Raw genomic sequence first — 144,179 nt, forward strand, 5'->3', positions numbered from 1 at the left:
TACTGAGAAATATTAGCATATACTATGTACCGAAAGCATTGAAAACACTTTATAAATAAATAAAAAACAAATCTTTCAATACATGAACTGTCATATTTTTAGCCTAGCACCTTTAAGCTAAAATAGGGACATCCCCCTAGAATATCTCACACAGGAGATGAGTATGCTTCCCAAGTCAACTACCTATAACGAAACCGGCATATTAAATTTCTTTTTTGATTAGGTTACGTAACCAGTACCACTAATTTCCAAAAAAATATAATTAATAAAATGTCTGTGGATCAAGAAGAACAACTACTAGCGCAAAAATTATTTCGCAAATTGAGTTGAAACTGCAAAATGTCTCCCTAAGTACGATGGAGAAAGCGACGTGGACGAATTTAATATACAACTAGCTCAATTTGTAGAAATAACTAAAATGGAACTAAAAATAATAGTAGGCATGCTGCTCTTAAGACTAAAAGGGCAAGCCTTGCCATTCCTAAAACAAATCAAAAAAACATTAGGAACAGACAATAACCTCCCCACCAACTCAATGGAAAAATTACTAAAGGCTTTCTAAGAAAGGTTCGTTGAAACAAATTCAACGAATAAACTCCCCAAGACGAAGTCAAAATAAATCACAAAAACCAACAAGACAGCAAACGGTACACTTTGTGCCTACCAACCGGACAAATTATACAAAAAAAGATGTTACGCTACTTCAATGCCATCTAACCACCTTGGTCATATTGCAACAGAATGCCGTTCTCAAAATAATTACGGCACACCCCTCCCCCAATTATAGCAACCGTTTATCTAGGAATACAAACTATAATGGCAATGAAGAAGTAATGACAATTACCCCATAGAACCTACCAATCCTCTTATACACCAAACCCTACTCTCTAAAAACAAAATAATCTCCTTTATCAGAACCAAAACGTTCGGCCAGGCACATATCAATAAAAAGCAAGGACAGTGTACCATACAAGATTCAATAGAGGTACAACAAATAATAACAGAAATTGCCCCCATCGGCACAAAATGAACAAACAACGCGAACCGTCGGAACAATAAACCCCAATTCGTGCAACAATAATTGCCAATTATGACACTTCAATTTCAATCATTTAGTTAGGGGAGTGTCCACTGTACCTCCATCGCACGCACCGAATTATAAAATTAAGCCACAGGGAAACGGATCAAGCCACCAAGACGAATAAAGTGGACCCTTGGCGGAGAAACTCTTATAGGTCCCACCCAATAATGGTACCTTCTCTAATTGATTATCATAAAATTTTACCTACATTCAATGATTTTAGTGTGGCGATTATTTGTTTTAAAGTATTTGTTCTGGTGCCACGGTAAATATAAAAGCTCACATGTGTTCAACAAACTACCGGTATCTATTAAGCCACGTAAGAGTCATGACACTCCCGATTTAACTAGTATCACGGGGAATAACTTAGAGGTAAAAGGCTCCATTCGCCTAGATGTGACAAAAGATAATAGAATTTTTCCAACAAACTACATAACATGCAAAAATTTCCCATGTGGGGCAATAATCGGGGCTAGTATTTTAGAATCCAATAAGGTACTATTAGATGTAGCGAATGATAGATTATTCCATCCAAATAATAATTCTCCTCGACGGGCAAAGAAAGAGGATGTCATTTCTCGTCTCGTAGGAGAGTAAAGGAAAACGCAAAGTTGATTGAATCCATGAAGGCAAGAAAAGGGGAAATGCAACAATATACGCAAAAAGAAATTCAGAAAATATCTGAATTATAGAAAGAGTTGATAAATCTAACGTGATTCACTCGTGACCGACGCTATTTGCCGAGGACTTGCCACAACAAAGCGCCTGTCTTAATTCAATTGAAAATAATAATGAGGAGAAATATTACGGATTAGCCGTACGCAAAACAAAAATTCCCCGTAAGATAATACAAAAAATTACGGTTTCACAAATGATTGAATCAGTGAATGACAAATCTAAAATTTGGTTTGCGTCCCCGTCGGAAGGAATTTCTTAGGATCTGTTATGTAAGGGCCAGATCATATGCTCTGAAAACGGAGAAGGTTTTTTTTTTGGTAGTAAATACGCATGAAAATGATACAATTATGATAAAAAAGGGAACGTGTCCTTTTGAAATAAAAGTTATTTAAGAACGCGATTTAAATAAATGGAAATATCTTAAGAGGAATTTAGTTAATATTATTAACACCCCAAGTGATAGATATCCCCTAACCAGATCAAAATTTTTGTCAAAATTCAACCTAAGCCCTATCAACGATGCAACATTAAAGCAAAAATTGTTTGAATTATTGTGGGAATTTAAGGACATATTTTCTACTTGTGGGGAAGATATTGGGTTAATACCATTTTATGAACCTTCTATCCAAACTAAAGGACTAGCTGTAGCGAAACAACCTTATCGTATACCTTAAAGGCACAAAAATTGTTCAATAAATAAAATTCATGAATTGGAAAGAAACAATATTATATATCCCAGTGTAAACCCCTATTCAGCCCCTGTAATCTTAGTTCCAAAGAAAATTAATAATATTAGGCTCGTTGTGGATTATAGGGATCTGAACTAACAAGGGGTTAGTGACAAATTTACTCCGCCTAGAGTAGATGAAATACTTTATTCCATCTCAAGTAAGAGTAAATTTTTACATCTCTGGATCTTACTCAAGGGTATAACCAAGTCAAAAATAGTGGAAATTGATGTTTATAAAATATTTTTTTTCCACGACGGAATAAGGCTCTTACCAATATTTAAGATTATCCTTTGGACTTAAAACAAGTTCAAGCGCGAGTGTAAACCCCATTATCACTTATTATGAGGACTAAATAACATCATTCACTTCGTGGACGATGTAATATGCGGAGGAGAAGACGCGGATGTTGGCCTGTGTTGGCCTCAGGCGGTTTGGTGCTGCGGTGAGTTGTTAGTAGTAGTAGTAGTAGTAGTAGTATTTTTCCAAAATATAGATGGTAGAGAGAAAATTATATGCTAATCAAGGTTAACCTTAACGCAGGGTGAGAGCAATTATTCTGCCACCCAACTAGAATTACTAACCATAATCCATCATTTAGATAAAATTAGGCACTATTTAGTTGGCTGAAAATTTAAACTACGGCCAGACCACAAAAGCTTGCAGTTAATACGCACCTTCAAAAACCGACAGGAATTTTAGCTAGATGGGTAATGAAAATCCAAGATCTAGATTATGAGTTTGAATTCTTGAAGGATAGAAAATGCCCCCTTTGATTACTTGAGCAGATTCTATGAAAATATCTTGAAAATATCAGTTCATAAATTAAAACAATATTTTTCGTTCTGTCGGCTTTAACTATACTTAAGGATTTTATAAATGGATGCGAATCATGCAACCTGAGATAAAAGTCCCCAAGCTTATCCTAATCCACCAATGGGAAGAACCCCAGTAGTCAGATTCCCATTTGAAAATATCTCATTCGATTTATATGGAACCTGTGGAGGCCTACCTGTTTTAAACAGACGTCGTACTTGTGTCCTCTCGGTTATAGACGATCTCTCGGGATTTACATTCTAAAAAGCATTGAAAAATCAAGGCACATATGCCACAATCAAGGTCTTAGCAAAATTGTTTCCAAAGTAACTAAAGAATTAATGAGTTTCCTTAACATAGAAAAATTGATAACATCTACTTATCATCCGCAAGCCAATAAGAAAATAGAAAGTCGATATAAAATATTTTCGAGTATCTTGAGTATTTATACGAAAGACAACAGGAACGACTGGGACCAATTCTTACCATATTCAATGAATGTAATCAGTAGTGCCTATTCGGAAATAACTAAAGATAGTCCTTTTTGGCCGTGATTTCAAAATACCTTACGAAGATATTATTAAATCCAGGCAGTATTACAATAAAACGGAAGATTACAAACAGAACTTCATCAATAGAATGAATAAACTTACAAAACAGTTAGGCAAAAATTTAAAAACTCCAAAACAAGTCAAGAGATGAAAAACTACCAAATGTTAAGGGAAAAATAAAACTTAAAGTAATAAATTGCGATCACTTAAAGAGTCAAGCAAAATTCGAAGGCAAGAAACTCTCCAATAGATATTCAGATCCGTATTGAATAATAATAAAAATGATAATGATTTTAGATTTAAAATCGCAAGTCCCGACACTGGGAGAACCTATAAGGCCCAAGTTAGTCGAATAAAGAAAGCCAAGCTCCCAGATAGATGGGTGTTGCAACCCACGACTACTGATTCGTCAGACGCGGAAAATAAGCCACATCAGTCGAGATTAGCAGAATTGAAACCATTTAATTTCAAACAAAGTCTTTAAAATTGATAGTGATGAACAGAACGTCAATGAATTCTTAACCATGAAAAATTATGTTGTCCGCAAGCGCAGAAACCAAATCCCAACGAAACCTAAAAAAAACTCATCCACAGAAAGCTCAGAGAAATTAGATTACACGCTTTCCCCGAAAACCTAATTTTTCCCAGACAGAATTTCCACCCCTCGTCCCCCAAAAATATTTCCATACGACATGGTTTCACCAGCAACCCCAATAGATAGACCCCTATAATTACATGATGAATTAAATCAAGCCATTTAAACCCCACGTGACATGACTAGGAAAACCCTCCCTAAGCACCCGAACAAGAAGAGTTTGCGAGAAGCCATGGCGATAATCAACTTCACTATAAAGACAAGGCAAAGTAAATTGCCCTGGAATCCCAAAACTCCCGAAGACGCCCATCAAGGACAATACCACGACATAACCATATCAAAAGTTAAGCCCAAGGAATGGTCTTCACGGAGAGAAACTATGGTACAGAAGGTGCCTAAACCCCCTGAAGAAATGGCATTCAAACAATGGAAACACCGCGTAAAAACACTTGACTCTTCTGCAAGTACTCAAGAACATTTCAACTCCCCTGAGTCGAGAGTTCAACGAGAGGAATCAGAAAATAAGCCTTCTACATCCAGAGGAGAGGATATCTATGATGGACAGGCAGGTTTTACTCAAAATCACAAGGGTCCACGTCTAAAGATCCTAATATTGAATCATTGGAAAGTAATTCCATAAAGTCTGACAGCGAATCCGACCAACAGGAACCCAAGGATACACGGAAATCAAAACGAAACTCAGCAGCAGTACTTGCAAAAGAGGCAATTTAAAAGGTCAAAAGTTCCTAAGAAAGCAATATAAAAAGTTTGATCTTATATCGCTAGCGAAGCATAAGAAGGATAAATCACAAGAAAGTGAGGAAAAATTTACTACAAAGTCTGGGAGAACAGTTAAAAGAGCCAGATAAATGGATATATGTTTAGTTTATACAAAATAAAAGGTTCCTTATATTCGTAAATGACCAGTATAAAAATGTAAAAATTTCTCCGCCCAAAATTACAGTTTCAACAAGTAATAAAATCAAACGAAAAGATACCCTTATCGGAAGGGTATTTTTGTCGAATGTGCTCTGGTTTGTGTATAGTATATTTTTGTAATAAATTCTCTTGCTCATGGGCAATGATATCAAACTGGTCTATCCAGTATATCCCATAAACTTTACCCACGCAACCTAAATATAAGTATTCCAGGTCCAGTCAAACGCAGCTAGGGTGTTTGTTTGCCGACTGGAGACGTGATGGAGCATGGTAAATAAAGTTTACCCGGCCAAACTTTGAGCCGTTATGCTTGACCCCACCCTCTATATCTCAAAACATGACCAACAAAAGCATGCTAGTTTATCCTCCAAACAAGTGTTATTAACTACTTTGTGATAAAGTTGATTTAAGAATTGAAAAGTTAAATAAGCACCCTCATTCATGGAAAGCTTATGGTCGGTGGATGGTGACAAGTAGTGTTTGTTTTTCTATTTGGCATCAAGTCACCAACCAGGTAACTCCCTTTTAAAAAACAACTTGTACTTTTACAAAAAGAGTGTCGATCAGATAGCCAATCAATCAAAAAAATAAAAGCAATTACACCAGTTTGGTAAGTGATATATGAGAAACCTACTTAAATGCTTCGACCACTAATAAATTATCCTGAATAAAAATAATTACTACTAAAATATGACTGTATAGTCAAAAAGCAGTCATTTTCTGATCATGACAAAAGAAATAACACCGATTAGAAAAGCAGTCATCGATACAAAATTTATCTCGATAAAAATTGCCAAGCAAAATGTTATATATGCAGCGGCTATGCTGGTGGTGGACAAAGATGGTAAACAGATATATGGAAAGAGCTGGGACCTCACTTATAGCCTCAAGGAATATGCCCCCACACCTACAAAAAGGGACTAGAACCTGCTAATTACCCAAAACACTACCCGGCCACAAGGGAAGTGGGAACTATGTATCGAAAAAATAGTGCGACAAAACTCGTTTTTTTACAGTTGACAATAAGTAGATAACCGAAAAAACCTAAAAATGAAATAGTGTTTAGCCAAGGAACCGTGTCAGACCGACCTTTTACTTTTAAATAAATGCCATGTCCCCAATATTTGTTATAATTTGGACCAAATCGAGAATGCGTCAAGTTTCAAAGCGTACTCCATCCCTTGCTCGAAATTCGTCATTATAAACAATTTTTATATGACCCAGAATCCAGGTAATACAAGCCAAAGAAAGAGAGCTATTCCTTAGGCGCAAGAAAATGCATCAAAGAAAAAGCAACGCATAGAAAAGTAAAACAACCAACTTCAACCACTATTAATACTCTTTCCTAAATTTCAATCGCCATCGCAACCCAATTAAACCACCTTTTAATTTCCGGTATCCTAAACAAAAAGTATAGTGACAATGAAATTCTACTGAGTCACGCATAGGTATCCCATCCATTCAAATTAAAATCACACCTTTGCAGATATATAAGAAGCCATCAACTACTATCCCCGTGCATCATCGAAAGAGGTAACTTGTGTTGAATGCTGCTAACCCAACTAAGCAAAACGTTGACTTATTAACTAAAAATAAATAATAACTTCGGTTTATTATCTTACAAAAAATGATAAAATCTCGCAGCTATCCACAACTAAATAAACAAAACGCAATAATCGCAACTTTATGGGAAAACCAAAAAAGTCACAGTACGGACAATATAAACGAATTATTGAGCAATCATGTTCTGGTTAAAACAGTAGAAGACCGCAACTTATGAGTTGTATGTGTAATGAGTCACATATACAACTGATTTTTACCGTCGTGAAATATATAAAGAATCCCCTTTCTTTAGCCGAATGGTGCCGCAAGGTTATTCGAAAACATATGAACAAACTCGATATTGCTACTACATTGAACAGTCTTCATCTCTCCAATCAGTTACTAATATATTTGATGCAATTAAGAACTAATAAATATGACACAGACAAAATAGTTTTGAAATTAAAATTTATGAGTGCAAATATATTGTTGTGGGAAGACTACAGACATAACAATATATTGATGTTGCTCGGTAAAAAAACACCATGCAATCCAAGGATAAACCCATATTAAAACTAAATGCTGATAACCATGGAATAAACCGTATATACATTTAATTATATCAAGAATTTTGCTCAAAAACATCAATTCCCCAACATAGTGTCAAATATATTTTCCATATACAAAAGAAAACAGGAAATAAAAACACTAAGCAAACACTAATACCACCGCAAGTGCTTTATGCTATAATAACAGGGCATTTATCTTAACTACTTAAAGGTAACAGTTTACGATCTATTGTATTAAGAAAAAATAGGTTACTAGTATATTAGGATATTTTTTACTTCATGACTCAAATGACCTCCTATTCTAAAAGTTAAATCGTCCTTTGTAAAATTAATAATCAAAAAATTCTAATGGGACAGAACAATTAGACTCGAGTGATACTTGAATTTGTGTATGTCTTAATTATTGTATTTATCAGAGCAGACTTATAAACTCTTGCGTGGTCGAAGTGTTAAAATTGTACCTGTATTGAAGAATTTCCTGTCTACCTTATGTGAGTGCTAAATTAATCTATTAAGTTCTCTTTTGGGTCTATTCATGCAAGTATATCTCAGATTAGCCTCGTGTCTCCAAGCTCACTACCACACTGTGGCTGAACACAACCTGATGTCTAGACTTAAAAAAAACTAGTAAACGACTACCTTAGACTTTATGGCTATTGCATTATGGTAACTTCTATTAAACAGTAGAGTCAAGAAAACTCACCTAGAGAATGAGAAAAATTCAAGCCCACTAATAACTACATTAAATTATCCCCATAACTATAGTTAAAGTCAACTTCCCCAGAGCAAGCCTATAAGATTGAGTTCCCCCAAGGAACAAAATCATAATAAAAACCCTCCCAGTAACAGGATCCATAACAAAAACCCTCCCGGAAAAAAAACACATATGATCAAAAATCCTCATCTAGATCGACGAAGGTCAAATATTTTAAACACACATGTTTATTACTTAGCGTCCATAAAGGTCTGATTTATCTGAAAAAAAAAGAGAAATAAAATCAGCTATAATGATCTGTGACATCGCATCTTCTTTATTTGCAAAAATAAAACAAAGCTTTCTTATGAATTATATTGACAGGCGATTATGTGATGACTTCAGGAACAATTCCAACAAGGTTGAACATGTAAACATTCCGACTTGTATTTGACCCAATTATATTACCTCATGTTTTTTTTTAATACTGAAAAACTCAGTTTAGCGGTTCAGTTGCACGACGGTTATGTTGCACGGCGGTTCAGTTGCACGTTGTTCAGTTGCACGGTTGTTCAGTTGCTTTGTGGTTCAGTTGCACGGTGGTTCAGTTGCACGGGGATTCAGTTGCACGGGGGTCCAGTTACACCGGGGTTTAGTTAAATGAGGTTGAGTTGCACGGGAGTTTAGTTGCACGAGGGTTTAGTTAAATGGGTTTCACTTGACTGGTGGTTCAGTTACCCGAGTGCTGAGTTGCACAGGCGTTCCGTTATACAGGGGTTCAGTTGCATGGTGGTTCAGTTACACGGTGGTTCAGCTACACGGTGGTTCAGTTACAGAGGTTCAGTTGCTTGTGGTTTAGCTAAAAGGTGGTTCAGTTACACACACACCAAACAAAACCATCACACTAAACACGAAAAATCTAAATTTGTCTCCACTGTATGTGAAAAATTTAATAGAATGGCCTATATAGACACATAGGATAGAAACCAGATAGAAAAAAAAATATTCAGTCTGTTCCCCCATTCAATACTCTTTCCAAATATGCGACTCACAATTTCCAAATTGTGTCCCAATTGCCTCCTCCCCTGATAATTCCAGGTATAGCCATAGGATATATACGAAAGTTTAGTGATTTTTTGGTAAAGCCCAAAAATCACTTAACTTTTAAGTGAATTTTTTTTGGTAAGTGATTTTTTTGTAATAGTTTTTATTATACCTATTTCTCACCAACAGGTGCTTCATAAGTCCCAGCAAAGCCAATAAAAAAGCACACAAGCTTTTGCACAGGAATATAGCCTATATGGCTATATTAGTCCTAAACCTAGCCTTTTATCCAAAATCACACAGTAAATTATTGAGGGTATTAGTTCATGCTGAGATTTAATTTAAAAAAAAACAAGTTTTTATCAACTGAAGTAAGGAGCAATATTGAAATATAAAACGAACAGAAATTATTTCGTAAATGAAAGGGGCTCTCCCCTCCTCAACGCCCTGCTCTTTACGCCAAAGTTCGAGTTTTATCCAAATTCTTTAAGAATGACTCCTGAATCACAAAAGCCGTTTAATTAGAACAAATGGCTCTTTTAAAAGCACCTAAGAAGCTTTAGCGAATAGGGCAAGGTATTGACGAGGGGGCGACCTCCCTCAAACACGTAATAAATTCAGTTGGTTATAAGTTTTAATGCTGCACCTTACTTTCACTTGAAAAACTTGTTTTTCTATTTGATTTCTGATAATTTTTTTAAATAATGCAGGGAAATTTAACGCATCCTGAAATGCAAACTGCGATTGTAAAAGTTTTACGTCTTAGAGAGGAAAATGACATATCTCAATTTCCTTTGTTTGGTAAGTTTTTTTTTATTGATAGTAATAAAAGTATTATGAAAGAAAAGAATATGCTGATGCTGCTGGGTGGAATATAGAGATTACAGCTTCGTTATATGACGAAAAATTATTGGATTCAAATGAAGAAAGTATTTCTTTCCGATAAAGAAGTTCACACCAATAATAAGCCAGATCAAATAAAATACGCCAAGATTTACGTCTAGCGGGACAACTCAAGATTTTCCCGCCGGTTACCATCAAAATACGTTAGTCTGATAGGAAATAAGCCAATATGGCAACACTGTGTAGAAAACACCAAAACACAGGTTTCCTACACTCCTACCACATGTACGACCAGCCATCGGTAAAACTTCGTCATTACGCATTCGCGAAGGAGAAGCCAAGGAGAAATTTGTGACACATGATGTACCCAAAAACTCTTCAATGGAGAAGATAGGAACGCGCATTACTAATATACCTTTTTAAGTTTATCTGATTGTTTTGAATACTTTTCTAGTATAGGGCAGAATGTCAGAATAATGAGATTTACGCATGAGAAATTTCTGTGAGAGTATTAACCTAACCCGAAATTGAGTTGAGCCTAACTTTTGAAGGAGAAGGTCCACAGAAATGTAGCATTGTAGAGTAACAGGAGTGTAAAGACTGGTCTAAAGGCATAAATGATCTGTTCGGTTACACCGCAGCGTAAGGACCTCTCGCAATCGCATTTTATCTATGTATGTATACATATAATTATATATAGATGCTGAAGACAGAAAGAAATTTACACATTTGATAAATTACTTACGTTTGACATGAAAATATTTGACAAAAAAGGCTATGATAAGAAGCTACATCTTTCAAAATATATTTTCAAAATTCCATTTAAATAGAGCTAACAAAAAGTAAATAGCTGATATCATTCAAAGTAAGTAAATGTCAGAATAATTTTGAAGCTAAAATCATCCCCTTTAAGAGCACTTGTTTTTAACATCACTACATAAAAAACGTTGAATTTTGGTCCATGAGATTCTCCCCAAGATTTGCAAGAAGCTCCTTATCTGGCTTTGAACACTTACACTTTGACTCACTATCACAATTTTTCTTATTTTGTCCTCTCAGCCAGCAGCCATAAAGCTTGTTCAAACGAAAACGAGTTAGACCCTTTAAACCCTTTTCTTCTAAATACAGCTGGAAACGCCTGAAAAAGAAGCAAATAACAACTTTAAAACCAGTCCATAAAAAACTGTTAAACTTTAAAAAAAATATTAACTAAAATCCCCCTTATATGCTTGCTATATTTTGTAATTGTTTAAAAATTAATAATGGAGAAATGTTTTCCCCAACTTTGATAAAGATTTTTATTGCCCTTGGAGTCCTGATTCCAAACAATTTTAGATTCCTATTTGAGTTATACATCATATATCGCAATGCTTTTCCATGTAGTGTGTGTAATATAAAGATAAAGTTTCTTTCCAATGCTAATGTCTTAATTGAGCAAAGACTCCCTTTTATACATATTTCACGGTATTCAATATAAGACTAAAACCAAGTATGCTGTTTATTTGACCTGCTTTGAAATAGATTTTAATTTCTTCAAAGCTTTTTCTTTAAAGTATTAAATAAAAAAAGTTTTTTCTAACGAAAGTAAGAAGTAACATTTAAAAAACAGACAAACATAAACTATTCCTTTTATGAAAGGCCTTCAACCCTTTGATGTTTACGCTAAAGTTTTATAATGCTTTAAAATTACTTGATCTCAACTGAACGACCATTGTGTTTGCGCAGTCGTTTTTTAAGAACTGGGACAAAAGTCAAACTTTAGCACCAAAAGAATTGAGGACAAGGATAGCCTTCAATATACGGAAAATTATGCCCCATTCGAGTTTTAATGTCACTCCTTACTTTCATTGGGAAAACATGATTTTTAAAAATCTAAGTTCTTATCGTTTTTCAAATCATACCCAGCCCTGTCTTAGATATGATAAGGGCTGCTGCCCGAATAAGAACCTACTGCTTGCTGTTATATTGTGTACATCGATACTTGTAAATGGATTGGTAGCATAAAAATGTAGTTTATTATTAGCACAATTCCTCTGTTTCTTCATTTCTTTGCCAAAAAACAAGTGACTAAAGCCATTGACTACAATAAAAAAATTAAAATGGCAGAAGATTAGACAGCCGGAATGAATTTGACACTGAGTTGAATTTGCGAATGAAAGAATATATTTGCAAAATTGTCTCCCCCCCCCCCCTGCTTTTCGGAAATGGTGGAAATTTTCTCAGGTTTGTAAGTTTTGTTGGGTAACTTTAAACTTCATAAATCTTATGTCTAGGAATCATAGACAGCGCAATAATAATACCTAGGACACGTGGGCACAATGTATTATTTTTTCTCTGACCATGGCACTTCGCATAGCAGGAGTTGTCGTAGAAACTTGGAAAGGAGCTCATTCGATTGGAAACTGAAAGTTCTTGTGCTCTTTCAAGAATCAAAAATGATTGAAGGGCATCCAGCGTCCCCCCTCCACGCCCCTCATTTCCCCAAACACATTCAATCAAAATTTTGGGATAGCCAATTTGTTCAAAATAGTTGAAAGGTCCAGTAGTTGTGTCTTTGGGGATTACAACGTGCCAAAAACCGCAGGGCAAGGGTTATAGGCTATGCTAGTTGCCCATTATTAATAGATGATGGGTAAGTTTTTTGTATGGAAGGCGTGGTCACACAAGCATCGGAGAGGGCTTAAATTTCTTTTTTAGAGTTTTGGTCACTGTTACACCTGATTCCTTCTAAAAAAAAAAAACAAAAAAAAGGTTGAAAATAGATTTATGTATAGATTTCAAGCTTTCCAGATTTATCATCAAATTCATTTAACAGCAGTCCTCTTAGGTATTGCCACCTGCATCCCCTCACATTAAAAAAAAACAAAACACATTTGATTTGAAAAAAATGAGAGCAATCCATGTCTCCACCTTCTTCAAGAAAAGTAATTGTATTTTACGCCACATAAACTTGGATTCTACTTACCGAAAAGAGCTGTTCAATTGAGAGCCATAAGTGTCAGGCTTTAGCTTTGCATGCGTCAATGATGCCATACATACAAGTTTTTCAAGACAGCAATCCCCACGGATTCCATACTCCTTTACCACGTCTGACCTTGATTCTTTTACCTTGTTTTCCACCTCCATAATGGTGAAAATAATGTTTTCCAGCACAGATTCACGAAGGGAACGCTGCAAAATTGTGTTGGTAATTTTGAAAATATTGCGTGACATAATAACACGCTATTACTGTTACTAGTACAACTACTACTGCTTTTAGTCACAAATAATTGCAGCAGAAATTCACCTTGCCTAAACGCATATATCTTATCTCTTTAAACGAAAAATAGTTGTATTCATATATATGCATAGTTTTTTTCCCCAAAACAGCTCATATTTTTTCTTTTTGAAAATTGGCATCATGGGATATTTTGGTCGTAAAAAACGACCTATATAGGTCAAGAGTTTGATAAAATTGGTTAAGAGCCTTAATTTTTGGGGGCAAAATCCCACGCAACAACATCTGTAGGAGCACATTTAGCTTAAATACGTCATTTTTTCCAAAGGAGTTGTTGTATCGTTTTTAGTGTCTGTGACAAAGAAAAATTACACAAGAAAGATAGCTAAGTAAAAAATACCAAGTGCAATGAGTTTATTTGCATAAGGCGTTTTCAGTTGTTTCGTAATACCTAATGAACAAATGAATAACCTAGACCATGAAGAACAAAGATATATACGGTTAGAATGCTTACTATAACAACAAGTACAGTGAGTCAAAATTGAAAGTGAAGAACAAAAGAATATTTGGTTAGAAGATAAGCGACTGCAAGAATTAAAAGAAGCCAAAAACAAAAGTAAAGAACGAAGAAATCAATAATTATATGAAATATGACGGAACCAAGAATTAAAAGCGACAGCGAGAATCAGGACGTGTAAAAATATTTTAGAAAATGGTCATCCCGGGATTTCCTGGCGTGCAAAAACGATCAAAATAGATCACGAGTTTGAGAAAATTCTTATAAAGCTTTAATTTTGGAAAACAAAATTCATTTAAGTGATGTTATATTTAAGAGTAGGAGTGAGGAATTTTTACTTTTAAACGGACAAATACCCTCTACTCCTTTCTTCCAATGGTTCAATGGTGAAAGAAGAAGATTTAAAAGCACATCCCTCTTTTGGTGGCCAGGTGTTGCAATTCTAGGTAAGATTCCTGGGTGTTTTAATTACTTGGAATGTGGTTGAGATAATACATAAGTTAAAATAATGGGAGGACTCCCTCGCACCCGTACAATGTGGTCAGCTGTTTCTAGTGGTTTCCTCTGACGTCACGGTACATACCCCTGTGTATTCCTGTGACAGCCCTCTGACGTCACGACAGAAGTAGAATTAGCAATGAATTTCAAGCAGAGTCCTCTGACGTCACGCCACACACCCTCACGCCTTAAAGGGACAGATAAATGGAACTGCCAACCCCTCAAGCCGTCAAACCTACGCAATGCGGTCATAAGTTCTATTAAAGGGAACACAGTTGGTAAGACTGCCATAACACGCCCCTCTAGACTTCAATGACGTCAAACGACTTCAAGCGGACAGGTCTAATATGCTTGACTCAATTTTATGTAGCCTTGCCACAGGAACCCATGGAGGAATCCCCACTTATAACGTAACGACAGCTCACATATTACGTAATGGCGGCACAAACTTTATGTAAGCTCAGCGCATCTTACACAATGTCGGCATACATCACTGTCACATAATACCCATTTTGACATCTCATTTTTCACCCGAAACGCTCAACATATTTTTTCTTTCTTTCTTTAGTCGTTTCTTTGACCCTGCCAGGACTCGAAAGGTCATTCTCATTCAACAGATTTGTGCCTTAACAGGGAGAACTAACGAGCCATTACAAATATTTTGTCCTACTTAGTATATTCTAAAATTAACCTACTGCATGACACCTGAGATTCCCCATTTTTGGCACTCGTTAGAACGGTGTGTTACTTTCCCAAATTTGACACGGTCCCAGAGACATTTGCTCTCAAGATATGAATAGCAATACAGACTAAGAAGTGCTTTAGTTGTATAATGACATTGATAGTCCAAAACAATAAATCTTAAAAACACAGACTTTGTAAAAAAAAAATGTTTTATTATTTGAAACAAATTTAAAAACAATATTAAAAACAAAGAAAAGGGCTGTTAAAAAACAAGGCACACAAAAAATAAAGGGTGAAAAAGGCTTATCGTAGTATATGCAAAAGATTCATATATTATAGAAAAACACACTCCAACATACAACCCAGGGGGCAGGGGGGAGGAGTGATATTAGAGATAGATTTAAAACGTTTTAAAATATATTTCTGAGAGCCCTTAACGAAAATAGAGTGTTTTCGAGACAGGACTATGCAAACATAAAATCAAAATATAGAAAAAAACAGTTAAAAACATGACAAATAAAAAATAAAACGTGAAAACAGGCTTATCGTGATATATACAAAAAAACATCTATTATAGAAAGAGACATCCTAGCATGCAGCCCAGGGGGTAGGGGGGAGGAGGAGTGATATTAGAGATAGGTTTAAGGTGTTTTACGACGTATTTCTGAAAGCCCTAAACAAAAATAGAGCATTTTGAGACAGGACAGTGCGAAAGGAAAAAAAAACAACAAAACATGAAAAGGCTTACATAGGGATAAAGTATAAACAATAAAATGCATAAATCAAATAAGGATGGGAGGGGAGGGGTGCAAGCAACTTGTTCCAGAGGAGGGGTGCCTTGATAATGGGGTTAAATTTATGGTATTTTTAGAGCTTTTTTAACAAAATGGATCGTTTCTTAGATAGGTACGTTATATTTCACTCCCCTGCTAGCGAAAAACTCATTTAATACCTCTCGCCTTATCTTTATGCTCTAGAGTATACTAGTCGATGGCAATGCATACCACCTTGGTAAACTATGGATGGCATACATTACCCTTCTGACATCGCCATATTTCCCCCAAGACATCTTTCAGGCGTTTCTTATAAAAAATTATGCCTTTAAATCCTGTGATTCAAGTTTTCGCAAGCCCAAGCCTATCACGATGCCCCAAAAAACACTCCACACCACCGTGACATTACAGCCCCCCTCCATAATCCATGTTTCAATAGCCCCCCCCCCCCGGGTGAGGTGATATTAGTGGTACATTTAAACAATATTAAGAGATATCGTTGAAGGACTTTTAACGAAAATATCAATTTCTTTTTTGTACTTGTTAGATTTTCACCCTCCTCCATGGAAAAAAATTCTTTAGCACCTCCATCTCAACTTTTAAGCTCTAGAACAAGATACTCCGGGTGATTTACCCCACAATGACAGTACTTGACTGCCCCCCTGACACTACGTCATCATTCCTAAGCCAGTTTTTAGTTATTTCATATTAAAAGTTATGCATTTAAACCCCGTGATTCAAGTTTTTGCAACCCAAGCCTATCATGATGCCCCAAAAAACACTCAACAGAACCATGGCATCACATCCCCCCTCCATCACCCATGTGGCACCAGCCCCCCACCACCAGGCGATCTGATATTAGTGGCACATTTAAACCTTATTAATAGGTATTATTGAAAGACTTTTAACGAAAATATCCATTTCTTGTGAGTACTTGTTAGATTTTTCACCATGCTCCATGGAAAAATTCTTTAACACCGCCATCTTAACTTTTAAGCTGTAGAACATGATACTTCAGGTAATTCATCCCCACAATGACATTACTTGACTGCCTCCCCCCTGACATCACGTCATCCTTTCTAAGCCATTTTCAGTTATTTCATAATAAAAATTATTCATTTAAATCCCATGATTCGAGTTTTTGCAACCAAAGCCTATCATGATGCCCCAAAAAACACTCAACACAATCATGGCTTCACATCCCCCCTCCATCACCCATGTGGCACCAGCCCTCCACCTTCAGTCGATCTGATATTAGTGGCACATTTAAACCTTATTAAGAGGTATTATTGAAAGACTTTTCACGAAAATATCCATTTCTTGTCAGTACTTGTTAGATTTTTCACCATGCTCGATGGAAAAATCTTTAACGCCTCCATCTTAACTTTTAAGCTGTAGAACATGATACTTCAGGTAATTCATCCCCACAATAACATTACTTGACTGCCTCCCCCCTGACATCACGCCATCCTTTCTAAGCCATTTTCAGTTATTTCATAATAAAAATTATGCATTTAAATCCCATGATTCAAGTTTTTGCAACCAAAGCCTATCATGATGCCCCAAAAAATACTCAACACAACTATGGCATCACATCCCTCCTCCATCACCCATATGGCACCAGCCCCCAACCCCCAGGCGATCTGATATTAGTGGCACATTTAAACCTTATTAAGAGGTATTATTGAAAGACTTTTAACGAAAATATCCATTTCTTGTGAGTACTTGTTAGATTTTTCACCATGCTCCATGAAAAAATTCTTTAACACCTCCATCTTAACTTTTAAGCTGTAGAACATGATACTTAAGGTAATTCATCCCCACAATGACATTATTTGACTGTCTCCCCCCTGACATCACTTCATCCTTTCTAAGCCATTTTCAGTTATTTCATAATAAAAATTATGCATTTAAATCCCATGATTCAAGTTTTGCAACCAAAGCCTATCATGATGCCCTAAAAAACACTCCACACCGTCATGTCATCACAATCCCCCCCATCCATCATCATGCGGCACCACCCTCCTGTCTCTTGGGTGAGCTGATATTAGTGGTGCATTTAAACCTTATTAAAGGGTATTATTGAAAGACTTTTAACGAAAATATCCATTTCTTTCAGTACTTGTTAGAATTTTTTATGTTTATGGATGTAAGGATTTTTATTGTTCACCATGCAAGCGGGCTATCATTCCATGTTTTATTTGATGTTTTTTTTGTATGGATGTTTTATGTTTATGGATGTAAGGATTTTTATTGTTCACCATACAAGTGGGCTATCACTCCATGTTATATCTAATGATGTTTTTGGTATGTATGTTTTATGTTTATGGATGTTAGGATTTTCATTGTTCACCATACAAGCGGGCTATCATTCTATGTTTTATTTAATGATGTTTTTTGTATGGATGTAAGGATTTTTATTGTACTCACCATCAGCATGGAGGACTTGCCCTGTATATTAGAACTGATTTGAATATGAAGGTTAGGGATGATTTGTCAGTTAATAAGGAGATGATTTTTGAGTGTTTTGTTACGGAGGTTGATAAGAATGGTGACCCATTTTTTATCGCTGTTTGTTACCACCCCCCTTCAGCTAGGGTAGATTGTTTTTTAGAATTATTAGAGCAACAAATGGACCTTCTAACTCGTAAGAACATGCCGTGATTTGTGTGTGGAGATTTTAACATTGATTTGAATTTGTTAGCATCTAATTCAAAAGCCCGCAATTTTTTGAATTTAATGTTAGGTTATGGGATGCATCCTGCTATAAATATTTGTACTAGAGTGACGGAGTCATCTTCATCTCTAATTGATAATGTATTTTTGAATGTTCCCCATGATTCGTCGAGTGTTGTGTTAAATGATGTTTCGGATCACTTTGGTTTGGCTGTATTAGTTCCGGGTATATTTAAGAATATTAATATTAAGTAACAATGGGTTTATTTAAAAAAAAAAATATATATATACATCATCGATTCCCTGAAGCAATGCTTGTGCGGGAGAAACCCACCTAATAAATCAAAAAACCAAGAAACCAAAAAAGAAAAAAAAAAAAAAAAAAAAAACAGAAAATAAAGAAAAAAAAAAACAAAATAAAAAAATAATTAGAGCTCAACTTACCGGACCCGAAAACCAACGAACCTCCAAACAACACCCAACAAAATTATAATAATTATAATCATATTCAGCTGCAACTAAACCCTCCTCAAAAACAAAACTTAAGTGGCGTGGAATAATCAATTCAAAATATGCACATCAAAACAATGGTTCTTTAGCGACTTACTAAAATCATTCAAACACACAACATTACTCAAATCCTCTGGCAAACTCTCCCAAACTAACGGAACAACATGGCGAATTGAAAACCTAGACCTAGACGTGACCATAGCTGGTCTTCGCACCAACTGAGAAGATCGTGTCAAATGATCGTGAGTAGTAGACGCAATTGTGGTGCTCGCCCTAAGCCTAAGAAATTATTAGTTGATTCAAATACTATTTCAAGATTTAAGCTTAGGATAGAACAGTTAGACTTTAAATTCTTACAAGAAGAATTAGATTTAAATTTGAAGTTTGACCTTTGGTATGGTAAGATTAAGGATACGTTTTTGGAATGTTGTGAAGTGTCAGGAATACAGAAGAGAAGGGTGTCTCCGAATAAACCTTGGAATACAAAGAGTTTGTTACAGTCAATTAATAGAAGACGTTTTTTATATAAGTTGTCAACAAGGAGCAATGATCCTCATGATAATGTAATATATAGAGTTTATAATAGTAGGTTAAATGCTGCACTCCGACTGGCTAAGGTAAAATATTATAAGGTTAAATTTAAAAAAGTTGAGGGTAACCCGAGTAAGACTTGGACATTGATTAAGTCGGTGACTTGCCCTGGTAGCGTCTTGATCCGTCCAGATAATATGGGAATGAATAATAATGTTGCAGATGAGATGTGTAATCACTTCGCTAATATTGGGAAGCGTGTGTCATCATCGGTGCCAGTATTTGATCAAGATGGAGATTTTCGTCAGTTCCTACCTGAAGATTGTGATGTGTCTGCGTACCTTAAATCTGTAACTATTGATGAATTATTTGATGTTATAAATAACATGAAAAATGGTGCATCAGGAGGCGATTTTATTTCGTTGAAGGTTTTGAAGTCGATATTACCTGTTATATCTAGTCATTTTTTAGGACTGATAAATAATTGTTTAAAACCTGGAATATTTCCCGACTGTCTAAAGTGCGCGAATGTTATCCCGATATATAAAGGAGGGGATAATAAATGTTTTAGTGATTATAGACCGATTTCTTTACTGCCATTTATTTCTAGAGTGTTTGAAAAGTTGATTCATAGTAGGATGGTAAGTTTTTTCGAGAAAAGACAATTTTTTAGTTCTAGTCAGTTCGGGATTAGGAGTCATCATTCTACAGAGCATGGAGTTTTGTTTTTAACAACTTTTATTAATGATGCTTTAGACAAGGGTCTGAAGATAGCTTCGATATTTTTGGATATTACTAAAGCATTTGACTCTGTTGATCATGATATACTAGTTCAAAAACTATATAGTAGTGGTATACGTGGTGATTTTTTAAATGTCATAGTTAGTTTTCTTAGTGGAAGGACTCAGTGTGTTGTGATGGATGGAGTTACATCTAAAATTGAATATATTTCGATTGGAGTACCCCAGGGTTCCGTTTTGGGCCCTGTGTTGTTTTTGGTTTATATTAATGACCTTTGTAGAGCTTCAAGTAATGTGTCTTGTTCTTTAGACCTTGATACTTACGGTACTAAGGGAATTCTACCATGTTTTGCTGATGATGCCCATTTCACCGTAGCTGCTAGAACTGAAAATGAGTTGATGACTATATTGAAACAAGGTATTTCTTCGATTGAAAAGTGGATGCGAGTAAATAAATTGAAACTGAATCACAATAAGTCAAATTCTTTGATTTATGGTAGAGTTACTGGACATTATCCATGGATTAATAGTATAGAAGTAGGGCACCATACTATTGTAAGATCTACTAGTACTAGATACCTTGGTGTTATAATTGATGAAAACCTTAGTTTTAAAGACCATATTGCATCTGTTAACAGCAAATTGTCTCGTAATATTGGTATTATACGTAAACTTAGGTATCTTTTTCCGTGTGAAATTCTGAGAATGTTGTATTTTTCTATGGTTCATCCATATCTCATTTACTGTTGTATGGTTTGGTCGAAAACTTTCGTAACTCACTTCCATCCGCTCTGCGTAACACAGAATATGGCAATTAGAGTTCTTTATGGTAATCAAATTGACCTATTTGCATCGGTGAGGCATCTTTACCGCGAGTATAAAATTCTACCGTTAGCAGGAATATGTGTATTCTATAATGCTCTGTTTATGTTTAAATATTTAGCTTCGGAGTTACCATCATGTTTTTCAGAAATGTTTAGTCTTGCGTCTACTGTTCACGATCATTTGACACGATCTTCTCAGTTGATGCGAAGACCAGCTATGGTCACATCTAGGTCTAGGTTTTCAATTCGCCATGTTGTTCCGTTAGTTTGGGAGAGTTTGCCAGAGGATTTGAGGAATGTTGGGGGTTTGCAGGAATTTCGTAAGTTGCTAAAGAACCATTGTTTTGATGTGTATATTTTGAATGGATTATTCCACGCCACTTAAGTTTTGTTTTTGAGGAGGGTTTAGTTGCAGCTGATTATGTTTATAATTATTATATTTTTGTTGGATGTTGTTTGGAGGTTCGTTGGTTTTCGGGTCCGGTAAGTTTAGCTCTAATTATGTTGTTTTTTTTTTGTGTTTTTTTCTTTTTTATATTTTTTTTTTTTTTTTTTTTTTTTTTATTTTGTTAGGAGGGTTTTCTCCCGCACAAGCATTGCTTCAGGGAATCGATGATGTATATATTTTTTTTTTTTAATAAACCCATTGTTACTAATGATGTTTTTTGTATGGATGTAAGGATTTTTATTGTTCACCATACAAGCGGGCTATCATTCCATGTTTTATTTTGTATGGATGTTTTATGTTTATGGATGTAAGGATTTTTATTGTTCACCATACAAGCGGGCTATCATTCCATGTTTTATTTGATGTTTTTTTGTATGTATTTGTTTTTTATTGATGTCATTTTATTGTACTATAATGATGATATTTTTCTTTTCCAATGATACGATTTTTTACATTCTAATGTCTTCCCATTGATTTGTATGAAATTTGTGTTTGATGTAGGAATCAAACGTGAGACCCATGATTTCCTAAGGTAAAAGAACGACACGTTAATCGACTGAACCAAAAAGACATTGAACGTATTATGATTTTAGAAATACATCCAATGTATTGTTTCTGGGACATTGCCCCACTGATGTTAAGCGTCACAATATCGTAAAAACTTCATTCCATTGAACTGGAACAAGTTCCAGCACATTCGATTTATCAATTGGATTTTTGATAGGTGTTAAAATTGACCTGTTTCGGGGCATTTTTATTGCATCATCGTGAGAATATGAATACCACGATGATTTGAGATGCTTACTGGACAGACAATTTCTTCTGATGCTTGGGCGACAAGTCCAACCCCTATCACTCAAACCTATCACTGCACCCTTCCCTCCCTAAATCCCCTCCGAACCCCTCCCCAACCCACCCCCTCCCCATTTTTTTTAACAGGTGTTAGAATGACATGAAACATACTTAAAACATAAGAAAATTACATTTAATATTTTCCAAACTCCAAATGAGAATCATATAGAAATGTTAGTCGTGACTTTTACTATTAGAAAAATAATGTTTTTAGTGACCATTTTTTGGACAGTTTTTTAACCTTTTTTTTACATGTATAAAAATCAGCACTCAACATATTTCATCTACAAATTGGTTTCATGAGGAAAAAATAAAAAAATCAATGTACAAAATTCACGAAGAAAAAAAAAACAACCTGCAATAAGTTTCACGAATAAAAAAATTAACATGCAACAAGTTCCATTAACAAAACAAGTTTCATTTGGATAAAAATCAATGTATAAGTTTCACAAAGAAAAAAATCAACTTGTAACAAGGTTCATGAAGAAAAACCAGCATGCAACAAGTTACAAATACAAAAAAATCAGCGCGCAACAAGTTCCATGGAGAAAATCAGCTTTAAGAGGAGAAAAATCAATATGCAGGTTTCATGATGAGAAAAGTCAACATGCAACAAGTTTCACGAACAAAAAAAAATATGCAACAATTTCCATGAACAATCAGCACGCGACAAGTTCCTTGAACAAAATCAGTTTCACGAGGAGAAAAATCAGTGTACGAGTTTCGCAAAGAGAACAAAAAATCAACACGCAACAAGTTTCACGAACAAAAAAAGTCAGCACACAAAAAAAAATCAAAGATCAAAAAATATGCATGTAGTATGTTCCATGAACAAAATTAGTTTTAGGAGGAGAAAAAATCAATGTACATGTTTTACGAAGAGAAAAAATCAACCTGCAACAAGTTTCACGAATAAAAAAACAGCAAGCAACAAGTTCCACGAACAAAAAAAAAACAATCAGCACGAAACAACTTCCATTAAAAAAATCAGTTTCAAGAAGGGAAAAATCAATGTACAAGTTTCGAGAAGAGAATAAACAAAATCACACTGCAACACGTTTCACGAACAAAAGATCATCACTCAACAAGTTCCACGAGCATAAATCAGCGTGCAACAAGTTCCATGAACAAAACCAGTTTTCTCAATGAGGAATAAAAAATCAGCACGTAATAAGTTCTACGAACAAAATCAGTTTAACGGGGAGAAAAATCATTGTTTAAATATCGCGAAGAGAAAAAAATGAGCATGCAACAAGTTTCACGAAGAAACATCAGCACTCAACAAGTTTCACAAAAATAAATCAGCACAGTCAAGTTCCATGAACCAAATCGGCTCCAAGAGAAGAAAAAATCAATGTGCAAGTTTCATGAAGAGAAAAATCAACATGCAACAAGTTTCATGAACAGAAGAACCATCATGCAACAAGTTCCATGAACAACAATCAGCACGCAACAAGTTCCATGAAGAAAATCAGTTTCACGAGGAGAAAAACCATTGCACAAGTTTCGCGAAGAGAAAAAAAGCAACATGGAACAAGTTTGACGAACAAAAACAATCAGCACGCAACAAGACAAAACAATCAGCACGCAACAAGTTCCATTAGCTAAATCAGTCTCATGAGGTGAAAAATCAAAGTTTCACAAATAAAAAAATTATCACTCAACAAGTTCCACGAACATAACTAAGCAAGCAACAAGTTCCATGAACAAAATAAGTTTTCTCAATGAGAAAAATCATTGTAGATGTTTCACGAAGAGAAGGTTCAACATGTAATATGAATCAGGTGAATAGAGTATGCATGCAATAAGTTCCATGAACAAATTTAGTTTCTCTATGTGGAAAAAAATCAAGTTTCATGAAGAAAAAACCATCATGCAACAAGTTCCATGAACAACAATCAACACGCAACAAGTTGCTTGAACAAAATCGTTAACGAGGAGAAAAATCAGTGTACGAGTTTTGCAAAGAGAAAAAAAAATCAACATGCAACAAGTTTCACGAACAAAAGAAAACAGTCAGCACACAAAAAAATCTACGATCAAAAAAAATATGCATGCAGTATATTCCATGTACAAAATTAGTTTAAGGAGAAGAAGAAAATCAATGTACATGTTTCACGAAGAGAAAAATCCACCTGCAATAAGTTTCACGAGTAAAAAACAGCAAGCAACAAGTTCCACGAACAAAAAAACAATCAGCATGCAACAACTTGCATTAACAAAATCAGTTTCACGAAGAGAAAAATCAATTTACAAGTTTCGAGAAGAGAGTAAACAAAATCACACTGCAACACGTTTCACGAACAAAAGATCATAACTCAACAAGTTCCACGAGCATAAATCAGCGTGCAACAAGTTCCATGAACAAAACCAGTTTTCTCAATGAGGAAAATCATTGTAGAAGTTTCGCGAAGAGAAAAATTAGCTAAATCAGCTAAAATTTGCAAATTCCATTAGCTAAATCAGTCTCACGAGGTGAAAAATCAAAGTTTCACAAACAAAAAAATGATCACTCAACAAGTTCCACGAACATAACTAAGCATGCAACAAGTTCCATGAACAAAATAAGCTTTCTCAATGAGAAAAATGATTGTAGATGTCTCACGAAGAGAAGAATCAACATGTAACATGAATCACGATCATAGAATATGCATGCAATAAGTTCCATGAACAAAATTAGTTTCACTATGTGGAAAAAAAAAATCAAGTTTCATGAAGAAAAAACCATCATGCAACAAGTTCCATGAACAACAATCAGCACGCATCAAGTTGTTTGAACAAAATCAGCTTCACGAGGAGAAAAATCAGTGTAAGGGTTTTGCAAAGAGAAAGAAAATCAACATGCAACAAGTTTCACGAACAAAAAAAACAGTCAGCACACAAAAAAATCCACGATCAAAAAAATATGCATGCAGTATGTTCCATGAACAAAATTAGTTTCAAGAGGAGAAAAAAATCAATGTACATGTTTTACGAAGAGAAAAAATCAACCTGCAACAAGTTTCACGAGTAAAAAAACAGCAAGCAACAAGCTCAACGAACAAAACAAACAATCAGCATGCAACAACTTCCATTAACAAAATCAGTTTCACCAAGAGAAAAATCAATGTACAAGTTTCAAGAAGAGAGTAAACAAAATCACACTGCAACATGTTTCACGAACAAAAGATCATCACTCAACAAGTTCCACGAGCATAAATCAGCGTGCAACAAGTTTCATGAACAAAACCAGTTTTATCAATGAGGCAAATCATTGTTGAAGTTTCACGAAGAGAAAAACCAACATTTAAGATGGATCACGAACAAAGAAATATGCTTGCAATAAGCTGCATGAACAAAATTAGTTTAACTAGGTAGAAAAAATCAATGTATTTGTTTCACGAAGAAAAAAAATAAACATGCAACAAGTTTCAGGAATAAAAATCAGCACTGCAACAAGTTTCACGAACAAAATCAGTTTAACGGGAAGAAAAATCATTGCTTAAGTTTCGCGAAGAGAAAAAAATCAGCATGCAACGAGTTTCAAGAAGAAAAATCAGTACGGAACAAGTTCCAGAATCAGAAAAATATGCATGCAGTATGTTCCATGGACAAAAATAGTTTTAGGAGGATAAAAAAATCGATGTACATGTTTCACGAAGAGAAAAAATCAACATGCAACAAGTTTCACGAATAAAAAACAGCATGCAACAAGTTCTACGAACTAAAAAAACAATCAGCACGCAACGAGTTCCATTAACAAAATCAGTTTTACGAGGTGAAAAATCAATGTACAAGTTTCGCGAAGTGAAAAAATCCGGATGCAACAAGTTTTACAAACAAAAAAAATGATCACTCAACCAGTTTCACGAACATAAATTGACGTGCAACAAGTTCAATGAACAAAACCAGTTTTCTCAATGAGGAAAATCATTGTAGAGGTTTCACCAAGAGAGAAATCAACATGGAACATGGATCACGAACAAAGAAATATGCATGCAATAAGTTCCAAGAACAAAATTAGTTTCACTAGGTAAAAAAAATCAATATACTTGTTTCACGAAAAGAAAAAATAAACATGCTACAAGTTTCAGGAATAAGAAATCAGCCCTCAATAAGTTCCATGACCAAAATAAGTTAAACGGGGAGAAAAATTATTGTTTAAGTTTCGCGATGAGAAAAAAATCAGCATGCAACAAGTTTCACGAAGAAAAATCAGCACTCAACAAGTTACGCAAACATAAATCAGCACGGTCAAGTTCCATGAACAAAATTGGCTTCAAAAGGAAAAAAATCAATGTGCAAGTTTCACGAAGAGAAAAATCAACATGCAACAAGTTTCATGATCAAAAATCCATCATGCAACAAGTTCCATGAATAACAATCAGCACGCAATAAGTTCCTTGAACAAAATAAGTTTCACGAAGAGAAAAACCAGTGTACAAGTTTCGCGAAGAGAAAAAAAGCAACATACAACACTTTTCACGAACAAAAAAAATCAGCACGCAATAAGTTCCAGAATCAGAAAAATATGCATGCAATATGTTCCATGGACAAAATTAGTTTTAGGAGGAGAAAAAAAAATCAATGTACATGTTTCACGAAGAGAAAAAATCAACATGCAACAATTTTCACGAATAAAAAACAGCATGCAACAAGTTTCACGAACTAATAAAAAAAACAATCAGCACGAAACAATTTTCATTAACTAAATCAGTCTTACGAGGTGAAAAATCAATGTACAAGTTTCGCGAGGAGAAAAAATCAACCTGCAAAAAGTTTCACGAATAAGAAAAACAGCAAGCAACAAGTTCCACGAACAAAAAAAAACAATCAGCACGCAACAACTTTTTTAATAAAATCAGTTTCGCGAAGAAAAAAATCAATGTACAAGTTTCGAGAAGAAAATAAACAAAATCACACTGCAACACGTTTCACGAACAAAAGATCACCACTCAACAAGTTCCACAAACATAAATCAGCGTGCAACAAGTTCCATGAACAAAACCAGTTTTCTCAATGAGGAAAATCCTTCTAGAAGCTTCACGAAGAGAAAAATCAACATTGAACATGGATCACGAACAAAGAAATATGCATGCAATAAGTTTCATGAACAAAATTAGTTTCACTAGGTAAAAAAAATCTATGTACTTGTTTCACGAAGAGAAAAAATTAACATGCAACAAGTTTCAGGAATAAAAATCAGCACGTAACAAGTTCTACGAACAAAATTAGTTTAACGGGGAGAAAAATCATTGTTTAAGTTGTTTCGCAAAGAGAAAAAAATGAGCATGCAGCAAGTTTCACGAAAAAAAATCAGCACTCAACAAGTTTCACAAAAATAAATCAGCTCGGTCAAGTTCCATGAACAAAATTGGCTTCAAGAGAAGAAAAAAAATCAATGTACAAGTTTCAAGAAGAGAAAAATCAACATGCAACAAGTTTCATGAACAAAAAATCATCATACAACAAGTTCCATGAACAACAATCAGCATGCAACAAGTTCCTTGAAGAAAATCAGTTTCTCGAGGAGAAAAACCATTGTACAAGTTTCGCAAAAAAAAAGCAACATGCAACAAGTTTCACGAACAAAAAAAATCAGCACGCAACAAGTTCCAGAATCAGAAAAAAATGCATGCAGTATGTTCCGTGGACAAAATTAGTTTTAGGAGGAGAAAAAAATCAATGTACATGTTTCACGAAGAGATAAAATCAACATGCAACAAGTTTCACGAATAAAAAACAGCATGCAACAAGTTCCACGAACTAAAAAAAACAATCAGTACGTAACAAGTTCCATTAGCTAAATCAGTCTCACGAGGTGAAAAATCAAAGTTTCACAAACAAAAAATTATCACTCAACAAGTTCCACGAACATAACTAAGCATGCAACAAGTTCCATGAACAAAATAAGTTTTCTCAATGTTAAAAATGATTGTAGATGTCTCACGAAGAGAAGATTCAACATGTAACATGAATCACGAGCATAGAATATGCATGCAATAAGTTCCATGAACAAAATTAGTTTCACTATGTGAAAAAAAAAATCAAGATTCATGAAGAAAAAACCATCAAGCAACAAGTTCCATGAACAACAATCAGCACGTAACAAATTCTTCGAACAAAATCAGCTTCACGAGGAGAAAAATCAGTGTATGAGTTTTGCTAAGAGAAAAAAAAATCAACATGCAACAAGTTTCACGAACAAAACAAAATAGTCAGCTCACAAAAAAATCTACGATCAAAAAAAATATGCACGCAGTTTATTCCATGAACAAAATTAGTTTTAGGAGGAGAACAAAATCCATGTACATGTTTCACGAAGAGAAAAATCAAACTGCAACAAGTTTCACGAGTAAAAAACAGCAAGCAACAAGTTCCGCGAACAAAACAAAAAACAATCAGCATGCAACAACTTCCATTAACAAAAGATCATTTTTTTCTTTAACGTTTCACGAACAAAAGATCATCACTCAACAAGTTCCACGAACATAAATCAGCGTGCAACAAGTTTCATGAACAAAACCAGTTTTATCAATGAGGAAAATCATTGTAGAAGTTTCACGAAGAGAAAAACCAACATTTAAGATGGATCACGAACAAAGAAATATGCTTGCAATAAGCTCCATGAACAAAATTAGTTTCACTAGGTAGAAAAAAATCAATGTATTTGTTTCACGAAGAGAAAAAATAAACATGAAACCAGTGTACAAGTTTCGCGAAGAGAAAAAAAGCAACATACAACAATTTTCACGAAAAAAAAAAATCAGTACGCAACAAGTTCCAGAATCAGAAAAATATGCAAGCAGTATGTTCGCTGGACAAAATTAGTTTTAGGAGGAGAAAAAAAATCAATGCATTTGTTTCACGAAGAGAAAAAATCAACATGCAACAAGTTTCACGAATAAAAAACAGCATGCAACAAGTTTCACGAACTAATAAAAAAAACAATCAGCACGAAACAAGTTTCATTAACTAAATCAGTCTTATGCGGTGAAAAATCAATGTACAAGTTTCGCGACGAGAGAAAAAAAACAGGCTGCAACAAGTTTCACGGGCAAAAAGCACGGGCAAGTTCCACGAACAAAATTGGCTTCAAGAGAAGAAAAAAATCAATGTGCAAGTTTCACGAAGAGAAAAATCAAGATGCAACAAGTTTCATGAACATAAAACCGTCATACAACAAGTTCCATGAACAGCAATCAGCATGCAACAAGTTCCTTGAACAGAATCAGTTTCACGAGGAGAAAAATCACTGTAGAAGTTTAGCGAAGAGAAAAAATCAACATGCAGCAAGTTTCACAAACAAAAAATCAGCACTCAACAAGTTCCAGAATCAGAAAAATATGCATGCAGTATGTTTCTTGGACAAAATTAGTTTTAGGAGGAGAAAAAAATCAATGTAAATGTCACGAAGAGAAAAAATCAACATGCAACAAGTTTCACGACTAAAAAACAGCATGCAACAAGTTCCACGAACTAAAAAAATAATCAGCACGCAACAAATTGCATTAACTAAATCAGTCTTACGCGGTGAAAAATCAATGTACAAGTTTCGCGACGAGAGAAAAAAAAACAGGCTGCAACAAGTTTCACAAACCAAAAAATCATCCCTCAACAAGTTCCACGAACATAACTAAGCATACAACAGGTTCCATGAACAAAACCAGTTTTCTCAATGAGAAAAATCATTTTAGATGTTTCACGAAGAGAAAAATCAAAATGTAACATGAATTTAGAGAAAAGAATATGCATGCAACAAGTTCCATGAACAAAATTAGTTTCACTATGTGAAAAAAAATCAAGTTTCATGAAGAAAAAACTATCCTGCAACAAGTACTATGAGAAAAAATCAGCACGCAACAAGTTCCTTGAACAAAATCATTTTCACGAGGACAAAATCAGTGTATGAGTTTCGCGAAGAGAAAAAAAAATCAACATGCAACAAGTTTCACGAACAAAAAAAAACAGTCAGCACACAAAAATATCCACGATGAAAAAATTATGAATGCAATATGTTCCATAAACAAAATTAGTCTCAGGAGGAGAAAAAAATCAATGTACATGTTTAAGGAAGAGAAAAAATCAACCTGGAACAAGTTTCACGAATAAGAAAAACAGCAAGCAACAAGTTCCATGAACAAAAAAAAACAATCAGCATGCAACAACTTCCATTAAAAAAATCAGTTTCACGAAGAGAATAATCAATGTACAAGTTTCGAGAAGAGAATAAACAAAATCACACTGCAACACGTTTCACGAACAAAAGATCATCACTCGACACGTTCCACGAACAAAAATCAGCATGCAACAAGTTCCAAGAACAAAACCAGTTTTCTCAATGAGGAAAATCATTGTAGAAGTTTCACGAAGAGAAAAATCAACATTTAACTTGGATCACGAACAAAGAAATATGCTTACAATAAGCTCCATGAACAAAATTAGTTTCACTAGGTAGAAAAAAATCAATGTACTTGTTTCACGAAGAGAAAAAATAAACATATACACATGCAACCAGTTTCAGGAATAAAAAATCAGCACGCAACAAGTTTCACGAACAAAATCAGTTTAACGGGGAGAAAAATCATTGTTTAAATTTCGCGAAGAGAAAAAAAAATCAGAATGCAACAAGTTTCACGAAAAATATTCAGCACTTAACAAGTTCCAAAAACATAAATCAGCACGGGCAAGTTCCACGAACAAAATTGGCTTCAAGAGAAGAAAAAAATCAATGTGCAAGTTTCACGAAGAGAAAAATCAAGATGCAACAAGTTTCATGAACATAAAACCGTCATACAACAAGTTCCATGAACAGCAATCAGAATGCAACAAGTTCCTTGAACAGAATCAGTTTCACGAGGAGAAAAATCACTGTAGAAGTTTAGCGAAGAGAAAAAATCAACATGCAGCAAGTTTCACAAACAAAAAAATCAGCACTCAACAAGTTCCAGAATCAGAAAAATATGCATGCAGTATGTTCCTTGGACAAAATTAGTTTTAGGAGGAGAAAAAAATCAATGTAAATGTCACGAAGAGAAAAAATTAACATGCAACAAGTTTCACGACTAAACAACAACATGCAACAAGTTCCACGAACTAAAAAATTAATCAGCACGCAAAAAGTTCCATTAAAAAAATCAGTTTCACGAGGTGAAAAATCAATATACAAGTTTCGCGAATAGAAAATAAAACAGGATGCAACAAGTTTCGCAAACAAAAAAAATGATCACTCAACAATTTCCACGAACAAAAATCAGCATGCAACAAGTTTCACGACGAAAAATCAGCACTCAACAAGTTCCACAAATATAAATCAGCACGGTCAAGTTCCATGAGAAAAATTGGCTTCAAGAGAAGAACAAAATCAATGTGCAAGTTTCACGAAGAGAAAAATCAACATACAACTATTTTCATGAAAAAAAACAATATGCAACAAGTTCCATGAACAAAAATCAGCAAGCAACAAGTTCCTTGAACAAAATTAGTTTCACGAGGAGAAAAATCAGTGTACGAGTTTCACGAAAAGAAAAAAGCAACAAGCAACAAGTTTCACGAAAAAAAACTTTGGTAATCCACAAATTATTCAACATGCACCAAGTTTCACGTACAAAAAAATAAAAAGAGCGTGCAACCGGGTACCTACAGCCAACCTACAATACCACCCTTTTTTAAATAACTGCATTTAAATTAGGTTCACTTGGCGTGACGAGCCACGCCAAGTGAACCTAATTGAACCTAACCTGAATGCAGTTATTTAAAAAAAGGGTGGTATTGTAGGTTGGCTGCAGGTACCCGGTTGCACGCTCTTTTTATTTTTTTTCTTCGTGAAACTAGTTGCATGTTGATTTACTTGTGGATTACTAAATTTTTTTTCGTGAAACTTGTTGCATGTTGCTTTTTTCTCTTCGCGAAACTTGTACACTGATTTTTCTCCTCGTGAAAATGATTTTGTTCAAGGGACTTGTTGCGTGCTGATAGTTGTTCATGGAACTTGTTGTATGATGGTTTTTTGTTCATGAAACTTGTTGAATGTTGATTTTTCTCTTCCTGAAACTTGTACATTGATTGTTTTTTCTTCTCTTGAAGCCAATTTTGTTCATGGAACTTGACCGTGCTGATTTATCTTTGTGGAGCATGTTGAGTGCTGATTTTTCTTCATGAAACTTGTTGCATGCTGATTTTGGAACTTGTTGCATCCTATTTTTTTTCTCTTCGCGAAACTTGTACATTGATTTTTACCTCCTGAAACTGATTTTGTTAATGGAACTTGTTGCGTGCTGATTGTTTTTTTAGTTCATGGAACTTGTTGCATGCTGTTTTTTATTCGTGGAACTTGTTGCATGTTCATTTTTTCTCTTCGTGAAACATGTACGTTGATTTGTTTTCTCCTCCTAAAACTAATTTTGTCCCTGGAACATACTGCATGAATATTTTTCTGATTCTGGAGCTTGTTGCATGCTGATTTTTTTCTGTTTATGAAATTTGTTGCATGTTGCTTTTTCTTCTCTTCGCGAAACTTGTACACTGATTTTTCTCCTCGTGAAACTGATTTTGTTCACGGAACTTGTTGCGTGCTGATTGTTGTTCATGGAACTTGTTGCATGATGGTTTTTTGTTCATGAAACTTGTTGCATGTTGATTTTTCTCTTCGTGAAACTTGCACATTGATTTTTTTCTTCTCTTGAAGCTAATTTTGTTCATGGAACTTGCCCGTGCTGATTTATGTTTGTGGAACTTGTTTAGTGCTGATTTTTGTTGTGAAACTTGTTGCATGCTGATTTTTTTGTCTTCGCGAAACTTGTTGCATGCTGATTTTTTTGTCTTCGCGAAACTTAAACATGATTTTTCTCCCCGTTAAACTGATTTTGTTCGTGAAACTTGTTTCGTGTTGATTTTTTATTTCTGAAACATGCTGCATGTTTATTTTTTCTCTTCGTGAAACAAGTACATTGATTTTTTTCTACCTAGTGAAACTAATTTTGTTCATGGAGCTTATTGCTTGCATATTTCTTTGATCGTGATCCATGTTAAATGTTCATTTTTCTCTTCGTGAATCTTCTACAATAATTTTAGTCATTGAGAAAACTGGTTTTGTTCATGGAACTTGTTGCACGCTGATTTTTGTTCATGGAACTTGTTGAGTGATGATCTTTTGTTCGTGAAACTTGTTGCAGTGTGATTTTGTTTATTCTCTTCTTGAAACTTGTACATTGATTTTTCTCTTCATGAAACTGATTTTATTAATGGAAGTTGTTGCAAGCTGATTGTTTTTTTTTGTTCGTGGAACTTGTTGCTTGCTATTTTTTTATTCGTGAAACTTGTTGCAGGTTGATTTTTTCTTTTCGTGAAACATGTACACGGATTTTTTTTCCTCCTGAAACTGATTTTGTTCATGGAACATATTGCATGCATATTTTTTTTGGTCGTGGATTTTTTTGTGTGCTGACTGTTTTTTATTGTTCGCGAAACTTGTTGCATGCTGATTTTTTTTCTCTTCGCGAAACTCGTACACTGATTTTTGTCCTCGTGAAACTGATTTTATTCAAGGAACTTGTTGCGTGCTGATTGTTGTTCATAGTACTTGTTGCATGATGGTTTTTTCTTCATGAAACTTGATTTTTTTTTTCACATAGTGAAACTAATTTTGTTGCACTGCATGCATATTTTTTTTTTCGTGGATTTTTTTGTGTGCTGACTGTTTTTTTTGTTTGTGAAACTAGTTGCATGTTGATTTTCTCCTCATGAAACTGATTTTGTTCAAGGAACTTGTCGCGTGCTGATTTTGTTCATGAAACTTGTTGCATATATTTTTTGTTCGTGAAACTTGTTGCATGTTGACTTTTCTCGTCCTGAAACTTACACATTGATTTTTCTATTCTTGAAGCCGATTTTCTCCATGGAACTTGTTGCCCGCTGGTTTTTTTGTATTTGTGACTTGTTGCATGCTGGTTTTTCTTCATGAACCTTGTAACATGTTGATTTTTATCTTTGTGAAACTTATACATTGATTTTTATCCAAATGAAACTGGTTTTGTTCATGGAACTTGTTGCATGTTAATTTTTTTTATTCGTGAAACTTATTGCATGTTGTTTTTTTTTCTTCGTGAATTTTGTACATTGATTATTTTTTATTTTTTCCTCATTAAACCAATTTGTAGATGGAATATGTTGAGTGTTGATTCTTAGACATGTAAAAAGAAAGTTGAAAAAAATGTAAAAAAAAATGGTCACTACAAACATTATTTTTCTAATAGTAAAAGTCACGACTAACATTTCGATAGGATTCTCATTTTGAGTTTAGAAAATATTAAATGTGATTTTCTTATGTTTTAAGTATGTTTCATGTCATTCTAACACCTTTAAACAAAGTTGTGGGGGTTGTGGGGGGTTGGAGGGGGGTTTGGGAGGGGGGCTTGAAGGAGTTGAGGGAGGGAGGGGTGTAGGAGTAGGTTTGAGGTATAGGGGTAGGACTTGGGGCCCAAGCATCAGAAGAAATTGTCTGTCCAGTATGCATCTCAAATCATCGTGGTATGCGTATTCTCACGATGATGCCATAAAAATGCCCCGAAACAGGTCACTTTTAACACCTATCAAAAATCCAACTGATAAATCGAATGTGCTTGGACTTGTTCCAGTTCCATGGAATGAACTTGTTACAATATTGTGACGCTTAACATTAGTGGGGCAATGTCCCAGCAACAATACATTGGATATATTTCTAAAATCATAATATTTTCAATGGCTTGTTGGTTCAGTCGATTAACGTGTCGTTCTTTTACCTTAGGAAATCGCGGGTCTTACGTTCGATTCCCACATCAAACACAAATTTCATAAAAATCCATGGGAAGATACTTAGAATGTAAAAAATCGTATCATTAGAAAAGAAAATATCATCATTAGATTACAATAAAATAACATCAATAAAAAACTAATGCATACAAAAAAAACATCAAATAAAACATGGAATAATAAACCATTTGAGTTGTGAACAATAAATATCATTACATTCATAAACAAGAAACATCCATACAAAAAACATCATTAAATAAAACATGTATTACAGCCCACTTGCATGGTGAAAAATAAATATCCTTGCATACATAAACATAAAAAGTCCATACAAAAAAAAACATCATTAGATATAACATGGAAAGGTAGCCCGCTTGTATGGTGAACAATTAAAATCCTTACATCCATAAACATAAAACATCCATACAAAAAACATCAAATAAAACATGGAATGATTGCCCGCTTGTGTGGTGAACAATAAAAATCCTTACATCCATAAACATAAAACATCCGTAATTTACTACCACCCCCATACCTTATATTACTAAAGTAATTTCCTACCACCCCGTACCTTTAATTGACACAATAAGGGAGAACTGTCCACTTCCTTTAATTGACACAATAAGGGAGTACTGTCCGCTTCCTTTCATTGACACAGTAATGTCCCACCTGCCCGCTACCTTTCATTGACACAGTAATGTCCCACCTGCCCGCTCTCTTTCATTGACAGAGTAAGAGAGTACTGTCCACTTCCTGTAATTGACGCAATAAGGGAGTACTGTCCGCTTCCTTTTATTGACGCAGTAATGTCCCACCTGCCCGCTACCTTTCATTGACACAGTAATGTCCCACCTGTCCGCTCTCTTTCATTGACATAGTAAGGGAGTATTGTCCGCTTCCTTTAATTGACACAATAAGGGAGTATTGTCCGCTTCCTTTCATTGACACAGTAATACCCCACCTGCCCGCTACCTTTCATTGACACAGTAATGTCCCACCCGCCTGCTACCTTTCATTGACCCAATTAAGGGGTACTGTCAACTACCTATCATTGACCAAATAAAGGGGTACTGTCTGCTTTCTTTTAATTGACACAATAAGGGGGAATTGTCCGCTCTCTTTAATTGACCAAATTAAGGGGTACTGTCCGCTACCTTGACCCAATAAGGGGGTACTGTCCGCTTGTATGGCGGGGGGACTGTCTTGTTGGAACTGTTACTACAACACTACTAGTGGAATCAAATAATCTACCAAGCATACAACTACCACAAATCAATATCAATAAATAAATGAAACCAAAATAAACAGAAATTAAAATGAGTCAAACTCAGAACGAGCAGAAATTAATCTGATTAGGGTTCTAAACCCTATGCTTTCTAAAAGCCAGAATATAGTTTGAGCTTTACTGAAAAAATTCAAATGAATTTACTGAAAAAATGTGTATTGTCAGTTTAATATACATATTCTGATATTTATTCCCTAATATCTTAATTAGTTTTTGACTTCTTAAAGTTATAAAAGTAAAAACATTTCTTAAAAATGTTCCAATAAAATACAAATTATGGCTATCTCAAAATTTTGATTGGATGTGTTAGGAGAAATAGTTAGCGTGAGACGGGGGTTAATCGTCCTCCAATCACTTTCGACTATTAAAAAGAGCACTAGCCCTTTCAATTTCCAATCAAATCAGCCCTTTTGAGTTTCTACGAGAATGTTTTCTGTAAAAACCTTATATGCCCCCAGGACATAATTTACAACCCTTGCCTAGAGGGGTTTGAGGGTTTGTCATCCTCAAAGAAATAATTTCCAGAACTCTACATCTACGTTGAAGAAAATACCTATCTCAGAATTTCAATTGGATGTGTTTGGGGAAATGGTGGGTGGGCAAGGGAGGTTAGTTGCTTTCCAATCACTTTTGACTATTAAAAAGGGCACGAGCCCTTTCAATGCCCAATGAAATGAGCTTTTTTTGAAGTTTCTACGACAACGCTTTCTATAAAACCTTATATGCCCCCAGGGCATAACTTGTAACCGCTGCCATGAGGACTCTGAGGGGGTCTCTCATCCTCAAAGATCTAATTTCCAGAACTTTTAACTACGTTGAACAAAATGGATATCCCAGAATTTTGATTGCATGTTGTTGAGGAAACGGTGGGCGTAAGAGGGAATTAGTTGCCCTCCAATTACTTTCAACTATTAAAAATGACACTAGCCCTTTCAATTTCCAATCGAGTGAGCCCTTTTTGAAGTTTTTACGACAACGCTTTCTATAAAAACCTTATATGCCTCCAGGGCATAACTTACAATTCTTGCCCTGAGGGCTCTGGGGGGAGTGTCATCCTCAAAGACATAATTTATGGAACTTTCAAATACGGGGAACAAAATGTCTATCTCAAAATTTTGATTGGATGTGTTTGGGGAAACGGTGGGTGTGAGAGAGGGGTTATTTGCGCTGGAATCTCTTTTGACTATTAAAAAGGCCACTATCCCTTTGAATTTACAATCGAATAGGCCCTTTTTGAAGTTCCTAGGAAAACACTTTTTATAAAAGCTCAATTTCCCCCAGAGCATAACTTAAAACCTTTGGCCTGAGGGGTTTGGGGGTTTGTCATCCTCAAAGACATAATTTCCAGAATTTTCAACTATGTTGAACAAAATACCTATATCAAAATTTTAATTGGATGTTTTTGGGGAAATGGAATGCGTGAGAAGAGGTTTAGTCTTCCTCCAATCACTTTCGACCATTAAAAAGGGCAGTAGCCCTATCAATTTCCAATCAAATGAGCCCCTTTTGAGTTTCTACGAAAATATTTTCTATAAAAACCTTATACGCCAACAGGGCATAACTAAAATCCTTGCCCTGAGGGCTGTAGGGGGAATGTCATCCTCAAAGATATAATTTCTGGACCTTTCAACTAAGTTGAACAAAATGTCTGTCTCAAAATTTCGATTGGATGTGTGTGGGGAAACGGTGCGTGTGAAAGGGGTGTTATTTGCGCTGGAATCACTTTCGACTATTAAAAAGGCCACTAGCCCTTTGAATTTCCAATCGAATGAGCCCATTTTGAAGCTTCTACGAAAATACTTTCTATAAAAACCTCATATGCCCCAAGGGCATAACTTACAACCGTTGGCCTGAGGGGTTTGGGGGGTTTGTCATCCTCAGAGACATAATTCCCTGAATTTTCAGCTACGTTGAACAAAATACCTATCTCAGGATTTCAATTGGATGTGTTTGGGGAAACGGTGGGCGTAAGAGGGGGTTGGTTGCCCTCCAATAATTTTCAACTATTAAATAGGACACTAGCCCTTTCAATTTCCAATCAAATGAGCTTTTTTTGAAGTTTCTACGACAACACTTTCAATAAAAACCCTATATGCCCCCAGGCCATAAATTACAAACTTTGCCCTGAGGGCTGTGTCATCCAAATAAAATTCATACTTTACTTGATTGCCTTAAAAAAAAAAAAAAATCAACTATTTACCAAACCCTCTATCCAATTCTCATCAGTCCTTTCTTTACAATTTCTATTCTTTTTCAAAAGCTCTTCTTTCCCCATTACTACTCCTTTAAATCTTTGTTTCTTTTAATTAATAAAAAAAAAATTTTGCACAAAATAAGTTTTTCAAAAAAAGTAATGAAGTCCATCAAACCAAAAATGAACAAAAGTAGAGTCGAATAATGTACCAAGCATACAACTACCACAAATCAGTATCAATAAATAAATGAAACCCAAAACAAACAGAAATTAAAATAAGTCAAACTCAGAACAAGCAGAAATTAATGTGATTAGGGTTCTAAACCCTATGCTTTCTAAAAGCCAGAATATAATTTGATCTATACTGAAAAAATTCAAACGTTGTTGTTGTTTGACCAAGTGCACGCTAGGGTCGAATGTTAAGATCCAGGAATAGGAGACAGGGTCAATAACACTTCTTCCAAGGTCGATTTATTTGTTGTTGTTGTTTGGCCAAGTGCACGCTAGGGGCGAATGTTAAGATCCAGGAATAGGAAACAGGATCACGTGTTTCCTTCTAAACCAATAATTCCCCTTAGAAACAACAAATTAATTCCCCTTTCTTGAATCAATAATTCCCCTTAGAAACAAAAAATTAATTCCCCTTTCGTAGATCAATAATTCCCCTTGGAAACAACAAATTAATTCCCCTTTCGTGAATCAATAACAAACTTCGACCTGGAAACAATTTTCCAGGAGAATTGTTTCCCGGCGAATGTTTTGATCTTAGAGATGAAGAGATTAACGCGAGAAAGGGTTTCTTAGTAATTTGAAATGTAACAGCGCAGGGATGCCAAAAATAAAAGGAACACGCAGAAATTACGTTTAGGGGTTATTTGGGCGAGAGCGTTTTAGACATTTTAAGGAATTATTTCGGCGAAACAGTTAGAGACATTTTAAAAGATGATTTTAGAAGAGGTTTTAGAAGAGGATTTGAGGGTGAAGCTCTGTGGTCGTTATAATACACAAGGTCCATTTGAACAGTGTCGTGAGGTCCCCTATCCCAACACCAATGGGCTCCGAACCCCCTACCCCAACTCCGAAGGATACCCCCGGTCCTCAAAGGTCCCCCGGCGCCCCAAAGGGCCCCCGGCGTCCCAAAGGCCCCTGAGCCCCCATTTTTTAATAATTTTTTAAGGCTTTATTATATCTTTTCAGAACAAGTTAATTTCTTAATGTCCATCCTAAACCCATTTTACAAGTTGAAATGGGCGAAAACGTTTTAGACATTTTAGGGAATTATTTCGGCGAAACAGTTAGAGACATTTTAAAAGATGATTTTAGAAGAGGTTTTAGAAGAGGATTTGAGGGTGAAACTCTGTGGTCGTTATAATGCACAAGTTCCATTTGAACAGTAACGTGAGGTCCCCTACCCCAACCCCAAAGGGCTCCGATCCCCCTACCCCAACTCCGAAGGAAGCTCCCGGTCCTAAGAGGTCCCCCGGAGCCCCAAAAGGCCCCCGGCGTCCCAAAGGCCCCTGAGCCCCCATTTTTTAATACTTTTTTAAGGCTTTATTATATCTTTTCAGAACAATTTATTTTCTTAATGTCCATCCTAAGCCCATTTTACAAGTTGAAATGGGCGAAACCGTTTTAGACATTTTAGGGAATTATTTCAGCGAAACAGTTAGAGACATTTTAAAAGATGATTTTACAAGATGTTTTAGAAGAGGATTTGAGGGTGAAACTCTGAGGTCGTTATAATACACTAGTTCCATTTGAACAGTGTCGTGAGGTCCTCTACCCCAACCCCAAAGGGCTCCGATTCCCCTACCGCAACTCCGAAGGAAACCCCCGGGCCTCAAAGGCTCCCCGGTGCCCCAAAGGACCACCGGGATCCCAAAGGCCCCTGAGCCCCCATTTTTTAAAACTTTTTTAAGGCTTTATTATATCTTTTCAGAACAAGTTATTTTCTTAATGTCCATCCTAAACCCATTTTACAAGTTGAAGTACCCATCCTTTTCACCCAAAACTTTACTATACTACTTTTTTGAATGATCCAACACCAAGCAATACTTTTCAAATGCATTTCAGAACCAGTTCTTTTCTTAATGTCCCTCCTAAACCTATTTTACAGATTGAAGTACACATCATTTTTACACACAACTTTACTTTACAGCTTTTTAAATGCTCCAACAACAAGCAATTCATTTCAAAGGGCATTTCAGAACAATTGCTTTTCTTAATGTCCTTCCTAAACCCTTTTTACAAGATGAAGTACCCATCCTTTTCACACATAACTTTACTATACTGCCTTTTTGAATGCCCAACACCAAGCAATACTTTTCAAAGGCATTTCAGAACCAGTTGTTTTCTTAGTGACCGTCCTAAACCCATTTTACAAATTGAAGTACCCATCCTTTTTACACACAACTTTAGTTTACAGCTTTTTGAATGCTCCAACACCAAGCAATACTTTTCAAAGGCATTTAAGAACCAGTTATTTTCTTAATGTCCTTCCTAAACCCATTTTAAAAGTTGAAGTACCCATCCTTTTCACCCACGACTTTACTTTAGAGCTTTTTGAATGATCCAACACCAAGCAATACTTTTCAAAGGGCATTTCCGAACAATTTATTTTCTTAATGTCCTTCCTAAACCCATTTTACAAGTGGAAGTTCCCATCCTTTTCACCCACAACTTTACTTTACAGCTTTTTGAATGCTCAACACCAGGCAATACTTTTCAAAGGCATTTCAGAACCAGTTATTTTCTTAATGTCATTCCGAAACCCAGTTTACAATTTGAAGTACCCATCTTTTTTACAAACAACTTTACTTTACAGCTTTTTGAATGCTCCAACACCAAGCAATACTTTTCAAAGGCATTTCAGAACCAGTTCTTTTCTTAATGTCCATCCTAAACCCATTTTACAAGTTAAACTTCCCATCATTTTCACCCACAACTTTACTTTACAGCTTTTTGAATGCTTAACACCAATCAATACATTTCATAGGGCATTTCAGAACAAGTTCTTTTCATAATGTCCTTCCTAAACCCATTTTACAAGTTGAAGTACCCATCCTTTTCACACACAACTTTACTTTACAGCTTTTTGAATGCCCAAAACCAAGCAATACTTTTCAAAAGGCATTTCAGAACAAGTTCTTTGCGTAATGTCCCTCCTAAACCAATTTTACAACTTGAAGTACTCTTCCTTTTCACACACAATTTTACTTTATAGCTTTTTGAATATCCCATCACCAAGCAATACTTTCAAAAGGCTTTTTTATTAAATGTTTACTGAACACACACAGATTTCTCTTAGAAATAATATTTTTCGTCAGTCATAACACTTTTTCTGTTTGAACTAGCAAGTTTTCTGTCAAAGTTATCAAATTTTTTCGTAGAAGTAACATTTTTGATTGTGATAAAAACTTTTATTTCACAAGTAGCAAGTTTTGCTTAACACTAATAAACATTCTCATCAATGTAACGAAATTTTACCTTAATACGACCATACTTTTACTGAAAACACACAAAGTTCTCTTAGAAATAATATTTTTCATCAGTGATAACACTTTTCTGTTCGAACTAGCAATTTTTCTGTCAAAAATACCAAATTTTTTCGTAGAAGTAACATTTTTTGATTGTGATAACAACTTTTCTGTCAGAAGTAGCAAGTTTTCCTTAACACTAACAAACATTCTCATTAAAGTAAAGATATTTTACCTTAATACTAACATACTTTTACTGAAAACACACAAATTTCTCTTAGAAATAATATTTTTCGTCAGTGATAACACTTTTTCTGTTTGAACTAGCAAGTTTTCTGTCAAAGATACCAAATTTTTTCGTAGAAGTAGTAACATTTTTTTATTGTGATAACAACTTTTCTGTCAGAAGTAGCAAGTTTTGCTTAACACTAACAAATCTTCTTATCAAGGTAATGATATTTTACCTTAGTACTAACGTACTTTTACTGAACACACACAAAGTTCTCTTAGAAATAATGTTTTTCATCAGTGATAACACTTTTTCTGTTCGAACTAGCAAGTTTTCTACCAGAGATACCAAATTTTTTCATAGAAGTAAAATTTTTTGATTGTGATAACAACTTTTCTGTCAGAAGTAGCAAGTTTTGCTTAACACTAACATTCTCATCAAAGTAACGATATTTTACTTTAATACTAACATACTTTTACTGAACACACACAAATTCCTCCTAGAAGTAATATTTTTCGTCAATGATAACACTTTTTCTGTTCGAACTCGCAAATTTTCTGTCAAAGATACCAAATTTTTTCGTAGAAGTAACATTTTTTGATTGTGATAACTATTTTTCTGTCAGAAGTAGCAAGTTTTTCTTAACACTAACAAACATTCTCATCAAAATAATGATATTTTACCTTAATACTAACATACTTTTACTGAACACACACAAATTTCTCTTAGAAATAATATTTTTCGTCAGTGATAACACTTTTTCTGTTTGAACTAGCAAGTTTTCTACCAAAGATACCATGTTTTTTCTTAGAAGTAACATTTTTTTATTGTGATAACAACTTTTCTGTCAGAAGTAGCAAGTTTTGCTAACACTAACAGACATTCTCATCAAAAGAAATGATATTTTACCTTAATACTAACATACTTTTACTGAACACACACAAATTTGTCTTAGAAATAATATTTTTCGTCAGTGATAACACTTTTTCTGTTCGAACTAGCAAATTTTCTTTCAAAGATACCAAATTTTTTCGTAGAAGTAACATTTTTTGATTGTGATAACAACTTTTCTTGCAGAAGTAGCAAGTTTTGCTTAACGCTAACAAACATTCTCATCAAAGTAATGATATTTTACCTTAATACTAACATACTTTTACTGAACACACACTAATTTCTCTTAGAAATAATATTTTCCGTCAGTGATAATACTTTTTCTGTTCGAACTAGCAAATTTTCTACCAAAGATACCAAGTTTTTTCTTAGAAGTAACATTTTTTGATTGTGATAACAACTTTTCTGTCAGAAGCAGCAAGTTTTGCTTAACGCTAACAAACATTTTCATCAAAGTAATGATATTTTACCTTAATACTAACATACTTTTACTGAACACACACAAATTTCTCTTAGAAATAATATTTTTCATCAATGATAACACTTTTTCTGTTCGAACCAGCACGTTTTCTACCAAAGATACAAAATTTTTACTTAGAAGTAATATTTTTTGATTGTGATAACAACTTTTCTGTCAGAAGTAGCAAGTTTTGCTTAACACTAACAAACATTCTCATCAAAGTAATGATATTTTACCTTAATACTAATATACTTTTACTGAACACAAACAAATTTCTCTTAGAAATAATATTTTTAGACAGTGATAAAACTTTTTCAGTTCGAACTAGCAAGTTTTCTACCAAAGATACCAAATTTTTTCTTAGAAGTAACATTTTTTGATTGTGATAACAACTTTTCTGTCAGAAGTAGCAAGTTTTGCTTAACACTAACAAACATTCTCATCAAAGTAATGATATTTTACCGTAATACTAACATACTTTTACTGAACACACACAAATTTCTTTCAGAAATAATATTTTTCGTCAGTGATAACACTTTTTCTGTTCGAACTAGCAAATTTTCTGTCAAAGATACCAAATTTTTTCGTAGAAGTAACATTTTTTGATTGTCATAACAACTTTTCTGTCAGAAGTAACAAGTTTTACTTAACACTAACAAACATTCTCATCAAAGTAATGATATTTTACCTTAATACTAGCATAATTTTACTGAACACACACAAATTTCTCTTACAAATAATATTTTTCGTCAGTGAAAACACTTTTGCTCTTCGAACTAGCAAATTTTCTTTCAAAGATACAAAAATTTTTCGTAGAAGTAACATTTTTTGATTGTTATAACAACTTTTATGTCAGAAGTAGCAAGTTTTGCTTAAAACTAACAAACATTCTCATCAAAGTAATGATATTTTACCTTAATACTAACATACTTTTACTGAACACACACAAACTTCTCTTTGAAATAATATTTTTCGTCAGTGATAACACTTTTTCTGCTCGAACTAGCAAATTTTCTACCAAAGATATCAAATTTTTTCATAGAAGTTAAATTTTTTTATTGTGATAACAACTTTTCTGTCAGAAGTAGAAAGTTTTGCTTAACACTAACAAACATTCACATCAAAGTAATGATATTTTACCTTAGTACTAACATGCTTTTACTGAACACACACAAATTTCTCTTAGAAATAATATTTTTCATCAATGATAACACTTTTTCTGTTCGAACTAGCAAGTTTTCAACAAAAGATACCAAATTTTTTCTTAGAAGTAACATTTTTTTATTGTGATAACAACTTTTCTGTCAGAAGTAGCAAGTTTTGCTTAACACTAACAAACATTCTCATCAAAGTAATGATATTTTACCTTAATACTAACATACTTTTACTGAACACACACAAATTTCTCTTAGAAATAATATTTTTCATCAATGATAACACTTTTCTGTTCGAACTTGCAAGTTTTCTAAGAAAGACACAAAATTTTTTTTTAGAAGTGACATTTTTTGATTATTATAGCAACTTTTCATTCAGAAGTAGCAAGTTTTGCTTAACACTAACGAACATTCTCATCAAAGTAATGATATTTTACCTTAATACTAACATACTTTTACTGAACACATACAAGTTTCTCTTAGAAATAATATTTTTCATCAATGATAACACTTTTTCTGTTCGAACTAGCAAGTTTTCTACCAAAGATACCAAATTTTTTCTTAGAAGTAACATTTTTCTATTGTGATAACAACTCTTCTGTCAGAAGCTGCAGGTTTTGCTTAACACTAACACACATTCTCATCAAAGTAATGATATTTTACCTTAATACTAACATACTTTTACTGAACACACACAAATTTCTCTTATGAAATAATATTTTTCGTCAGTGATAACACTTTTTCAGTTCGAACTAGCAAGTTTTCTACCAAAGATACCAAATTTTTTTCATAAAAGTAACATGTTTTTATTGTGATAACAACTTTTCTGTCAGAAGTAGCAAGTTTTGCTTAACACTAACAAACCTTCTCATCAAAGTAACAACATTTTACCTTAATACTAACATACTTTTACAGTGTGTTAGTAAAAGTATGTTCAGTAAAAGTATGTTAGTATTAAGGTAAAATATCATTACTTTGATGAGAATGTTTGTTAGTGTTAAGCAAAACTTGCTACTTCTGACAGAAGAGCTGTTATCACAATAAAAAAATTTTACTTCTATGAAAAAATTTTATATATTTGGTAGAAAATTTGCTAGTTCGAACAGAAAAAGTGTTATCATTGATGAAAAATATTATTTCTAAGAAAAACTTGTGTTTGTTTTGTAAAAGTATTTTAGTATTAAGGTAAAATAGTCGTTACTTTGATGAGCAGGTTCGTTAGTGTTAAGCAAAACATGCTAGTTCTGACAGAAAAGTTGTTATCACAGTCAAAAAATGTTACTTCAAAGAAAAAATTTGGTATCTTTAGTAGAAAAATTGCTAGTTCGAACAGAGAAAGTGTTATCATTGAAGAAAACTATTATTTCTAAGAGAAATTTGTGTATGTTCAGTAAAAGTATGTTAGTATTAAGGTAAAATATCATTACTTTGATTTGAATGTTTGTTAGTGTTAAGCAAAACTTGCTACTTCTGAAAGAAGAGTTGTTATCACAATCAAAAAATGTTACTTCTAAGAAAAAATTTGAACCTAAAAACCTAACCTAACTTAGCTAACCTAACCTAACTTAGCTAACCTAACCTAACCAAACACCAACCCAGACATGTAAACAAATATATTCAGACATAGAAACGAAAAATATTATTTCTAAGAGAAATTTGTGTGTGTTCAGTAAAAGTATGTTAGTATTAAGGTAAAGAGCTGTTACTTTGATGAGAAGTTTTGTTAGTGTTAAGCAAAACTTGCTACCTCTGACAGAAAAGTTGTTATCACAATAAAAAAATGTTACTTTTACTAAAAAAAATTGGTATCTTTGGTAGGAAATTTGCTAGTTCGAATAGAAAAAGTGTTATCACTGACGAAAAATATTATTTCTAAGAGAAATTTGTGTGTGTTCAGTAAAAGTATGTTAGTATTAAGGTAAAATATCATTACTTTGACGAGAAGGTTTATTAGTGTTAAGCAAAACTTGATACTTCTGACAGAAGAGATGTTAAGACAATCAAAAAATGTTACTTCTAAGAAAAAATTTTGTAACTATTGTAGATAACTTGCTATTTCGAACAGAAAAAGTGTAATCAGTGACGACAAATATTATTTCTAATAGATATTTGTGTTTGTTTTGTAAAAGTATGTTAGTATTAAGTTAAAATATCATTACTTTGATGAGAATGTTCGTTAGTGTTAAGCAAAACTTGCTACTTCTGACAGAAAAGTTGTTATCACAATAAAAGAATGTTACTTCTAAGAAAAAATTTGGTATCTTTGGTAGAAAATTTGCTAGTTCGAACAGAAAAGTGTTATCATTGATGAAAAATATTATTTCTAAGAGAAATTTGTGTGTGTTCAGTAAAAGTATGTTAGTATTAAGGTAAAAAATCATTACTTTGATGAGAATGTTTGTTAGTGTTAATCAAAACTTGCTACTTCTGACAGAAAAGTTGTTATCACAATAAAAAATTGTTTCTTCTAAGAAAAAATTTGGTATCTTTGACAGAAAACTTGCTAGTTCGAACAGAAAAAGGTTTATCACTGACAAAAAATATTATTTCTAAGAAAAATTTGTGTTTGTTCAGTAAAAGTATGTTAGTATTAAGGTAAAAAATCATTACTTTGATGAAAATGTTTGTTAGTGTTAAGCAAAACTTGTTACTTCTGACAGAAAAGTTGTTATCACAATCAAAAAATGTTACTTCTAAGAAAAAATTTGGTATCTTTGGTTGAAAACTTGCTAGTTCGAGCAGAAAAAGTGTTATCATTGATGAAAAATGTTATTACTTAGAGAAATTTCTGTGTGTTCAGTAAAAGTATGTTAGTGTTAAGGTAAAATATCATTACTTTGATGAGAATGTTTGTTATTGTTAAGCAAAACTTGCTACTTCTGACTTAAATGTTGTTATAACAATAAAAAAATGGTAAATCTACGAAAATTTTTGATATCTTTGTAAGAAAATTTTCTAGTTCGAAAAGATAAAGTGTTATTACTGACGAAAAATATTATTTCTAAGAGAAATTTGTGTGTGTTCAGTAAAATTATGTTAGTATTAAGGTAAAATATCATTACTTTGATGAGAATGTTTGTTAGTGTTAAGCAAAACTTGTTACTTCTGACAGAAAATTTGTTATTACAATCAAAAAATGTTACTTCTACAAAAAAATTTGGTATCTTTGACAGAAAATTTGCTAGTTCGAACAGAAAAAGTGTTATGACTGACGAAAAATAATATTTCTAAGAGAAATTTGTGTGTGTTCAGTAAAAGTATGTTAGTATTAAGGTAAAATATCATTACTTTGATGAGAATGTTTGTTAGTGTTAAGCAAAACTTGCTACTTCTGACAGAAAAGTTGTTATCACAATAAAAAAATGTTACTTCTAAGAAAAAATTTGTTATCTTTGGTAGAAAACTTGCTAGTTCGAACAGAAAAAGTATTATCACTGACGAAAAATGGTATTTCTAAGAGAAATTTCTGTTCGTTCAGTAAAAGTATGTTAGTATTAAGGGTAAGATATCGTTACTTTGATGAGAAGGTTTGTTAGTTTTAACCAAAACTTGCTACTTACGACAGAAAAGTTGTTATCACAATCAAAAAATGTTACTTGTAAGAAAAGATTTTTTATCTTTGGTAGAAAACTTGCTAGTTTGACCAGAAAAAGTGTTACCACTGATGAATAATATTATTTCAAAGAGAAATTTGTGTGTGTTCAGTAAAAGTATGTTAGTATTAAGGTAAAATATCATTACTTTGATGAGAATGTTTGCAGCGTGAAGCAAAACTTGCTACTTCTGACAGAAAAGTTGTTATCACAATCAAAAAATGTAACTTCTACGAAAATAGTTGGTATCTTTGACAGAAAATTTGCTAGTTCGAACAGAAAAAGTGTTATCACTGATGAAAAATATAATTTCTAAGAGAAATTTGTGTGTGTTCAGTAAAAGTATGTTGGTATTAAGGTAAAATATCATTACTTTGATGAGAATGTTTGTTAGTATTAAGAAAAACTTGCTACTTCTGAAAGAAAAGTTGTTATCACAATCAAAAAATGTTACTTCTAAGAAAAAACTTGGTATCTTTGGTAGAAAACTTGCTTGTTCAAACAGAAAAAGTGTTATCACTGACGAAAAATATTATTTCTAAGAGAAATTTGTGTGTTTTCAGTAAAAGTATGTTAGTATTTAAATAAAATATCGTTACTTTGATATGAAGTTATGTTATTGTTAAGCAGAACTTGCTACTTCTGACAGAAAAGTTGTTGTCACAATCAAAAAATGTTACTTCTATGAAACAATTTGGTATCTGTGGTAGAAAACTTGCTAGTTCGAACAGAAAAAGTGTTATCACGGGCGAAAAATATTATTTGTAAGAGAAATTTGTGTGTGTTCAGTACAAGTATGTTAGTATTAAGGTAAGATATCATTACTTTGATGAGAATGTCTGTTAGTGTTAAGCAAAACTTGCTACTTCTGACAGAAAAGTTGTTATCACAATCAAAAAATGTTACTTCTAAGAAAACACTTGGTATCTGTGGTAGAAAACTTGCAAGTTCAAACAGAAAAAGTGTTATCACTGACGAAAAATATTATTTCTAAGAGAAATTTGTGTGTGTTCAGTAAAAATATGTTAGTATTAAGGTAAAATATCATTACTTTGATGAGAATGATTGTTTGCGTTAAAAAAAACTTGCTACTTCTGACATAAAAGTTTTTTATCACAATAAAAAAATGTTACTTCTACGAAAAAATTTGGTATCTTTGACAGAAAATTTGCTAGTTCGAACAGAAAAAGTGTTATCATTGACAAAAAATATTATTTCTAAGAGGAATTTGTGTGTGTTCAGTAAATGTATGTTAGTATTAAAATAAAATATCGTTACTTTGATGAGAATGGTTGTTAGTGTTAAGCAAAACTTGCTACTTCTGACTGAAAAGTTGTTATCACAATAAAAAAATATTACTTCTAAGAAAAAATTTGGTATCTTTGGTAGAAAACTTGCTAGTTCGAACAGAAAAAGTGTTATCACTGATGAAAAATATTATTTCTAAGAGAAATTTGTGTGTGTTCAGTAAACATTTAATAAAAAAGCCTTTTCAAAGTATTGCTTGGTGATGGGATATTCAAATAGCCATAAAGTAAAGTTGTGTGTGAAAAGGATGAGTACTTCAAGTTGCAAAATTGGTTTAGGAGGGACATTACGTAAAGAACTTGTTCTGAAATGCCTTTGAAAAGTATTGCTTGGTGTTGGAGCATTCAAAAAGCTGTAAACTAAAGTTGTGTTTGAAAAGGATAGGTACTTCAACTTGTAAAATGGGTTTAGGAAGGACATTATGAAAAGAACTTGTTCTGAAATGCCCTTTGAAAAGTATTGCTTGGTGTTGAGCCTTCAAAAAGCTGTAAAGTAGAGTTGTGGGTTAAAATGATGGGTAGTTCACCATGTAAAATGGGTTTATGATTGAAAGTATGAAAATAACTTGTTCTGCAATGCCTTTTGAAAAGTATTGCTTGGTGTTGGTGCATTCAAAAAGCTCTAAAGTAAATTTGTGTGTAAAAAGGATTGGTACTTCAATTTGTAAAATGGACTTAGGAATGACATTAAGAAAATAACTGGTTCTGAAATGCCTTTTGAAATGTATTGCTTGGTGTTGGAGCATTCAAAAAGCTGTAAAGTAAAGTTGTGTGTGAAAAGGATGGGTACTTCAACTTGTAAAATGGGTTTAGGAAGGACATTATGAAAAGAACTTGTTCTGAAATGCCCTTTGAAAAGTATTGCTTGGTGTTGGAGCATTCAAAAAGCTGTAAAGTAAAGTTGTGTGTGAAAAGGATGGGTACTTCAACTTTTAAAATTGGTTTAGGACGGTCATTAAGAAAATAACTGGTTCTGAAATGCCTTTGAAAAGTATTGCTTGGTGTTGGAGCATTCAAAAAGCTGTAAAGTAAAGTTGTGTGTAAAAGGGATGGGTACTTCAATTTGTAAAATGGGTTTAGGACGGTCACTAAGAAAAGAACTGTTTCTGAAATGGCATTGAAAAGTATTGCTTGGTGTTGGAGCATTCAAAAGCTGTAAAGTAAAGTTGTGGGTGAAAAGGATGGGTCCTTCAACATGTAAAAATGGGTTTAGGAAGGACATTAAGAAAAGAACTTGTTCTGAAATGCCATTTGAAAAGTACTACTTTTTGTTGGAAAATTCAAAAAGCTTTAAAGTAAAGTTGCGTGTAAAAAAGATGGGTGCTTTAATGTGTAAAATAGGGTTAGAAGGGACATTATGTAAAGAATTTGCTCTGAAATGCCTTTGAAAAGTATTGCTTGGTGTTGGAGCATTCAGAAAAGCAGCATAGTAAAGTTGTGGGTGAAAAGGATGAGTACTTCAACTTGTAAAATGGGTTTAGGATGGAAATTAAGAAAATATCTTGTTCTGAAAAAATATAATAAAGTATTTAAAAATGGGGGCTCTGGGGCCTTTGGGACGCCGGGGGCCCTTTGGGGCTCGGGGGGGCCTTTGAGGACCGGGGGCTTCCTTCGGAGTTGGGGTTGGGGGATCGGAGTCCTTTGGGGTTGGGGTAGAGGACCTCACGACACTGTTCAAATGGAACTTGTGTATTATAACGACCACAGAGTTTCACCCTCAAATCCTCTTCTAAAACATCTTCTAAAATCATCTGTTAAAATGTCTCTAACTGTTTCGCCGAAATAATTCCCTAAAATGTCTAAAACGGTTTCGCCCATTTCAACTTGTAAAATGGGTTTAGGATGGAAATTAAGAAAAGAACTTGTTCTGAAAAGATATAATAAAGCCTTAAAAAGTATTAAAAAATGGGGGCTCAGGGGCCTTTGGGACACTAGTGGTCCTTTGGGGCGCCGGGGGACCATTGAGGACCGGGAGCTTCCTTCGGGGTTGGGGTAGGGGGATCGGAGGCCTTTGGGGTTGGGGTAGGGGACCTCACTACACTGTTCAAATGGACCTTGTGTATTATAACGACCACAGAGTTTCACCCTCAAATTTTCTTATAAAACCTCTTCTAAAATCATCTTTTAAAATGTCTCTAACTGTTTCGCCGAAATAATTCCCTAAAATGTCTAAAACGCTTTTGCCCCTTTCAACTTGTAAAATGGGTTTAGGATGGACATTAAGAAAATAACTTGTTCTGAAAAGCTATAATAAAGCCTTAAAAAAGTATTAAAAAATGGAGGCTCAGGAGTCTTTGGGACGCCGGGGGCCCTTTGGGGCGCCGGGGGACCTTTGAGGACCGGGGGCTTCCTTCGGAGTTGGGGTAGGGGGATCGGAGCCCTTTGGGGTTGGGGTAGGGGACCTCACGACACTGTTCAAATGGAACTTGTGTATTATAACGACCACAGAGTTTCACCCTCAAATTCTCTTCTAAAACCTCTTCTAAAATCATCTTTTAAAATGTCTCTAACTGTTTCGCCGAAATAATTCCCTAAAATGTCTAAAACTTTTTCGCCCAAATAACCACTAAACGTAATTTCAGCGTGTTCCTTTTGTTTTTGGCATCCCTGCGCTGTCACATTTGAAATTACATAGAAACCCTGTCCCGCGTTAATCTCTTCATTTCTAAGTTGAGAACTTACACCCGGGAATAAGTCGCCTGGAAAATCGTATTTAGGTTGACGTTTATTATTAATTCACAAAAGGGAAATTAAGTTTTGTGTCTAATAGGACTAATTGATCTACTAAGGGGGAATTAATTTGTTATTTCTAAGGGGAATTATTGATTTATGAAAGGGGAATTAATTTGTTGTTTCTAAGAGGAATTATTGGTTTAGAAGGAAACACGTGATCCTGTTTCCTATTCCTGGATCATAACATTCGCCCCTAGCGTGCACTTGGCCAAACAACAACAACAAATAAATCGACCTTGGAAGAGGTGTTATTGACCCTGTCCCCTATTCCTGGATCTTAACATTCGACCCTAGCGTGCACTTGGTCAAACAACAACAACAACAACAACATTCCATAGGTGTTCTCCCTGGGGATTCCATGCCCATATTTGGTGCCCCGTCACGACTGACATTACCACGTGTTCTCCCTAGGGACTCTATGCCCATATTTGGTGTACTGTCACGAGTAGCACCCCCCTTTCTACTCATATTCTGATATTTATTCCGTAAAATCTTACTTAATTTTTGATTTCTTAAAGTTATAAAAGTAAAAACATTAAAAAAAAAAATTCCAGTAAAGTACAAATTATGGCTATCTCAAAATTTTGATTGGATTTCTTAGGAGAAGTGGTTGGCGTGAGAGGGGGGTTCGTCGTCCTCCAATCACTTTCGACTATTAAAAAGGGCACTATTCCTTTCAATTTCCAATCAAATGAGCCCTTTTGAGTTTCTATGAGAACGTTTTCTATAAAAACCTTATATGCCCCCAGGACATAATTTACAACCCTTGCGCAGAGGGGTTTGGTGGTTTGTTATCCTCAAAGATATAATTTCCAGAAGTTTCATCTACGTTGAAGAAAATACATATCTCAAAATTTTAATTGGATGTGTTTGTAAAAATGGTGGGTGGGCGTGGGAGATTAGTTGCTCTCCAATCACTTTCGACTATCAAAAAGGGCACTAGCCCTTTCAATGTCCAATGAAATGAGCTTTTTTTAAGTTTCTACGACAACACTTTCTATAAAAGCCTTATATGCCCCCAGGGCATAACTTATAACCCCTGCCTTGAGGGCTCTGAGGGGGTCTATCATCCTCAAAGACCCAATTTCCAGAGCTTTTAACTACGTTGAACAAAATGTATATCTCAGAATTATGATTGCATGTGTTTGGGGAAATTGTGGGCACAAGAAGGAATTAGTTGCCCTCCAATTACTTTCAACTATTAAAAAGGACACTAGCCCTTTCAATTTCCAATCGAGTGAGCCCTTTTTGAAGTTTTTACGACAAAGTTTTCTATAAAAATTTTGTATGCCTCCAGGACATAACTTAAAACCCTTGCCCTGAGGGATGTAGGGGGGGTGTCATCCTCAATGACATAATTTCTGGACCTCTCAACTACGGGGAACAACATGTCTATCTCAAAATTTTGATTGGATGTGTTTTCGGAAACGGTGGGTGTGATAGGTGAATTATTTGCCCTCGAATCACTTTCGACTATTAAAAAGGCCACTATCCCTTTGAATTTACAATCGAATGAGCCCTTTTTGAAGTTCCTAGGAGAACACTTTTAAAAAACCTCATATGCACCCAGTCCATAACTTACATCCTTTGGCCTGAGGGGTTTGGGGGATCGTCATCCTCAAACACATAATTTCCAGGATTTTCAACTACGTTGAACAAAATACCTATCTCAAAACTTCAATTGGATGTGTTTGGAGAAATGGTGGGCGTGAGGAGGGGTTTAGTCGTCCTCCAATCACTTTCGACTATTAAAAAGGGCACTAGCCCTTTCAATTTCCAATCAAATGAGCCAATTTTGAGTTTCTGCGAAAACATTTTCTATAAAAACCTTATATGCCAACAGGGTTTAACTTACAATCCTTGCCCTGAGGGGTTTGGGGGCTTCTCATCCTCAACGACTTAATTTCCAGAACTTTCATCTACGTAGAAGAAAATACCTATCTCAAAATTTTAATCGGATATGTTTGGGGAAATGATGGGCGTGAGAGGGGGGTTAGTTGCTCTCCAGTAACTTTTGACTATTAAAAAGGGCACTTGGCCTTTCGATTCCCAATCAAATGAGCTTATTTGAGGTTTCTAAGACAACAGTTTCTATAAAAACCATATATGCCCGCAGGGCTTAACTTACAACCCCTGTCCTGAGGGTTCTGAGGGAGTTGTCATCCTCAAACACCTAATATACAGAGCTTTTAACTACGTTGAACAAAATGAAAATCTCAGAATTTCGATTGCATGTGTCTGGCAAAACTGTGGGCGTAGGAGGGGGCTAGTTGCCCTCCAATTACTTTCAACTATTAAATAGGACACTAGCCCTTTCAATTTCCAATCCAATGAGCCTTTTTTGATGTTTTTACGACAACACTTTCTACAAAAACTATATATGCTCCCAGGGCATAACTTACAACCCTTTCTCTGAGGGCTGAATGGGGAGTGTCATCCTCAAAGACATAATTCCAGGACCTTTCAACTATTTTGAACAGAATATATGTCCCAAAATTTCAATTGGATGTGTTTGGGGAAATGATGCGTGTGAGAGGGGGGTTATTTGCACTGGAATCACTTTCGACTATTCTAAAGGCCAGTAGCCCTTTGAATTTCTAATCGATTGAGCCCTCTTTGAAGTTTCTACGATAACGCTTTCGGTACTGGTGCATTATATGGGTACTTCTAAAAAGTCAAGTATGGTTAATTCTTGTGAAATAAAATATTTTGAAGCTTCTACGAAAACACTTCCTACACGAACCTCATATGCCCCCAGGGCATAACTTACAACCCTTGGCCTGAGGTGTTTGGGGGGTTTGTCATCCTCAGAGAGATAATTCCCTGAATTTTCAACTGCGTTGAACAAAATACCTATCTCAAAATTTTGATTGGATGTGTTTGGGGAAATGGTGGGCGTGAGAGGGGGGTTAGTTGCTCTCCAATCATCTTCCACTATTAAAAAGGGCACTATCCCTTTTCAATCTCCAATCAAATGAGTTTTTTTTTAAGTTTCTACGACAACATTTTCAAAAAAAAACCTTACATACCCCCATGCCATAACTTACAAACCTTACCCTGAGGGCTGTGTCATCCTCAAAGACATAATTTTCGGACCTTTCAACTACGTTGAACTAAATGTCTATCTCAGAATTTTGATTGTATGTGTTTGGGGAAATGGTGGGAATGAGAGGGGTTTTAGCGGCCCTCCAATCACTTTCGACTATTAAAAATGCCACCAGCCCTTTGAATTTCCAATCAAATGAGCCCTCTTCGAAGTTTCTACGATAACACTTTGGGTAATGGTGCATTATATGGGCACTTCTAAAAAGTCAAGTTTGGTTAATTCTAATTAAATAAAATAAAATAGGATGTTATATATAATAAATTATAAACAATCTTGGGATATATATTTGCACATTAGAAGAGGGGGGGGGGGTAAAGCATAGCATATATTAAATACCTAACCTAACCTAGGTAACCCCCCCCCCTAAACCCCAAAAACAACAGTTTAAATATTGTAAACGCAATGAAAACCAGTCTTGTATTGCATTAGATGAAATCATTAGAAAAAATAACAAAAACTTCATTCTAGAAAAGTATAGAGATATTTCTGTGCTACGAAAGTAACTATATGTAGTAATTTGTTAATTTACTGCATGTTAAGCATAACTTTTCATACTTAACCAGTCCTTTCACACTATATTAACTTAAAAACCCTTAAAACCATCATATTCACCATCTAAAATTATTCCCACCACCGTAAGCAAACTGTTCATAAATTAAAAATGTGGAATGGAAATATAGATTCAACTTCTGAACATCCGTAAAAGGTTTTCTGGGAAAATTCTATTTATTAGTTTCCAAAGTTTACTATTTGCACATGCATATATTCTGTTTTTTGCTGCTGTATTGGCCTTTTCGTAGCATAATAAAACTATTTATTACATTGTTAATTCCACAGAATTCTAGTTAGTATTTTCTATATTACTGACAAAATATGCGCCGTAAGAACACAAATGCTTAATCTTAAGTTATGATAGCTTGAATGGTATTATGGTTTGGTCTGAAAGAACACTAATTTCACAATTCTTTCGAGGCTAGTACAAGAAAATTTTGATGAGGCTTACGTTTCTTGTCTACGTATAATCAAAGTTTCTTATTAAGTATAATCTATCTGCACGTCTGGTGAAAAAGCAACAGCTTACCTTTTTTCTGTAACCATCCTCGTAGCCCCCATCATACTCTCTGTCGTTTTTGTTTTTGTTTAAATGAACAGTAAGAAATGCCCAAAACGTTGCTGCAGCTGACACAGCCAATCCCAAAAGAACAACTCCGGTCAAGTTTACTGTATAATTTGCAGAATTGGAATCTGCCAGCTGAAAATGTTGAAGTAAAATAATAATTTCATACCACATATATGTGTTCTATATGTTTGATCCTTCGGTCCTTGTTTTTTAAGATAAATGTCCTTTCTTTTTGTCTTTCTTTGGTTCTGTTAATTATCCCCTTTCCTTTGTCTGGTAATCTTTAATTTTCTCTTGATAACAATAACGGCATTTTTTCCTTAATCGCATAGACATTTAAATTCGCAGATTGTTACTGCGCAACTACAAGGGTGACTCACCCTGGTTAAAAATTTATGTTTAGACAGGAATTCTGGTCGACATTGACGGGGAGGGGAAAGGGGAATAGGTTAATTCATTTGAGTTTAACGTTGAAACCGGTGGGTTTTGGATCGGCTGGAATCGACACGCTCCACCCAAGTGACTTTGCTGGTCCAGGGGCAAGGAGATTCTTGTTTTTTAGTTCTTGTAGTGAGTAGTGAGTTCAGAGTGAAAAGTAAGATTTCTTTATTTTATACCTTTGACTTTTTGATTAGCCTCGGCAGGGTCTAGAGCCTAGAGAGATGCTGAGATTAGATTAGTTTGGTATAGGAAGAGAATCCTATACTTAGAAGGAGATCTTTCCCCGGGGGAAAGAAAGAGAATTGGGAAGTTTAATGCTTATAGTGCCTGGGGCCAAGTAATGTGGAACTTTTATACCACGGGGAAAGTATGTGTCAGAACCCTGACTGTTTTTTTGCAAACTGCCTGAGACAGAACACGCGTGTGGAAGTTACTCAAACTCCTATATATATATATATATATATATATATATATATATATATATATATATATATATATATATATATATATATATATATATATATATATATATATATATATATATATATATATATATATATATATATATATATATATATATATATATATAGGACTTAGGGCAACTTCCACGCACGTGTTGTATACTCATCATTGGTCTTAGACCGCTGATCAGAGCAGAATGATGAAAGATGTTTGCACAAAAACGACAAAAGATGTAAGATCTTAGTTCAAAGATTTCACTTTTAAGAGTTTTCTGACAAAAGATGTAAGATCTTAGCACATTGACGAGTGAAAAAACGGCCCTAGACTGGGCCTACGTAAGATTTTCGTTCATATTAAAAATAATCCACTTGGAAACTATGGTCAAAAAACAGATAATAGCACACACTATCGTTTGCATAAAATCGTTTGCATAAAATTTTAAATTAAAAAATGAAGCAATAGGGTATGATTACTTCTTTCGTTTGACCCTGTTTACGTTTGGTTGCGATAAAAGTTCACTGAAGTCAATCTGAAGGGATCTTAATGCAACCCATGTTATACGCTCGGTAGATTTGTATAGATTCGCCCCCCTCCTTTGTACTCCAATTTTAGGAATGCATGTATTCATTCTCATTGTCACTGCAAATTGTTGGGTATCAAAACATAACAACATTCATCCTCCCTTAAAAAAAAAAAAAAAAAAAAAAAAAAAAAAAAAAAAAAAAATTGAACATTTTAGTTTACGAATTTTTGCGTAAAACTCGTAGAATAATCAAAATCGTCAATAAAGAAATAATCAAAATCGTCAAGATCAAGAAGAACTTTGCTGGGCTATGTCATCCCCAAAGGGATAGTTTTTGAGCTTTTGACTATTTTTAACAAGATGTCTGTTTCAAAGTTTAGATTAGATATTTTTGAAGGGATTACAACTAAAAAGCATAGGAGGGGGTTGGTGGCCCTCCAACCACTTTTCAGAATCCCCCCAACATGTCTTGCAAGTTTCAATTCAATACCCTCAGCCGTTCTTAAAATGTTGCAGATCTTGCTTTTTGATAAACTGGATGCACATAGTACCATTTGATTTAGTATAATATACCCCTAAACATACTCCACGGATACACCTTGATGCCCTTAGCCTTTCCAAACACACCCAGAATCAAATATTTCCCCATTTTGTTATGATAAATCCTGCATTGAAAAAATAAGAAAACTGCATACAAGCCTTATTCCTAAATGTACCTCGAAATTTTGAAATTAATATCTTCAGTTATTCATTAGATATTGCTGATATTTCCTTCCTTCAAGTGTTTTGATTGTATTTGGTAGCCCTTTCAACATTTCCTTAATGCTTAACCTTAATACCCTAAGCCTTTAACAATTGGTAAATTACGTAACATATTGCCTTTGCCCGAAGCCTAGGGGAAAGTGTATCAACCCTGGAGGCATAGTTGTTTGTTCTTTGAACTATTTTGAACAAAATAGATATCTCAAAATTTGGATCTGATGCATTTGGGGGATAAAGGTATTAGAGGGGGGGGGTAGCTGGTTTTTCTTTGATCAGTTTTGACTATTAAAAAGGCCACTAAAACCTACGATTTCTATTCAAAGTTTATACTTTGAATTTAAAGTTTATACAAGGGCCACACCTTCAATAAAAACCTTATGTGTTTACAGCACACAACTTGCTTAGCTTACAACCTTTGCCCTGGAGGCAGGGTTGTGTTCACCCCTATAAGCCTATTCATTTGGCCCTTGGACTATTTTAAAAAGTTGCGAAATTTTTACTGCATACATTTGGGGGGAAAAGGTGGGGAGAGGGGTGTGCTAGATACCCTCCGATATGTTTGGACTCTTAAAAAGGAACTAGAAATTTCAATTTCCAATCGAATGAGCCCCTCCAAGTTTTGTACGATCAACTCTTCCACAAAAGTAGCGGGGCTATAATACATTTAAATGGTCCCATAGAAGATGAACATGGGATTTTAAATGGTCCCATAGTAGATTCCCATAGGATTTTGAATGGTCCGATTAGGGGTGTACAAGTGGAGCTCCTAGTCCCTTGCACCTGTGCAATACGGTTCCGGGTGTTCTTTTAAAGGGAACTCAGATGGCGAGACTCCCGTCACACAACCCTCTGGACTCCAATGGCGTCAAGCGACTTACCCCGTTTTAAACGGTCAAGTGTAATATTTATGACCCAATTTTATGTAACCTTGCGTCAGGACCTATGGGGAATCCCTGCTTGTAACCGAACAACAGCGCATACCTTATGTGTGTTAGATTGGTTAGAATGGTAAAATTCTGGGAGAAGATAATTAGGCTATCTAGAGTTCGGTTTCTTAAGGCAGCTTATTTGGAGAGCTTGAAGGACGGTGAACGTGATTTATGGTCAAATCAGGTCAAGAAAGTACTAGATCTTTGTAGCATTCTGGAAATGTGGAATGAAGGATAAGGCCCAAAGGATGAAGTCCAGTCAGTATGGAAGAAAGTCCAGCGAATCTTAAACGACCAAACAATTCAAGAGTGGCAAGCTCATAAGGACCAATCAATGTCTTTGAGGTTTTTACTCCCAAGACTGTTGGGCGGAGGAGGTTTACTTTAAATTTGGGCTGAATAAAGAGGATTGGAAGAATTTGTTGTTGGTAAGAGGGGATAGTTTGGATTTAGGCGAGGAAAGGAAATTTTTGGGAAAGTTTAGGCTGGCGGCTGACCCTTATTTTTGCCCAATGTGTTTATTGGTGAATGAAAACTAATTTCATTTTGTATCCGAGTGTGAAGAGCTATCTGAGTTGCGGAATAAATGTTTTGGAAGAGTGTTTGGGAGTGAATGCTGGTTAATTGAGCGGATGGCTGAGAGGAACGCATGTGCTATTAAACAAATGTGTAAGTGTCTTCGTTTAGTGATTAAATATAGGGAATCATGTTTGAGGGGATAGCCTATTACTATTTTTAGGATTTGAATTTTGTATATGGTGTTTGTTGGTTAAAAGTTGAACCTTGGTGTGTTTCTTTTTTGTCGTTTTGTTGTTCTTTTTTCTTTTTCGATTTTTATTATTTAAAGTTGTATTTTGTTCCTGAGCTTTGGTTTGTGGATTGTATTAATACATTCTTAGACCACACTGGCCATACATGACAAATGAAACTCAGAGAGGAAATAAAATAACAAAATGAAAAATAAAATAAAAAAAATGGTTCTGTTCTGTCATTGATAAGTAAACTTCGAAAGGTTTGATTTGCGTTGGTTTCTTTTTCTTTTCTTTTTTTGTTTAGCACTGAGGACGACTCGGTGGCAGTCCTTGTTGAAATATTTGCTTATTTCTCCTTCTTCATGGTTTGCCACTGGCTGACGAAATCCTCGTTTTTTTCACCTTTTTTTATTTTATTTTTCATTTTGTTATTTTCCTTCCTCTCTGAGTTTCATTTGTAGATTGTATTATGTGTTGCTATGGCCCACAGGCTTTTTGCAATAAATCTTATCTTATCTTATGTGAGGTCTGCACACACCTGGATCTTATATAAGGACAGCGTACATCTTACGTAATGACAGCGCACACATCACTGTCACATGATACTTTTTTGATATTTTTTTTGCCGAAAGTTTTAAATTTTTTTTTCTTTCTTTTAACTTAATGGCGGCATACATTTCATCTTAGGTCAGCAAACTTTGCATAATGACGGTGCGCAAGTTAAATAAGGACAGAGCAAGCATCACTGTCACATATTACTTTTTTGACAACTTATTTCTTAGCCGAAGCGTACAAAGCGTTTTTTTTCTTTCTTTCAAATCGTTTTTTCTTTTAGTTCTTTGACCTCGCTAGGACTCGAAAGGTCAATTTCCATTCAATGGCTCAGTGCCTTAAGCATCAGAACCAACAAGATATTTCAAAAATTCTGTATCGAGAACTACATTCTAAAAATAATCTATTGCGCGACACCTGAAAGTTCCCAGTTTTCGCATGTTTACTGCCAAAATTTGGCACGCAATCGAAAAAATATTGCTCTTAATGTATTTTAGCGATAAATTAGAAAGGGGATGATGAAATTGTGCAAACAGCTATTAGGGACACATCCTAAACAAAAAATCTTTAGAACATCGGCACTACAAATAAGTTTCTATTAATTAAAACAAATTTACAAAAATATTAAAACAATGATTAAGCAGTTAAAAACACAGCGGACAAAAAATAAAACGTGAAGAAAGTGACAAAAAAAAAATACAAAAACAACAAAAACATGTATGAATATAAGAAAATGACTCCTAGCAGCTAATTCCAGGGGGAGCGGGCTTGCTGTTGTGTCTTTTTTTAGGAAAATGGTCAATTATTGCAAAAGTTAATCTTAATTAACTGAAAGAGTGCACAAGTTCTACATTTTACTCATATTGCAAGGGGTTTTTAAGGAGCATTTAATATATTTTTCTATTTTTGTGTGTTTTCTTAGAGAAAGGCCCCCTCCCCTCGCTTTTGAAAACTTAGTATTAAGTAGCTGAAATAGTCCAGAAATTCTTCATTTTAGTCATATCGCATGGGTAATTAAAGAACGTGTAATATATTTTTTCTCGTTTTTGTGTTTTTTCTTAGAGAAATGGACCATTATTACAAAACTTAGTATTAACTAGCTGAAATAGTCCGTAAATTCTTCATTTTTGTCATGTCGCACCAGTAATTAAGAAATATTTAATATATTTTTTAAATTTTTTATGTGTTTTCTTAGAGGAAAGGACCATTATTACAAAACTTAGTATTAACTAGCTGAAAGAGTACATAAATAATTCTTTTTTTTGTCATTTCAAGTTTTTCTTTGAGAAATGGTCCCGCTATGCAAATTTAGCCTTAAGTTGTCAAAAGAGAGAGAGTATTAGTAAGTTTTTTTTTAATGATGTCAGAGTTGGACTCTACTTCCAAGTTGGTTTTCTATGATAGTTTTACGCTTGTTAGATTCTTTGATTTTGATTTTTGCTCAATTTGGTTTAATAGAGTTCTTTAATTATCTTTGAAAAAACGGGATTTTGTATTACTCCAAAAATAAGCTGGTGAATCTAAATTAAACAGATACATTTCTTGAACAGCGAGAGGTGGGTATTTCTTTGCTAGAGCATGATACTCCAATCAACTCACGCCACAGTACCACACTATAACTACTTTATGACACCCTGCGAAACCCGTCATCAATATTGTAAGCGTTTTCTAACGTTTTAACACCCTCAATGGATATATTTTTTATTACTATTTACTACGAACGATTCCGGCACTGTGCCACGCTATTGCTACTCTGCGGCACCCCTCTGACATCAAATCACCATTTTTAAAATATTTTTCAGGCATTTCTTTTGCTAGACTTTACACATTCAACCCATTGATTCAAGCTTATCGCAACTCAGTCCATTCATGATAACCTTCAAAACACTCCCATACCATCACGGCTTTTAACGTCTGCCATCCACGTAACTTCCCCAACCTCAGCACCCGTGGGATATTTTCAATCTTTTCACTCCAAAAATAAGCTGGGGAATCTAAATTAAACGGTATATTTTTTTTGAACAGTGATAAGTCGAAATTTCTTTCCTAGAGCGTGATACTCCAAGCAAGTCAAACAAGAGTACCACACTGTAACTGCTTTGTAGCACCCCTGCGACACCTTCATAGACATTTTAATTGTCTCTAACGTTTGAACACCATCAATGGCTATATTTTCTATTGCTATTATTTTCCAATGATTTCCGGCACTGGGCCATATTATTACTACTCTGCGACACCCAACTGTCATCACATCATTATTTCTAAAATATTTTTCAGACATTTCTTGTTAAAAATTATCCATTCAACACATTGATGGAAGCTTATTGCAATCCATGCCATTCAGTATAACCTTCAAAACACTCCCACAGCATCACGGTTTTACACGCCTGTCATCCACGTGACAACCCTTCATCATCCCTAGGATATTTTCAACCTTTTCAGTCCGAAAAGAAGCTGGTAAATCTAAATGAAACAGTATATTTTTTTAACATCGAGTAGTCGGTATTTCTATCCTAGAGCGTGATAGTCTAAGCAGTTCATGCAACAGTACCACACTATAACTACTTTGTGGGACCCCTGCGACACCCGTCATCAACATTTTAATAGTCTTCTTACGTATGAACACCCTCAATGGATATATTTTCTATTGCTATTACTTTTCAACTATTCCCGGGACTGTGCTACACTATTACGACTCTGCGGTACCCTTCTGACATCAAATCATTATTCCTAAAAGGTTTTTTAGACATATCTTGTTACAAATTATACTACATCCATTGATCAACCCATTGATTCAAACTTATCGCAAACCCACCCATTCATGATGCTCTCCCAAAACACCCCGTCACTACGACATTAAACGTCTGTCATCCACGTGGCCCCCCTCATCACCCCTAGGACATTCTAAACCTTTTCATTCCGAAAATAAGTTGGTGAATCTAAATTAAACAGTATGTTTTTTTTGAAAACCGAGAACTCGGCATTTCTTTCCTAGAGCGTGGTACTCCGAGCAATTCACGCCACAGTACCACACTAAAACTGCTTTGTGGCACCCCTGTGACGCCTGTCACCAACATTTCATGCGTCTTCTAACGTTTGAACAACCTCAATGGATATCTTTTTTATTCCTATTATTTTCCAACGATTCCGGGCACTGCGCTACACTATTACTACTCTGAGACTTCCTCACTGACATCACATCATCATTCCTAAAATATTTTTCCTATATTTCTTGTTAAAAATTATACATTCAACCCATTCATTCAAGCCTACCGTAACCCGAGCCATTCATGATGCTCCCACAAAGTACCCCGTCACTACGACATTACACGCTTGTTATCCACGTGGCATCCCCCCCCCTCCTCCTCCCTAGGCTTTTTTCAACATTTTCACTTCAATAATAAGTTGGTGAATGTAAATATTGCTATTAATTTCGAAAGATTCCTGGCAACGTGCCAAACTATTACTACTCTGCTGCATCCCTCTAACATCACATCATTATTCCTAAAATGTTTTTCAGACGTATCTTGTTAAAAATTATACATTCAACCGATTGATTCAAGCTTATCGTAACCCAAGGCATTCATGATGGTCCACAAAACACCCCGCCACTATCGATATTACACTCCTATCATCAATTTGTCATCTCTCCTCATCACCCCTAGGATATTTTCAGCCTTTTCACTCCAAAAATACGTTGATGAATCTAAATTAAAAAATATTTTGAACAGCGAGAACTCGGGATTTCCTTCGTAGAGCGTGATACTCCAAGCAATTCTCGCCACAGTACCACACTATAACTGCTTTGTGGAGCCCCTGCAACACCCGTCATCAACATTTTAAGCGTCTTCTACCGCTTGAACATCCTTGATGGATATATTTTCTATTGCTATTATTTTTCAACGATTCCCGGCACTTTGTTACACTATTACTACTCTGCGACATCCCCACTGACATCAATCATCATTCCTAAGATATTTTTCAGACATTTCTTGTTAAAAATTATAAATTCAATCCATTTATTCAAGATTATCGCAGCAATTCATGATAACCTTCAAAACACTCCCACAACATTACGGCTATACAAGCCTGCCATCCACGTGGTATCCCCCAATTAATCCTAAGATATTTTCAACCTTTTCACTCCGAAAATAAGTTGGTGAATCTAAATGAAACAGTATGTTTTTTTGAACACCGAGAATTTGGCATTGCAACCCAAGCTTATCACAACCCAAGCCATTCATGATGATCCAAAAAACACCCCGCCACTCCAACATTACACTCCTGCCATTCATGTGGCATCTCTCCTTATCACCCCTTGAATATTGTCAACCTTTTCACTCTGAAAATAAGCTGGTGAATTGAAATTAAACAGTCTATTGCTATTATTTTTTAACAATTCCCGGCACTTTGTCACACTATTAGTACTCTGCAACACCCCACTGCCATCACATCATCATTCCTAAATATTTTTCAGATATTTCTTGTTCAAAAATATACTTCAACGCATTGATTCAAACTTATCTTAAAAATTCAGAATCGAAGCATAACTTTTTCCATCTTCAACCGAAAATTCAGAAGTGAAACTTCATTCTCTTCACTTAGAAAATTCAGAAGAGAACTTTAACTTTTATTTTTCTTCATTTATAAAATTCCGAATTGAGTCGACACAGGAATTTTTCTTATCTGACCTTTGAACTATGTTTAATGAAATGGCTATAATAAAAATTTTTGTCGGAAGGGCTTGGGGGAAAAAGGATGTCTGTGGGGGGGGCTAGTTGCCCTTGGACATCTTTTGACTCTTAAAACGTGAACTAGAATTTTCAATTTCCAATCAAATGAGCCCTATCTGAAGTTTATACGAGCATTCTTTCCATAAGAACCATATATGCCCCAAGGCATAACTTACAATGCCTGCCCCCGGGTCCTCGGGGTTTGTGTTGACACCAGAGTTTTTGTTATATGATGATTGAACTATTTTTAAAAAAAATAGCTGTCTAAAAACTTATATCGGATGCATTTGGGAAAAAATGGCGTGAGGGTGGGGGGCTAGTTACCTTCCGATCACTTTTGACTCTTAAAAACGGCACTAGAACTCTCGATTTCCAATCTAATGAGCACCCTTTGAAGTTTATACGACGATCCCTTCCATCTGAAGGGCCTCTGGGAAAACGAAATTAATAATAATAATAATAAAACATTGGAGCCGTATGGTGTTTACTATAGGCAACGCTATAGCGTTGCCTCTGATTAAGCAAAGTTAAGTCGGAAGAACAATTATGCTTTGCGACTATATTGAATTTAATGCATATACAGAGACTACAAGACGGGTTAAAAGCGTTAGCGAAATAAATTAAAGAGAACAATTTAAAAAAAACCGTTTTTTACTAGCGAGATTCTTAGTCTGGAACTGGCAGTGAGATTGTTAAAATGGATGGATTTGAGAACCATAAAATCTTACGTAATCTGGTAAATTTGGAAAAGTGGTTAATTTTAAATGATGATTTTGTAGAAATATCTCTTCGAAGAAAAATATTTTCTCTAGAAATGCTTAACGAAATAATGAGAACTGATTCCCCATATTTTGACTATTGCATTAAACTTTGTCTTCGTGGCCCAGTTGCTTTTACTCAATCTATAGATATATTTATTGAGACAAAACAAAATGATATTGTGGCTTTACTTTTATCCACTACTTAAACGGCCATTTTGCAAGAAATCGTGTCTAAATAAGTTTTGCGACGTCACTTCTCCTAAAAGACATTTTATTGATCATGAGTCAGTTTCATTTTGGAAGTGAGACAGTCAACGTCGAATTTTTTTTTACACATGTCCATTATGCTTGTATACATTGGACAGCTGGTCATCCTGTGAGAATTTTACTTTTGCTGATGACTATAATGAAAAGTGTAGATTATGCCATCCATTTAAATTGAATAAAGGATATGCTATGCCAACTAGAAACTGTAATTTCTGTCTTGAAGAGATGTGTTACTTTCGTAATAGAGGATTCTTATGCTCCAATTGTCACTATGACGAATGTGATCAATGGGATAAATACTTACCCTGGCATGTTTGAAATAAGCCCTAAACGTGTGTTCAGTTTATTTTTAACAGACTGGCACCGACATAGTTTTAAATTGTTTTGTGAAGAAGAACCTGGTTTACGCTTAAATTTCTAGAATAATAAAAGAGTCTGGTTTTCACGACAGCGTTGTGAAGATACTTGCTACTATGCTTAAAAGCCTACAGACTTTTATTTGGCTGTTACAAAAAATTATTCTTTATATAAGAATTTTGTGCGTGACATTGCTTCAAATAAGCAAGTTGAAACATGTGAATTTTATAATATGAATCAGAATAGTATTATTGACCTTACATAGAGATTTAAAAAAAATTAAGTTACAATATATTGTAGAAAATGTGACCCTGACTTTGCATGCCAAGATGAATACAAGTTAAATCCTGACGAGCTACTGCCACTTATTGTTTCTGATGATTACTTATACGTAGAAGAAGAAATCTAAAAAAAACACACAGTGTTTTGTACATACAAACTTTATTAATAAACAAATTTACATACATTTTTCAAGCATTTCACTTTTAGAACACCAAAATTTATATTATAGAGGTAGGAAAGAGTATTTTAAACTAGAAAGCCGTGCAATCTAGAATTGTCACCATAAATCTTGAGGAATTGACTATAAGTATGTCCCCGACATCGGAAAACAAAAATATAATAGTGTATAAAAATCCCAGCATTCCTTAGATAAATCTTGCACCTGCTTCCGATTTTGAATAATAGATTTTCCACTTTTCTCAAAAATTTTTTTAATATGAGGCGTGTAGAACGTATATTGTAGGTCAAGAGGATAAAAAAATTCGATATTCCTTCTTGTTTGAAAGATGCTTAACTAATCGAGTTTCTTTACACTTGATGGACTGCTATTAACAATAATAATGATATTGTTAACATGCTGAATATGCTCCAGGAAATTCGAGGGTATGTAATAGGATTTATATTTAGACATTTAAGGATCCAAATTGAAAACATCGATTATTTGATTCGTGTTCATGGCGCCAAGTCAAATAAAACACAGCTATCAGAAGTAATTTCCCAATAGGTTTCAAACTGGTTTAGCGAGATTCATGCAATACTTTCTTCCAATGGCTCAGCAAAGGTACACTCCAAACGTAAAGTACCCGTTTGGACAATGCTCATATCTTGAGTACCGGACAAATCCAATACAATGAGACCATGTGTTTTCGCAAACATTTCTTCTGTTACACCATTTTCAAATAATTGTGAATCTCGATCTAGGGATTGCATTGTCACTTCATATAAAGTCTCGTAGGATTTATCAAAAGGTAAATTGTAGATCGTAATTCCATTTCCTTTATATAAAAGATAGAACATAAAATTGCGAAGAAAGGAAGAAAATGATGACAATTAACAGCCAGTGAAAAATTGAAAAATTATGCAAATATTTCGGTCAAGACCTCCGCTTGACCGTCCTCAGTGCAGAATAAAACTGATAAAAAAAACACCTTAATATAAAAACACAAAACTAAAAATGGACGACCCTTCCTCAGTAACGGTGAAAGTTACCCTTTCACCGTTATTGAGAAAGGGTCGTCCATTTTTCGTTTTGTGTTTTATATCAAGGTTTGGTTTTTTATATTTTTATATTGGCTGTCCTCTGCACTGAGGAAGGTCAAGTGGAGGTCTTGACCGAAATATTTGCATAATTTTTCAATTTTTTCACTGGCTGTTAATTGTCCTCGTTTTCTTCCTTTCTTCGCAATTTTATGTTTTATCATGATTAGCCAGTGTGGTCTCAGAAATTATTTTATATACAAGCGATGAAATTCCAAACAGTTCAAATTTATGTTGAGAATCTATCCATGACCAAACAGCGCTAGCACTTTTTACAATATCCGGAGCAAGTTTCGATGGAATCTCACCATTAATAAATGACGATTCAGTATAGGCACACGTAACTGTAGCATTATGGCGCTGATTTGTGATTGTATGAGAAACGAGCAATTTTATATTATTTCCAGAGGCTCTAGATTTTTTAATTTTCAAGGCAACAGAACTCATAACTTGCTGTTTTCGTACATAAAGTATTGCCGATGTGAGAGAGACTATTAAATCGAGTGCAGTGACAAGTACTTTTCGCAAAATAAAACTGGACGTTGCGAGGTGCAGCTTTTTATCAATCTTAACATCAGGAGGCAACCATTGAGGTGTATTAAGTATCTCATAATTTAGTTCAGCAACTACTTGCAAATCTTTAGTTGTAGCATCTCTAAGAATATTGGTAGAGTCAGTTTCCATATTATATTCATATCCAATACCAATACCTCTCAAGAGCTTATAAGACATTGGAGTCGTCAAAGTGGACTGTATATAACTCACATAATTTGAAATATTATTGCTCGTGCTCACCAATGTTCCATTTATGTAGACACTTATTTGTCTAAACAAATTGTGTAGTACATAATTTTCATAGGATAACCCCTTGATTGCACTTGGTTTTTCATTGTTAGATTTTAAAACAATGACATGTAAATCTATAAGTGTTGAAGTCAAATCTGTGAAATAATCTTCACTGGAATAAATTTGAAAATGAATATTTTCAGAGAGTGGTTGTTGCGGTTAAAATTGTTCATAGTATCCGTGTTTTACACTGACATCTACATTCTCAGCGTTGAAAAGATTCAGAAATGAGTTGACTGAAGGATAAAATTTTTTATGGGGTAGATATGCCACTTTCTAGGAAAAAAATCTCTTTTCAATCTTTTTACCTTCTTTTTTGATACTTTACGCTTCTGAGTTGAGTTCAGACTGATGAGTGATGAGATCTTTCGCACCCTTTTTAATATTTTCCGCTTTGTTGTGATTTCAATTGCTCGCCAAGGAATCGCACACTGGACCTGAGATTTTGTGACCCACTTTCTTTAAAATCTTTCCCAGAGCCCCAATCATGTAGTGTAGAGGACACAAAATCCGCGGCAACCGGTGCAATATATGTTTTTAGTCAGGGGCAGTGCAGCCGAAACAGCTTAGCAAACGAATTGTCCAGACTGTAACCGGGCATTGACAAACAACCCCTGTAAAAGTCCATTCAATGACCCAACTGTCGTGGTCCAAGAGCAGCAACATAGTAATCGATATCGGGACAAACAAAATGAGTTCTATTAGCCATCTCACTGAATGGGTTGAAAATGACATGTTATCACAGCCTAATCTTTTCTATGCTAGAGGATCACACAATTCACTTCTTAATGTTAACTGAAAGAGCTCCAAATATGAAGTGTTAACTGCAGTGTACTGAAGGTGCTTTAAATTGTAGTGATGAATGTGTTCACTAGAGGTTTTTCGTTCAAGAATACGTAGGAGGGGGACATTGGCATTGCTGACTCTTAATATCTCAACAAAGGATGTGTAAGGAAATATACAACTGTCTGAGGAGAAGGCAGTTGGATACTCTGCGAAAATGATCGATCCATGCCACTAGAGCTTCCAGCACTATTACCATTGAGTATTTTATGTTTAAAACGAAGGACATTTCTTAGATTATCGTTGAGAATAAAATTTTCGTCGTCAATGGATGAACTAATGTAGATCTGACCCTCTTCCATTGAATAGTGGAATTGTCCATTACAAAGCATCTTGATCTTCAAAATATAATGAAGATAGGGTCTAAATTCCGTCTTTCCTGCCAGATAAAGCCAGCAGGTATTCTTAGGGGATTAAAGAATGATTTATATGTATTTATTGATAAATGGTGCAAGAAGGAGAAAATTACTAAAGAAATTTTTCAGAATTGGATGAATTGGATTTTGACTAGTGCGCTAAACAGCATATATATAATTAATCCAAATAATTCTGAGAAAAATGGAATATTTTATAATGCAAATACGAGACAAGCAATAGCTAATATACACAATGAATTTGTAATTGTACCAGTTGATAAAGCTAGCAATAATTTTGCCATATTTTGTCAGAAACTCTCCTGTGATATTTTATCAAAAGAGTTACAAACAACAAATACATACGAAAAGGCTCATCTAGAGGAGAATAGTTTAATTGAAAATATAGAAGAAAGAATTTTGAAAAAATTTAGTATTAAAATAATGATAATGATAAAAAGTTTCCTTTCTTATATTGGACGGTAAAATTTCATAAAAATCCACCAAAACCACGTTTTATTACTGGGGCAGCGAGGTGTCCAACCAGAATTGCAGCCACAGACCTTCTTTAATTTTAGGAGAAATTACAAATAAATTTAAAGCATCTTGTTCTGGAATTAAAAATTTTTCTAACTTTAATCCATATTGGAGTGTTAGTAATGCATTACAAGTGATAGACTGTTTGGCTATTGTTTAGTCTAAAAGAGTCGATTAATTTGATTTTAATACTCTGTATACAAATCTGTCACTTAATTTAGTATTGGAAAAATTGAGAACGGTCATTAAGAAATCTATTCTTTTGGCTAACATCTGATTTTTGGAAGTTGGTACTTTTAATAAAAAAGTCCGATGGACGAATTTCTTTAGAAGTACTATTAGTTCAAGATGATATAACTTGGATATGGTATGCGATTTATTAGAGTTTATTCTGTTCAATACTTTTACAAGGTTTGAAGGTAAATACTTTCTAAGACCACACTGGTTATACACGACGTATGAAGCTAAGAGTACTCACCCTTTTTTTGTTTCATTTGCTATTTATTATGTCCTTTCCTCTCTTCGCTTCATTCGTTTGATGGTAATTTATATAAAGCAATTTTTTGTGGAATTGTTATAGTGGAATTGTTTTTAAGTCAGTTAGAATTTGAATAAAATAAAAATAAAAATAGACCAAGTAATGTAAAATATAACTTTTCAAATAATAAAAGATATCTGGATGATCTCTTAGTAATAAATTGCGCGGACTTTATTGAGTTTTCAAAAAATATTTATCCATAAAATTTAATTCTGGAGCCTAGCTATAGGACGGGACACTGACCATTTCTTAGATTTAAAAATTAATATTTCATATAATAATAAATTAGTTTTTAAAATATAGATTAAAACGGATGATTTTAACTTTGACATAATTAATTTTCCATTCCTCGAAAGTAATATACATTCAAATAGTACTTATTCAGATTATTATTCCCAATTATTTAGGTATGGAAGAATATGCAGTAATTGCAAAGATTTTAAAAATAGATGTAAAACGCTTAGCCAAAACCTGGTCTTAAGATTTTTTCTGCCAATAAAATTATTTCGCAATTTAAAAAATTTCGTTTTCTGTATCATGAACTTTTAGGTAAGTGTACAAAAACTATAAAGAAATACTGTAATATATTTTAATAAAATTTCTCTTTCACTTTTCTTTTTTGTAATTTTGTATTTGAACATTGCTTCCAAGCCAGCTTGAGCGACATTAAATCTATAATTGATTCCAGATACCAATAAAACACTTTTTTTTTATAACTCACGTCCGGACTATAGTCTTTTAATTGTTCCAGAATTGTTTTTGCGTTTCCTTGACCCATGGAATGTCATTAAGGACAGAACCAATCTTATTTTGTATGTACTGTTTGAATAGTTTTCCTAGTATACATGTATTTCAAAAGTTTTACCTAACTTAGGGATACCATAAATATCTTATGGTAGACGCTCCACTTTGCCGGGCAAAGGCAGTAAAGCGTCAAAACCCGTTAAGGCAGATGGTATTATTCTGCTTAGCCCTAATGAAAGGTTATTACTTGGAAATATTTCGCTAGATTTAAGGTTCTTTTGCTTGTAAATTTAAAATGACTTACATTTAATGATGATGACTTTACATGGATTTGGACATTTCGATTTGGTTGACGGTTCGGCTATACTGTTTTTTCCTAAGTAATTGGATAGATGAGTAAGGTTAAAACCTCGCTCAAGTGCGGATTTATCTCAATTGCTGGATTAGGATGACAGTTCTTTTCTTCTTCTCTATCTCTCCTTTTTTTATTTTTTTTTATTTTTCTAAGCCAAGTAAAACATTATATTAATCCTGGTTGGATCTAGTGCTGGTGGAGGAATCATAAAAAATTCTTCCCCAACGGACCTTAACCCTGGTCCAGGTTTTTACCTGATATTGCTGATTAACTTGCCAATTTATTATTTTTTAAGATTGTGGTATTAATGTTTGAAGCAAAGGCTCTAAATAGGATAGTGTTTTTTAAAGTTATGGCTCCATTTGTTTTTTTTATATATATAATTAGTTAGAATAACTTTATTACTTGCAGAGTTTTGGCTTGGCTTCTGGAGATGTTTTGGACTTTGTTTTGTTTGTCGTTTTGGTTTTATTTGATTCCTGATTTTACATTGAATAATAATAGTAATAATAATATTCAAAAGGGTCTGCCGAATATTAGTAAGTGTAATGGTCGTTGTTTTCTTTGCCAAGATTACTTAATCCCTCGAAGTTATGTTAAAAGCACTTTATATAATAAAAAGTTTCAATGTTTATTAACTGGGAATGTAAATTAAAAACTAATATTATTTATTTACAATAATGTAAAAATTGTTATTTACAATATCTGGGGGAAACTATGAACTATATATATAAAAGATTTTCGGGACAAAAAATACTACAATTACCCGGAAAAAAACTAATAATTATCTAGTTAAACATTTTAATAATGGTACTTGCTCGGTATCTAATCTAACTATTACAATTTTAGAAAATCTGGACCTAGAAAACTTTACCAAAGAAGAGAAAAATAATAAATTACGCAGACGAGAAGATTATTGGATCCATGCTCTGGGTACCGCTTATCCTTTTGGGCTGAACGATCGAGTTGCGAAATACGGAGATATGTCCAATGTAGTTGCTAACTGTATTAAGGGTTTAACTGAGCACCCTTCCTTTAATTGTCCTGCTAAACGTAAAAACAGATCAAGTGGACATGGGAAAAATAATAGAAAGAATTATTTAAATTTAAATGTATTTTTAATCGTTTTATGTCAGAAATTTGAGACTAATGGAATAGATAGTTTAATAAAATATTCAAATAAGTTATCGACGAATAATTTAGTAAAAGTATTTTGGATTGCAAAAAATAATACAACATGTAACTCTAAAACTAAATTAATTTATGATGCAGTTTTTATTTTAGCTAAATCAACATTTATTTCAAAGTGTAATAAATCTGATAAAATTGTTAAAAAGGATAATAAATTATTTTTTTCTGTTAATTTTAGTACTAAACAAATAGAAGATATTAATTTACCCGGAATCTTAAACCAGCGGAAAGTGAAAAATGCCCTTCCAAGTAATTTGGTGTATAAGGATAGTCCAATTTTAACGTATGAATTTTCAAAAACAATTGGTCAAATGATTTTTGACTATAATTTAATACTTAAAAAACTTGACAAGGAGAGTAAATAGAAATCGGCTTGTAGTTGCGAGCAATTTTTACCTTATGTGAATCAAACTTACGAACATGTTGTAACAGAGGATTTGTCCATTATAAAGCATCTTGATCTTCAAAATATAATGAAGATGGGGTCTGAATTCCGTCTTTCCTACCACATAAAGCCAGCAGGTATTCTTAGTGGATTAAAGAATGATTTAAATTTATTTATTGATAATTAGCGCAAGAAGGAGAAAATTACTAAAGAAAGTTTTCAGAATTGGATGAATTTGATTTTGACTGTGCACGAAATAGCACATATAGAATTAATTCAAATAATTCTGAGAAAAATTCAATATTTTGTAATGCAAATATGAAACAAGCAATATCTAACATACAGAAAGAATTTGTAATTGTACCAGTTGATAAAGCTAGCAATAATTTTGCCATAATTTGTCAGAAACTTCCTGTGATATTTTATCAAAAGAGTTACAAACAACAAATACATACGAAGAGGCTTATCTAGAGGAGAATAGTTTAATTGAAAATATAGAAGAAAAATTTTGAAACAATTCAATATTAAAATTAATGATAATGATAAAAAGTTTTCTTTCTTATTTTTGGACGGTAAAATTTCATATAAATCCACCAAAACCACGTTTTATTGCTGGGGCAGCAAGGTCTCCAACCAGAATTGCGGCCACTCGACCTATCTTTAATTTTAGGAGAAATTATGAATAAATTTAAAGCATATTGCTCTGGAATTAAAAATTTTTCTAACTTTAATCCATATTAGAGTTTTAGTAATTCATTACAAGTGATAGATTCTTTGGCTATTGTTCCAGCTAAAAGAGTCGATGCATTTGATTTTACTATCTCTGTATACAAATCTGTCACTTAGTTTAGTTTTCGAAAAATTGAAAACGGTCATTAAGAAATCTTTTCTTTTGTCTAATATCGGATTTTTGAAAATTGATACTTTTAATCAAAAAATTCGAAGGATGAATTTCTTTAGAAGTACTATCAGTTCAAGATGTTATATCTTGGATATGATATGCGATTTATTGGAATTTGTTCTGTTCAATACTTTTATAAAGTTTGATCGTAATTTATATAAGCAAATTGTTGGCATTCCTATGGGTTGGATTCCTAGTCAATGTAGATAATTTCGGAGACCACACTGCCTTCCCATGACAATAAAATAAAAGTCCAAAATAGGGATAAAATCCTTTTTAATAGACAGTGTATAATGAATTTCACAAACAATACCAGATATTTCGGTCACATATACAGTGACTGTCATCAGTAGTAAAAGTACATGATGACGGTCACTGTATATGTGACCGAAATATCTGGTATTTTTTGTGAAATTTATTATACACTGTGTATTAAAAAGGATTTTATCCCTATTTTGGACTTTTATTTCTTGTACATGTATAGCGGACATGTTATTAAGTCAATTAAAATATGAATATATGATAAATAAAAATAGCCCAAGTAATGTAAAATACTACTTTTCAAATAATAAAAGATATCTTGACGATCTCTTAGTAATAAATTGCGCAGATTTTGTTGAGATTTCAAAAAATATTCATCCTCAAGAGTTAATTCTGGAGCCTAGCTATGGGACAGGACACTCTGAACATTTCTTAGATTTAAATATTAATATTTCAGATAATAATAAATTAGTTTTTAAAATATATAATAAAACGGATGATTTTAATTTTGAAGTAATCAATTTTCCATTCCTCGGTAATATACGTTTAAATATTACTTATTCAGCTTATTATTCCCAATTTCTTAGGTATGCAAAAATTTGAAGTAATTACACAGATTTTAAAAATAGATGTAAAACGCTTAGCCAAAAAACGTGGTCTTAAGAGGATTTTCTGCCAATAAAATTAGTTGGCAATTTAAAAAATTTAGTTTTCTGTATCAAGAACTTTTAGGTAAATAAACAAAAAATTATAAAGAAATACTGAAATATATTTTAATATAATCTCTCTTTAACTTTAATTTTTTGGAATTTTGTATTTGTACATTGTTTCCAAACCAGCTTGAAGGACTTTAAATCTATAATTGGTTCCAGATACCAATAAAACACTTTGTTTTATAACTCACGTCCGGACCATAGTCTTTAATTGTTCCAGAATTGTTTTTGCGTTTCATTGACCCATTCGATTTGATTAAGGATAGAACCAATCTTATTTTGTATTTATTTTTTGAATAGTTTTACTAGTATGCATGTATTTCAAAAGTTTTACCTAACTTAAGGATACCATAAAGATATTATGGTAGACGCTCCACTGTGCCGGGTAAAGAAAGTAAAGCAACGAAACCCGTTAAGGCAGGTGGTATTCTTCTGATGAGCCCTAATGAAAGGTTACTACTTGGAAATATTTCTTTAGATTTAAGGTGCTTATGATTGTAAATTTACAGCAAATTACATTTATTGATGACGATTTTGCATGGATTTGGACATTTCGATTTGGTTGACGGTTCGGTGATACTGTTTTGTCCTAGGTAGTTGGATAGATGAGTAAAGTTAAAACCTCGTCCAAGTGCGAATTTATCTCAACTGGAAGGATGACACTTCTTTCTTCTCCTCTCTTCGCGAAGTAATTCCTCTCTTTTTTTTTTTTTTTTTTTTTTTTTAGCGAAGTAATTACCTCTAAAACATTATATATATATATATATATATATATATATATATATATATATATATATATATATATATATATATATATATATATATATATATAAATAATTATTATTGATCAAACAGCTCGTGGTAACCCAACTGTAAGGAAGGGAGGCTGGGATGGCTGCAGTAACTGAAACTCTAAAAACGGAAAGCTTTTAATGCTTATTTCAAATATATAAGTTTCATCAAGTTTAGTCATACCCATCACAAAGTTAAGTGCCTAGGTAAATTTGCCTTATTTTTGAAAAAGGGGGAAAGAACCCAAAGTGTAGAACTTTAAAAATCACACCATCAGATTCAGCGTATCAGAGAACCCTACCATAGAGGTTTAAAGCTCCTATCTGCAAAAATGTGGAATTTTGTATTTTTTGCCAGAAGAAAGATCACGGATGCGTGTTTATTTTTTTTATTTTTTTTTCCCACGAGTGATCATATCGATCCATTAGTCCTAGAATATCGTGATAGGGCTCAAGAGAGGAAAATTTAAAGTCTTAGCGCCCTTTTTAAGTGACCAAAAAATTGGAGGCAACTTTGCCCGCTCCCACGCTCATTTTTTTCCAAAGTCTCCCAATCAAAATTTCGAGATAACCATTTTGTTCAACATAGTCTAAAATCTAATTAATATGTCTTTGAGCATGACTTAATTCCCCACTGTTCCCGGGGAAAGGGCTGCAAGTTATAAACTTTGCTCATTCGTTACATATAGTATTGGTTATTGGGAAGTATACTGGCGTTTTCAGGAGGGTTTTTTTCTACTGGGGGTCGGGATCAGAGTAGGTATTGCGGGGGAGGATTTTTCCATGGAGGATATTTCCTTGGGGGAAGGGACATTTTTATGGAGGGGGGCACCAGATTTCCCAGCATTATTTAAAAACCGATCAGAAATTAAATAAAAAACCAGTTTTTTTTAACTGAAGGTAAGAAGCAACATTAAATCTTAAAACGAACAGAAATTATTACGTATATGAGGGGGTTCACCCCCCAGTCAAAACCTCGCTCATTACGCTAAATTTTGTTTTAGTACTTTCAAAAGAGCTATCAGTAGAAAGGACAGTACCAGCGCAGAAGGGGCCCCTCTGCTGCCATCTATAATCAATCTAACTGTTGTTTGATGTTTTTTTCATGGTTCTATTCTGTTTGGTGGTTATTTGATGTTTTTTCATGGTTTGATAGTTATTTCATGTTTTTCATGTTCTGTTTGTTGATGGTTGATGATTTGAGTTTTTTTTATTTCCTGTTCATGGTTTGTTGGTTTGATGTTGTTTCTGTTCTGTTTATTGATGGTCGTTTGATGATTATGAGTGTTTTCAATTTATTTGTTGTTTTCCTGGATGTAGACATAAGTTCAAGAAGAATTGCTGGATTTAGACATAAGTTCAACAACAATCGCTAGGTGTAGACATAAGTCCAACAGCAATTGCTGGATGTTTCTTCGATGTAGACATAAGTCCAACAACAATTGCTGGATGTTTTTTGGATCTAGACATAAGTCCAACAACAATTGCTGGATGTTTCTTGGATGTAGACATAAGTCCAACAACAAATTTGGATGTAGACATAAGTTCAACAACAACTTGGATGAAGACATAAGTCCAACTACAATTGCTGCATGTTTCTTGGATGTAGACACAAGTTCAACAACAATTGCTGGATGTTTCTTGGATGTAGACATAAGTCCAAAAACAATTGCTGGATGTTTCTTGAATGTAGACATAAGTTCAAAAACAATTGCTGGATGTTTCTTGGATGTAGACATAAGTCCAACAACGATTGCTGGATGTTTCTTGGATATAGACATAAGTTCAACAACAGCTTGGATGTAGACATAAGTTCAACAGCAACTTGGATGTAGACATGAGTTCAGCAGCAACTTGGATGTAGACATAAGTTCAAAAACAACTTGGATGTAGACATAAGTCCAACAACAATTGCTGGATGTTTCTTGGATGTAGACATAAGTACAACAACAATTGCTGGATGTTTCTTGGATGTAGACATAAGCTCAACAACAATTGCTGGACGTTTCTTGGATGTAGACATAAGTCCAACAACAATTGCTGGATGTTTTTTGAATACAGACATAAGCTCAACAACAATTGCTGGATAATCGATTCTAACGGAACAAGATCACGTGTCTTTTTTAAGGTCAATCAGGGGATGTTTCTAAGCGTACTTATCCACTAAGGGGACAAGATTTCTGGGAAAATGATTTGCACAATCGACGGGGAATTCTAATGTATCATAAGGGATTAAGAAACAATATGGCTTCTCTACTTTAGTGTCAGAGATAAATTAGTATTCTATTTTTAAATATGGCTTCTCTGGTCCTTAGTGTCAGATATAAATTAATATTCTTTCGAAACCCTAATAGTGTAAATAGGAACACCTTAGATATTTTTTCAAAAATTAAAACGAGATCATGACAGATTGAATATATTTTACGCGGCAAGTGGTTTCATGAGAATTTTGAATGTGACATTGCAAAAGGATGCCAAAACAAAAGGAACATTCTGAAATTACTTTTAGGGTATTATTTGGAGGAAACAAATTAATCGGCATTTTAGGGATTTTTTGGGTGAAACATTTTGAGACATTTTAGAGGATGATTTGGGGTGAAACTCTGTGGTCGTTATAATACACAAGTTCCATTTGAACAGTGTTGTAAGGTCCCCTACGAAAACTCCAAAGGGGCCTCTGCCGAATTTTTTCCCTCCCCCATTATTTTACACTTTTTTTGGCGTGATACAGACACAGAAGGGTCCCCAAAAGTCGCCCCCCCCCAACTTTTTTTGTAACTTTTTAATCTTTTTAACATGGTATTTTTTTCAACTTTTTTTTATTATTATTTTTTAAAATGATATATCTTTCAACTGTTTTTCTACATGTCTTCGAATGACATGAAACATACTTAAAACATAAGAAATTCACATTTAATATTTGCACAATTTGTTAGGAGTAACAGATTTTCCTTAACACTAACAAATTTTCTCATTAAAGTAATAATTTTTTCCTTAACACTAACATAATTTTAGTCACAACTATCAAATTTCCGTTAGAAGTAACAATTTTTTGTCAGTGATAACAAATTTTCTGTTAGAACTAACAAGTTTTCTGTCAAGGATACCAAATTTTTCTGAGAAGTAACAATTTTTTCGTTTATATTAGCAAGTTTTCTGTCAGAAGTAGCAAGTTTTCCTTTCACACTAACAAATTTTCTCTTCGAAGTAACAACTTTTTCCTCAACACTAACAAACTTTTACTTAATACTATCAAATATCTCATAGAAGTAACAATTTGTTCGTCAGTGATAACAAGTATTCTGTAAGATGTAGCAATTTTTATGCCAAAAATTCCAGATTTTTCTTAGAAGTAACAATTTTTTCGTTTATGATAACAAGTTTTCTGTCAGAAGTAGCAGTTTTTCCTTAAAACTAAAAATTTTTTTTTCGCAGTAGCAACTTTTTCCATTATACTAACGAACGTCTACTTAGTACTATCAAATTTCTCTTAGAAGTAACCATTTTTCGTCAGTGATAACAAGTTTTCTGTACGAAGTAGCAAGTTCCATGTCAAGAATATCAGATTTTTCTTAAGAATAACAATTTCTTCGTTTATGATACCAAGTTTTCTGTTAGAAGTAGCAATTTTTCCTTAATACTAACAAATTTTTTACTCGAATTAACAACTTTTGCCTTAATACTAACAAACTTCTTCTTAACACTATCAAATTTCTCTTAGAAGTAACAATTTTTCGTCAGTGATAAAAAGTTTTCTATAAGATGTAGCAAGTTTTCTGCCAAAGATTCCAAATTTTTCTTAGAAGTAACAAATTTTTCGTTTATGATAACAAATTTTCTGTCAGAAGTAGCAATTTTTCCTTAACACTAATAAATTTTCTCTTCGAAGTAACAACTTATCCTAAATACTAACAAACTTCTGCTTAAAACTATCAAATATCTCTTAGAAGTACCAATTTTTTCGTCAGTGATAACAAGTTTTCTGTAAAATTTAGCAAGTTTTATGCCAAGATACCAGATTTTTCCAAGAAGAAAGAACTTTTTCCTCAATACTAACAAACTTCTACTTAAAACTATCAAATTTTTCGTAGAAGTATAATTTTTTTCCATTCATGATAAAAAGGTTTCTGTCAAAAGTAGCAAGTTTTCCTTAACACTAACAAATTTTTTCATCAAAGTAACAATTTTTTCCTTAACACTAACAGAGTTTTAGTTACAACTATCAAATTTCTCTTAGAAGTAACAATTTTTCATCAGTGATAAAAAAATTTCTATTCGAACTAACAAGTTTTTTGCCAAAGATACCAAATGTTTTCTTAGAAGTAACAATTTTTTCGTTTATGATAGCAAGTTTTCTTTCAGAAGTAGCAAGTTTTCCTTTCACACTAACAAATTTTCTCTTCGAAGTAACAACTTTTTCCTCAACACTAACAAACTTTCACTTAATACTAACAAATTTCTCTTAGAAGTAACAATTTTTCGTCAGTGATAACTAGTTTTCTGTAAGATGTAGCAAGTTTTCTGCCACAGATTCCAGATTTTTTTTTAGAAGTTATAATTTTTTCGTTTATGATAACAAGTTTTCTGTCAGAAGTAGCAAGTTTTCCTTAACACTAACAAATTTTCTCTTCGAAGTAACAAATTTTTCCTCAATACTAACAAACTTCAACTTAAAACTATCAAATTTTTCTTAGAAGTATAATTTTTTTCCGTTCATGATAAAAAGTTTTCGGCCAAAAGTAGCAAGTTTTCTTTAACACTAACAAATTTTCTCAACAAAGTAATAATTTTTTCCTTAACATTAACAGAGTTTTAGTTACAACTATCAAATTTCTCTCAGAAGTAAGAATTTTTCGTCAGTGATAACAAATTTTCTGTTAGAACTAACAAGTTTTCTGTCAAAGATACCAGATTTTTCTTAGAAGTAACAATTTTTTCGTTTATGATAGCAAGTTTTCTGTCAGAAGTAGCAAGTTTTCCTATCACACTAACAAATATTTCTCTTCAAAGTAACAACTTTTTCCTCAACACTAACAAACTTTTACTTGACACTATCAAATTTCTCTTAGAAGTAAAATTTTTTTGTCAGTGATAACAAGTTTTCTGTAAGATGTAGCAAGGTTTCTGCCAAAGATACCAGATTTTTCTTAGAAGTAACAATTTTTCGTTTATGATAAAAGTTTTCTGTCAGAAGTAGTAAGTTTTCCTTACACTAACAAATTTTCTCTTCAAAGTAAAATTTTTTCCTTAACACTAACAGAGTTGTAGTTACAACTATCAAATTTTTCTTAGAAGTAACAATTTTTGTCAGTGATAACAAATTTTTTGTTAGAACTAACAATTTTTATGTCAAAGATACCAAATTTTTCTTAGAAGTAACAATTTTACGTTTATGATAGCAAGTTTTATGTCAGAAGTAGCAAGTTTTCCTTTGACGCTAACAAATTTTCTCTTCGAAGTAAAAACTTTTTCCCCGACACTTACAAACTTTTACTTAACAATATCAAATTTCTCTTAGAAGTAACCATTTTTTCGTCAGTGATAACAAGTTTTCTGTAAGAAGTAGCAAGTTTTCTTTCAAAGAGACCAAATTTTTCTTAGAAATAACAATATCTTCAGAGTACCACTAACATAGTTTTAGTTACAACTATCAAATTTCCGTTAGAAGTAAAAATTTTTTGTCAGTGATAACAAATTTTCTGTTAGAACTAACAAGTTTTATTTCAAGGATACCAAATTTTTCTGAGAAGTAAAAATGTTTTCGTTTATAATAGCAAGTTTTCTGTCAGAAGTAGCAAGTTTTCATTTCACAATAACAAATTTTCTCTTCGAAGTAACAACTTTTTCCTTAGCGCTAACAAACTTTTACTTAATACTATCAAATTTCTCTTAGAAGTAACAATTTTTCGTCAGTGATAACAAGTTTTCTGTAAGAAGTAGTAAGTTCCATGTCAAGAATATCAGATTTTTCTTAGGAATAACAATTTCTTCGTTTATGATAACAAGTTTTCTGTTAGAAGTAGCAATTTTTCCTTAACACTAACAAATTTTTTACTCGAATTAACAACTTTTGCCTTAATACTAACAAACTTCTTCTTAACACTATCAAATTTCTCTTAGAAGTAACAATTTTTCGTCAGTGATAACAAGTTTTCTATAAGATGTAGCAAGTTTTCTGCCAAAGATTCCAAATTTTTCTTAGAAGTAACAAATTTTTCGTTTATGATAACAAGTTTTCTGTCAGAAGTAGCAATTTTTCCTTAACACTAAAAAATTTTCTCTTCGAAGTAACAACTTTTTCCTAAATACTAACAAACTTCTACTTAAAACAATCAAATATCTCTTAGAAGTACCAATATTTTCGTCAGTGATAACACGTTTTCTGTATAATTTAGCAAGTTTTATGCCAAGATACCAGATTTTTCCTAGAAGAAAGAACTTTTTCCTCAATGCTAACAAACTTCTACTTAAAACTATCAAATTTTTCGTAGAAGTATAATTTTTTTCCATTCATGATAAAAAGTTTTCTGTCAAAAGTAGCAAGTTTTCCTTAACACTAACAAATTTTCTCATCAAAGTAATAATTTTTTCCTTAAGACTAACAGAGTTTTAGTTACAACTATCAAATTTCTCTTAGAAGTAACAATTTTTCATCAGTGATAACAAATTTTTTATTCGAACTAACAAGTTTTCTGCCAAAGATACCAAATTTTTCTTAGAAGTAACAATTTTTTCGTTTATGATAGCAAGTTTTCTGTCAAAAGTAGTAAGTTTTCCTTTCACACTAACAAATTTTCTCTTCGAAGTAACAACTTTTTCCTCAACACTAACAAACTTTCACTTAATACTAACAAATTTCTCTTAGAAGTAACAATTTTTCGTCAGTGATAACAAGTTTTCTGTAAGATGTAGCAAGTTTTCTGACAAAGATACCAGATTTTTCTTAGAAGTAACAATTTTTTCGTTTATGATAACAAGTTTTTTGTCAGAAGTAGCAAGTATTTCTTAACACTAACAAATTTTGTCTTAGAAGTAGCAACCTGTTCTTCAATACTAACACACTTCTACTTAGGAAAATCAGATTTTTATTAGAAGTATAATTTTTTCCGTTCAATATAAAAAGTTTTCTGTAAAAAGTAGAAAATTTCATTTAACAATAACAAATTTTCTCATCAAAGTAACAATTTTTTCATTAACATTAACAGAGTTTTAGATACAACTATAAAATTTCTCTCAGAAGTAAGAATTTTTCGTCTGTGATAACAAATTTTCTGTTAGAACTAACAAGCTTTCTGTCAAAGATACCAGATTTTTCATAGAAGTAACAATTTTTTCGTTTATGATAGCAAGTTTTCTGTTAGAAGTAGCAATTTTTCCTTAACACTAATAAATTTTTTACTCGAATTAACAACTTTTGCCTTAATACTAACAAACTTCTTCTTAACACTATCAAATTTCTCTTAGAAGTAACAATTTTTCGTCAGTGATAACAAGTTTTCTATAAGATGTAGCAAGTTTTCTGCCAAAGATTCCAAATTTTTCTTAGAAGTAACAAATTTTTCGTTTATGATAACAAGTTTTCTGTCAGAAGTAGCAATTTTTCCTTAACACTAAAAAATTTTCTCTTCGAAATAACAACTTTTTCGTAAATACTAACAAACTTCTAGTTAAAACTATCAAATATCTCTTAGAAGTACCAATTTTTTCGTCAGTGATAACACGTTTTCTGTATAATTTAGCAAGTTTTATGCCAAGATACCAGATTTTTCCTAGAAGAAAGAACTTTTCCTCAATACTAACAAACTTCTACTTAAAACTATCAAATTTTTCGTAAAAGTATAATTTTTTTCCGTTCATGATAAAAAGTTTCTGTCAAAAGTAGCAAGTTTTCCTTAACATTAACAAATTTTCTTATCAAAGTAATAATTTTTTCCTTAATACTAACAGATTTTTAGTTACAACTATCAAATTTCTCTTAGAAGAAACAATTTTTCGTCAGTGATAACAAATTTTCTGTTAGAACTAACAAGTTTTATGCCAAAGATATCAAATTTTTCTTAGAAGTAACAATTTTTTCGTTTATGATAGCAAGTTTTCTGTCAGAAGTAGTAAGTTTTCCTTTCACACTAACAAATTTTCTCTTCGAGGTAACAACTATTTCCTCAACACTAACAAACTTTCACTTAATACTAACAAATTTCTCTTCGAAGTAACAACTTTTTCCTCAACACTAACAAACTTTTACTTGACACTATCAAATTTCTCTTAGAAGTAAAAATTTTTTGTCAGTGATAACAAGTTTTCTGTAAGATGTAGCAAGGTTTCTGCCAAAGATACCAGATTTTTCTTAGAAGTAACAATTCTCTTTCGTTTATGATAAAAAGTTTTCTCTCAGAAGTAGCAAGTTTTCCTTACACTAACAAATTTTCTCTTCGAAGTAAAATTTTTTCCTTAACACTAACAGAGTTGTAGTTACAACTATCAAATTTTTCTTAGAAGTAACAATTTTTGTCAGTGATAACAAATTTTTTGTTAGAACTAACAATTTTTATGTCAAAGATACCAAATTTTTCTTAGAAGTAACAATTTTACGTTTATGATAGCAAGTTTTATATCAGAAGTAGCAAGTTTTCCTTTGACGCTAACAAATTTTCTCTTCGAAGTAAAAACTTTTTCCCCGACACTAACAAACTTTTACTTAACAATATCAAATTTCTCTTAGAAGTAACCATTTTTTTCGTCAGTGATAACAAGTTTTCTGTAAGAAGTAGCAAGTTTTCTTTCAAAGAGACCAAATTTTTCTTAGAAATAACAATATCTTCAGAGTACCACTAACATAGTTTTAGTTACAACTATCAAATTTCCGTTAGAAGTAACAATTTTTTGTCAGTGATAACAAATTTTCTGTTAGAACTAACAAGTTTTATGTCAAGGATACCAAATTTTTCTGAGAAGTAAAAATTTTTTCGTTTATAATAGTAAGTTTTCTGTCAGAAGTAGCAAGTTTTCATTTCACAATAACAAATTTTCTGAACGAAATAACAACTTTTTCCTTAACACTAACAAGCTTTTAGTTAATACTATCATATTTCTCTTAGAAGTAACAATTTTTCTTCAGTGATAACAAGTTATCTGTAAGAAGTAGCAAGTTCCATGTCAAGAATATCAGATTTTTCTTAGGAATAACAATTTCTTCGTTTATGATAACAAGTTTTCTGTTAGAAGTAGCAATTTTTCCTTAACACTAACAAATTTTTTACTCGAATTAACAACTTTTGCCTTAATACTAACAAACTTCTTCTTAACACTATCAAATTTCTCTTAGAAGTAACAATTTTTCGTCAGTGATAACTAGTTTTCTGTGAGATGTAGCAAGTTTTCTGTCAAAGATTCCAATTTTTTTTAGAAGTAACAATTTTTTCGTTTATGATAACAAGTTTTCTGTCAGAAGTAGCAATTTCTCCTTAACACTAAAAAATTTTCTCTTAGAAGTAACTACTTTTTCCTCAATACTAACAAACTTTTACTTAAGACTATCAAATATCTCTTAGAAGTAGCAATTTTTTCGTCAGGGATAACAAGTTTTCTGTATAATTTAGCAAGTTTTATGCCAAGATACCAGATTTTTCCTAGAAGAAAGAACTTTTTCCTCAATACTAACAAACTTCTACTTAAAACTATCAAATTTTTCGTAGAAGTATAATTTTTTTCCATTCATGATAAAAAGCTTTCTGTCAAATATAGCAAGTTTTCCTTACTACCCGTGCCTCAGCCATTGAAACATTTGCCTCTCAATTACTTGGATTATCTGGTCTTGGCTTTTCTCTGTCTACAATTACCCAGCCCAGTCTTGATGCAACCTATTGCCCAAAATACTTGATAACTTCAATTCAAATTGAATTGAAGTTATCAAGTATTTTGAGCAATAAGTTGCATCAAGACTGGGCTAGGTAATTGTAGACAGAGAAAAGCCAAGACCAGATAATCCAAGTAATTGAGAGGCAAATGTTTCAATGGCTGAGGCACGGGTAAATGGCAGGAGTATTTTGATTTGAATTCGAGTCCGTTGATTTTGAATTGAAGTTATCAAGTATTTTGGGCAATAGGTTGCATCAAGACTGGGCTGGGTAATTGTAGACAGAGAAAAGCCAAGACCAGATAGTCCAAGTAATTGAGAGGCAAATGTTTCAATGGCTGAGGCACGGGTTAACACTAATTTTTTAACACTAAAAAATTCTCTCTTCGAAGTAACAACTTTTTCCTAAATACTAACAAACTTCTACTTAAAACTATCAAATATCTCTTAGAAGTACCAATTTTTTCGTCAGTGATAACACGTTTTCTGTATAATTTAGCAAGTTTTATGCCAAGATACCAGATTTTTCCTAGAAGAAAGACCTTTTTTCTCAATACTAACAAACTTCTACTTAAAACTATCAAATTTTTCGTAGAAGTATAATTTGTTTCCATTCATGATAAAAAGCTTTCTGTCAAAAGTAGCAAGTTTTCCTTAACACTATCAAATTTTCTCATCAAAGTAGTAATTTTTTCCTTAACACTAACAAAGTTTTAGTTACAACTATCAAATTTCTCTTAGAAGTAACAATTTTTCATCAGTGATAACAAATTTTCTATTCGAACTAACAAGTTTTCTGCCAAAGATACCAAATTTTTCTTAGAAGTAACAATTTTTTCGTTTATGATAGCAAGTTTTCTTTCAGAAGTAGCAAGTTTTTCTTTCACACTAACAAATTTTCTCTTCGAAGTAAAAACTTTTTCCTCGACAATAACTAACTTTTACTTAATACTATCAAATATGTCTTAGAAGTAACAATTTTTCGTCAGTGATAACAAGTTTTCTGTAAGATGTAGCAATTTTTTTGCCAAAGATACGAGATTTTTCTTAGAAGTTACAATTTTATCGCTTGTTATAACAGTATTTCAGTCAGAAGTGATAAGTTTTTATTAACACTAACAAATTTTCTCTAAAACGTAGCAACCTTTTCCTCATTACTAGAAAATGTTTTATTCGAACAATCAAATTTTTATGAGAATTCCAATTTTTTTCCGTCCAAGATTAAAAGTGTTTTGTCAAAAGTAGCAAGTTTCCCGTAACACTAACAAATTTTCTCAACAAAGTAATAATTTTGTCCTTAACATTAACAGAGTTTTAGATACAACTATCAAATTTCTCTCAGAAGTAAGAATTTTTCGTCAGTGATAACAAATTTTCTGTTAGAACTAACAAGCTTTCTGTCAAAGATACCAGATTTTTCATAGAAGTAACAATTTTTTCGTTCATGATAGCAAGTTTTCTGTCAGAAGTAGCAAGTTTTCCTATCACACTAACAAATATTTCTCAAATTTTGTAACAACTTTTTCCTAAATACTAACGAACTTCTACTTAAAACTATCAAATATCTCTTAGAAGTACCAATTTTTTCGTCAGTGATAACACGTTTTCTGTATAATTTAGCAAGTTTTATGCCAAGATACCAGATTTTTCCTAGAAGAAAGAACTTTTTCCTCAATACTAACAATCTTCTACTTAAAACTATTAAATTTTTCGTTGAAGTATAATTTTTTTCCATTCATGATAAAAAGCTTTCTGTCAAAAGTAGCAAGTTTTCCTTACTACCCGTGCCTCAGCCATTGAAACATTTGCCTCTCAATTACTTGGATTATCTGGTCTTGGCTTTTCTCTGTCTACAATTACCCAGCCCAGTCTTGATGCAACCTATTGCCCAAAATACTTGATAACTTCAATTCAAATTGAATTGAAGTTATCAAGTATTTTGGGCAATAGGTTGCATCAAGACTGGGCTGGGTAATTGTAGACAGAGAAAAGCCAATACCAGATAATCCAAGTAATTTAGAGGCAAATGTTTCAATGGCTGAGGCACGGGTAAATGGCAGGAGTATTTTGATTTGAATTCGAGTCCGTTGATTTTGAATTGAAGTTATCAAGTATTTTGGGCAATAGGTTGCATCAAGACTGGGCTGGGTAATTGTAGACAGAGAAAAGCCAAGACCAGATAGTCCAAGTAATTGAGAGGCAAATGTTTCAATGGCTGAGGCACGGGTAACACTAATTTTTTAACACTAAAAAATTCTCTCTTCGAAGTAACAACTTTTTCCTAAATACTAACAAACTTCTACTTAAAACTATCAAATATCTCTTAGAAGTACCAATTTTTTCGTCAGTGATAACACGTTTTCTGTATAATTTAGCAAGTTTTATGCCAAGATACCAGATTTTTCCTAGAAGAAAGAACTTTTTCCTCAATACTAACAAACTTCTACTTAAAACTATCAAATTTTTCGTAGAAGTATAATTTGCTTCCATTCATGATAAAAAGCTTTCTGTCAAAAGTAGCAAGTTTTCCTTAACACTATCAAATTTTCTCATCAAAGTAATAATTTTTTCCTTAACACTAACAGAGTTTTAGTTACAACTATCAAATTTCTCTTAGAAGTAACAATTTTTCATCAGTGATAACAAATTTTCTATTCGAACTAACAAGTTTTCTGCCACAGATACCAAATTTTTCTTAGAAGTAACAATTTTTTCGTTTATGATAGCAAGTTTTCTGTCAGAAGTAGCAAGTTTTTCTTTCACACTAACAAATTTTCTCTTCGAGGTAACAACTATTTCCTCAACACTAACAAACTTTCACTTAAAACTAACAAATTTCTCTTAGAAGTAACAATCTTTCGTCAGTGATAACTAGTTTTCTGTAAGATGTAGCAAGTTTTCTGCCACAGATTCCAGATTTTTTTTTAGAAGTTATAATTTTTTCGTTTATGATAACAAGTTTTCTGTCAGAAGTAGCAAGTTTTCCTTAACACTAACAAATTTCCTCTTCAATGTAACATCTTTTTCCTCAATACTTACAAAGTTCTAATTAAAACAACCAAATTTTTATTAGAATTATAATTTTTTCCGTTCACGATAAAAAGTTTTCTGTCAAAAGTAGCAAGTTTCCCTTAACACAAACATATTTTCTCATCGAAGTAATAATTTTTTCCTTAACACTAACAGAGTTTTAGATACAACTATCAAATTTCTCTCAGAAGTAAGAATTTTTCGTCAGTGATAACAAATTTTCTGTTAGAACTAACAAGCTTTCTGTCAAAGATACCAGATTTTTCATAGAAGTAACAATTTTTTCGTTCATGATAGCAAGTTTTCTGTCAGAAGTAGCAAGTTTTCCTATCACACTAACAAATATTTCTCTTCGAAGTAACAACTTTTTCCTCAACAATAACTAACTTTTACTTAATACTATCAAATATGTCTGAGAAGTAACAATTTTTCGTAAGTGATAAGAAGTTTTCTGTAAGAAGTAGAAAGTTTTATGCCAAAAATACCAGATTTTTCTGAGAAGTAACAAATTTTTCGTTTATGATAAAAAGTTTTCTGTCAGAAGTAGTAAGTTTTCCTTACACTAAAAAATTTTCTCTTCGAAGTAAAATTTTTTTCCTTAACACTAACAGAGTTGTAGTTACAACTATCAAATTTTTCTTAGAAGTAACAATTTTTGTCAGTGATAACAAATTTTTTGTTAGAACTAACAATTTTTATGTCAAAGATACCAAATTTTTCTTAGAAGTAACAATTTTACGTTTATGATAGCAAGTTTTATGTCAGAAGTAGCAAGTTTTCCTTTGACGCTAACAAGTTTTCTCTTCGAAGTAACAACTTTTTCCCCGACACTAACAAACTTTTACTTAACAATATCAAATTTCTCTTAGAAGTAACCATTTTTTCGTCAGTGATAACAAGTTTTCTGTAAGAAGTAGCAAGTTTTCTTTCAAAGAGACCAAATTTTTCTTAGAAATAACAATATCTTCAGAGTACCACTAACATAGCTTTAGTTACAACTATCAAATTTCCGTTAGAAGTAAAAATTTTTTGTCAGTGATAACAAATTTTCTGTTAGAACTAACAAGTTTTCTGTCAAGGATACCAAATTTTTCTGAGAAGTAGCAATTTTTTCGTTTATAATAGCAAGTTTTCTGTCAGAAGTAGCAAGTTTTCTTTTTACAATAACAAATTTTCTCTTCGAAGTAACAACTTTTTCCTTAATACTAACAAACTTTTACTTAATACTATCAAATATCTCTTAGAAGTAAAAATTTTTTCGTCAGTGATAACAAGTTTCCTGTAAGATATAACAATTTTTCTGCCAAAGATTCCATATTTTTCTTAGAAGTAACAATTTTTTCGCTTATGATAACACGTTTTCTGTCGAAAGTAGTAATTTTTTTTTAACACTAAAAAATTTTCTCCTCGAAGTAACAACTTTTACCTTTATACTAACAAACTTTTACTTAACACTATCAAATTTCTCTTAAAAGTAAAAATTTTTCGTCAGTGATAACAAGTTTTCTATAAGATGTAGCAAGTTTTCTGCCAAACATTCCAAATTTTTCTTAGAAGTAACAAATTTTTCGTTTATGATAACAATCTTTCTGTCAGAAATAGCAATTTTTCCTTAACACTAAAAAATTTTCTCTTCGAAGTAACAACTTTTTCCTAAATATTAACAAACTTCTACTTAAAACTATCAAATATCTCCTAGAAGTACCAATTTTTTCGTCAGTGATAACAAGTTTTCTGTAAAATATAGCAAGTTTTCTGCCAAAGATACCAGATTTTTCCTAGAAGTAAGAGCTTTTTCCTCATTACTAACAAACTTCTACTTAAAACTATCAAATTTTTCGTAGAAGTATAATTTTTTTCCATTCATGATAAAAAGCGTTCTGTCAAAAGTAGCAAGTTTTCCTTAACACTATCAAATTTTCTCATCAAAATAATAATGTTTTCCTTAACACTAACAGAGTTTTAGTTACAAGTATCAAATTTCTCTTAGAAGTAACAGTTTTTCAGCAGTGATAAGAAATTTTCTATTTGAACTAACAAGTTTTCTGTTAAAGATACCAAATTTTTCTTAGAAGTAAAAATTTTTTCGTTTATGATAGCAAGTTTTCTGTCAGAAGTAGTAAGTTTTCCTTTCACCCTAACAAATTTTCTCTTCGAAGTAACAACTTTTTCCTCAACACTAACAAACTTTCACTTAATACTATAAAATTTCTCTTAGAAGTAAGAATTTTTCGTCAGTGAAAAGAAGTTTTCTGTAAGAGGTAGCAAGTTTTCTACAAAAGATACCAGGTTTGTCTTAGAAGTAATAATTTTTTCGTCTATGATAACAAGTTTTCTGTTAGAAGTAGCAATTTTTCCTTAACACTAAAAAATTTTCTCCTCGAAGTAACAACTTTTACCTTAATACTAACAAACTTCTACTTAAAACTATAACATTTTTCGTAGAAGTATAATTTTTTCCGTTCATGATAAAAAGTTTTCTGTCAAAAGTAGCAAGTTTCCCTTAACACTAACAAATTTTCTCAACAAAGTAATAATTTTTTCCTTAAAACTAACAGTTTTAGTTACAACTATCAAATTTCTCTCAGAAGTAAGAATTTTTCGTCAGTGATAACAAATTTTCTGTTAGAACTAACAAGTTTTCTGTCAAAGATACCAGATTTTTCTTAGAAGTAACAATTTTTTCGTTCATGATAGCAAGTTTTCTGTCAGAAGTAGCAAGTTTTCCTATCACACTAACAAATATTTCTCTTCGAAGTAACAACTTTTTCCTCAACACTAACAAACTTTTACTTAACAATATCAAATTTCTCTGAGAAGTAACAATTTTTTGTAAGTGATAAGAAGTTTTCTGTAAGAAGTAGCAAGTTTTCTGCCAAAAATACCAGATTTTTCTGAGAAGTAACAAATTTTTCGTTTATGATAAAAAGTTTTCTGTCAGAAGTAGCAAGTTTTCCTTACACTAAAAAATTTTCTCTTCGAAGTAAAATTTTTTTCCTTAACACTAACAGAGTTGTAGTTACAACTATCAAATTTTTCTTAGAAGTAACAATTTTTGTCAATGATAACAAATTTTTTGTTAGAACTAACAATTTTTATGTCAAACATACCAAATTTTTCTTAGAAGTAACAATTTTACGTTTATGATAGCAAGTTTTATGTCAGAAGTAGCAAGTTTTCCTTTGACGCTAACAAGTTTTCTCTTCGAAGTAACAACTTTTTCCCCGACACTAACAAACTTTTACTTAACAATATCAAATTTCTCTTAGAAGTAACCATTTTTTCGTCAGTGATAACAAGTTTTCTGTAAGAAGTAGCAAGTTTTCTTTCAAAGAGACCAAATTTTTCTTAGAAATAACAATATCTTCAGAGTACCACTAACATAGCTTTAGTTACAACTATCAAATTTCCGTTAGAAGTAAAAATTTTTTGTCAGTGATAACAAATTTTCTGTTAGAACTAACAAGTTTTCTGTCAAGGATACCAAATTTTTCTGAGAAGTAGCAATTTTTTCGTTTATAATAGCAAGTTTTCTGTCAGAAGTAGCAAGTTTTCTTTTTACAATAACAAATTTTCTCTTCGAAGTAACAACTTTTTCCTTAATACTAACAAATTTTTATTTAATACTATCAAATATCTCATAGAAGTAACAATTTTTTCGTCACTGATAACAAGTATTCTGTAAGATGTAGCAATTTTTATGCCAAAAATTCCAGATTTTTCTTATAAGTAACAATTTTTTCGTTTATGATAACAAGTTTTCTGTCGAAAGTAGTAATTTTTTTTTAACACTAAAAAATTTTCTCCTCGAAGTAACAACTTTTACCTTTATACTAACAAACTTTTACTTAACACTATCAAATTTCTCTTAAAAGTAAAAATTTTTCGTCAGTGATAACAAGTTTTCTATAAGATGTAGCAAGTTTTCTGCCAAACATTCCAAATTTTTCTTAGAAGTAACAAATTTTTCGTTTATGATAACAATCTTTCTGTCAGAAATAGCAATTTTTCCTTAACACTAAAAAATTTTCTCTTCGAAGTAACAACTTTTTCCTAAATATTAACAAACTTCTACTTAAAACTATCAAATATCTCCTAGAAGTACCAATTTTTTCGTCAGTGATAACAAGTTTTCTGTAAAATATAGCAAGTTTTCTGCCAAAGATACCAGATTTTTCCTAGAAGTAAGAGCTTTTTCCTCATTACTAACAAACTTCTACTTAAAACTATCAAATTTTTCGTAGAAGTATAATTTTTTTCCATTCATGATAAAAAGCGTTCTGTCAAAAGTAGCAAGTTTTCCTTAACACTATCAAATTTTCTCATCAAAATAATAATGTTTTCCTTAACACTAACAGAGTTTTAGTTACAAGTATCAAATTTCTCTTAGAAGTAACAGTTTTTCAGCAGTGATAAGAAATTTTCTATTTGAACTAACAAGTTTTATGTCAAAGATACCAAATTTTTCTTAGAAGTAAAAATTTTTTCGTTTATGATAACAAGTTTTCTGGTAGAAGTAGCAAGTTTTCCTTTCACCCTAACAATTTTTTTCTTCGAAGTAACAACTTTTTCCTCAACACTAACAAACTTTTACTTAATACTATAAAATTTTTCTTAGAAGTAACAATTTTTCGTCAGTGATAACAAGTTTTCTGTAAGAGGTAGCAAGTTTTCTACCAAAGATACCAGATTTTTCTTAGAAGTAATAATTTTTTCATTTATGATAACAAGTTTTCTGTCAGAAGTAGCAAGTTTTCCTTAATACTAACACATTTTCTCTTCGAAGTAACTACTTTTTCCTCAATACTAACAAACTTCTACTTAAAATTATCAAATTTTTCGTAGAAGTATAATTTTTTCCGTTCATGATAAAAAGTTTTCTGTCAAAAGTAGCAAGTTTCCTTAACACTAACAAATTTTCTCAACAAAGTAATAATTTTTTCCTTAATACTAACAGAGTTTTAGTTACAACTATCAAATTTCTCTCAGAAGTAAGAATTTTTAGTCAGTGATAACAAATTTTCTGTTAGAACTAACAAGTTTTCTGTCAAAGATACCAGATTTTTCTTAGAAGTAACAATTTTTTCGTTTATGATAGCAAGTTTTCTGTCAGAAGTAGCAACTTTGCCTTTCACACTAACAAATTTTCTTTTCGAAGTAACAACTTTTTCCTCAACACTAACAAACTTTTACTTAACACTATCAAATTTCTCTTAGAAGTAAAAATTTTTTGTCAGTGATAACAAGTTTTCTGTAAGATGTAGCAAGTTTTCTGCCAAAAATACCAGATTTTTCTTAGAAGTAACAATTTTTCATCAGTGATAACAAATTTTCTATTAGAACTAACAATTTTTATGTCAAAGATACCAAATTTTTCTTAGAAGTAACAATTTTATGTTTATGATAGCAAGTTTTCTGTCAGAAGTAGCAAGTTTTCCTTTGACACTAACAAGTTTTCTCTTCGAAGTAACAACTTTTTCCTCAACACTAAAAAACTTTTACTTCTAATCTAAACTAAAAATATCAAATTTCTCTTAGAAGTAACCATTTTTTCGTCAGTGATAACAAGTTTTCTGTAAGAAGTAGAAAGTTTTCTTTCAAAGAGACCAAATTTTTCTTATAAATAACAATATCTTCGTTTATTATAAAAAAATTTCTGATAGAAGTAGCAATTTTTCCTTAACACTAACAAATTTTCTCCTCGACGTAATAACTTTTACCTTAATACTAACAAACTTTTACTTAACACTATCACATTTCTCTTAGAAGTAACAATTTTCGTCAGTGATGACAAGTTTTCTGCCAAAGATACCAGATTTTTTTTAGAAGTAACACTTTTTTTGTTTATGATAACAATTTTTCTGTCAGAAGTAGCAAGGTTTTTTTAACACTAACATATTTTCTCTTCGAAGTAACAAATTTTTCCTCAATACTAACAATCTTCTACTTAAAACTATAAAATTTTTCTTAGAAGTCTAATTTTTTTCTGTTCATGATAAAAAGTTTTCTTTGAAAAGTAGCAAGTTTTCCTTAACACTAACAAATGTTGTCATCAAAGTAACAATTTTGCCTTAACACTAACAGAGTTTTAGTTACAACCATCAAATTTCTCTTAGAAGTAACAATTTTTTCGTCAGTGATAACAATTTTCTGTTAGAACTAACAAGTTTTCTGTCAAAGATACCAAATTTTTCTTAGAAATAACAATTTCTTCGTTTATGATAACAAGTTTTCTGTTAGAAGTAGCAATTTTTCCTTAACACTAAAAATTTTCTCTTCGAAGTAGCAACTGTTACCTTAATACTATCAAACTTTTACTTAACACTATCAAATTTCTCTCAGAAGTAACCATTTTTCGTCAGTGACAACAAGTTTTCTGAAAGAAGTAGCAAGTTTTCTGCGAAAGATATGAAATTTTTCTTAGAATTAAAAATTTTTTCGTTAATGATAGAAATTTATCAGTCGGAAGTAGCAAGTTTTTTTAACCCTAACAAAATTTCTCTTCGAAGTAACAACTTTTTCTTCAATACTAAAAAACTTTTATTTAAGACTATCAAATTTTTTGTAGAAGTATAATTTTTTCCGTTCATGATAAAAAGTTTTCTGTCAAAAGTAGCAAGTTTTTCTTAACACTAACAAATTTTCTCATCACATTAACAATTTTTTCTTTAACACTAAAAGAGTTTTAGTTACAACTATCAAATTTCTCTTAGAAATAACAGTCTTTCGTCAGTGATAACAAGTTTTCTGTAAGAAGTAGCAATTTTTCTGCCAAAGATTCTAAATTTTTCTTAGAAGTAACAATTTTTACGTTTATGATAACAAGTTTTCTGTCAGAAGTATCAAGTTTTCCTTCACTATAACAAATTTTCTCTTCGAAGTAACAACTTTTTCCTCAATACTAACAAACTTCTACTTAAAACTATCAAATATCTCTTAGAAGTAACAATTTTTTCCTCTTACAAGTAACAATTTTCTCCTCGACGTAATAACTTTTACCTTAATACTAACAAACATTTACTTAACACTATCACATTTCTCTTAGAAGTAACAATTTTTCGTCAGTGATGACAAGTTTTCAGCCAAAGATACCAGATTTTTCTTAGAAGTAACAATTTTTTCTTTTATGATAACAAGTTTTCTGTCAGAGGTAGCAAGGTTTTCTTAGTACTAACAAATTTTCTCTTAGAAGTAACAACTTTTTCTTCAATACTAACAAACTTCTACTTAAAACTATCAAATTTTTCGTAGAAGTATCAAGTTTTTCGTTCTTGATAAAAAGTTTTCTGTCAAAACTAGCAAGTTTTCCTTAACACTAACAAATTTTTTTCATCAAATTAGCAATTTTTCCTTAAAACTTACAGAGTTTTAGTTGCAACTATCAAATTTCTCTTAGAAGTAACAACTTTTTCGTCAGTGATAACAAATTTTCTGTTAGAACTAACAAGTTTTCTGTCAACGATACCAAATTTTTCTAAGAAATAACAATTTCTTCGTTTATGATAACAAGTTTTCTGTTAGAAGTAGCAATTTTTCCTCAACACTAAAAATTTTCTCTTCGAAGTGACAACTGTTACCTTAATACTAACAAACTTTTACTTAACACTATCAAATTTCTCTTGGAAGTAACCATTTTTGTCAGTGACAACAAAGTTTCTGTAAGAAGTGGTAAGTTTTCTCCCAAAGATACCAGATTTTTCTTAGAAGTAACAATTATTTCGTTTATGATAACAAGTTTTCTGTCAGAAGTACCAAATTTTTCTTAACACTAACAAATTTTCTCTTCGAAGTAAAAATTTTTTCTTCAGTTCTAACAAACTTCTACTTAAAACTATCAAATTTTTCGTAGAAGTATAATTTTTTTCCTTTCAAGATAAAAAGTTTTCTGTCAAAAGAAGCAAGTTTTCCCTAACACTAACAAATTTTCTCAACACATTTAAAAAAATTTTCCTTAACACTAACAGAGTTTTAGTTACAACTATCAAATTTCTCTTAGAATTAACAATTTTTCGACAGTGATAACAAGTTTTCTGTAAGAAGTAGCAAGTTTTCTGCCAAAGATTTCAAATTTTTCTTAGAAGTAACAATTTCTTCGTTTATGAATACAAGTTTTCTGTCAGAAGTATCAAGTTTTCCTTCAGTATAACAAATTTTCTCTTCGAAGTAACAAATTTTTCCTCAATACTAACAAACTTCTACTTAAAACTATCAAATATCTCTTAGAAGTAACAATTTTTTCGTCAATGATAACAAGTTTTCTGTAAGAAGTAGCAAGTTCAATGTCAAGGATACTAAATTTTTCTTAGAAATAACAATTTCTTCGTTTAAGATAACAAGTTTTCTTAACTTCGTTTAACACTATCAAATTTCTCTTAGAAGTAACAATTTTTGTCAGTGATAACTAGTTTTCTGTAAAATATAGCATGTTTTCTGCCAAAGATACCAGATTTTTCTTGAAAGTAACGATTTTTTCCGTTTATGATAACAAGTTTTCTGTCAGAAGTAGCAAGTTTTCCTTAACACTAACAAATTTTCTCTTCGAAATAACAAGTTTTTCCTCAATACTAACAAACATCAGATCAAAACTATCAAATTTTTCGTAGAAGTATAATTTTTCCCATTCATGATAAAAAGTTTTTTGTCAAAAGTAGCAAGTTTTCCTTAAAACTTACAGAGTTTTAGTTGCAACTATCAAATTTCTCTTAGAAGTAACAACTTTTTTGTCAGTGATAACAAATTTTCTGTTAGAACTAACAAGTTTTCTGTCAACGATACCAAATTTGCCTAAGAAATAACAATTTCTTCGTGTATGATAACAAGTTTTATGTTAGAGGTAGCAATTTTTCCTTAACACTAAAAATTTTCTCTTCGAAGTGGCAACTGTTACCTTAATACTAACAAACGTTTACTTAACACTATCAAATTTCTCTTGGAAGCAACCATTTTTGTCAGTGACAACAAAGTTTCTGTAAGAAGTAGTAAGTTTTCCCCCAAAGATTCCAGATTTTTCTTAGAAGTAACAATTATTTCGTTTATGATAACAAGTTTTCTGTCAGAAGTATCAAGTTTTCCTTCAGTATAACAAATTTTCTCTTCGAAGTAAGAAATTTTTCCTCAATACTAACAAACTTCTACTTAAAACTATCAAATATCTCTTAGAAGCAACAATTTTTTCGTCATTAATAACAAGTTTTCTGTAAGCAGTGTCAAGTTCAATGTCAAGGATACTAAATTTTTCTTAGAAATAACAATTTCTTCGTTTAAGATAACAATTTTTCTGTTAGAAGTAGCAATGTTTCATTAACACTAAAAAAAATTTCTCCTCGAAGTAACAACTTTTACCTTAATACTGACAAACTTTTACTTAACACTATCAAATTTCTCTTAGAAGTAACAATTTTTCGTCAGTGATAACTAGTTTTCTGTAAAATGTAGCATGTTTTCTGCCAAAGATACCAGATTTTTCTTAGAAGTAACAATTTTTTCCGTTTATGATAACAAGTTTTCTGTCAGAAGTAGCAAGTTTTCCTTAACACTAACAAATTTTCTCTTCGAAACAACAAGTTTTTCCTCAATACTAACAAACATCAGATCAAAACTATCAAATTTTTCGTAGAAGTATAATTTTTCCCATTCATGATAAAAAGTTTTTTGTCAAAAGTAGCAAGTTTTCCTTAACACTAACAAATTTTCTGACCAAAGTAATAACTTTTACCTTAATACTACCAGAGTCTTAGTTAGAACTACCAAATTTATCTTAGAAATAACAATTTTTTGTCAGTGATAACAAGTTTTCTGTAAGAAGTAGTAAGTTTTCTCCGAAAGATACCAGATTTTTCTTAGAATTAACAATTTTTTTGTTTATGATAACAATTTTTCTGTCAGAAGTAGCAAGTTTTTTTAACACTAACAAATTTTCTCTTCGAAGTAACAACTTTTTCCTTAATGCTAACAAAATTTTACTTAAAACTATCAAATTTTTCGTAGAAGTCTAATTTTTTCCGTTCATGATAAAAAGTTTTCTGTCAAAAGTAGCAAGTTTTCCTTAACAATAAAAAATTTTCTCACCACATTAACAATTTTTTCCTTAACACTAACAGAGCTATAGTTACAACTATCAAATTTCTCTTAGAAGTAACAATATTTCGTCAGTGATAACAATTTTTCTGTAAGAAGTAGCAAGTTTTCTCAGAAAGATACAAAATTTTTCTTAGAAGTAAAAATTTTTTCGTTTATGATAACAAGTTTTTTGTCAGAAGTAGCAAGTTTTTTTTAACACTAACAAATTTTCTCTTTGAAGTAACAACCTTTTCTTCAGTACTAACAAACTTCTACTGAAAACCATCAAATTTTTCGTAGAAGTATAATTTTGTCCGTTCATGATAAAAAGTTTTCTGTCAAAAGTAGCAGGTTTTCCTTAACACTAACAAATTTTCTCATCACATTAACGATTTTTCCTTAATACTAACAGTTTTAGTTACAACTATCAAATTTTTCTTAGAAGTAACAATTGTTCGTCAGTGATAACAAGTTTTCTGTAAGAAGTAGCAAGTTTTCTGCCAAAGATTCCAAATTTTTCTTAGAAGTAACAATTTTTACGTTTATGATAACAAGTTTTCTGTCAGAAGTATCAAGTTTTCCTTCACTCTAACAAATTTTCTCTTCGAAGTAACAAATTTTTCCTCAATAATAACAAACTTCTACTTAAAACTATCAAATATCTCTTAGAAGTAACAATTTTTTCGTCAATGATAACAAGTTTTCTGTAAGCAGTGGCAAGTTCAATGTCAAGGATACTAAATTTTTCTTAGAAATAACAATTTCTTCGTTTAAGATAACAATTTTTCTGTTAGAAGTAGCAATGTTTCATTAACACTAAAAAAAATTTCTCCTCGAAGTAACAACTTGTACCTTAATACTGAAAAACTTTTACTTAACACTATCAAATTTCTATTAGAAGCAACAATTTTTTGTCAGTGATAACTAGTTTTCTGTAAAAAGTAGTAAGTTTTCTGCCAAAGATACCAGATTTCTCTTAGAAGTAACAATTTTTGTTTATGATAACAAGTTTTCTGTTAGAAGTGGCATGTTCTCTCTTAACACTAATAAATTTTCTCTTCGAAATAACAAGTTTTTCCTCAATACTAACAAACTTCTGATCAAAACTATCAAATTTTTCGTAGAAGTATAATTTTTCCCATTCATGATAAAAAGTTTTTTGTCAAAAGTAGCAAGTTTTCCTTAACACTAACAAATTTTCTGACCAAAGTAATAACTTTTACCTTAATAACTACCAGAGTCTTAGTTAGAACTACCAAATTTATCTTAGAAGTAACAATTTTTCGTCAGTGATAACAAATTTTCTGTTAGAACTAACAAGTTTTCTGTCAAAGATATCAAATTTTTCTTAGAAGTAACACTTTTTACGTTTATGATAGCAAGTTTTCTGTCAGAACTAGCAATTTTTCTTTTCACACTAACAAATATTCTCTTCGATGCATCAACTTTTTTCCTTAATACTAACATACTTTTACTTAACACACTCAAATTTCTCTTAGAAATAACACTTTTCGTCATTTTAACACTTTTCGTCAATTTCTGAAACAAACAAGACAAAGCTCTAATCAAGAAATAAGAAACATGTGTAAAAATCATCTTTCACAAATACTTGCAAAGCCTGAGTGTGCCATGTTTCAAGTGTTGGTAACAATAAAATTTCCAAAAAGTTGGGTTAATTTAGGTTCACTTAGAGTGGTGCGCCACCAGCACCTGAAAAATGGCTCGCTCAGGCTTTGCAAGTGCTTGTGAAGGAAGATTCTTACACATGGTTCTTATTTCTTGATTAAACCTTTTTCTTGTTTGCTTCAGAAATTTCGTCGTCAGTCAGCTACAGAAAACTTGTGATCATAACAAAAAATGCACATGGAAAATGTGTTAGTGTTAAAGAAGACTTGCTACTTCTGACAAAAAACTTGTTATCTTAAACGAAAAAATTGTTAATTCTAAGAAAAATTGGAATCTTTGGCAGAAAACTTGTTACATCTTACAGAAAACTTGTTTTCACTGACGAAAAATCATTACTTCTAAGAGATATTTGATAGTGTTCAGTAAAAGTTTGTTACTATCAAGGTAAAAGTTGTTACTTCGAGGAGAAAATTTCTTTAGTGTTAATGAAAAATCGCTACTTCTAACAGAAACCTTGTTATCATAAACGAAGAAATTGTTATTTCTAAGAAAAATTTGGTATCCTTGACATAGAACTTGCTACTTCTTACAGAAAACTTGTTATCATTGAATAAAAAATTGTTAATTCTAAGAGATATTTGATAGTTTTATGTAGGAGTTTGTTAGTATTGAGGAAAAAGTTGTTAGTTCTAAGACAAAATTTGTTATAGTGAAAGAAAACTTGATACTTCTGACAGAAAACTTTTTATCATAATCGTAAAAATTGTTACAACTAAGAAAAATTTGGCATATTTGGCAGAAAACTTGCTACTTCTTACAGAAAACTTGTTATCACTGCCGAAAAATTGTTACTTCTAAGAGAAATTTGATAATTGTAACTAAAACTCTGTTGGTGTTAAGGAAAAAATTGTTAATGTGATGAGAAAATTTGTTAGTGTTATGGAACACTTGCTACTTTTGACAGAAACCTTTCTATCATGAACGGAAAAAAATTATACTTCTACGGAAACTTTGATAGTTTTAAGTAGTATTGAAGAAGAAATTTTTACTTCGAAGAGAAAATTGGTTAGTGTCTAGAAAAACTTGCTACTTCTGACAGAAAAACCTGTTATCATAAACGAAAAAATTGTTACTTCTAAGAAAAATCTGGTATCTTTAGCAGAAAACTTGCTACTTCTTACAGAAAACTTGTTATCACTTACGAAAAATTGTTACTTCTAAGATAAATTTTATAGTGTTAAGTAAAAGTTTGTTAGTATTAAGATAAAAGTTGGTACTTCGAGGAGAAAAATTTTTAGTGTTAAGGAAAAATTGCTACTTCTAACAGAAAACTTGTTATCATAAACGAAGAAATTATTATTTCTAAGAAAAATTTGGTATCTTTGACAGAAGACTTGTTAGTTCTAACAGAAAATGTGTTATCACTGACGAAAAAATCGTTACTTCTAAGAGAAATTTGATAGTTGTAACTAAAACTCTGTTAATGCTAAGGAAAAATTGTTACTTTGATGAGAAAATTTGCTAGTGTTAAGCAAAACTTGCTACTTTTGACCAAAAACTGTTTATCATGAACGGAAAAAAATTATACTTCTACAAAAAATTTGATAGTTTTAAGTAGAAGTTTGTTAGCATTGAAGAAAAAGTTGTTACTTCGAAGAGAAAATTTGTTAGTGTTAAGAAAAATTGCTACTTCTAACAGAAAACTTGTTATCATAAACGAAAAAATTGTTACTTCTAAGAAAAATCTGTGTCTTTTGCAGAAAACTTGTTATCACTGACGGAAAATTTTTACTTCTAAGAGAAATTTGATAGTGTTAAGTAAAAGTTTGTTAGTATTAAGGTAAAAGTTGTTATTTCGAGGAGAAAATTTGTTAGTGTTAAAGAAAAATTGCTACTTCTAACAGAACACTTGTTATCATAAACGAAGATATTGTTATTTCTAAGAAAAAATTGGTCTCTTTGACAGAAAACTTGCTACTTCTTACAGAAAACTTGTTATCGCTGACGAAAAAAGGTTAATTCTAAGAAAAATTTGATATTATTAAGTAAAAGTTTGTTAGTGTTGAGGAAAAAGTTGTTACTTTGAAGAGAAAATTTGTTAGTTTGAAAGGAAAACTTGCTACTTCTGACAGAAATCTTACTATCATAAACGAAGAAATTGTTACTTCTAAGAAAAATTTGGTATCTTTGGCAGAAAACTTGTTAGTTCTAACAGAAAATTTGTTGTCACTGACGAAAAAATTTTTACTTCTAAGAGAAATTTGATAGTTGTAACTAAAACTCTGTTAGTGTTAAGGAAAAATAGTTACTTTGATGAGAAAATTTGTTAGTGTTAAGGAAAACTTGCTACTTTTGACAGAAAACTTTATCATGAACGGAAAAAAAATTAAATTTCTACGAAAAATTTGATAGTTTTAAGTAGAAGTTTGTTAGTATTGAAGAAAAAGTTGTTACTTCGAAGAGAAAATTTGTTAGTGTTAAGAAAAACTTGCTACTTCTGACAGAAAACTTGTTATCATAAACGAAAAAATTGTTACTTCTAAAAAAAATCTGGTATATTTGGCAGAAAACTTGTTATAACTGACGAAAAATTGTTACTTCTAAGAGAAATTTGATAGTGTTAAGTAAAAGTTTGTTAGTATTAAAGTAAAAGTTGTTACTTTGAGGAAAAAATTTGTTAGTGTTAAGGATAAATTGCTACTTCTAACAGAAAACTTGTTATCATAAATGAAGATATTGTTATTTCTAAGCAAAATTATGTCTCTTTGACAGAAGACTTGCTACTTCTTACAGAAAATGTGTTATCTCTGACAAAAAAGGGTTACTTCTAAGAGAAATTTGATATTATTAAATAAAATATTGTTAGTGTTGAGGAAAAAGTTATTACTTCGAAGAGAAAATTTGTTAGTGTGAAAGGAAAAGTTGCTACTTCTGACAGAAAACTTGCTATCATAAACGAAAAAATTGTTACTTCTAAAAAAATTTGGTATCTTTGACATAAAACTTGTTAGTTCTAACAGAAAATTTGTTATCACTGACGAAAAATTGTTACTTCTAAGAGAAATTTGATAGTTGTAACTAAAACTCTGTTAGTGTTAAGGAAAAAATTATTGCTTTGATGGGAAAATTTGTTAGTGTTAAGGAAAACTTGCTACTTTTGACAGAAAACTTTTTATCATGAACAGAAGAAAATTAAACTTCTACGAAAAATTTGATAGTTTTAAGTAAAAGTATGTTAGTATTGAGGATAAAGTTGTTACTTCAAAGAGAAAATTTTTTAGTGTTCAGGAAAACTTGCTACTTCTGACAGAAAACTTGTTATCATAAACGAAAAAATTGTTAATTCTAAGAAAAATTTAGTATCTTTGGCAGAAAACTTGCTACATCTTACAGAAAACTTGTTATTACTGACGAAAAATTTTTATTTCTAAGAGAAATTTGATAGTGTTACGAAAAAGTTTGTTAGTATTAAGGTAAAAGTTGTTACTTCGAGGAGAAAATTTTTTAATGTTAAGGAAAAATTGCTACTTTCTGACAGAAAACTTGTTATCATAAACGAAAAAATTTTTACTTCTAAGAAAAATCTGGTATCTTTGACATAAGACTTGTTAGTTCTAACAGAAAACTTGTTATCACTGACGAAAAATTTTTACTTCTAAGGAAAATTTGATAGTATTAAATAAAATATTGTTAGTGTTGAGGAAAATGTTGTTACTTCGAAGAGAAAATTTGTTAGTGTGAAAGGAAAAGTTGCTACTTCTGACAGAAAACTTGCTATCATAAACGAAAAAATTGTTACTTCTAAAAAAATTTGGTATCTTTGACATAAAACTTGTTAGTTCTAACAGAAAATTTGTTATCACTGACGAAAAATTGTTACTTCTAAGAGAAATTTGATAGTTGTAACTAAAACTCTGTTAGTGTTAAGGAAAAAATTATTGCTTTGACGGGAAAATTTGTTAGTGTTAAGGAAAACTTGCTACTTTTGACAGAAAACTTTTTATCATGAACGGAAAAAAATTAAACTTCTACGAAAAATTTGATAGTTTTAAGTAAAAGTATGTTAGTATTGAGGATAAAGTTGTTACTTCAAAGAGAAAATTTTTTAGTGTTCAGGAAAACTTGCTACTTCTGACAGAAAACTTGTTATCATAAACGAAAAAATTGTTAATTCTAAGAAAAATATGGTATCTTTGGCAGAAAACATGCTACATCTTACAGAAAACTTGTTATTACTGACGAAAAATTTTTATTTCTAAGAGAAATTTGACAGTGTTAAGTAAAAGTTTTTTAGTATTAAGGTAAAATTTGTTACTTTGAGGAGAAAATTTTTTTAGTGTTAAGGAAAAATTGCTACTTCTGACAGAAAACTTGTTATCATAAACGAAAAAATTGTTACTTCTAAGAAAAATCTGGTATCTTTGACTTAAAACTTGTTAGTTCTAACAGAAAACTTGTTATTACTGACGAAAAATTTTTACTTCTCAGGAAAATTTGATAGTATTAAGTAAAAGTTTGTTAGTGTTGAGGAAAAAGTTTTTACTTCGAAGAGAAAATTTGTTAGTGTGAAAGGAAAACTTGCTACTTCTGACAGAAAACTTGCTATCATAAACGAAAAAATTGTTACTTCTAAGAAATTTTGATGTCTTTGACAGAGAACTTGTTAGTTCTAACAGAAAATTTTTATGACTGACGAAAAATTGTTACTTCTAAGAGAAATTTGATAGTTGTAATTAAAAATCTGTTAGTGTTAAGGAAAGAATTATTATCACTGAAATTTTTATCACTGACGAAAAATTGTTACTTCTAAGAAAAATTTGATAGTTGTAATTAAAAATCTGTTAGTGTTAAGAAAAGAATTATTACTTTGATGAGAAAATTTGTTAGTGTTAAGAAAAACTTGCTACTTTTGACAGAAATCTTTTTATTATGAACGGAAAAAAATTATACTTCTGCGAAAAATTTGATAGTTTTAAGTAGAAGTTTGTTAGTATTGAGGAAAAAGTTGTTACTTCGTAGAGAAAATTTGTTAGTGTTAAGGAAAACTTGCTACTTCTGACAGAAAACTTGTTATCATAAACGAAAAAATTGTTACTTCTAAGAAATATCTGGAATCTTTGGCAGAAAACTTGCTACATCTTACAGAAAACTTGTTATCACTGACGAAAAATTGTTACTTTTAGGAGAAATTTGATAGTATTAAGTAAAAGTTTGTTAGTGTTGAGGAAAAATTTGTTACTTCTAAGAGAAAATTTGTTAGTGTGAAAGGAAAACTTGTTACCTCTGACAGAAAACTTGCTATCATAAACGAAAAAATTGTTACTACTAAGAAAAATTTGGTATCTTTGACAGAAAACTTGTTAGTTCTAATAGAAATTTTGTTATCACTGACGAAAAATTGTTACTTCTAAGAGAAATTTGAGAGGTGTAACTAAAACTCTGTTAGTGTTAAGAAAAAAATTATTACTTTGATGAGAAAATTTATCAGTGTTAAGGAAAACTTTCTACTATTGAAAGAAAACTTTTTATCATGAATGGAAAAAAATTATACTTCTACGAAAAATTTGATAGTTTTAAGTAGAAGTTTGTTAGTATTGAGGAAAAAGTTATTACTTCTAAGAGATATTTGATAGTATTAAGTAAAAGTTTGTTAGTTTCGAGGAAAATGTGTTTGTTTCGAAGAGTAAGTTTGTTAGTGTGAAAGGAAAACTTGCCACTGCAAGTCGAAAAGTTGTTATTATAAACGAAAAATTGTTGATTTTTAGAAAAATTTGGTATCTTTGATAGAAAACTTGTTACTTGAACCGGAAATCGTGCTACTCACTGACGAAACATTGTTTCCTCTAAGAGATATTTGATAGCTGTAAATAAAATTCTGTTAGTGCTAAGGAAAAAAAATATTACTTTGATGAGAAAATTTGTTAGTGTTAAGGAAAAAACTGTTACTTCTAAGAAATTGTGCAAATATTAAATGTGAATTTCTTATGTTTTAAGTATGTTTCATGTCACTCGAAGACATGTAGACAAAAAGTTGAAAAATATATTATGTTAAAAAATAATAGTAAAAAAAGTTGACAAAAATACCATGTTAAAAAAATATAAAAAGTTCAAAAAAAGTTTGGGGAGGGGCCTTTGGGGGCCCTTCTGTGTCTCACGTGCGCCAAAAAAAGTGTAAAAAATGGGGGGGGGGGCAAAAAAGTTGGGCAGGGGCCCCTTTGGGTTTTGGGTAGGGGACCTTACAACACTGTTCAAATGGAACTTATGTATTATAACGACCACAGAGTTTCACCCCAAATCATACTCTAAAATTTCTCAAACTGTTTCATCCAAAAAATCCCTGAAATGCCGATTAATTTGTTTCGCCCAAATAATCCCCTAAAAGTAATTTCAGAATGTTCTTTTTCTTTTGGCATCCTTTTGCAATGTCACATTCAAAATTCTCATGAAACCACTTGCCGCGTAAAATATATTCAATCTGTGTTGATCTCGTTTGAATTTCTGAAAAAATATCTAAGGTATTCCTAGTTACACTATTAAGGTTTCGAAATAATATTAATTTATCTCTGACACTAAAAAGCAGAGAAGTTATATTTAAAAATAGAATATTAATTTATCTCTGACACTAAAGTAGAGAAGCCATATTGTTTTTTAATCCCCTTATAATACGTTAGAATTCTCTGTTGGTTATTCAAATCAATTTATCAGAAATCTTGTCCCGTTAGTGGGTTAATACACTTAGAAACATCCCCCTGCTTGACCTTGAAAAAGACGCGTTATCTTGTCCCGTTAGAATCGATTATCCAGCAATTGTTGTTGAACTTATGTCTACATCAAAGAATTATCCAGCAATTGTTGTTGAACTTATGTCTACATCCAAGAAACATCCAGCTATTGTTGTTGAACTAATTTCTGCATCCAAAAACATCCAGCAATTGTTGTTGGACTTATGTCTACATCCAAAAAACATCCAGCAATTGTTGTTTGACTTATGTCTACATCAAAGTTGTTGTTGAACTTATTTCTACATCCAAGTTGTTGTTGAACTTATGTCTATATCCAAGTTGTTGTTGGACTTATGTCTACATCCAAGAAACATCCAGCAATTGTTGTTGAACTTATGTCTGCATCCAAGAAACATCCAGCAATTGTTGTATGGACCTATGTCTACATCCAAGAAACATCCAGAAATTGTTATTTAACTTATGTCTACATCCAAGAAACATCCAGCAATTGTTGTTGGACTTATGTCTAAATCCAAGAAACATCCAGCAATTGTTGTTGGACTTATGTCTACATCCAAGTTGTTGTTGAACTTATCTCTACAACCAAAGTTGTTGTTGAACTTATGTTGACATCCAAGAAACATCCAGCAATTGTTGTTGGACTTATGTCTACATCGAAAAACATCCAGCAATTTTTATCGAACTTATGTCTACATCCAAGAAACATCCAGCAATTGTTGTTGAACTTATGTCTACATCCAGCAATTGTTGTTGAACTTATGTCTACATCGAGCAAATGTTATTAAACTTATGTCTACATCCAAGAAAACAACAAATAAATTGACCAACACTCATAATCATCAAACAACCATCAATAAACAGAACAGAAACAATATCAAACCAACCATCAACAAACAGAACAAAAACAACATCAAATAACCATCAAACCATGAACAGAACATGAAAAAAACATCAAATCATCAACCATCAACAAACAGAACATGAAAGAAAAATCAAATAACCATCAAACCATGAAAAAACATCAAATTACAATCAAACAGAACAGAACCATGAAAAAAACATCAAACATCAATTAGATCGGTTATAGATTCCAGCAGAGGTGCCACTTCTGCGCTGGTACTGTCCTTCTTACTGCTATCTATTCTAATTAACCGGCCTTTGTGACTCAGAGGTTTGTGATTCGAACAAAATTCGAACTTTAGCGTAAATAGCGAGGTATTGACTAGGGAGCAAACTCCGTAATATACGTAATAAAAACATACGAATATAGGAATTTATTACGTAAGTTAATTCGTAAGTTACGTCAGAACAAAATTTCGAGAAAGCCGATCAGCCAACAAAAGGAAAATTAACATGCGAATTTCGTTTTAATTATTCATTTACAGTGAGCCAAAATCGAAGCGGCATTAATTCAAAAACGTTCAGAAATTAAATAAAAAAAACAAGTTTTTTAACTGATAGTAAGGAGCGACATTAAAACTTAAAACAAACAGAAATTATTCCGTATATGGGAGGTCCTGTCCCCTCCTCAACGCCTCGCTCTTTACGCTAAAGTTTGACTCCGTCTCACAACTTTATTTTTTTAAACAATAAGAAACTTTAGCGTAAAGAGCGAGACGTTGAGGAGGGGACAGCCCCTTTCATATACAGAATAATTTCTGTTGGTTTAAAGTTTTAATATCGCTCCTTACTTTCAGTTAAAAAAACTTGTTTTTTTAGTTAATGACATACTATGACGTACTAATTTACTACGTCATCGGTAGTACTTTTACTACTGATGACGGTTACTGCATGTGTGACCGAAATATTTAGTATTTTTTTGTGAAATTTTATTACTGTTTGTGAACAACACTGTCTATTAAAAGGCTTTGATTCCTATTTGAAATTTTATTTATTTATCATCATGGAAAGGCAGTGTGGGCTCCAAAATTATATATATATATATATATATATATATATATATATATATATATATATATATATATATATATATATATATATATATATATATATATATATATATATATATATATATATATATATATATATATATATATATATATATATATATATATATATATATATATATATATATATATATATATATATATATATATATATATATATATATATATATATATATATATATATATATATATATATATATATATATATATATATATATATATATATATATATATATATATATATATATATATATATATATATATATATATATATATATATATATATATATATATATATATATATATATATATATATATATATATATATATATATATATATATATATATATATATATATATATATATATATATATACATATATATAGAATGTAATGGATCCCGGCAATCGGCACGCGACAGGCTTCTTTTATGGAATGTGTCATTACCATTGTACTACGGTAACTACGCGGCAGGCACAGACAATATTGTTCGGATGGTGGGACAAAAACCACTTTTTCTTCCAACGATTTATCTAGTCCATATTTTTGATTATCAAAGGTATGGTAGGCATAACATTATCCATGTCAAAATTCAAACCCAATCCTCATCGCTATAATTTTCAATTTGTTTAGTTCGTTTTACCTCGGCTTATTTTTCGTCATTATGAAATACATATCGCCGAACCTTTTTTTTTTTTAATAAAGTTGTGGTAGACATCGATGACTTTATCCATGTCAAAATCCCAAGCCCAAACATCATCGCTATCATTTTCAATTTTGAAACGTTTTGATTCTCGCAAGATTATTTTCATTGATCGTTAACATGTTCGGTGTTGAATGTCTTCTAACCGTGTGTCTTTTCTTTTTAATTTTTTCATTGTTATCGAATTTTACATCTTATCACGTTTGACAGTTCAAGTGTTGGTTCCAAAGAATCATCATTTATAGTAACTGCAACTGCAAATTTTCATTTTTTTTGCCTTCCAACATTTATTATATTATATAAATAACTTTTAAGTTGAAAACTCAACAGTCTTTTTGTGCTATGCATGACATCATATAAGAAAATACTTATATGATGTCATAAGAAAAGCTTATAGTAAGCACTTATAGACTACATGACGTCATTTGCAAAAAAACAAAATTAAGGCTCTTAACGAATTTTTCCAGACTTTTGACCTTTCTAGTTCGTTTTATTATGCGAGAATATCCTAAGATTCCAATTGTCTCGGAAAAATATGGAGCCGTTTTTGAGTAATAGAATATATACGCAATTATACACATAATAGAATATATACACATTTGCACAACTATTGATCACTTATAAAGATACAGGATCTATTGAAGTAAATGCAGCAATTTGCACGAAATTAATCTGGAATAGTTTGAAATTCCTTCGAGACCGTGTTTTCAATAATGTTATATCAAAATAAGACATCAAAGAATAGTTTAATACTTACGCTTACGATTCTATTATTAGAAAAGTTCATATGTGAAGCAAGGTCATAGAAAAATTCTTGTCCTAACTTGTCATTGAACACAAGAGAAGCTTTTCCAGAGGGTCGAAGGCTTGGGTCTCGGACAGACATTTTTTTTTACCTGAAAATATACTAAACTTCAGCAAGGTTGAATAACAAACAGCCAAACCTAACAATTACGTAAGCGGCTTATGATCAGCTTTATTTACTAGTACTACGTACTACAATTTCTTTGTAATGTTAACCCGTCTGTAGCTGGCACATGTTCCTGATCTATCGCGCGTTATTCAATACTTTTACTTTGTTTACCCCTAAGAAATTACCGTGGATTTAAACTCTTTTTCCGTTTTCATAGTCGCATATAACCCTGGAAATTATGCCTTTATCTGTCTAAAGGCTCAACCACGACTATCATTTTTAAGATTTGGATTTATATATCCCTAAATACTATTCCGACTAAGACCTTTTCAATGGTGGTGCCCAAATTCGTAGATCAGGCTTACTTCTGTATTTGAAAGGTGCTGATCAGGAAGGTAGCAATTGCTGCCTCCGAAGATTGTGAGAAATTCCTTTTTGTATATTTTCAATGACAAATTAAAAAAAAAAGTTGTGCCATTCTTACGAATTTTGAAAAATACTATTATAATCTCCATCACAAAAAACAGACTTGAAAAGAAATAGCTTAAAATATGGAAAGACGAAAAAAAATTAACAAAAAAAAGAAGCGTAAAGCACTGCACAGAAAATAAAACTACCAAAAAAAAAAAAAAAAGAATCCTCAGATTTAAACAGCTATAAAACTTCAAATTCAGTTAACAATACAACAAGGCAAGACGATACTTTTAAACCCTTTTCTTTTAAAGATTTTATCTTGTAAATTTTTCTTCATAGATATTTATATACAAAATCTACCAAAATAGGTTCCTATATTTTAGTCAGAATTGTCATTTGTAAGGTCAAGTAACCTAGTCATGTTTTTCTATATTCTGTACCTGATGAGTCCAATGTAAAGGGGGAGACTCCCTCGATTCATGTCAACAGTGGTTTAATGACAAAAAGTTCTTGACCCTTAAAGACAGCAAATGTTACTCTCTTTTATCTTTTCTCTCTGTCTCTCTCTTTATCTCTCTCTCTCTCTCTCTCTCTCTCTCTCTATTTCTCTCTTTCTCTATCTCTCTCTCTTTCTCTCCCTCTCTCTGTTTCTGTCTGTCTTTCTGTTTCTCTATCTGTCTCTGTCTTTCTCTCTCTCTCTCTCTCTCTCTCTCTCTCTCTCTCTATCTCTTTCTCTCTCTCTCTCTCTCTCTCTCTCTCTCTCTCTCTCTCTCTCTCTCTCTCTTTTTGTTTCTTTTCACTATCTTGGAATCAGAAATTAAATATCATTAAAAGAATTATAAATTACGTACACATAATAAATATTTTAGACAGCGCAAAATAAACACTCAATTGACTACTTGAAAGTTATATTAAGTTAACTTTTGGAGACTCAATCGTTTTACATAAGTTTCAGACGAAATTAATTCATTCATTTAATTTGTCGTAAAAAACTATTGTATTAAAATGATTCTATAAGTTGGTATTATTTTAAAAGTGTACTTTAATTTTTTTTATTCCTAAATTCTTGTCACCAGACTAAATTAAATATCTGATTTACCGCTAGTCTTTTATTGAGGTGTTTAGATGACTATTGAATCTTCTTTTGAAAGATTTAACAGAGCACCATTTTGGGATAACTTTGTCAGGAAGATGATTCTAGATACAAAACCGGTTCATTCCAGTGCAACGTTATATGAAGCCGTTCTTCAAGTAGGCTACTCTGTTCTCGGCTTGCCAGCCTCAAAATAATTAGACCACGTTGTGTGCCTTCGTGTCTGTCTTATTGGGTGGATAATTGGAAGCACATTATGAAAAAGCTCTATAGATGGAGAGATATATACATACCCCTCACTAACAGACTAGAGACAGTCTTTGACAACAACTAAACCTGCCCTATTAGCCCTATTTTTGATCTTTTGGAATGGTGCCAGAACATTTTTGAAGCACCTGCATACACTGGGTATCTATACTTGGCAATGCGTTCGATGCAAAACTTGTAAACTGGGATGATCGAGCTGATCAGTAGAAAGTTTCTTGCCCAGAATGTTCTTACCCAATCAAGGGGGATGTTCCAAGAGAGATCTAAGAAGATTTGGATTACGAGGAGACGAAGTTTATTGACTTTCTTTATAACTTTGTTCAAGAAGATGAAGCTGCTGTGTATGTGTGGTACTTTTGATTGGGAGATTATTAGCTCTTTTGTTTTCAATGCATTGAATCTGACCATTCAGGCATCAGACCATGTTTCAATTTCCCAAAAATCTGTCTGTAGTGGTAGGAAGGCTTTGATGGGTTATCATGTTTTGGGATGACTAAATGTGTTGTGATGTTATCGGCAAAGTGACACAGAGGGTTCGAAAGAATATCTTCCATGTTATTTATATAAAGAATGAAAAGCATAGGTTGCAATATACTACCCTAGGATATGCCTGCCTTTATTGGATAATCGAGGGAGATGAATCCGTCAAGAAAAACCTACAGTAAACGATCAAAAAGAAAGTAACCACCTTTAACAAACTTCAAGTGACACCATAACCTAAAAGATTCTTCAGTAGGCCGTAATACAATTCTCTGTCGAAAGCCTTGTCAATGTTGAATAACGTATTCATAAGCATTTCCAATACAGGGCAGGAGGCTGATAAGCCAGTAAGAGCCCACGGTCATGGGATCACCTTCTGCTTTAGGCCTAGGAATGACATAGGCAGATTTCCATATCAAGCAGTTCGTTGTGACGAACTGTAAGTAAGGAGCGACCCGGCTCAATAATAACCGAAACTATAAAAAACAGAATTTTGAAACCAGTAGATACATCAAAAGAATCGAGTTTTTGTGCTGATTTCAAATATATCAGTTTCATCAATTTTAGTTTTAACCATCAAAAGTTACGAGCCTAAAAGATTTGCCTTATTTTCGAAAAAAGGGAGAAACAACCCCTAAAAGCCATAGAACTTTAATGAAAATCACACCATCAAATTTAGCGTATCAAAGAACTCTACTAGAGAAGTTCCAAGCTCCTATCTGCAAAAATGTGGAATTTTGTATTTTTTGCCAGATGAAAAATCCCGGATGCGTGTTTGTTTGTTGTTTTTTCTTTGTTGTTTTTTCCAGGAGTGATCGTATTGATCCAGTAGTCCTAGATTATCGTAAGAGGGCTTGTTTGAACGGAAATTAAAAGCTCTAGTTCCCTTTTTAAGTGACAAAAAAATTTGGGTAGGATCTTTCCATGGAGGATGTTTCCTTGGGGGAAGGGACATTTCTGTGAAGGGGGGCCGGAGTTCCCAGCATTATTTAAAAAAGAACGATCAGAAATTAAATAAGAAAAACTATTTTTTTTCAACTGAAAGTAAGAAGCAACATTAAAACTTAAAACGAACAGAAATTATTACGTCTAGAGGGGGTTCACCGCCTAGTCAATAGCTCGTCCTTTACGCTAAAGTTTTTTTTAGCGCTTTCAAAAGAGCTATCTATTCTGATTAACCAGCCTTTGTGATTCAGGGGTTTGTGATTAAAAAAAATGCGAACTTTTGTGTAAAGTGCGAGGTATTGACTAGGGGGCAAATTCCCTAATATACGCAATAAAAACATACGAATATAGAAGTTCGTTACGTAAGTTAATTCTTAAGTTACGTCAGAACAAAATTTCGAGAAAGCCATTTAGGCAAAATAAAAGTAAAATTAATATGCAAATTTCATTTTAATTATTCATGTACGGTGAGCCAAAATCAAAACCTGCATTAATTCAAAAGCGTTCAGAAATTAAATTAAAAAAAAAACAAGTTTTCTAAACTGAAAGTAAGGAGCGACATTAAAACTTAAAACGAACCGAAATTATTCCGTATATAAAAGGGGCTGTCCCCTTCTAAACGCCTCGCGCTTAACGCTAAAGTTTTTTATTGTTTCAAAAAATAAAGTTTTGAGACAGAGTCAAACTTTAGCGTAGAAAGCGAGGCATTGAGGAGGGGCAGCCCCTTTCATATAGGGAATAATTTCTGTTCGTCTTAAGTTTTAATGTCGCTCTTTAATTTCAGTTTTAAAAAAACTTGTTTTTTTTTTACTTAATGAATGGAAAGGTTCCAGAGGAAAAACAGAGTCTGAAAAGCGATGACGAAGGTCTAGCAAATTCGGCAGTGCAGGTCTTCAAGATAATACTAGGTATATTGTCAGGACCCATGGAATAGTTCAAACTATCAAGGACAGTATCGGTTCGATTAGAGAAATTGGGAGCTTCTTTGCCACTGCCTTCCAGATTTGAGAATTTGGCAAACGCCTTGGCAAGACCTTCGGTCTTTGCGTTCAGGTTTTGGAAAATAGTCCCGTCGCTAGTTTTTAGGCAATGAATTGAAGTTACTTTAGATGACGGTAAGCCATTTTTGACAACTGTCCACCAGCTCTTAGCAAAGACATTTCTGGGCTTGGAAGTGAATTTCTCTCTGTATTGACCATATAAATGGCGAATCGTGCGAGCTGTGTCTTTACGGGCTTTTATGTCTGTTCAAGTGTGTTTTAATTTTTTTTAAGTATGTAACTCTTGTTCTTCGAGAGTAGCCATTGCTTTTTACCTTTCGTTCTGCTCCGATAGTTTTTTGCAATGGACGGCGAACCTAGGTTTGTCCTTGCTCGATACCAGGATCCACTTCAATGGACTGAAACTTGCGATACAGTCGACTACAGTCTGCTGGCACCTTTCTGCAGTTTTTTTCTGGCCCTTCAAGGAGGAAGGATATGCATTGCTGAGAAGCAAGTTCGTTCTTTAAGCCATCCCAATCTGCTCTTTTGTATTGCCATATCTGTCACTCATGCTTTATAGGGGAAGGAATACGAAGATTTCCACATGCAACGACGGCAACGTGGTCACTTGTGAAGGCACGAGCATTAACCTTATAGAAATTTGGGTGATCCGTAAGAAATAGATCGAGGTAAATTGATCTCTTTGGGTCATGGTAGGTATCAAATTCAACCGGTTATTGGAGCCATACGAAAAAGAAAGATCATACAAGTCTGATCCTTCGTAATCAGTGTTTTTGATGCAGAGCCTTGCGCTATGATGGACGTTGGAATCTCTATGGAGGATGATGGCAGACTTAGGATATTTATACCGAATGTAATCAAGGGAAGTTCCAAGGTAACTTCTTATCTGACAGCCTGGGGGGCTATATGGTCCCAACTATTACAGACTTGTTTAGGATGGTTATCCTAATCCAACGAGCTTCTTTGCCAGCAGGGTTAAGGATATTCTGTGCGTGAGTATGGTATATGGCTCTATTTAAATACGAGATTACATCCTTTTCCATATTTTAAACCGTCCGAGCGAACTCGTTCTTGTCTGAAGAGCGTGTAACCCTGTAGGTTAACCTCACCGATCGGTATCTTACGGTTGAGATTGGTCTGAGTAATGCGCATAATAGTAGAGAAGTACCTTAAACTTTGCCTAGATTATGTTCCTTCCCATGCTATTTGCCTAGATTATGTTCCTTCCCATGCTATTTGCCTAGATTACGTTCCATGGCACCTTTCCAGAGCATGTACTTATGGATTTGCATACTTTATGTTCCTTCCAATGTTATTCTATGGGACCTCTACACCTCATTAGACACGTTTTGCTCATTCCCCCGTGGTACCTTTCCAGCGAGCGGGGATTCCCCTCCGGTTCCTACACATTGCAAAAAAGTGAGCAGTATGAGCGGGGATTCCCCACACAAGTTTGTTTCAACTCCAAGTTTTTCAACCAGACTGTTTTTTGAGCCAACATCCGTTTTTTAGAGGGCCAATCAGAGACATTGGAGGTTGCTCAATATACGATAACTCGACTGGTGATTGGTTACAAATAAAAGACGTGATTTTTTATTCGTCCTTGAGATTTTGTATAAAATGCTCATACCTTACAATTAAATTTTCATTATGATTTAACATACTATGGATAGTACACTAAATATTATTAACTTTGAAGCAATGGATACATCAATTTACAATGTAAATACAGTTCACTAAATTTCTTAATTTATTTCCAAATAAAATCATTTTACCACCCCATTAGTAAATTCAAATTTCAGGGGAACATAGCCCCCCTCCCCTCCAACAATACAAACCCTACAATATGATGAGTATAGTCGCTAGAAAACTTAAAGTACGTTCTTTTTTCCACTATTGTAAACCTACATCCCCCTCCTATGTTTACGAGTTTATTTCATTAGTTTTAGTTATTTCATTCAAAATGTCCCTTTTCCCATTATCAAAAATCTTTTTTCCGGTCTAAAACCACATGTGTTTATAATTACAGAAAGGGTCCTTTTTTGGAACCAAACTTTGCACGCTCGTGTTATCACAGATTAATAGCACATGTTTATGGATAGCAGCAAAGGTTTTCCTTGACAAAGAGATAAATTGTATTCTGGTCTAATTAGACGAGAGATATTCTACTTTTAATTGTATTCCATGATTAAGAGGGTTTTATAAAAATATAAGGCGGGGGAGGGGAGCAATGTACCAATTCTAACACCTTCATTGCGAGGTGAAAAAACCAACTATTTCGTCACATGGAAAGTAAGGGGGAGGGAGGGGAGGGGTTTCTTTGTGCAAACTAATTTTTTCTTCTGTAAAAAAGAGGAATCGTTGTTTCCATACTAAATTTTTTCTTCTTTTTAAGGAGGAAAATTCCTACAATTACTCTCCTCCTCAAAAGAGGGCTAAGGCTAATGGCATTACTCCAATGCAACAAGTGGAGATAACTAGCCCATCGGGAACCACGCGAATACAGTCAGGTCAAAAACCGAAAAGAGAATGGGCGGCTGCTCACAGGATGGTGAACCTCGCTGGCTCATCTATGCATGAAACGGACATCACCGCCCCATCCGACACACAAGTAAAGTCTGAATTTGGAAATGTATGTATTTTTACCTAATGTACTTTACGTTATTTCTATTATAAATACTAGTTGTCAAACGAGTAGATTTGTAGGAAAAGGAATCTAATCGCTATTTTTTATGGATGACTAGATTTGTAGGAAAAAAAAGAGTCAATTTTTTTTTAATGAGCTATTAAGACAATTGTTGAGTTGATTTTTTTTTTACCAAATTTTATTGATATTAGTCAAACGTTCCGATGTGTGTGTGCGTGTGCGTGTGTGTGTGAACGTGTGTGCGCATACGTGGTGTGTGTGTGTGTGAGTGTGTGCGCATACGTGTGTGTGTGTGTGAGTGTGTGCGAATGTGTGTGTGAGCGTGTACGTGTGTGTGTGTGTGTGCGTGTGTGTTATTAACAAAATTTGTAAGTTTTTATGAATTTGTTTTGTAAATATTGCTATAGGCAAAAATTTGTAATTTATTATGCATATTTTTGATAGATACAAATCAAATTAAGAAAAAAAACAACATTAAACGAGTAGATTTGTAGGAAAAGAATCTATTCGCTATTTTTTATGGATGTCTAGATTTGTAGGAAAAAAAAGAGTCAATTTTTTTAATGAGCTATCAAGACAATTATTAATTTGATTTTTTTTACCATTTTTGATTGCTATTAGTCAAACGTTGCGATGTGTGTGTGCGTGTGTGCGCTTGTTTGTGTGTGAACGGGTGCGCGTATACGTGTGTGTGTGAGTGTGTGCTCCTGTGTGTGAGCGTGTGTGTGTGTGTTTTTGCGTGTGTGCGTTTGTGTGTGTGTGTGAACCTGTGTGCACATTAGTGTGTGTGTGTGTGTGACTGTGTGCGGATACGTGTGTGTGTGTGTGAGTGTGTGTGCATGTGTGCGTGTACGTGTGTGTGTGTGCGTGTGTGTTATTAACACAATTTGTAATTTATTATGCATTTGTTTTGTAAATAATGCTATAAGCAAAAATTTGTAATTTATTATGCATTTGTTTGATAAATACGAATCACAATTAAGGTGAACGTGTGCGCGTGTGTGTGTGTGTGTGTGTGTGTGTGTGTGTGTGTGTGTGTGTGTGTGTGTGTGTGTGTGTGTGTGTGTGTGTGTGTGTGTGTGTGTGTGTGTGTGTGTGTGTGTGTGTGTGTGTGTGTGTGTGTGTGTGTGTGTGTGTGTGTGTGTGTGTGTGTGTGTGTGTGTGTGTGTGTGTGTGTGTGTGTGTGTGTGTGTGTGTGTGTGTGTGTGTGTGTGTGTGTGTGTGTGTGTGTGTGTGTGTGTGTGTGTGTGTGTGAGTGTGTGTGTGTGTGTGTGTTTTTGTGAGTGTGTGCACATATGTGTGTGCTTTTGTGCGTGTGTGTGATCTTGTGTGAAATTACGTGTGTGTGTGTGAGTGTGCGGACATTCGTGTGTGTGTGTTTGTGTGAGTTTGTGAGCATGTGTGTCTGTGCGCTTACGTGTCTGTGTGTGCGTGCGTGTTATTAAAAAAATTTGTAATTTATTAGGCATTTATTTTTTAAATATTGCTACAAGCAAAAAATTTGTAATTCATTATGCATTTGTTTGATAAATTCGAATCCAATTTAAAAAAAACAGTTGTTTGATAAATACAAATCCGACTAAGAAAAAAAATAAATAGTGTGCTTTAATTGTGATAAAACTTTCCTCAAATAAAAAAAAATGTTTGATAGATCTGATTAAGAAAAAAATAAATTGTGTGCTATAATTGTGATAAGACTTTTGTCGAAGAAAAAAACTCAATTCATTCATTTTTAGTTTCAGGGGGAAGCTACGAAAACAACTGCATTCCCTCGTCTGGGATTTAAAAAAATCATGGGTAATTTTTCCCTCTTACCAGATGAGGTTAATGAAGGTATGTCATTTAGTATCCCCCTGGATTTTCAATTTACAACTGAAGAAATGGATAGCCTTATGCAAATTGTTGGACCTAATGTTTCCGGGATCATTTTTGACGATGACTTTATAATTAGTGAATTGGATCCTGTGCAAATAGGTGCAGGACATGAAAATAGCGTCGCGTCCCCGGAACTACATGAATTTTATTTGTTGGAATCTGCTCTAGGTCACATGCAAACAGATAGGATAGATTTTAATCCCCCCGAGGAAAACGTAGCTGACGGGGGCGCCATTTTAACACACCCTGGAAATGTTCTTCATACCTACATCGACCGAATTCGATCACTTATTGAGATTCAGTTTCAGAATTGGGGGGGGGGGGTCAGGGAGGGCTTAAAGCATCGGTAAATCAAAAAGTTTATTTACAAAAGGGACATCTGGGGACATTTTTTATTTTCAATTTTAAAATGGCAATCAAACTTTTTACCCTGGTCTAAATTAATTCGAGGGTAACTTTTTCAATTGGGTCAATAAATTAAAATCAACTTTGGATACATTTAAAGATAGGAGGCGTTGGTCCCCCATTTTATACATTGAATATATGGATCTGAATCTCAATATATTTAAAAAAAAACTTTTCTTTAAGGAGGCGGGTAGTAGTCGACGAATAAAATGCCACCCAGATTTGTCAGCTACAGGGGGGGGGTTCAGGGTTTCAATTTTGACACTGGGTTGCAATGCTTTAAATATGCATTTTTAGCAGCAGCCCATAAAACATTGAGTTATGATACAAGAATGAAAAATCTTGACAGACTTGCGCGTAACGGTGGAGAAAATTTCCCTAAAGTAAATTTTGATTGTTTAGGGGGGAAGTATCCGGTGTCCTTAAAAGAAATAACCATATTTGAAAAAGCAAACGAAAATCTTGGGCTGGGGGTGGTTGTTCTCCAGTATGACACAGAATTTGTAAATGGGAGAAAGAAACCGAATAAAAAAGGAGTTTTATATTTAGTTAGGACACCGGTTGAAGATAATGTTAAAAATTGGGTTTGGGTTTTCTATGAGCCCCCCCAAAGATGTAAATTCCTATGGTCATTCTTTCCCCGTTACGGCAATACGTCGACTCTTATCTCAAGGTGTGAAGAAAGGGGATCGTCACTATTGTCCCATGTGTCTTTCCCCATTTACAACCGAACGGACATTCACGGATCACATGAGATATTGTAAAATTCATGGGAATCAAAGAGTAGAAATGCCGGCAGAAGGCAAAGAAACTTTACAATTTAAAAACTTCCAAAATTCCCTGCAAAAGGTAGATAAAGTATGTTTGGATTGTGAATCAAGACTGGTGGAGGTATCAGACCCATCAAGGCCAAATATAGTCAAGGAACACAAACTAGTTGCGTGTTTCTATGCGCATGCCCGTCGCGATTCCAATAATAAAATGCAGCTGGAAGAATTTTTTTGGCTATGGATGAGGAGGGTAGCATGGAGAAGTTATTGGTGTCTTTAATAAAAACAGCGAATGGTGCAATTTCACGATTGCGTCACACCAACTACCCAATGTCATTATCAGATAAGGAGCAACGGGTACTAGAAAAGAGGACAATTTGTTGGGTTTGTAGGGGTGCTCTTGCCCCAAAAGACGCTGTCCAGGATCATAATCACCGTATTGACCCCAATGCAACAGGGAAAAGTAACTTTCGGGGGTGGGCTCACAATTCATGTAATTTAAAAATTAAACAGTAACTCTTTCTTCCGGTTTTTATACATAATGCTAACTACGATCTGAAGTATGTGCTACCAGCATTGGCACATCTTCAAAGAAATGGAACTGTTGGTGATACATAGGTAATTGGCAGTATGTCCAGCAATGTAATAGCTAAATCGTTGAAACAATTATTTGTTTAGGAGTTTTTACAGGAATTTGTTCAAGACGACGTTGAGTATACGAATAGAAGTTTAGGTATGGGTCTGTACAGTTTTTTCCCTAAATCACTGATTAAACTGATTCAAGTGTAGAAAAACAATGATGACTGCAACGCTTTCCCCCTTCTCAAGCAACAATTTCCAAACGATTTATACGATTTGTTGACGGTCAAGGGCATCTATCCTTATGATTTTTATTGTTCCATGTCGAGATTTGCGGAGGAAACTGTTCCATCGATCGAATCGTTTTACGACAGTTTACACGATCGTAGGTGCATACCTGATAAATACACTTTTGTTAAGAAAGTATGGACAGAGGGAGGGTATAAAAATGGGTTTGACAACTGCAAGCTGTATTTTTCGACTAATGTCTTAACTTAGTTAGACATTATGTGTAGAAACGTGAACAAAATCTGCTAAGAATCTAATTTTCCTTTAGGATATTATTTTTCATCTCCTCATCTTGTAATGGACCTCATCCTAAGCATTCGCAGGGAAAAAATCAGTCGAATCACCGACATAGATCAACACCTGTTTATTGAGATTTCATTGAGGGGTGGATACGTTTTTCACGGGGATTGTATCTTGGAAACTGATCCAACTGGAGAGAAGACGGGGACAAAATCGGATGCAGTTTTCCTTGATATGAATTCTCTCTACCCCTCTGCCATGTCCCATTATGCGCTACCCTGCGATGACTATAAATGGCTCAATGACCCTCAAGCTCCCCATTTCCCCAACATTGACAGTGTTGAGGAGAATGGGCTGGTTGGATGGTTTTTTGAAATTGATGGGGAGATACCAGTTGAGCTTCACGATTCATTAAAGGATTTTGTTTTCCCATGCATCAATAGACATGTAGACTAGGGACTCTTTGAGCCCCCGCAATAGGCGTTTAGTCGAGGTGGACGGATTGCTTTGGTCACCTTCAAAACAAAAACTCATAGCTGACCTTCTGCCGAAAAAAAATATTGTTGTACATCATGTGGCTTTAAAATGGATGTGCAACAATGGTTTCAACGTCACAAAGGTTCATAGAGCCATTCAGTCTAGTCGAAAACTCTTTCTGAATACGTTTGTTGGCACCTTTGTCTAGAAACGTTCTGAAGCGCAAACGAAAGCCGAAAAAGAAATTTATAAGCTCATTTTGAATTCGGCTTTTGGTAAAATGTGCGAGAGTTTTCGCAATAGGAATCGTTGTGACGTCGTGACCGATCCCAAACAATGTGCTCGAATTATTGCCGACCCAAGTTACACTTCCTTCACAATCATTGGCCCGGACATGGTACTATTGAATAGTAAAAAAGAAGCATTGTCCTGAATACAAATATTGCTGCAGGCAGTGCGATCTTGGAGATCTCTAAAAAGCTCATGTTGGAATTCTACTACAATTTGGCTAGGGTATAGTGGCCGGAGAAAGGGCAAGTAGAGGTCTGCTACGGGGACACAGATTCTCTACTGCTAAAAGTAAAAACCCCAAACCTACTTGATGATTTGGCGCACGGTGAAATCATCAGCTCGCGGATGGACTACACCAAATGGAGTGGGCTTTACCCAGAGCTAGTGAAACGTCGGGCGCCAAATCAGATTTTATTTTTTAAATCAGACACGGGACGCAACATGATTTCCAGTTGTGTATTTATAAGTCCGAAGGTGAACTTTATACAGACGAACGACGAGGAAATCAAGAAACGTTGCAAAGGAGTACCCACGCACTATGTGGATAAGAATTTCGACATGGACATCTATAGGAATTGTATTGTTCAAAATACAATTCCACGAGCCAAATTGCTGGCAATTCGTTCACTCAACTACAGGAACTTTACTGTAAATGTAGAAAAAATTGCCATGAGTACCATTTCCGACAAGGTCTATGTTTGTCAAGACGGTGTGACTACCCTCCCCCTGGGACACTATTTAACTTCCGACCGAGCCGAATGTGTTAGCCATAGGGAAAGTCTCGGTTTGAGTAAAGTCCAATAAATTTTTCCCAAAACCTTGGGGGGGGGGGGGCTCGATGGGGGGGGGACTCGCGGCAAGGGGGGCCACCAGCGGGGGGCGCACCGCCACTACCAAAGTTTTTGTTTTTTTTTACTTAGGGCAGATTTTTTTTGTGCTTTTGTAAATATACATGTTGCATTGAAAAAAAAGTGATATTATTTTAAGTGCTTTTTTCTAGTGCATTTTTTATAAATAAATTTCAAAAGTGTATTTTTCTTTGTTTTCTGTAAATTGCTGTTTATAATACAAGAAATACGATTCTTTATTGATTTTGTTCTTGAACAGACTAGTAGTAATAGGGGAAATTATTTAGTCATTAGACAACTATAGTCTACAGTTAGTTGTCCAGGTGAACTGTTGAAGGGAACATGTATCAATTTAAAACACCATTCAGATCGTTTCTGTTCGGACCGTTAATGTCGGGCAAAACAACACTCTTAACTAAAATAATTAAAAATTGTGATAAAATGTTTGTGGAAAAGCCGAAAAAAATCTACTACTGTTACAGTATTTGGCAGGAGTCATGCGAGAAAATAAAAGCAATTGCCACGACGGGATTGGTGCGGATACAATTCATACAGGAACTTGATGTTTTCAACATTATTGAACCAAACTCTTGGCTGATTATTGACGATCTGGCTGAATCTATTGAACAATGGTCCCAGGAAATGCTGCAATTATTCAACGTTCTCTCTCATCATGAACAGATTTCAATTACTCTGGTTCTACACAATCTCTTTCATAAGAGCAAATGTATGCGAACACTTGCATGAACTGCACCTACTATATCATCTACAGAGTTGTTCGTGATTCTAACTCGCTAATAACTCTCAATAAACAAATCTATCCAGGTGCCGCCAAATTTCTGCTCTCAGCGTACAATCAGGCAACTAATAAACCCTACGGCTATATCCTATTGGATATTAATCAAAATACACCCGAGGATTTGCGTGTAGTCACAGATATTTTTTACAATGAAATTACAGTATATCTCCCCGTGAACAGTAAAAAGACCTATTAGTCGCTATCATGACACTGAAGAAACTACATTAAAGAAGACATTTATTTTCAGTTCTAAGCACTTCAAAACCCCCACCTAGGAAAGCCATACTCAAACATGGTATTGACAATGATTTCATTAATCTAATATTTGAACTTTGTTTAAATTTGACTGAGGGCAATGTTCAACTGCCAGAAGTAGTGAAGCAACAGGCAAAGCAACATCGTTCCATTGTACGTACATTGGCCTCTAAAAACACAGGAAAAAATGTTAAAAAGAAATAACTTCTTCAGGCAGGCGGTAGCCTTTTCACACTTTTACTACCGATAATTGCAGGACTTGTAAACAGTTTTCTCTAGATGGCAAAACCCTATAAATCGATTCCAATAGAACTCGCTCTCTCATCCGTGGAACACTTTGAGGACTATCTGAGTAAATTCATTGACAACGAGAATATTGAGGATGATAACAAACTGCTTTTACTTCAAGATGCACTTCGCCGAGTGGACAAACATAAACCCTATCGTGCAAAGGCCACTGGTATTGATCACAAAAAATAATAATCTCCTAAGTATTGTGCTGGTGCTGGTGCTGTAAAACATTTTAAGATGTTGGAATTTGTTTAAATTGTTTTGAAAATTGTAATTATATGGCCCCAATATTTTGTTTAAAAAAGAAAACGACTCATAGTTTATCTCATTGAAAGTAGTCAAGATCATATTCCAGTTGATAGCAATGGGAAAGAGATTATAATTCAAGGCAAGAGCTATAATCTACTTGATTTAATATATGATATGGTTACAAATCGTAAAGGACTATTATAATTTGACGCTCATTTATACAACTTTCTAAATACATTAAACTTTCCCAAGAGCCTTATTTGCAATAGGCAAATTCTAAAAAAATTGAATGAACATCACCATTGTCACCACCATTAAAATATGAACAAGAAGAAAAAGATTTTAAATCAATTTTGGAAAATACAAGCACACCTAGTGGAAACTTGACAATAAGGAGCAGCATCACACCATTGATACCTAGACAAAACCGAGGACGTATCAACTCACCATAACTCCCTTCACTAACCACCCGTATACAAAAGGGTAGCGGACGTTACACTACAAGTTTGCCTTCCAAATGGTTGAAGTTCTGAAACGTGTTTATCAAAATATTGATGAAGTGGGTAGTTTAAGTTACCCCACCACACTTTCCAAAGTCACTGGTATTCTCGCTAAAAGTGTACGAGACTTTACAAAATGAATCAAGTTACACTCTGCATAGAAGTCATATACTTCGTGCTAATAAATATCAAAAAACTAAAGCCATTTCCCCCTTGCATATAATGCAAGCAGATCTCTCAACTCTTGATGAGATTCAAAGACGTCACAACACACCATACACGTACATTCTAATTGCGGTCAGTGCTTTTAGTCGCTATGCACATGCAATTCCATTTCAAAGAGAGGTGTTGAAGTTGCTCAGGCCATTGAAAGTATTCTCGAACAGGATTAATATAAAAAAAATTCAAGGGGATAGTGGTAGTGAATTTGTTAATCCCCATGTTGCAAAGGTTCTAGTAAAATATAATACACTGCTCCATCATTGTCATAGTCCTATAAAGGCAATATTGGCAAAGTGATTGATAAGAACTGTTTGACTTTAATTTTCAAAATATTGTACATTGAAAAATACATCTGCTTTTATTCATGATTTAGATAAAATCATGTTGATTTATAATCAACGACCTCATCGAACATTGTCCAATTCAACCCCAACGGAAGTTCATCATTCTGATCATGATACATTTGACACTTTTCTTAAACAATATTCCAATGAAACGAGTGTCAAGAAGAAAAAATTCAATGTTGGTGATACTGTTCAAATTAATAGGACACCTAATGTTTTTGAAAAGATGAATTACTTTTGGTACAATGAAATTTTTAAAAGTGGCGAGAATACTAGACAATAAACCCATAACTTATCTTTAGCGCGATACAAAGGATAAACAATTCATCTTTGGCTTTTAAAATTAAGAACAATGAAAAGTGAAATAAGATAGTGAAATTTATTAAATTGAAAAGATATTAAAGACACGTAATCACAGGGGTAGGAAACAGTTACTTGTTCGGTGGCTATGATACAACTCTGATATTGATTACTGAATCGCCGATTAAAATACTGAACTTGCCCAATAATTTCTGTGTAGAATTTATGCCCACCTTTCTGTTCCTCTCTACAATGACTTGAATAAGACGAGTTATTTTCCAATGAAACTCTTCCCCCGCCATCAAATTTGACGGCGCGTATGAGCTGGCTCTTGTCGATTGTATTCTCAAAAATATCTATGACATCCTGAGAAAGGATCTTGTACATGATAAAAGTTATACCATTCGATTGGTCACTCTTTGTCGACTATGAATGGGTTGAAGCACTTAAATCTAGCGAATATCTACATGTTAAATTGAAATATATTGAATATGATGATATGGGATATCTGTGTCATACAATCACTAGAAAATTCTAATATCGTAGGACTAGTGTATCCTGTTTTAATTATTAATTGAAACACGATAGGATTTACATTACCTCGCCTATTGACACTAAAATAATTATTCTCGATGATAATCTGAGAGACGTTCTTGGCTTTAAACAGAATATCATCAATGGGAAAATGCTGGCACTGTTTACGGGATGGATCAAGTTATTTTTGCTGATTATCCACCTGGTTTCGCCTCGGACTCTTGAATATTTCTCTATGCATCTTTTGTGGAAACATCGAGAGTTGCTCATTAAAATGTCCCCCTCCTACGATATCTTGAACGAAAAACAACTCTTGAACTTGTTCATAACTATAATATAATGCATCTCCAGTATGTTCCTGTAGACATTTTATATTTGGAACTCTGTCAGTTAATATTAAGAAGGGAGTTGGGTAATCCTCTTGCAATAAAAAAACGCTTAGAAATGATTACATGTAATTTTTGACTCATTTTCGACGTCAGCATCACCTAAAATGAACAATAGAACAATTCCATTTGTCTGTCCCGATATCGATTGCTATGTTGGCGCTCTGAGTCCACGTCAAATTGGCAATGGATTGGACTACTACAAGGAGTGTACTAAAATGTCTGGCTATGGTCTTGGTAGCTGGTTTGCTTGGCTATTTCGTTCTGCACTACCCCTTGCCAGAAAATATCTTGTACCTGCTGCATCAAATTTTGCTGCCTCAACACTACAGGACTGGGGGTCGGGTAAGAATTTCAAGGAAAGTGTTAAGGAAAATATTAGATCTTCAGCAAGAGCCGTTGGTGAGTTATTAAAATCTCAGCACAATTGGAAGGGATTGAAATGGATGCGTGCGCGTCGTTCACTTATCAGGCTCTACCCAGGAGAGAAGCAAAAGACATCAGCAAGAAATTTGAGGAATAGAACAAGGAAGACTCATATGCAGAAGAAGAAGATAAAGATTGTTAGATCAAAGAAGGATTTCTTCTCTTAAGATGACTTATCTCCCCCACAAGGAATCATATCCATCAATCAGTTCCTCATTGAATCTATTCAATGCTGAAAATGTTGATGTTAGTGTCAAGTATGGCTACTATGAAGAATTTCATCCCCAACAACCCCTCTCGGAAAATATACACTTTCAAACATTTTCCAATGAAGACTATTTCATTGATTTGTCATCCACATTTATTGATTTAAATGTTGCGGTGAAGAAAAAGTCAGATAATACAACTCCAACTGTTGTCGACGGTCTCTCCTACGAAAACTGTATTCTACACAACCTATTCAAACAAATTAATGTATTTATTAATGGAACACTGGTGAGCATTAGCAATAGTTTATCCAAATATGCAAGCTACATATAATTTATGATGATGACACCTAAGGCATACAAGGAGCTGAGAGGACAATCATTGGGCTATGAATATCGATCAGGTGTTGATACTGACGGTGAGCTGACTACTGCAGTGAGCCAGGAGTATCATCTGGTTGGAAAATTAAATCATGAGATATTCAACATATCTCAATGGTGACACCCAAATGTCGAGATTGACATAAAGTTGCAACGGGCTCCATCAAATTTCATTTTGAGAAAAACACTTCCTGTAGCACCTGATGCAAATATCTTTATCACATCGGCAATTCTCCACGTTCGAAAACAACAAGTTATGAGCTCTGTTGCATTGGCAGTTGATAAGCTAAGAGCCAATGGTAACCATATTAAACTTCTTGTCCCCCATACAATCACCAATCAACGTCACATTGCCGACGGTTCACGTAGCTATACCGATTCATCATTTATCAATAGAGAAATCCCATCAAAATTGGCTTTGGCCTTTGTGAAGAGTGGCAGTGTCGTTGGATCCTGGACTGAATTCCCCCATGATTTTAATTTTTTCGGTCTATCTAGCCTTGTGTGCAAAGTGAATGGTATTCCACTGTACACTATCATTTGACAAAAAATCCTGTAGAATTTTGTATGAGTTGACAATGCAATCCCTAGATCATGACTCTCAACTAATTGAAAATGGAATAACCGATTCAATGTTTTCAAAAAATCATGGTGTAATTGTTTTGGACTTGTCGGGGACTCAGGATATGAGCATAGTACGAACAGGGACTGTACGTTTAGAATGTACATTTGCCATACTTTGACTGAGAGTATCACGCCAATATCATTGGGTCAATTTGAAAGCTAATGGGAAATCACACCCGACGGCAGTGGTCTACTAGACCTAGCATCATGAACACAAGCCAGACAATCAACGTATTTAGTACGGATCCATACATGTCCCAGTACAAGTCCTATTGCATACCATCGGACTTCATTGAAAGTGTTAACAATACCCTAATCATTGTTAATAGCAGTCCATCGACTTTGAACACAGGCCATTGGCTATGCATCTTTCAAACAGCGAAGAGTATTGAATTGTTTGATCCTCTTGGCCTATTGTATAAATCAGTAACTTTATTGAAAGCAGTGGGAAAACTATTATTCAAAATCAACGAAGAGTACAGGATTTAATGACTAAGACATGTGGCTTTCACGCACTACTGTTTTTCTTGTTCAGATTTTGTGGCTATACCTTAAGACAGTTTCTTGACATGTAGGTTAACTTTCCTTGATTGAACGACTTTCTAGTGGAAAATATACTTCAATTGTGCTTGATATTGATTTTAGTGCCCTACTAATAAAATATTCTAAAAATGCATGTGAAATTTTTTATTAATATAAATAATGGTTATAAATGATCAAAACGACTTTTCTACTCTTTAGATTTCATCTTCTACTAGGTATTTGTCGACAACAACTAATGCAGGTAGATTATCCGAATTCACAGTATACTGATCCTGATATACTACAATGTCAGGCTCGCATTTTCTACAGTAAAGTGTAACTTCACTCTTGTCATATCTCTTTGTATAGTCAATGATACTATTCTCATTCATTCTATAGAATTCACATGTTTCAATTTGTTTATTTGAAGTAATGTTACAAACAATGTCCTCAAGTGGCAAATCACATTCCGTCACAGCCAAATAAAAATCAGTGGGCTTGTAATTATAGTAGTCATTGTCTTCACAACGATGACGTAGAAACCAAATTATTTTGCTGTTCCAACAGTTGAATCGCTGACCTGGCTCCTCCTCCAAGAGTAATCTAAAACCACGACGATACCAATCTCGTAGCAATAAACTAAAATTACGCTTAATATTCCTTCCAATCATACCAGTCTATGTGTTCTACCATTGGTTACATTTATCATAGTGGCAGTCGGGGCTTAGATGGCATTTAGGATGAGATTCACACACCTCTTCAAGACTGGAATTACAACCTTTAATTTGTACAGCTTATCCTCTATGCAATTTACACGGGTTGCATAATCTCCACTTTTCATCATACTCGTCAATCATTGTGCAATTCTCACATGATGACCAGCTGCCCAGTGTGTACATACATAGGGGACATATATGGAACATTTTTTCATGTGTTGACACTCTCACTGCCACAATGAAACTGAGCTAGCAACAGCAAAAAATTGAGTGGGGTAGAGAGAGAGAGGAGTAAATCATCCTTTAACTCCATCTTTCTCTGATTGGCCCTAAAAAATAGGTGTTGCCTCAAAAACCAGTCTGGTTGAAAAACATGGAGTTAAAACAAAGTTGTGCGGGGAATCCCCGCTCATACTGCTCACTTTTTTGCAATGTGTAGGAACATGTGGGGAATCCCCGCTCGTCTGGAAAGGTACCAAAGGGACATAAGCAAATAGCATGTAGTTTCAAAACGGGTTTTTAATCACGTGTAGAGGTCCTATAGAATAACATTGGAAGGAACATAAAGTATGCAAATCCATAAGTACATGCTTTGGAAAGACGCCAAGGAACATAGGGCAAGCAAATCCATAAGTACATGCTCTGGAAAGGTGCCATGGAACGTAATCTAGGCAAATAGCATGGGAAGGAACATAATCTAGGCAAATAGCATGGGAAGGAATATAATCTAGGCAAAGTATAAGGTACTACTCTACTCATAATAGATGGTTTGACAAGGCTAACCAAATATATGATATGACCAAAATTAGTTATGAGACCTCGTATATTGTATTGGGCTACCGTAAACAAGTCGAAATGGATCATCCGTGGGTGTGTAAAAGCCAAAACACCTTTTACCTATCCTCTGAATTGGAGGTGGTGCCCCAGCATAGGTTGGACCTAAGACAGGTTTAGAGCGGAGCATTTACATGAAACCTCCCACCATTCAAATTGCTGACTAAGATCAGTATAAGCATCACAACCAGGTTGTCCAGTATCACCCCCCGAAAGTGGCCTCGGATACGCACTAATTATGAATGAATGAATGAATGAGTTTTTTTAATAACCTGTCCTACAATCAACAGAAAAAGACAGAGTACAAACAATAAAACAAAGGAAAAGCAAAACTGTCAAGAAAAACAGCTACAAACAGAAAAAACTATATAATAACATATCTATTTGAGAAGGTGGGCCCACTCGTGATCCAGAAGCTCCAGTTTTTTCACGTAATTCTGAATTACCTCCTCCACGGCACTCAGAAGCTCAACAATTCCATATTTAGCAACAATATGGCGGTTTCTAACAAAAGACGGCACTTGAAGAAGATATCGGGCACACTTGAAAAATACCGACCTTATGTGTTTCTTGTTTCGTGCACTCAGGAGCTTGCAAAAAGGAGACAAGTACAAGACATTAGGCAAAGCTACTGCATTATAAAGACGAGCCAAATATTTACGTCTTGAATTAAGACGGCTAGTGACAACACCCGCATAGGCAATGTGCACTTTTTCAGAAAGGTGTTCAGTAAGCAAAGACTGGAACTTTCTCGAAGATTACGAACAATCGGCAGGCCAAGGTACGTAATATGACTAAACGGTGTTACAGTAATTCCACCAAGCCTGACTGTAGCATTATCTTCAGGGCAATTAAAAAACAAAACAGCAGACTTCTCTACATCAAACTGCAAACCAATATCAGCATAACTTTTTTCAAGACGCGAGAAATTATTTTCTAATGAAGAAAGCAACCGAGACAGATTTAAAAATCATCTGCAAAACCCAGAAGTGACAAGTCAATATGCTTGCAAATATAACTCGGAGAGATAACCTGTTGTGCATCATTAACACTGTTATTATACAATGTAGAAGACGTTAAAGCCCCTTGCTCAATTCCCTTATGTATGGATATTTCCCCACTAAGCTCACCATCTCGCAAACGAACACAAAGCTTGAGGTTCCTATACATATCACGTAGTGACCTTACAATAGAAGAACGCACGCCTCGTTTACACAGCTCAAACAAAATCTGTGCATGAATCAAAGAGTCAAAAGCTCTCCTGACATCATACTGACCTAAGATCAAAGTTTCTCGCGAGAGATGAGCATCAAGTAATATGTTAGCAAGAAAATAAAGTACATGGGTGCACCCGAGGCCTTTTCAAAAACCAAACTGGTGTGGAGGCATCTCACACTTATCATAAATCTCATCAAACAAAACAATATCGAATAGTTTACAAAATACTGAAGATATCGTTACTGGCCGATACGAATAAGGCTGTTCGGCTGGCTTTCCCTTCTTTAATATCGGGATAACCATACCCACACTGAAGCAACTCGGGACTATCCCTTGTGTCAAAATCCTCTGAAACAGAAGGGCAATGTGATGGTAAAGAACATAACCTCCTAAAATACCGATTTTTTCAGTCAGTCTCGTTGATGCGAAGGCCTTATCGTGACAATCGACACTTCACAAAAGTGTGCCTAGTTATCAATATTTTTTGGTATTAATGCACTTCGGCGCATACTTGACCATTCCAACAACAATTATAGAAAATCCTAATTAATCGTGGTGGTGCTTACGCCGTTCCCCCCTAGAAAAAACTCCTGGTCTCGTTTATGGTTTGCACCAAATTTTGCCTAAATGGAGGGAGAGGGTCCCTGAATTCTAATCGTAAGGATATTTATTAGAAATTGTTGTCAAATTTCAAAGAAGCATCCCGAGAAGCAAGAGGTGGCATAACAGTTGGAGTTCAATTTTACTTTTGTAATGGGTTCTTAAACTCCCGTACTCTGGATATATAGGAGAAGGGGATATTGCTATATTTTTAATCTATCACTTATGCATGGGGTTTTTCCTGAGCTTTTAAAAAAAGCAAATGTTATAGCCTTACCTAAAGCTGGGAGTTCAACTGACCCTTCAGATTATAGAGGCATTTCTCTACTTTCGGTTTTCAGCAAAATTTTGGAAAAACTTGCAAATAGTCAATTACAAAAATATTTATTTGATAGTAAGATTTTACACACGTCTCAATATTGTTTTATAAAAGGAAAGTCAACTTAACTGGCAATTCATGAGCTTTTACTAAATATTAATAATTCACTAGATGATGGTCAACACGCGTTGGCGATTTTTCTTGATGTCGCAAAGGCGTTTGACACCGTAAATCATTCGTTGCTTCTTTTTAAACTAAAGTCTTATGGGTTTTCAACACAAGCTGTTAAATTTTTCATCTTACCTTTCTGGGAGACGACTAGATTGTGTTGATAAATCTCGTGATCTCCGTTCCGAAACTTTTCCAATTAATTACGGAGTGCCTCAGGGCTCTGTTCTTGGGCCTATTCTATTTATTCTTTTTATAAATGATTTGCCAGAAGTCTTGCCTCTTTGTAAAATTATAATGTTTGCTGATGATGTAGTAATTTTTGCTTCTCACTGGGACCTATCAGTTCTTTTCCAAAACCTCGAAAGTACGTTACTAACTGTATCTGATTGTTATTTAAGGAATTTACTAGCTTTAAATGAAAAAAAAATGCCAATATATGTTATTTTCGCGAACTGGATCAGTAGTGTCAGATACTTTCTCTCTTTTCTTGAATGGTCTTGAATTAAGACGGGTAGATCGGTTCAAATATCTTGGGATTATTTTAGATGAAAATTTGTCATTTCGTAAATGCCTTTAAACACTATAGTTGAAGACTCAGAGAAATATTGGCATGCTATCCATCGTCGTCATTACTTTCCTGAGGCCATTATAAAATATATTTATTATTATTTTGTCCAACCATATTTTATCTATTGTGTTTCTGTATTGATATCTATCTTTTTGTCTGTTTTCAAATATCTCCAAATACTTCAGAATAAAGCAATGAGGATTCCTTTTAATGTTGATTGCAGAACTTCAGTTAGACACCTATATGGGACTTCAGGAATTTTCTCTTTGGACCAACTTCATTTAATTTCTATCTCTAGTATTTGTCACGATTATCAATATAGTAATTTATCTGTAAATTTCTCCGGCATTTTCTCAACTAATTCTCAATTTCATAATTATCCTACTACGCATCGTTCAGACTTTTCGTGCGAAATTCGCCCGACATCGAGAGCGGGATTCAGCATCCATCATATTGGCCTAAAAATCTGGAACTCAATTCCAGCATCAGTTCGAGAATACAGCAACAAGTGAAATTTTCTAAGACTGGTGAAGAAATATCTTATGACATGCTAAGCATTTTGTTCATTAGGGTTTTCTTTTTCGTTGTTGTAAAATTTAGTTAGACAATGGCTGTGTTTTTTCGTTGGCAATATTTTCAGCGCTAAAGTATGCCACCAGGCATGTGCGCTGTTTCGTGACATTTATTTATGTACGTTTTATAAATAAAAATATTCTATTCTACTCTACTCTACTGCTAATCAGTTAGGCTTAGTTCAAGGCAAGATTAAACATCTCAATCATGCCTTCTGGAGCTTCATATACATTTTGAAATTTGTGAAGTCCCTAAAAAATTGTCTTTAAGGCATTTACAGGAATAATGGAAGGGTATTTGCGTGTCTTTTTGGGGTCCCTAGCCTGTTATCATGAGATAAGCCAGAACAGGTTCTTGAATCTCTATTAAACTTAAAAATAAGAGTAAATGGTGTGATTCTGCGTTTTGGGAGTTTGTACCTTATCCAGCTCATTTTTAGAGAGTGGATCTTTAATTTCTTGTCATGAGAATTTCAAGTCTTAAACGGGTATTCTATGTTTTAGAGAGGTTCTTGGATCTTAATTCAAACCCAGTTGTCAAAATTGTGCTCTGTCGGATGAAGGGAAGGAGGTTGCTAAATTATTCAATCAGCACATATACTAAAAGGGAGATTTAAATCTCGGAAAATTTTGATAAAGCAACGGAAAGCCAAAATTAAGTCGAGAAAAGATGGTGAAATGAGCTTTTGAAAATTTTAAAACAATGTGGTGGTCAGCAAACCACTGCAACAGTTTCGTTAGACCATGACAAATGCTTTCTCTGACCGATGATTCGTCTGCACCTCTGATGGAATTACCCGTATCGTGTGTGAATAGTAGACCAAGCCTATCACCTGCTATTCCCTCCGGAAGGTCATTGGCATAAATTAGAAACAGAAATAAGAAATAAGGCATAAATTTTACTGTGGAATAAGTTAAAGACTACAGTAAAGAAAAATTAGCTACATAAATAATGTCTAAGCTTAAATGTCTTAAGCTTAAATCGTGCTATTATTTTTTGTGAATAAAACCCAACTACTGTTTCCATTCCATTTAGCGAATGTTTTTCTGTTAAGAATCGTCTAAAAATCAGAGGAGAATTATTGAATTCTACAGTCATTTTGATATGAAGTTAATTTTTCATTACAGCAGTTTTTAATGTATTTCTTTATTGTCAAACCACAAAACTTTGCTTCGCTTGAGCGCTAATAGCTTTGGCCAAACAATTGCTTATTTGGGTAGCATGATATACCCATCATTGTATAAACTGCAATTAGACGCAGAAAGATGATACAACAAGTCAGTTCACCAGATTTTCAGGTTTCTAACTGTTCGTGGTAGCGAACTGTAAGGAGTGAGTCGACTCAATATTATCAAAATTATAAAAAACTGAATTTTGATATCAATCAATAGATATGACAAAAGAATTGGCTTTTGGTGCTGTATATATATATATATATATATATATATATATATATATATATATATATATATATATATATATATATATATATATATATATATATATATAACCATACCCACACTGAAGCAACTCGGGACTATCCCTTGTGTCAAAATCCTCTGAAACAGAAGGGCAATGTGATGGTAAAGAACATAACCTCCTAAAATACCGATTTTTTCAGTCAGTCTCGTTGATGCGAAGGCCTTATTGTGACAATCGACACTTCACAAAAGTGTGCCTAGTTATCAATATTTTTTGGTATTAATGCACTTCGGCGCATACTTGACCATTCCAACAACAATTATAGAAAATCCTAATTAATCGTGGTGGTGCTTACACCGTTCCCCCCTAGAAAAAAAAAAAAAAAAAAATATATATATATATATATATATATATATATATATATATATATATATATATATATATATATATATATATATATATATATCCATATATATATATATGGTGCTTACGCCGTTCCCCCCTAGAAAAATATATATATATATATATATATATATATATATATATAATATATATATATATATATATATATATATATATATATATATATATATATATATATATATATATATATATATATATATATATATATATATATATATATATATATATATATATATATATATATATATATATATATATATATATATATATATATATATATATATATATATATATATATATATATATATATATATATATATATATATATATATATATATATATATATATATATATATATATATATATATATATATTTTTAAGCGGGGTTAGAATTGTCTGGAAGATTATTTCATTGAGGCATGTTTTCTGGGGGGGGGGAGATTCCCCATGCTGGAATTTTCTGTGGCAGAAATTTTCCATGGTGGAATTTTTAGTTGCAATAATTTTCCACGGGCGGTGGAGCGGAGTCCGGGAAAAATTTACGCACAGGGTCAGATTTCAGGCATGATTTAAAAAACTATCAGATATCAAACTATTCATCAAATGAAAACGTGCTAAGCAGAATCGTACGCAAAAAATTTTCCGGGGGAAATTTTCAGCGACGATGAAACAGTCCGGGGAAATTTTCTGGGTGGGGGGATTTTTCGTGGTAATGACCATTAATGTAGGAAACTTTTGCTGGAGGAGGGAATTTTACATAGAGGGGAGCCAGATTTTCCAGCATTATTTGAAAAACTATCAGAAATTAAATTTAAAAAAAATGTTTTTGCTACTAAAAGTAAGGAGCGATATTAAAAGCGTCCTATTAGGAGCTTGCATTAATGCCGTCCTATTAGAAACTATAAGTTTAAAAATTAAGTCTCTAAAATAAAAAAAAATTGTTACCTGCCACTTTTGGTAAATATCTGAAACAAATCAATTTGAGGCGCAAAGAATTTGAGGCGCAATATAACAAAATTAACGCTGCAGCAAAGCAGGATAACTAGTTTCTAAACTAAGAACTTTAATGTTCAGCTCTTTGGACTTGAAATCCTGTGTCCGTAAGAAGTCCTGGTGTCAAAAAATTTATTGGTTTGAACCTGGGGTCAGCTGTGTGACCTTGTAAGTTCAGCCAAAGTCTACCCAGAGCCAAATAGGTACCTTGAGAAATCAGGGGGGAAAACGCGGTAAGTGCCGGATGATTTACACCCAACCACGCATTGCACTCTCTACGGAAGGAAGAGAATCAGGAAATCAGTACTGCGCCACGTAGACCATTTGTCTACTGCACACGACTAAAGTAAATAAGTAAAGTAAACTTTGATAGAGAATCCGGGACTTTTAATAGTTCTTGCAGTCACAAATTCTTTTGAAGGTGTCCTACACATATCGTCTGATGTAGGCTAGTCTAACAGGCTAGTCTGAATTTTATTCTAATGATGTTTTTTTTTTCAATCTCCTGCCCAATATGCATGTTTGTGGGAATTATTGGAAAACGATTTTTGTTAGCGAAAACTTTTGTTCTCAGAAGCTGATATCGTCAATTAAGAATTCGACGGCGAAAAAAGCCTTGTATCTTATGATTCTCCCCGGCAAATGTGCATAATCGAAAAATATACCGGGCATAGGCCTACTTGAGCTAATTTAACAAGGAATAAAAGGGTTATGCTGTAAGCACATTTTGTGCATGAGTTCGTCAATTCCCTTTTCAAGTTCAATGGTGAACATTAGGACAAAACTCTGGAACAATCTGAACATAAGGGCCTTAAAGGACAGTTTTATCAACTAGATCTTCAGATCAAAGATCAAATTATTCTGAAATTTTCTTTAGCCCGGTGATTAAAAACAAGAAAAAAAAGAATCTATTTTGGGCATTAATTTCCCTTTTTTTCAAGCTGGCCTTCTTGGAGGCGACCATACAGACTTCGTTAGGTAAAAAATATCCTCTGATGCTTCTGGAAGGGAATAACCTTGCAATTGTCTGGTTGACGTTAAAAAAATGAAAACAAAGCTAGGGGTAAAAAAAAATTCTTACCGTTTAGCTGTTGTAAATATAGCTTCCTCACGTCAGAAAAATGACTAGCTACACATCAACATAGCCAATATACACAACGGTTTATGTGGTATAATAATAAAATTGAATGTTTTAACGCCAAATTAGCCATCTCAATTTTGTTACGGATCGTAAGACAATTCGTAATTAGTTTCATATTAGGCTTTTTTTAATGTTAGTGGGTTAATGATACATATATTTTTCCCCCTTGTGGTTAATCGCTAACCTGTATTTAGAATATTGGACTATCGTTTCTCATAGAAATAAAGGCTGTTGACGCGAGGGAGGGATTAAGCAAACGTTGATCAAAGATTATTGTAATAGAGTTGATTTTGAATTTTTAACAGATGATATTGAACCTTTTTTTTTTACCTTACTAAAGAAAAAATAAAAGCACAGAGTTTATGATTTTGTATTCAAAATGGTGGTTTTGAATGAAATCTGATCATAAGAAATTCTGCTTTAGCAGTCAGAATTCTAACTTCTAATTTAGTACTTTAAATATACCTTTGAAAACAGTAGAATTTGTTTTTCCAACATTAATATTTAGAACTGGCTTCCCCAAAATAGGGTACCTCAAGTTCATCTCAAACTTGCCACTTCTCATGAAATTTAGTTTCACGTTGCAAACATGGCTCATTGGCATTTTCTTTCAAATCAAACGCAAAATTAAAAAAAAGCTAGTTAGGAGGAAGGGACAATTAATACTTTGTAGAAATCTTATTATGGTTTCAAATTTTATACCATGAAAGTTTAATGATTTAGCCCAAATTCATCTAAAATTTAAAAGGGCGAATTCCTAATATATTTATACAAAATGAAAACATATTTGAATAACTTAAAGAATAGGTTACGGTAGGCCTACAGTAAACTCAAAATAGTAAATAAATGCTTCTTAGTCTAGGAGGCACAATTCTAATGGGCAACGAATCTCCCTTATAAGTAGAACGACACGTTTAGATCTACATAGAACTTTTGTGGGGGTTTCCAACTTCCCCTCATTAGTGTATGCCTACCCGCAAATTTTGGCGCATTTTACCCTGGCGCTTTGCGGTCTTATTTTTAGGTCACGACGTTTTTTATGGTTTTATTTATCATTTTTTTTTCTAATTTACTTAACATATAGAAGCAGAAATTTTTACATGATTCTTTCTTTTATTACAAATGGTTTATCGACAATTCTTTTGTTTCGCTTTAGGTCTACATGGCATAGTATCTAGGTTGGTGTTATTGCACTGAGTTGTGATTTTCTAAACCACCCGTCCACTTGTCTTGCACGTGATTTTTCCAGCAAGTTTAAATATGTCACAATTTCCAACCTATTTTTCATAGAAGATAGCCAGATGTCTGGTTCCTTTCTACTCCAATTTCACATTTCTCGCAGACAGATTGAAAACTGTCAATTTAGTGAGCTTAAATTTAATATCACATTTCTTCAAGGTCTTCTATATAAGAATTTTTTGTGATGTAAGATTTCCCCTTTAGCATTTATTTCAAGTTTCAGCTTATTTAAGACAGTTTTACTTTGCCCTACAAACACCCGGAGGGAGCCCGAGACCTTTGGGTGAACTTTGCCCGAATCCCTTATTTTTATGTAATATGAAATTCTTATTTTCTTTTAGTCCAGGACTTTTAGGGTTTGACCCGGACATAATTGCAATATAAACCAAAATAGTACCAAAATGATCAAAAAAAAATTCTGTACAACATACTAAAAGTCCCCATAAATCCGAGTGGGGCGAGTACCCGAAAAACAGGGAAAAAGGGGGAAATGCGGGAGAAATTGGGAAAAATGCCGAACATGCCCAGAAAATAGTTCAAAGTGAGTTTTCTGGGGCTTTCTCATACGCTGAACACGAAACTGACATCTAAAATTCAGTATACAAAAAAAGTACTACGGAAAACGGGGGGAACAGAGGGAAGAGGGGAAAAAAAATTAAAAATACCGGGTTGGGGTAGAAAGCATTTTGAAATATGTTTTCTGGGGTCTTTCTATCGGCTGATCCTGAAACTGACATCTAAAATGAAATAAAGACCATGAGCCCCACCACAACGGGGAAAAGGGGGAAAGAGGGGAAGAAAAGGGACAATTGAAGTCAGGGGTAGAAATAAGTTTGAAATGTGTTTTCTGGGATTTTCCTATCTGCTGATCACGAAACTGACACCTAAAATGAAGGAAAGAAAACGAGAACCATGAAAACCGAACAAAACTGGAGGAAATAACGGAAAAGGGGAAGGGAAGTCTGACTCCTGAGCCAGCTGCTAATGGCTAATAAGTAGGCCTATGGACAAAATAACTCGGTCAAGTATCAAACTTTTACTTTCTTGAATCACAGACATTTCTTAAAACCATTTGAATTACTAAACATAAAGAAAACAGCCGCTTGGCAGTGATTATAGTATAAAACTTCAGCTATTATATGTAAAATTTGTACTTTCGAAGGCAATATCATTGAATAAAAACTAAAAAAAGAACTTCAGTAACTATAGGTAAAATCTGCACTTTTTATGGCAGTAGAGTTGACTTGAAAAACACAGCATTGATGTCACTAGTCGAGCTCCTCGTCTTCGACAATCTCGTTGTCCCTGTTCAAACAGTTGATACCCTGACATTCTCCGCACGCGACCGTACACGCTAATCCATTTTTCTTGCAGCTGCATCGCGAGTTCTCGCAGCCTGTCTTACAGTTGCATGTCTTACAGTTACAGTTGCATCTTACAAAAGAGTCTGAGGTGCGGGCAACAAATCGGTCACCACAGGTGACTATCACAGCCGGGTCGAGGTCAGCTGGTTCCTCTTTCCAACGAGATACCTGGAGGCGCACTCGCTGGGAGTGGAATGAAGCTGCAGCTTCGGTTGGCGGAAGCCTTTCAGGCTTAACAAACACCGTAGTATTTGACGAAGAAACTTTTTCCAAGAAAATTCGATGTCACAGCTTAGTGAGATCTTCGTTTGGTCGTGCTTTATACAAGCTGAGGAGAAGATATTCATCCGCTTTAACTATTTCATCTTTGGACGATGATTCATCCAGAAACACTTCACATTTTTTTCTGAACACTTCGCTCTTCTTCAAAAGAGGTAGCACAGCTTGTTTTCCAAGTCCGAAAACTCGTGAGGTCGTGTCACATCCCAAGAGTGCGTACCCTACCAGAAGTAGCCTGGATACTTCTCCCATTTTTTTTTTAACTTCGTTGAGGCACCAGAACCGTGTTATCACTTCTTTTGCGTTCGTTGACGATTCGAAGTAAAGTGTTTTTGCATTAGGCGGGAGGCAATACAAGAGTAGAATCAGAAGGTCAGTGTCGTTGCCAAGAACTATTGTTTCAGAGTTTTCTGCTTTCGTTACGGCAGTCTTCACGATTAGATAGTCAGCATCGTCCTTCGCATGGACGACTTGAAATCCTTTGGCTCTGAGTTTTTCCCCGATGTAGCTTATAATTCGCTGTTTGTTCTGAGAGTTGCTCAAAAACTCTTCCTTCTTTTTCTGGAGCTTAATCCCTAAACTGAAATCGATCACTTGATGCTGGCTTCCCTTACACCGTCGGTTGTGGGTAGCATCTTTCGTGGTTTGACCAACGCTGTATCCATTGAAGACAACAATAGGGGAGGTACAGCGTCGAGTAATGAAACTAACATAGCTTTCACAGATTGAATCATAAGTATCACCAATCTTCCAAGGTACTTGCTGAAGCAGCCAACCTCCGTCAACTACAGTGACACGATCTGACGCTGGCAGGTGGTGAATTTAGCCCGTTTTCGCTTCTTTCCATATTGCTTTCGCTAGTGCAGGTTTGTCTGGATGACGTATTATGCCAGAATTCTCAAACAAAGCGGGCGGATAACTGCACAGTTAGTAACGTAGAGTTTCTGCCATGTCATTTTCAGATGTATGGACAGCAGTCGAAAGACATTGAAAAAGCAGTGCAATGTCGATATGCAAAATCTCGCCATCTATCCTTATGTTCCAATCGGATGCCAGTGTAACGACTTTGTCTTTCTTCCTGAATAAAAAACTTTCGACGGATTGGCCATCCATGCGCTGGAGGATCAGCTCACCTACAGCTTTAGCATCCTCTGCATTGACGCCTTTTGGGCAATCAGCCCGGAACCTATACTTCTAAGCTTTGTGGAACTAGTGAAAGGACAGTTCTCTAGAAGGAATTCAAAAAACGTCAGTAGATCCTTAGTATCTCTCTTTATTCGTGCTGCGGTTGCAGTAACGTGCTGTTCACTAGAACTGTACTCTAGGCCCGTCAGTTTCTGCATTAGATCATTCACTGAAGCGATTACTGGCATAGACATTGTCCATATTTTTCTCTGAAGCTCAGTCATACCTTTTCCTCTTGTCAGCCCTCCATCTGTTTTTAGGCTCTTCATCAGCACTGTCTCGATGACGAGGTCTGGAGCCAATCCAGCCCAATAACGATCACTTCGTCGGGCAATAAACTTGCCGCTTGCAAACTGTCCGAAGAGCTGTGGATT

The 144,179-nt window shown here is 33.4% G+C and overlaps 1 protein-coding gene across 1 annotated transcript; it reads right to left on the reverse strand.

Annotated features, from left to right (window-relative positions):
- Nucleotides 1-10,897: 10,897 nt before the first annotated feature.
- On the reverse strand, nt 10,898-112,076 carry LOC148955861 (uncharacterized). The gene is made up of 4 exons (XM_089108389.1): nt 111,943-112,076; nt 56,628-56,798; nt 13,046-13,251; nt 10,898-11,218 (listed from the first exon to the last, which is right to left on the reverse strand). Exons 1-4 carry the CDS (start codon nt 112,069-112,071, stop codon nt 11,014-11,016), a joined length of 711 nt encoding a protein of 236 aa, XP_088964515.1. The 5' UTR covers nt 112,072-112,076; the 3' UTR covers nt 10,898-11,013.
- Nucleotides 112,077-144,179: the final 32,103 nt, after the last annotated feature.

The sequence above is a fragment of the Artemia sp. Qi Xiang Cuo genome, chromosome 2, assembly GCF_049724085.1.
Source record: "Artemia sp. Qi Xiang Cuo chromosome 2, ASM4972408v1, whole genome shotgun sequence".
NCBI classification, from domain to species: Eukaryota; Metazoa; Arthropoda; class Branchiopoda; order Anostraca; family Artemiidae; genus Artemia; species Artemia sp. Qi Xiang Cuo.

What these genes read in the sequence shown, in the direction of transcription:
- LOC148955861 (XM_089108389.1), bottom strand. Translation starts at nt 112,071, where the DNA reads ATGTCTGTCCGAGACCCAAGCCTTCGACCCTCTGGAAAAGCTTCTCTT. An exon ending in AGGATGGTTACAGAAAAAAG is followed by an intron (nt 13,252 to 56,627) that starts GTAAGCTGTTGC and finishes ACAATTTTGCAG; the next exon opens with CGTTCCCTTCGTGAATCTGT. An exon ending in CAATTGAACAGCTCTTTTCG is followed by an intron (nt 11,219 to 13,045) that starts GTAAGTAGAATC and finishes CTTCTTTTTCAG; the next exon opens with GCGTTTCCAGCTGTATTTAG.